Here is a 144179-nt window from a genome sequence, read left to right as displayed (position 1 = left end):
TTGACCCCTTCTTCCTTGCCCCGTCCCTCTGTTCTAGGCCTTCACCATCCTTTTATCTGTGTCCATGGTTTATGCATATATGCATACAAGTTGTTTGGTTGATCTCTTATCACCAACTCACCCTCTCCAACATCCCCTCTGAGATTCTGGCCTTTTCCATGCTTTTATGTCTCTAGATCCATTTTGCTCATTAGTTTATTTTGTTCGTTAGATTCTACATATGAGTGAGATTTGTCTTTTTTTTTTTTTTTTTACTGGCTAATTTTGCTTGACATATTATTCTCCAAGTCCCTCCACATTATCGCAAAGGATAAGATAACATTTTTAACTGCTCATAGTATTTCATTGTGTAGATATACCACCATTTTCTAATCCCCTCATCTACTGATGGGCACTTGAGCTGTTTCCAAATCTTAGCTATTTTAAATTGTGCTGCTATGAACATAGGGGTGCATATCCTTTCTGATTGGTGTTTTTAGTTTATTAGGATATATTCCTAAAAGTAAGAATCACTGGGTCAAATGGCAGATCCATATTTAATTTTTTGAGGAAACTCCATACTGTTTTCCATAATGGTTGTACCAGTCTGCATTCCCACCAGCAGTATACTAGGGTTTCCTTTTCTCAACATCCTCTCTAGAACTTGTCATTGGTTGATTTATTTATGGTAGCCTTTCTGACAGGCGTGAGGTGATACCTCATTGTCATTTTAATTTGCATCTGTCTGATCAGTGACTGAGCATTTTGTCATGTTTCTTGGTCATCTGTATGTCGGCTTTGGAAAAGTGTCTATATATCTCTTTTGCCCACTTTTAAATTGGGTTGTTTGTCTTCCTTTTGTTAAGTTGTATGAGTTCCTTATATATTTTGAATATTAACCTTTTATGAGATATATCATTGCCAGATATGTTCTCCCACACAGTCAGCTCCCTTTTCATTTTAATGCTGGGTTATTTTGCTGAGCAGAAGCTCTTTATTTTGATTTTGTCCCATTGGTTTATTTTCTCCTTAGTTTCCTTTGCCCTAGGAGATATATCTACAAAAATATGGTTACAACAAATGTCTCAGATTTTGCTGCCTATGGTTTCTTCCAGAATTTTTATGGTTTTACAACTTCCATTTAAATTTTTTACCCATTTTGAGTTTATTCTTGCATATGGTGTAAGTTGGTGGTCTAGTTTTTTTCTTTTTTTTTTCTTTTCTTTTTTTTTTTTTGCATGCCTGGGTCCAATTTTCCCAATACCACTTATTGAAGAGACTAAACTTATTCCATTGCATGCTCTTGCCTTTGGTCAAATATCAATTAATCATAATGGCTTGGGTCAGTTTCTGAGCTCTCTGTTCTGTTCCATTGATCCATATGCCAGTTCTTGTGCCAGTACCAGGCTGTTTTGAATACAGTGGCTTTGTAGTATAATTGATATCTGGTATTGTATCCCTGCAACTTTGCTCTTCTTTCTAAAGATTCCTGTAGCTATTCAGGATCTTTTATTATTATTATTATTCTATGTACATTTTTGGAATATTTATTCTAGATCTGTGAACTATGCTATTGGTATTTTAATAGGGTTTGCATTGAATATGTAGATTGATTTAGTTAGTGTGGACATTTTAATGATGGCAATTCTACCAATCCATGAATGTGGTATATTCTTCCACTTGTTTATATCTTTCTCTATCTCTCCTTTTAATGTCCTGTAGTTTTCTGAGTAGGAGTCTTTAACCTTATTTAAGTTTATTCTTAAGTATCTCAATTATTTTGTTGCAATGGTAAATAGGATTAATTGTTTGTTTCTGCTTCTGAGAATTCATTATTAGTGTATAAAAAATCCTCAATTTCTAGGTGTTAATTTTGTATCCTGCTACATTGCTGAATTCCTATATTAAATCTAGTAGATTTCTGGTGGAGTCTTTAGATTTTCTATGTACAATATTATATCATCTTTGAGTACACTTTCTCCTTTCCAATTTGGATGTCTTGAATTTTTTCTTCTTGTCTGATCACTGTGGTTAAGACTTCCAGTACTATGTTGAATAAGAGTGGCAAAAGTGGACATACCTGTCTTATTCCTGTTCTTAAGGGAAATGCTTTTAGTTTTTTCCCACTGAGTATAATGTTGGCCATAAGTTTGTCATATATGCCCTTTATTATGTTGAAATATGATCACTCTATTCTCACTTTGCTGAGAGTTTTTATCAAAAATGGGTTGTTGTATTTTGTCAAATGCTTTTTCTGTATCTATTAATGTTATCATTTGATTGTCTTTCAATTTGTTTATGTGATATGTCATGTTTATTGATTTGCAAATATTGAACCAGCCTTGCATTCCTGGAATAAATTCCACTTGGTCATGATTTATAATCTCTTTAATATTGTATATTATGGATCCAGTTTGCTAATATTAGGTTGAGGATTTTAGCATCTATGATCATCATTACATTGGCCTGTAATTCTCTTTCTTTGTAGTGTCTTTATCTGGTTTTGGAATTGGATAATGCTGGCCTCATCAAAAGAGCTTGAAAGTATTCCTTCTTTTGAATTTTTTGGAATAGTTTGAGGGAATGTAAGTGTTAGTTCTTCTTTGAATAATTGATAAAACTCCCCTTTGAAGCCATCCATACCTGGGCTTTTGTTTTCTTGGAGTTTTTTTTATTACTGCTATTTCATCTATTACTAGTCTATTCAGGTTTTCTTATTCTTCCTGATTCAGTTTTGGGAGGTTGTATTTTTCTAGGAATATGTCCATTTCATCCGCATTGTCCAGTTGTTGCATATACACTGAGTGGCCAGATTATTATGATCTCTGAATGCATAATCTGGCCACTACTTGTGCACTTGAGAAGAATGTATATTATCCTTCATTGGGCTGAAATGTTCTATAAATGTCAGTTAAATCAGTCTGATCCAGTGTGTCCTTTAGAGTCACCCTTTCCTTGTTAAATTGTTTTTGGAAGATCTATCCAGTGAAGTCAGCAGGTTGTCAAAGTCCCCTACTATGACTATATTTTTGTTGATCTCCCCCTTAAAGTCCTTTAGAAGATTTTTAATAAACATATTTTTGTGCTCTTTTTATTGCTGCACATATGTTTACCAGGGCTATATACTCTTGTTGAATCAATCCCTTTATTATTATGTGGTGACCTTTGTCATCTCTTGTGATGGCCTTCATTTTGAAGTCTATTTTGTCAGATATGAGTATTGCTACCCCAGATTTTTTTTTTCTATTTCCATTTGCATGGACAATATTCTTCCACACCCAGACTTGCATCCTGTGTGTCTTGTTCTGAGGAGGGTCTCCTGGAGACAACATAAAAGTGGGTCATGTTTTTGTATCAATTCAGCTACCCTATGTATTTTGACTGGAGTTTTTAATCCACTTACATTTAAATTTTTTATTGTTTATTGCCATTTTAATTCTGTGTACTTACATTTTTCTCTTTCTCTATTTTTTCTTTTCATTATACCAGTACCTTTAGCATTTCTTGCAGTGCTTATTTGGTGGTGACAATCTCCTTTTCCTTTTCCTTTTGTCCTAGGAAGCCCTTTATCTCACCATCTATTTTGAATGATAGTCTTGCTGGATATAGTAATATTAGTTTTAGATCCTGGTTTTTCATTACCTTCAAAGGCCATTCCCTCTGGCTTGTAGAGTTTCTGATGAGAAATCAGCTTACAGGCTTATGGGAGCTCCTATGTAGGTAACAAATTGCTTTTCTTCTGCTGCCTTTGAGATTCTCTCTTTGTCTTTAATTTTTGACATTTTAATTATGATGTATGTGGGCATGGGCCTGTTTGGGTTCTTCTTGCTTGGGACTCTCTGTGATTTCTGGACTTGTGTGACCTTTTCTTTCACCAAGTTAGGGAAGTTTTCTGCCATTATTTCTTCAAACATGTTCTCTATTCCTTGTTCACTTTCTTCTCCTTCTGTCCAACTGTTATGCAAATCTTGTTATCTTTCAGGCTGTTCTACTGCCCCCTTAACACATTGCGGATGGATCACAACAATTCTCGCTTTATATTACACAGTGTTCTACAAAGTATCATATTTTAAAAAGATATTAGCTTGTAAGAACATGTAATAAATAACTTCAAAATGTAATGGGTATTTAATTTTAAAATGTGCCTTTAACAATTATGTAAAACATATTTTTTATACTCATTCAATTGAAACTTATCTGGCCACTGGATAAAGTTAACAAAACAAAACAAAAAACAAACAAACAAACAAACAAAAAAAACTATTTGTCCCCAATGTGTTCAGCTGTCCTTTTGTTTTTAATTGTTTTTCCTTTTGGTTCTCTGATTGAGTGATTTTATTTTTTATCCTATCTACTTATTCACAGATCAAATCTGCAGCTTCCCCTACTCTGTTGTGTAATCCTCAAATGTGTTCTTTATTAATGCTATGCCATTCTTTATTTCCAACTGTTCTTTTATAGTTGCTCTCTTTTCTCATGCTGTTGAGCTTCTCTGACATCATTATTCTAAACTCCACATATGATAAATTTCTTATCTCCATTTTGTTTCTCTTCTTCTGGAGAATTCTTCTGTTCTTTTATTTGTTTTGTTTTTCTCCCCATTTTGGCTGCCTGTTTGCCTTTCTATGTATTAGGCAGATCTCCTGTTACTCCAAATCTCTAGTGCAGGACAATGTCAAATAATATTTCTGACTGGCCCTGAGTCTCCTAATTGGAGCTAATAGTAATCCACAGTTTGTGCTCCCTTTGTTGGGTCTAGGTGCCTTTGGGAAGGACCAAGTTGTTCACCGAGGTCTGCTTTTCGTAGGCTCAGCTCCAGGTGGCAGACTCCAAACCTCTTGAAATCTTCCTTTGCCTGTAGTCTTATTGTTATCAGCTTTGATTTGCATCAAGATATTGACCACAGGGTTCGGTGAGAGATCTTCCAGGAGGGTGTGGCAATTTCCTTTTTCCCAGGCAACAGCCACCTGAAAAGCAAGGTCTGCCAGAGAAAGATGTCCTCACTGGATGAGGGAATGACTCAGCCTAGGAAACCGGGGTGCCTGCCCTCTGAGCTCCAAACCCAGAGCCGCCAATCCTGAAATTTCCTCACTGAGTTCCAGTTCACTCTGCCTTCCTTCTGTCAGAGCCCAAGGTGAGTGGCTGCACACAAAATTGCATGTATTGGCCCTTTTAGAGGGTGCCTGCATTTCCAGTAGTCTTTGCCTGACTGACAGCAGCCTTCCTTCTTTTCTCAGCCAGATGTTATGTGGGCACTGTTCTGAGTTCTGGTGCTCTGGGTGGGGAGTCCAGCTTGGGATTTTGATCCCATAGTCTTCAGTGGGAAATCCCCACAACTGAGATATCCCTCTGGCACTTCAGCTGCTGACTGTGGAAGCCAGGCCAGCCCTTTTGTGCCTCTGCACTTCCTAGCAGTCTCTATGCAGTCTCCAGTTTCCAACTCGGTTATTTCTCAGCTAGTCCTCAGTTGAGTTTTCAAAGTGGTTCTTCTGTACTATAGTTGTATTTCCTGGGAGAGTGTCAGTGTAGCTCCCACTTACTCCACTGCCATTTTTAATCTCTTCTCTAGCTGTGGCTTAAGATAGTTTGGCAAAGTCTGTCACAGGTGTTAATTTTAAAAAAGATATATTTTATATACCATTCAATTCACCATTTAAAGCAGGGTGGGGAACATCTGGCCCATGGGCCTTGTAAGGCCCACAGAATCTTTTGGTCTAGCCCTGCCAAGGAATTAGGGCTGAGTTAATTAAATGTTTGACCAAATATAGCAGGCTAAATTTTAATTTGATAATTTTGTGTGGCCTATGAATGATGTTATAAATATCCAAATGACCCTTGGCAGAAAAAGGTTCCCCACCCCTGGTAAAGTATACAATTAAGTGGACTTTAGTATATTTACCATGTTGTAAAGACATCACCATACTCTTAATTTTTGTACATTTTATCACCACGAAATGAAACCTACCACTTATCAGCAGTCAGTCTGCACTGCTTCCACCTCCAGTCCTAGTCAACAGATAATTGGCTTTCTCTCCCTATGGATTTATCTTTCTGGCAATATTTCATATAAATGAAATTGCACAATATGGGGCATTTCGTATCTGTCTTCTTTCACTTGGCATAATGTTTTCAAGGTTCATCCATGTTGTAGCATTTATTGATACTTCATTTCTTTTTATGGTTGAATAATATTTTCTGTATTAATATGTTTTGTTTATCAATTCCCCCCTCAACTGATAGATAGTTGGGTTGATTGTACCATTTGGCTACTATAAATAATGCTGCTACAAATATTTGCATACAAGTTTTGAGTGGACATATGTTTTTAGATCTCTTGAGATTAAATACCTGCAAGTAAAATTATTTGTATCCACTTAAAAGTTAGATTGTTTGTTTTCTTATTATGGATCTTTGATGTCTATAAAGTTTTAAACGTTGATATTATGTATCTCTTAAATCATGAAACTCTAGAATAGTTCTTTGTAGATTAAATGAATGGCATATAAAAGCTTGATATCCAATGTCTTTCAAAAATAATATTAAATCAACTTAAAGAACCAATTTGTATTGAAAATATAAAAATAGTTCTAAGTTATTTTTATTTTATCTTAAGTTTCTTCAGATGCTATTTCTTGTAGAATTCATTTAGTCACCCATTGTGTACGTATTTATTGGTATTGCCTTTTGTGTCATGCATTATACTAAGGTATTAAAATAAATCATATGGGGAATAACATATAATTATGAGTTATAAAATATAGTCATAATTATTTTGTAATATGGATGTGATTTTTATCGAGTTATGCCTCTCTCCCTCTTCTTCTTCTCACAATTCACATTATCCGCCCATTATGGATTAGTCAAGACACATATGAATAAATCCCCCAATTCCATTAGGTGCTTGAAGAAATTGAGGTCCTTTGAGGCTATCTGCTGATTTTTTTCTTTAGTGTGTCATGATGGGGCGTGTTACACTGTAAGTAATGGAGACTTGCCCATCTTATTCCTTGCAGCATTGCTGACAGACAGAATTCCATGGAGGCTGAACTGAGGGGCAGTGCAGGCCTCTCGCATGGACCTGGAGAATTTCCTAAAGTGCCTACAACAAGCAGAAACCTAACTGATGTGCTTACTGATGTGTCTCAGCGGGAGCATGCTCCTGACAAAATCTTCTGAGGAGGCTAGTGAACTGTTTGAAGAAAATAGAGCCAAACTACATTTATTAAGACCTGTTGCCTCTGTGATATTTTGCTGTATCTTAATATTGAGTGGCACTTTAGCCTTATGGAAATTTTGGTAAATTTAAAAGAAGAGTTTAGAATAATCTTTCAGAGGTTACTTAAAAACCGTGCTTCTCTTTATAGCTAATTGTTGTTGTTTTTCTGATTTGAAAAATTAAAGCACATCATCAAAACTATTTGACTTACTCTCATCATATCATATCCCCCATATTCGTGAGTCTTCCTCTATTATAGGGTCACATAAATTTCTCTTAGTTTTATTTGGACAGATAGATTGACTACACTAACATATTTCACAGTTGCAAATTTCAAATACCACATCATCCAAAACGTAAGTCACTGATTGAGTGCCAGTATTTTTTATTTTTATTTTTATTTTTTAATTATTTTTTAAATATATATTTTTTTTGCCCCCCTCCCTCCCTCACATACGTGCCCTCCCTCCCCAGAGTTTTATGTCCATTGGTTGTACTTATATGCATGTATGCAAGTCCGTCGGTTGATCTATTATCTCCCCCAGATCGCTATTATATTTTTGATTATAGTTTTGCTTCTTTAAACTATGTTCACACTATCTCACTACTTTCGTTAAAAATTGGATCGATTTTGAAATAAGATGAATTAAAATTCTAAGCAAGGTTACAGGCAGAACTTCCTTTTTTTTTTTTTTAATTAAAGAGCCAGCCCTATATGCATTTAGTGGTTATCTTGATGCTGGCCTTGAAAAACAATGCTGTTCTATCTAATTAAAAAAAAAAAATGCACCTGGCATGGTATTGAGACTGTGGGCATATCTGGTCTCTGGCCTGCAAGGCCAGACAGTTAAGTTTATCTTCATCATTCTTCAAACAGGGTAAAGCAAACTAGAAAGCAACATTTTATCTAGGAAGGACAACAGAAAATTCCAAACAACAGTTTGTTGCAGAATGGGGGTTTTCCATTTCAGAACCTTTAAAAAGAACTACCTGCCCCTAAAGCCTCTCAGTCGTGTAGGGTCCGCCTGTGTATGGTGCTCTTGCGGCTGCCCTGGCCAGTTAAATAAATTCTTATTTGCTTTTTTTAATAAATTATCAGCCTCCAGTGGACTGATTTTGAACCCAGGGTTTGACCCCACAACATTTGGAGGCCCCCAGCGAGATACCCAAAAGAGAGGAGAGAGGGACCCCCCAGAAGGGGCAGGAGGCTCTCCCTACCTCGAGAGGAGAGAGGGACCCCCCAGACGGGGCAGGAGACATTCCCTCCCTCGGGGACCTTAGCTGGAGACAGAAGACACAAGGATTTATTGAAATCAGGAAGACCGGTCTCAGGAGGTAAGGCGCCCAGGTTGAGATCTCAAAAGGATAAGAGTCCTTGGAGGGCTGGACGCGGCTTAACCTCCAGGCTCTGGCCGGAGGACACGATCTTCTTCTTCCCTGTCCTCCTCTCTGTCCTCTTCCCTGTCCTCCTCTCTGTGTTCCTCCCTGTCCTCCTCCGTGTCCTCATCCCTGACTTCCGCTCTGTTCTCTCTGTCCTCCTCCCTGTTCTCCTCCCCGTCCTCCTCTCTGTCCTGCTCCCTGTCCTCCTCAATCTCCTCCTCCCTGTTCTCCTCTCTGTCCTCCTCCCTATCCTCCTCTCTATCCTACTCTCTCTCCCCCTCAATCTTCTCCTCCCTGTCTTCTTCTCTGTCCACTTCCCTGTCCTACTCTCTGTTCTCATCTCTGCCCTGCTCTCTGTATTCCTCTCTGTCCTCCTATCTATCCACATCCCTGTTCTCTGTCCTCCTCTATCTCCTCCTCCCTGTCCTCCAACCTTTCCTCCCCTCTGTCCTCATCCCTGACCTCCTCTCTGTCCTTCTCCATGACGTCCTCCATGTCCTCATCCCTGTCCTCCTGTCTGCACTCCTATCTGTCCACCTCTCTATCCTCCTCTCTGTCCTCTCTGTCCTATCCTATCTGTCCTGTCCTCTCTGTCCTCCTCTTGGTCCTCCTCCCTGTCCTCCTCACTCTCCTCCTCCCTGTCCTACTCACTGTCCTCCTCTATGTCCTCCTCCCTTTTCTCCTCCCTGACCTCTTCTCTGTCCTGCTATCTCTACTCCTCACTGTCTTCCTCTCTGTACTCCTCCGTGTCCTCCCTGTCCTCCCCTCTGTCCTCTCTGTCCTCCTATCTGACCTCCTCTTTGTCCTCCTCACTCTCTTCCTCCCTATCCTCCTCTCTGTCTTCCTCTCTGTTCACCTCTCTGTCCTCTCTGTCCTCCTCTCTGTCCTACTCTGTTCTCCTCTCTGTTCTCCTCTCGGTCCTCCTCCCTATCCTCCTCTATGTCTTCCTCTCTGTCCTCCTCTGTTTCCTCCTCCTTGATCTCCTCCCTGTCCTCTTCTCTGTCCTGCTCTCTCTACTCCTCGCTGTCTTCCTCTCTGTACTCCACCCTGTCCTCTCTGTCCTCCTCCCTGTCCTCCTCCCATTCCTCCTCTCTATCCTCCTCTCTATCCTCCTCAGTCTCCTCCTCCCTGTCCTCCTCTCTGTCCTCCTCTCTGTCCTCCTCCATGTCCTCCTCCTTGTCCTCCTATCTCTCCTCCTCCCATTACTCCTCACATACTCCTCTGTACTCCTCTCTGTTTTCCTCTCTGTCCTCATCCATGTCCTCCTCCATGTCCTCATCCCTGTCCTCCTCTCTGTTCTCCTATCTATCCTCTTTATCCAGTCATCTATCTCCTGTCCTCCTTGTCCTCATCCATATCGTCCTCCCTGTCCTCCCTGTCCTCCTCTCTGTCCTCCTCCCAGTTCTCCTCCCGGGTCTTCTATATCTGTCTTCCTCTCTGTCCTCCTCCCTTTCTTCTCCTGGTTCCCCTCTCTGTCCTCCTCCCTGTCCTCCTTTCTGTCCTATCTGTCCTCCTATCTGTCCTCTCTGTCTTCCTCCCTGTCTTCCTCTCTGTTCCCTTCCCTGTCCTCTCTGCTCTCATCTCTGTCCTCCTCTCTGTCCTATTCCATGTTATCCTCTCTGTCTTCCTCCCTGTCCTCCGCTCTGTCCTCTCTGTCCTCTTCCCTGTCCTCCTCCCTGTTCTCATCCCTGTCCTCCTCTCTGTCCTCCTCTCTGTCCTCCTCCCTGTTCTCCTCTCTGTCTCCTTCCTGTACTCCTCCCTGCCCTCTCTTTCCTACTCCCTGTCCTCCTCCCTGTCCTCCTTCCTGTCCTCCTCTCTGTTTTCATCTTTGTCCTAGTCTCTGTCCTCCTTTCTTTCCTCCTCCCTGTCCTCCTCATGGTTCTCCTCTGTGTCCTCCTCCCTGTCCTCCTCCCTGTCATCCTCTCTGTAATCATTTCTGACCTCCTCTTTCTCGTCCTCCCTATAGTCCTTTCTGTTGTGCCAGTCCTCCATCTGTCCTCCTCCCTGTCATGCTCTCTGTCATCCTCCATATCCTCCTCCCTGTTCTTCTCTCTGTTCTCATCTCTGTTCTCCTCTCTGTCTTCTCTGTCCTATCCTCTCTGTCCTCCTCTATCTCCTCTTCCTTGTCCTCCTCCATGTCCTCCTCCCAGTCCTATTCCCTGTCCTCATCTCTGTTCTCCTCCCTGTCCTCTACCAGTTCTCCTCTGTCCTCCTCCCTGTCCTCCTCTGTGTCCTCTAATCTGTCCTCCTCACTCTCCTCCTCCCTGTCCTCTTTCCTGTCCTCCTCTCTGTCCTCCTCACTCTCCTATTCCCAATCCTCCTCTCTGTCCTCTTCTCTGTCCTCCTCCCTGTCCTCTTTTTCCTTCTCTCTGTCCTCCTCCCTTTCCACCTCCCTGACCTCCTGTCTTCCTCCCTGTCCTCCTCCCTGTCCGCCTCTCTGTCCTCCTCACTGTCCTCCTATCTGTCCAACTCCCTGTCTTCCTCTCTGTCCTCTTCCCTGTCCTCCTCTCTGTTCTAATCTCTGTCCTCCTCCCTGTCCTCCTCTCTGTCCTCCTCTCTCTCCTCCTCCGTGTCCTGCTTCCTGTCCTCCTCACTCTCTTCCTTCCTATACTCCTCTGTGTCCTCCTCTCTGTCCTGCTACCTGTCTTCCTCTCTGTCCTCCTCTCTGTCCTCTCTGTCCTGACCTCTGTCTGTACTCTCTCCTCCTCTCTGTCCTCCTCCTTGTCCTCCTCTTTTTCCGCCTATCTCTCCTCCTCCCTGTACTCCTCTCTGTTCTCCTCTCTTTCCTCCTATCTGTCCTCCTCCCTGTCCTCTTCCAGGTTCTCCTCTCTGTCCTCCTCCCTGTTTCCCTCCCTTTCCTCCTCCCTGTCCTCCTCTGTGTTCTCTTCTCTGTCCTCCTCTCTGTCCTCCTCTCTATCCTCATCCATGTTCTCCAGATCAACCTCCCTGTCTTCCTCCCTGTCCTCCCTGTCCTCCTCCCTGTTCTCCTCCCTGTCCACTTCCCTGTCCTCCTCTCTGTCCTCCTCCCTGTTCTCCTCCCTGTCCTCTTCCCTGTCCTGGTCTCTATACTCCTCCTGTCTTCCTCCCTGTCTTCTTCACTGTCCTCTTCTCTGTCCTGCTCTCTGTTCTCATCTCTGTTCTCTTCACTGTCCTCCTCTTTGTCCTCCTCTCTGTACTCCTATCTATCCTCATCCCTGTACTCCTCCCTGTCCTCCTCCCTGTCCTGCTCCCTGTCCTCTTCTCTGTCCTCCTCTCTCTTCTCCTCCCTGTCCTCCTCCCTGTCCTGCTCCCTGTCCTCTTCTCTGTCCTCCTCTCTCTTCTCCTCCCTGTCTTCCTCTGTGTCCTCTTCTCTTTCCTCCTCTCTGTTCTCATCTCTGTCCTTCTCTCTGTCCTCCTCTTTGTCCTCCCCTCTGTCCTCCTCTCTGACCTCCTCTCTGACCTCCTCTCTCTCCTCCTCCCTGTCTTCTTCTCTGTCCTGCTCTCTGTTCTCATCTCTATCCTCTTCACTGTCCTCCTCTTTGTCCTCCTCTCTGTACTCCTATCTATCCTCATCCATGTACTCCTCCCTGTCCTCCTCCCTGTCCTCTTCTCTGTCCTCCTCTCTCTTCTCCTCCCTGTCTTCCTCTGTGTCCTCTTCTCTTTCCTCCTCTCTGTTCTCATCTCTGTCCTTCTCTCTGTCCTCCTCTTTGTCCTCCCCTCTGTCCTCCTCTCTGACCTCCTCTCTGACCTCCTCTCTCTCCTCCTCCCTGTCTTCTTCTCTGTCCTCCCTGTCCTCCTCTCTGTCTTCCTCCCTATCCTCCTCCATGACCTCCTCCCTGTCCTCCTCTGTCCTCCTCCCTTTTCTCCTTCCTGTCCTCCTCTCTGTCCTCCTCACTGTCCTGCTTTCTGTCCTGCTCTCTGTCCTCATCCCTGTCCACCTCTCTGTCCTCCTCCATGTCGTCCTCCCTGTCCTCTTGTCTGTCCTCTTGTCTGTACTCCACTCTGTCCACATCTCTGTCCTCCTCTCTCTCCTCTCTTTCTTATCCTCTCTTTCCTGTCCTCTTTGTCCTCTCCCGGAACTCATGTCTGTCCTTCTCCCTGTCCTCCTCTCTGTCCTCCTCTCTGTCCTCCTCACTCTCCTCCTCCCTGTCCTCCTCTCTGTCCTCCTCCATTTCCTCCTCCTTGTCCTCCTATCTGTCCTCCTCCCATTACTCCTCACATACTCCTCTGTCCTCCTCTCTATCTTCCTCTCTGTCCTCATCCATGTCCTCCTCCCTGTCCTCATTCCTGTCCTCCTCTCTGTTCTCCACTCTATCCTTTCTATCCAGTCATCTATCTCCTGTCCTCCTTGTCCTCATCCATGTCGTCCTCCCTGTCCTCCCTGTCCTCCTCCCTGTCCTCCTCTCTGTCCTCCTATCTGTCCTCTCGGTCCACCTCCCTGTCTTCCTCTCTATCTTCTTCCCTGTCTTCTCTGTTCTCATCTCTGTACTCCTCTCTGTCCTACTCCATGTTATCCTCTCTGTCTTCCTCCCTGTCTTCCTCTCTGTCCTCTCTGTCCTCTTCCCTGTCCTCCTCCCTGTTCTTATCCCTGTACTCCTCTCTGTTCTCCTCACTGTCCTCCTTTCTGTCCTCCTCTCTGTCCTCCTTTCTGTCCTTCTCTCTGTCCTCCTCCCTGTTCTCCTCTCTGTCCTCCTTCCTGTACTCCTCCCTGTCCTCTCTTTCCTACTCCCTGTCCTCCTCCCTGTCCTCCTTCCTGTCCTTCTCTCTGTTTTCATCTCTGTCCTCCTCTCTGTCCTCCTTTCTTTCTTCCTCCCTGTCCTCCTCCTGGTCCTCCTCTCTGTCCTCCTCTATGTCTTCACCTCTATGTCTGTCCTCTCTATCCTCCTCCCTGTTGTCCTCTCTGTCCTATTCCTTGTCCTCCTCCTTTTCCTCCTCTCTCTCCTCCTCTCTGTACTCATCTCTGTTCTCCTCTCTGACCTCCTCTCTGTCCTGTCCTCTCTGTCCCCCTCTCTGTGCACCTCTCTGTCCACTCTATCCTGTACTCTCCATCCTGCCCTCTCTATCCTCCTCTCTGTCCTCCTCCCTGTCCTGCTCCCTGTCATCCTCTCTGTCCTCCTCCCTGTTGTCCTCCCTGTCCGCATCTGTCCTCCTTCCTGTCCTCTTCCTTGTCCTCCTCTCTGTCCTCATCTCTGTCCTCTCTGTCCTGACCTGTGTGTCCTCTCTGTCCTCCTCTCTGTCTTCCTCCCTGTTGTCCTCTCAGTCCTCCTCCTTGTCCTCCTCTTTTTCCTCCTCTCTCTCCTCCTCCCTGTACTCCTCTCTGTTCTCCTCTCTGTCCTCCTTTCTGTCCTCCACCCTGTCCTCCTCCAGGTTCTCATCTCTGTCCTCCTCCCTGTCTTCCTTCCTTTCCTCCTCCCTGTCCTCCTCCCTGTTCTCATCTCTGTCCTCCTCTCTGTCCTCATCCCTGTTCTCTATTCCTCCTTCTTGTCCTCCTCTCTGTCTTCTCTGTGCTCCTCTCCATGCTCATCCCTGTCCTCCTCTCTGTTCTCCTCTCTGTCCTCCTTTCTGTCCTCCTCCCAGTCCTACTCCCGGTTCTCCTCTCTGTCCTCCTCCCTGTCTTCCTCCCTGTCCTCATCCCTGTCCTCCTTTCTGTTCTCCTCTCTGTCCTCCTCTCTATCCTCTCTGTTCTGTCCTCTCTGTCCTGTCCTCCTTGTCCACTCTGTCCTCCTCCCTGTCAACCTCTCTGTCTTCCTCCCTGTCCTCCTCTCTGTCCTTCACCCTGTCCTCCTCCCTGTCCTTATCCCTGTCCTGCTCTGTGTTCTTCTCTCTATCCTGTCTGTCCTGTCATCTCTCTCCTGTCCTCCTTGTCCTCATCCATGTCCTCCTCCCTGTCCTCCTCCCTGTCCTCCTCTCTGTCCTCCTCTCTGTCCTCCTCTCTATCCTCCTCCCTGTTCTCCTCCTGGGTCTTCTATCTGTCTTCCTCTCTGTCCTCCTCCCTGTCTTCTCCTGGTTCTCCTCTCTGTCCTCCTCCCTGTCCTCCTCCCTGTCCTCCTTTCTGTCCTCCTATCTGTCCTCCTCTCTGTCCTCCTCCCTGTCTTCCTCCCTGTTCTCATCCCTGTCCTCCTCTCTGTCCTACTCCCTGTTATCCTCTTTGTCTTCCTCCCTGTCCTCCTCTCTGTCCTCTCTGTCCTCTTCCCTGTCCTCTTCCCTGTCCTCCTCCCTGTTCTCATCACTGTTCTCCTCTCTGTTCTCCTCACTGTCCTGCTTTCTGTCTTCCTCTCTGTCCTCTCTATCCTGTCTTCTCTGTCTGTCCTCTCTGTCCTCCTCCCTGTCCTCCTCACTGTCCTCCTTCCTGTCCTCCTCTTTTTCCTCCTCTCTCTCCTCCTCTCTGTCCTCCTCTCTGTCGTCCTCTCTGTCCTCTCTGTCCTGTCCTGTATATCCTCCTCTCTGTCCTCCTCCCTGTCCTCCTTTTGTCCTCCTCTCTCTCCTCCTCTCCTCTTTTCTGTCCTCCTCTCTGTCCTCTCTGTCCTGTCATTTCTGTCCTCCTCCCTGTCGTCCTCCCTGTCTTCTTCCATGTCCTCCTCTCTGTCCTGCTTCCTGTCCTTCTCACATTTCTCCTTTCTGTCCTTCTTCCTGTCCTCCTCGCGGTTCTCCTCCCTGTCTTCCTCCCTGTCCTCATCCCTGTCCTCCTCTCTGTTCTCCTCTCTATCCTCTCTGTCCTGTCATCTCTCTTCTGTTCTCATTGTCCTCATCCATGTCCTCCTCCCTGTCCTCCTAGTGTCCTCCTCTCTGTCCTCCTCTCTATCCTCTTCTCTATCCTCCTCCCTGTTCTCCTCCTGGATCTTCTATCTGTCCTCCTCTCTGTCCTCCTCCCTGTCCTCTCCTGATTCTCCTCTCTGTCCTCCTCTCTGTCCTCCTCCCTGCCCTCCTCTTTGGCCTCCTTTCTGTCCCCTCCCTGTCCTCCTCTCTGTCCTCCTCCCTGGCCTCCTCTCTGGCCTCCTCCCTGGCCTCCTTCCTGTCCTTCTCCCTGTCTTCATCCCTGTCCTCCTCTCTGTCCTACCCTTTATCCTCTCTGTCCTCTGTGGGTGGCTTCACCCCAGTCCCATGGTCCATGTCCAATGCCCGGTCAGGCTCAGTGCTGGGTCCCCACTGGGGGGTCAGAAGGCAGCCCATTGGGGATTTTCTGTCCCTCTCTCCCCCTCCCCCTCTCTCCGTCTCTAAAACCAATAAAAACATGAAAAAGAAAGTCAGGACTTGTGTGGCTGCTATTACCATTCCTTCCTAGCCTTTACATCTGTGAAAGTTGTGTATTTTTTTTTTTCAGATTCACAAGCAAAAATTAGTCTAATAAAAGAAATCAAAGACATGGAAAGGTGTATTTAAAAAAACACAAGACTCGCCTTGACTGGTTTAGCTCAGTGGGGGGAGAGAGCGTCGACCTGCAGACTGAGGGTCCCGGGTTCAATTCCGGTCACCAGCATGTTCCTTGGTTGCAGGCCCATCCTCCGTAGAGAATGTGCAGGAGGCAGCTGGTCAATGTTTCTTACTCTCTATCCCTCTCTCTTCCACTCTGTAAAATGTCAGTAAGATATATTTATGAGTAAGATATATTTTTAAAAAAAACAAACAAAAAACACAAGACTCATAGTGTCTTTTTAGTGTATTTAAAACATTTTTACTGAGGGGTTGATGTGGAAATAGGAGGCATATGTAATACTTTAAATAATGAAAACAATGCTCATAGGGAAACTGACATATATATATATATATATATATATATATATATATATATGTGTGTGTGTGTGTGTGTGTGTGTGTGTGTGTGTGTGTGTGTATAGATTGGCTCAGTGGCTATAGACCAAAAGGTCTCAGGTTCAGTTGATCAAGGGCTGGTCAACCTTGGTTGCAGGCTCCTTCCCTGGTCAGGGCTCATGCAGGAGGCAACCAATCAATGTGTTTCTCTCACATCGATATTTCTCTCTGTCTTTCCCTCTCTCTCCCACTCTCCCTAAAAATTCAATGGAAAAATATCCTCGGATGAGGAATAACAAAAAATAATAAAATATATTTTATTAATTTCAGAAATGAAGGAAGAGGGAGAGAGAGATAGAAACATCAATGATGAGAGAAAATCATTTTTTGGCAGCCTCCTACACGCCCCCTACTGGGGATGGAGCCCACAACCCGGGCATGTGCCCTGACTGGGATTCGAACTGTCACCTCCTGGTTCATAGGTCAACACTCAACCACTGAGCCACGCCAGCCAGATTTATGGTGTCTTTTTGAAGACAACAACATTTTTATTTTAATAAAATTCAATTTGTTAGTTTTAAAAATAAAATAGTCTTCCATAATCACCTTGATGAGCTTTCCCCAACATTGGCAATGTGAGGTACATTCTTGCATGTCTTACAAACGCTAATAATCATGTAATAACAAACGAATAATTATTGTTAATACTGAAAATAAGAATAATAATATTGAATTATTATTATCCTCCACTTACAGTCAGAAGGGGTGAAAGGTTTGGGAAAGGGCAGGTTCAACAGAAGTTCTGACAGAAAAGAAGAAAAAGTAAAAGGAAAAGCTCAGAGGGAGCTTCAGCTTTAGGGCCTCTGTCGCCACCAGTTGGCCGGAGGCGGTAACGCGGGCCCGTGGGCTCCCTCTCCACCAGGTGCTCCTGGGACTGCCCTCCCCCCTCCCCTCCCCCCCCAGGCTCTGTGCCACCTCCTGGCCACCATGAGGGAGGGGGGCTCCGCCCTGGGCACTGGAACAGAGGCTGGAATTCTGGGTAGGTCTGTCCCAGGAAGACACTGCGGATGATGGAACTTTTCTAAATGATGGTTATTAAGACCAACATTCAATTAACCACACTAGAGGAGAGCCTGGACTTCTTCCCATTCTCTCCGCAGAAAACAAATTATGAAACTGGTATTATATGGAGACCAAGGAGTATGCAGCCCTAACAATGTAGAAAGAGAAATAAAGAGACATGTAAGTCACACAGTAATAGTAGTTGTTGTTACTACTGTCTTTTGAATGTTGTCTTACTAGTCATCTTATTTAACGTTTGTGATTCATTGTTATCGTTTTTCTTAAATAATTGCACTCCCCCCTCCCCCCCAGAACTGAATAAGATGCAGGCCCCACAAATTCTACCAGTGCCTGAGCTTGGGTGTACTTGAGGCTGCTCTTTTTTAATTTTCTATAATCCTCACCCAGGGATATTTTTTCTATTGACCTTTAAAGAGAGTGAGTGGAAGGAAGGGAGGAGAGAGAGAGAGAGAGAGAGAGAGAGAGAGAGAGAGAGAGAGAGAGAGAGGGAGAGAGAGAGAGAGAGAAACATCGATGTGAGAAACAAACATGGACTGTTTACCTCCGCTCCAGATTGGACCAGGGAGTCATACCTGACACTTGGGTCTGTGGCCAACGCCCTAACCACTGGGCCACCAGCCAGGCGACAGGGTTGCTCCTGGAAGAGCACAGAACTGCAGGCTGAGATCAGCTTCCGGAGGTCTGTCACTCACTGGGCCCTGGCCTTAGAGCGGCCTGGCTTTCTTCCTCACACTCACACACTCACACTCACTCATACACTTTCACAGCCACGTGAGGAGGTCACGGCTGAGGAGCCTGTGGATAAAACATGCCTTTGGGCTTTCCTTTCCCGGCCCCCCTGACAGAATCTCATGGCTCCGGCCCGGCCAGCAGCTGTAGGGTGGCTTCCGCCTGTGTGAGCACCTGTGGCTCTGGTGCCAGTGCTGTTCTCTGGGCGGAGGGTGCGGAGCCTCCATCTGGCCGAGGCCATGGGCACCCTGTCAGCCTCAGGGCCTCCATGTGAGAACATCTCCTTCTGGAGCTGGGGAGCGGGCAGCACAGCGGACGTGAGGCTTCTGTGACTGTGGCTGAGCTACTTCCATGCACAGTCCTGACCGTGAACACACGTGGGGGCGGGTGACGGTGTCAGCAGCAGTGTGATGCCAAGGCTGGAGCTGATGGATGGGTGATCACGTACATACCAGTGAGCACATAGATGCTAGCGCTCACTACATTCTGACCATGTTCTTGTCATTGAAAAGATCATTCCAAGGGGCTGCTCCAGCCGCCCAGGACCCCCAGAGGCACCACAGCCAGTTCAACACACTGCCCTTCGACCTGTGTGGCCCAGTCCTTGTCGTGGCCTGTCCTCTGCGTGACCTGTCCCCCGGCATGGCCCTGTCCATGGCGTGGCCCTGTCCTCAGCATGGGCCTATCGTCAGCTTGGCCCTGTCCTCCAGTGTAGCCCTGTGCTTTCTGCGTGGCCTGTCCTAGGCATGGCCCTGTCCACCAGCGTGGCTCTGTCCTCGGCGTGGCCCTGTCCTCCAGCATGGCCCTGTCCTCCAGCATGGCCCTGTCCTCCGGCGTGGCCTGTCCTTGGCGTGGCCCTGTCCTCCAGCGTGGCCTGTCCTCTGGCGTGGCCTGTCCTCCAGTGGGAGTGTGCATGCAGCCGGTCCCGGCCCTAGCTGTGCAGACTCCAGTGGCACAAAGTCTTCCTCTCCCCTTTATCTATTTATTTTTAATATGTTCTATTGATTTCAGAGAGGAAGGGATAGAGATAGAAAGAAACATGGATGACTAGAGAGAATCATTGATCAGCTGCCTCTTGCTCGCCCCCTACGGGGGGGGAGGGTTTGATCCCGCAACCCGGGTGTGTGCCCTTGACCAGAACCAAACCCAGGACTCTTCAGTCCTCAGGCCGATGCTCTATCCACTGAGCCACACCCTCTCCTTTTTAAGTACCATAAAGAGAAGCCTTTCCCTGTGAAATGGAAAGAAAAAAATTCCATAAACGCCAGCGGTTTTATAGAAGCCTCGGGTCCTGAATCAGCCGGGGTGAGAGCGGCCAGTCCCAGACCTCCAAGCACATGACAGAGCCCAGCCCCCGGGCGCTGTGGGTCCCGGCCACTCCAGACCCCTGTGTGAAGGGAGGGCCTGACCCCTCCCTCCAGGACTCGCCATCACATGTTGAAGATGAAGTCTAGCCCTGGCCTGTAGATTGAAGAGTCCTGGGTTCGATTCCAGTCAGAGGCAGGGACCTGGGTGGCAGGCTCCACCCCGGCCCGGGCCCTAGTGGAGGTTCCTGCAGGAGGCCACCAAACGAAGGGTCTCTCCCACATGGATGTTTCTCTCTGTCTCTCCCTCTCGCTTCCACTGGCCCTAAAAATCAATGGAAACATATCCCTAGGTGAGGGGGTGGTGGGGGAGGGAAGGCAAGAAAATAAAGTCTAGGTTGCTTTTTTAAAAAACTGTAAAACTATATGTTTGTTGTAGAAAATCCTGTCAGTGGGAATAACGTGAAGAAAACATAATCACGCAGAACTATGCTGCCCAGAGCCTCTGGGAGCAAGGGCCCCCAAGGCGTCAGTGGCGGCTCCTGGCAGCTCTCCCTTACCCAACCCCCTCCCCTGCCCAGCAGAGCTGCTCAGGGAGAGAGACCTCAGCTCCCGAGTCCTGGGCTTGGCCTGGTTAGGGTTAGGATTAGGCTTAGGGTGAGGTTGAGGGGTAGGGTTGGACTCTGACATCAGGGAGACAGCTGTGACAAGTCAGAGAAAATCACCTTGCACTTTGGGGGCACTGCCCAGGGCCCAACACAAGTACTTACTAGTCTGGTTGCCTGGCCCCGAGGGCTGGCTTTCTGCCCCATTTGCAGGGAAGGCCCTGCCCTGAGGACAAGGGAACCTCTTGCTGGCTTCGAGCTTGGAGCTCAGGACAGGGAGCTCAGGACAGTGAGCTCAGAAAGATGGGGCATTTGTGGCCAGGTGGTACCCTCGTCCCCATTCACAGGGCCCCAGGGCCTTACGCACTGGTTAGGGTTAGGATTAGGCTTAGGGTTAGGTTGAGGGGTAGGGTTGGGCTTTGAAATCAGGGAGAGAGCTGTGTCAAGTCGGAGAAAATCACCTTCCACTCTGGGGGCACTGCCCAGGCCCCTCCAGAGGTACTTACTGGTGTGGTAGCAGGGCCCAAGGGCCGGCTTTCTGCCACATTCACGGGGAACGCCCTCCCCTGAGGACAAGGGAACCTCTCACTGGCTTCCAGTCTGGAGCTAAGGGCGGTGGGGCTTTTGCGTCCACTGGTGACCCAGGTCCACATTCACAGGGCGCCAGGGCCCTACCCACATGGAACTCTTCCAGCTGTTGCCCCTCGCCCCAACCCACTCTACTCTTGACAGCTACCTGCAGACCTCCTGGCGTCCCTGACGACCCCCAACCCCTCCCTATGTCCCAGCTATCTGCAGGCCAGCCTGTGGGTCATCGTGTCCCTGCCCAGCAGCCTTTCTCCTCCTGACTTCACCACTTCTTGCTGCTCACCTAGCCCCGCCCCCTTGTTCTCCAGACTGCCTGCAGCTCCTCACCTGGCCCTACACCAGTGTTTCCCAAACTTCTCTCATGATGAGAATCACCTGGTGGAGTTGTTAAAACACAGATTCCTGAATCCCAACTAAGAAGTGCTAAACTAGAATTTTTGAGAACATATAGGTAAAATTGCATACCTAACTTAGTGCTCTGTATATAAAATCTGTCTTAGAGCACTAGTTAAGTATACAATTCTACCTATATGTTCCCAAAAATTCTAGTTTAGCACTTCTTAGTTGGGATTCAGGAATCTGTGTTTTAACAACTCCACCAGGTGATTCTCATCATGAGAGAAGTTTGGGAAACACTGCCCTACACCCTCCTTGATTTGATCAGTTTCAGGTGTGGGCCTGGGCCCGCCTCCTTGTTCCGGAAGCCCTGCCCCATGGTTCATTGGAACAATGAGCGAACAGCACCTGCCAGGCTGCCCTGCTCCTCAGACACAGAACAGCCCCCACATCTGGGAGTCCTGCCAGGTGCCTAAATCCACCCAACGTACATGGCCTTCTGCTCATAGGGTGACTCACGGGTCCCCAGGCTTGGGCAGACCAGCCAGCCCCCCGCTTCAGGACAGCCATGGGCCTCCTGAGCCTCAGGGGCTTCCCCAAACCCATAGCTCCCACCAAGGGGCAGCTCACAACAGAGTGTTCAGGGACGCCCGCAGCCCTGTCTGTGGCCTTTGACATCGGGGAGAGAGCTGTGTCAAGTCCGAGAAAATCACTTGACAGTCTGGGGGCACTGCCCGGGCACCTCCAGAGGTACTCACTGGTTGGGTAGCCTGGCCAGGAGGGCCTGCTTTCCGCAACATTCACAGGAAACACCCTGCCCTGAGGACAAGGGAACCTCTAGCTGGCTTCCAGCCTGGAGCTCAGGACAGTGAGCTCAGGAAGGTGGGGCTTTTGTGGCCACGTGGGACCCTTGTCCCCATTCACAGGGCCCCAGGGCCTTACGCTCTGGTTAGAGTTAGAATTAGGCTTAGGGTTAGGTTAAGGGGTAGGGTTGGGTTTTGACATCGGGGAGAGAGCATTGTCAAGTCGGAGAAAATCACCTTCCACTCTGGGAGCACTGCCCGGGCCCCTCCAGAGGTACTTACTGGTCTGGTTGCCGGGCCCTGTGGGCTGGCTTTCTGCCCCATTCACGGGGAACGCCCTGCCCTGAGGACAAGGGAACCTCTCGCTGGCTTCCAGTCTGGAGCTAAGGGCGGTGGGGCTTTTGCGTCCACTGGTGACCCAGGTCCACATTCACAGAGGCCCAGGGCCCTACCCACATGGAACTCTTCCAGCTGTTGCCCCTCGCCACAACCCACTCTTCCCTTGACAGCTACCTGCAGACCTCCTGGCCTCCCCGCCGAGCCCCCAACCCCTCCCTAGGTCCCTGCTGTACCCAGGCCGCCCTGTGGGTCACCATGTCCCTGCCCACCAGCCTTTCTCCTGCTGACCTCACCACTTCTTGCTGTTCACCTGGCCCAGCCCCCTTGTTCTCGGGACCGCCTCCACCTGCTCACCTGGCCCCGCCCCCTTGATGACTGGACCTGGTTCAGGTGTGGGCCTGGGCCCGCCTCCTCGTTCCAGAAGCCCCGCCCCATGGTTCATTGGACCAATGAGCGAACAGCACATGGGCTGCCCTGCTCCTCAGACACAGAAAAGCCCCCACCTCTGGGAGCCCTCTCAGGTGCCTAAATCCACCAATCGAACATGGCTCTCTGCTCTCCAAACCAGTTTTTGCAATGAGATTTATTTTTATTCAAATTTTCACTATTATTTCTTTTCCCCATCAAATACCACTTTATTACTTATTGTGCAAGGCATTGTACACTTTCACAGAAATAGCTCTGCTAATGCAGAGGATGCAGCTTTATGAATACAGACTTGAACACCAGAGGTCGAATTACTATAAGAAGTATAGAGAGATGCACTCCCAAAGATGAATTCCTTTCTTACCAAAGTGTGTGGTGCTACACTCTCCCTTTTGTCTTCCCGATGGTGGGTAGGCGTGTTGAATTGGCTGATCCCTCTCTCAGACAAGATTCCCTGGCCAGTGAGGCAGGAAGAAGCCTCCCAGATCACCTTTCCCCAGTGGCAATTCCTGCCTTCCCAGTGGCCCTTGCAATGCTGGCTGGAGCCTGGGTTAGTGCCCCTGAGTCCCCCTGCTCTGTCCGCATTTGTGAAGTGTGGATGTAATGCGATTTCTGAACTTCCTTCACCCAGACCGATTTAGAGAAAAGAAGCTCTGTCCCCCAAATTGGTCTGTGCCTTAGAATCACCGGGGAATTCTAACAATTCCAAACCTGCACTGCATCAGACTCACTAGGTTAGAGAGGCACTGGTATTTTTGGAAGCTCCCGGGGAGGGTTCAGTGTCCAGGCAAGCTAGGGAATGACTGCCTTAAGGTGCTAGAGTGGGGAAGTTTTCACCTTCAGCACCAGCCCCCACATGGCCTGACAAGCAGCCAGAGCTTCAGGCATAAAGGGCTCTCCATGCCAAGCTGCTGTGCTCTGTCCATCTCAGTGTTGTTTTTGGTCAGCCTGTGGAGGGACTGTCTCACTTGATGTTGTGTTTTGTTTTCCAGCCGAAGGAACGTGGCTCCACAAGGGTGCATGCTTTAAATCAAGTCAACAGAGTGCTGCAGGGTTTACATCAGAACAATGTAAGTTGGTCAGGTGATGGGGCCGCGTGGGTGCCATTGGGATTGTTTACTGTTGAAACCAGCCACCTGCTCTGTGCATGGACCTCGGCTCCTTTATGGAAACATTTTCCTATGAGTAAAGGAGTAGTCACTCTTTTTCTGATTAATGAGTTAGAGTATAAGAACATATTTTTTATTTTTTGAGATTTAAGTTTACCTGATTTCTCTGATCATTCACATGTATGGCTGTCCAGATGTGCTCAGCCAAAACCCTCAGCTTCCCTGGAGAACTTGTCTTGTTTTCTTTATCTAACCTTTATTCTCTCTTATTGTGTCAGGTGGATTTGGTGAATATCGGAGGAACTGACATTGTAGATGGAAACCACAAGCTGACACTGGGTTTGCCGTGAAGCACCATTTTGCACTGGCAGATGGGGGATTTTCAGTCACTTATTACTGGTCATTGGAAATGTGTCCTTTGTGTATTCGTTTCTTAGCTCTGCATCACAGAGCACCACAAACCGGGTGGCTTCAACAACAGAAGTTATTTTCTCCCAATTGTGGAGGCTACAAATCTGAGATCAACGTGTCAGCAATGATTTTTTTTTTTCCTGCAGCCACTTTCCTGGGCTTGTGAGTCCTTTTTCCCTTTGTCTCCACATGGTCTTCCTCTGTGTATGTCATATCCTAAACTTTGCTTCTGATGTCAGGAAACCAGTCATATTGGATGAGACCTCTCCCCTCCATTTGATCTCCACTTGCCTTAATTACCTCTTTCAAGAATCTCTAAATAAAGTCACATTACAAGGTACTGGGGGATAGGACTTCAACATAGAATTTTGTGGAGGGCACAATTCAATGCCTAACTGCCTAACTGTTTGGAATGAAAGAAACTGACAAACTGCTCTATTTTCCTAGCCTCGACAAAAAGAAGATGCCTTTTTAAAATATTGAATTTAAAAATTTTAGACATCAAAACCTTGCTAAAATAGCTTAAAGAATTTCCAGGTACTGTTACTCAGATTCCCCAAAGGTTAACAATTGTCTATATTTGTATTTTCTCTTTTTCTCTTTGCCTAAATACTTCAGTGTGTATTTTCTGAAAACAAACTGTTCTCTTAAAATCAGGGAGTTCTCTTACATAACTACTATATATTAACCTAATATAAAATGTGTACGATAAGATTAATAGTTCTAACTTACTTATCATGTCTCTTTTATCTCTTTAATCCGGAATAGTTTCTGAGTATTCATGTTTTATGATATTGTCATTTTTGAGAAGCGCTGGACAGTTATTTTGTAGAATCTCCCGTTCTGTGGGTTTGGCTGATATTTTCTCATGATTAGATTGAGGTTTTTCATTTTGGGCAGGCATGCCGCAAAAGTGACATTGATTTGTTCTCAGTGCACTCACCTGGAAGCACACACTGTCCGTTAGGCTTGTTCTGGCAGAGTCAACGTTCATTGTTTGGGTAATGTGGTATCTGCCTATGCCTCCACCAAACGTGACTGCCCTATGTTATTAAAAAATGTCACGTGAGATATACTTGAGACTGTGTAAATATTCAGCTACTTATCAAATCTTCCCCATTAGTTTTAAGATCCATTCATAATTCTAAGCTGATCAGTTATTATTATGATGCTTGGCCAATAGTAAATTTCTAATGTCATTGTTCCTTTTACATTGTAAGGAAGGGCTTTCCCTTGTCTCTTGTTTATCTGTCCATCCACTTTTTAATTCATTCAATGTACACACAGTGTACACTCAAGGATTTTTACGTATTTAATAGGCTGTAATTTTTGCTATTATTGTTTACTAGAGGCCTGGTGCATGAAAATTCGTACACTGTGGGTGGAGGAGGGGGGGTCTCTCAACCCGGCCTGCCTCCTCTCATGGTTTGGGAGCCCTATGGGGATGTCCTACTGATGGCTTAGGCCTGCTCCCCATGGGCCTAAGTTGCAGCCTGGCCTTCCTCTGAGAGAGGCCATCAGGCCAATCAGGGGGAGGTGCTGCCCCCATCACCACGTTGTTGCTGTCACTGCTGGCCACAGCAACCTTCTCTTAGCCCTTGCAGTGGCTGCAGCTGCTGACTGCCCTCAGCGCTTTCAGCCGCCCCTCCCTGCTTTGTCCGGAAATACTTCTGGAAGGGCATCCAGAAGACATCTGTCTATCCAGTCTAATTAGCATATTACCCTTTTATGAAAATAGATTTTGACGCTTAAATTATACTAAATTTGGCCCATGTGATTGACCCCTCCTTAAATCAGATCTGTGTCCTTTTGACATATGCACATCATTCTTTGAGCACTTCCTTAAAACACATGTATTTCTTTAGAATAATACTGTGCAATATTAGTTCTTGATTATAATCGGGAAAGTTACTTCATCCTTTGATTTTGTATTCAGTCAAAAAAGTCTTCCTTGCATCCTTATCTTTTGTAGAAAATCAAAACAGTTGCTTTTCTATAAAAAGTTTTTTGTAAATGTATAGTATTAAAATATTACTCTTTTAGGGATTTTGAAAGTAACGTTTATTGTAACTGAATCTAATATGAGTATTGTTAAGATATAGAAAGTACTATGGTAATGTATAATGGTGAAGTAAAAAATCACCTTCTAAATTCTAGTACTTCAAAATAATCGCTGTTTAAAGGGAAATTTGAAATAAATTGAATCACCAGTGACCTGATCCCTATGGTTAAGTAATGAAATAGTTCTCATTCAAGGACTCGATCCCAGTAGCTGCTTTACGTCATAGGCGGACATGGTCTCTCTGGCAGGTGAAAGATGTCATGAAGGACATCATGTCAGCCTTGCAGCAGACAAACAAGGAGAAGATTCTGCTGAGCTGGGTGCGCCTGTCCACCAGGCCTTACAGCCAAGTCAGTGTCCTCAACCTCACCACCATCTGGACAGACGAGCTCGCCTTTAACGCCCTGCTCCACCGACATAAGTGAGAATGACTCTCCTTAGTTGTGGGCTTTCCAGATGTGTATCTCCTCCCTCCCTCCCTCACTGCTCCTCCCTAAAGCCCCTCCCCACTAGCCCTGCTGACCTCTCAGTACACGTCCTACCAAAATATAATATTAAGAAAAGTGAAATCATGAAAAAATCTAACCACTAAGTCTTTATTCTGTGGACTTAAATGACACAGCACAGCCACAGCTGCTTCTACATATTCATAAGTTAAAACATGTAAAATGACTCACATAGTTCAGTCCCACTCATTCAGCACTAATCAGAAATATATGCAAAGAATTGTGCTAGTGTCCATTCTTATACCAAAAGGAAAGTTCTATAATTCAGTGCAGTCCCGACTTATTCTACAAAATTATTTTTTTTCATGAAATTTATAAACAGATTCTAAATATACGAAAGACCAAAAGCCCATGAAGAGCCAGTACAATTGTGAAACAGAACTAGGCTGAAGTACTTCTCAAACAGAAAGCAAAAGTAATGATGAAGCTACATTAATTAAAACTATGGTGCTATAAATAAGTATGCTAATTTAATTACAGGCTGAACCATATGAAATTGCCAGTGCTTGATTGTTATTTTGACATGTAACAATGGCAGTTTCTATACTCAACCTAACAGAATAAAGGACTCAGAAATAGCTCCATCCTGATATATAACTGAACTGATTGCTATTAAAATAGATGGTATGGAACAACTGGTTACCCATATATAAGTAACTGAGTTGGATCTTTATCTCACCTTACCCACAAATAAATTTCAGATGCATCAAGGATTTAAATGTGAAAGGTGAAATTTCTTATATGTTTTATTGCCATTTTAAATAATTTATTGTTTCAAGTTTTGTTTCCTGTATATGCTGTGCTTATATATAAAAATATAACTGATACCACTACATCTTAGATCTAGAAACTTGTTAAAATTTTACAAAATTAAGTTTGTTTCTGCAGACTTAACGCATTTTTGGTAGACCATCCATAGATTATAATAGTCCCCTTCTCTCCCCTCCCCTCCACCCTCTTCCTCTTCCCTCTATTCCCCTCCCCTTCTCTTTTTCCCCCTGTTCATTTGTGCCTTGCCTTTCAATACAATATTGATTTGAATTGGTAATAATGAGAAGAATATTTTGTTCTTGAAAATGAAGGGCATGTTTTTAATGTTTTACAATAATAATGATATTTGCTGTAGCTTTTTCTTGAGATATATAATTAAAATTTGTTTAGAGAACCTCCACACCCAATCTTTTTCACTGTATCAGTTTAGAGAGGTTAACTATTCCTAGTTGGATAAGACATGTAGTCAGAAAACTTGAGTTTTAGCCTAAACTTTTTTCCATTAACTACTTAATTGGTTCAATAAGTGTGTTTGTAGTACTTTCCCTGTGTTAGGCTCAGGTTGTATAACAGAGAAAAAAGGCAAACACCCCTATCTCCTTGGGGTTTATGTGCAATTAGAGGGAGGCAGACAATAAAGATTAGGAAATGTGAGTTGTGTAGCAGAAAGCTGTGGTAAACATGCTGAAGAGAAATGTAGCTGGCAAGAGGGGAGGCCAGTGGGTGCAGGGTGTGAGTAGGAAGAGTAATAGGAGAGGAAGTCTGAAAGAAGTCAGGGCTGGAGTGGGCGAGGCAATCCCAGGAGGTAGGTGAGTGTAGGATGCAATAACAGATGGAGTGCACAAAAATGATCAACTTTTGGGTAAGTCAGCACACAAAATGTCCAGTTTTAAGGATTAAAAGAAAATCTAGATAGACATGAAATACTAAGGAATTTAATATGGAGAGGGTGAGTGGAGGGTAATTCTCTCAGGACGTTTGGTTTAGGATATCCTGTGTGAGCTGGATTTTCCACTCTGCTAATATTGGCCTTTCAATAAGAGAATTAATTCATTAGTATTAATGGTGGTAATTGATGTATTTAGGTTAATTTTTCATTTTTTTACCTATTTATTTTGAGCTTTTTATTTCGTTTTCTATGTCTTTTTTTCTTTTTATCTTATATTAATTGGTTCATCCTCCTCGTATTTTCTTTTACTATTTGGAAAGTATTGAATACTATTTTTAATCTTCTAGTGATTACTATAGAAAATTTAATAGGTATGTTTAGCCAATACAGGAAACTTAGAATATTTTATCCATAGTTTTTTATTTTTATAAGTTACTTTAAAATACTATATATTTGAAAAAGTTTTGGTATATAAACTTAAACTTTTTAATCTAAGCTCACAAACAAAATAATCCTAAACTGCAATGTGTTAGATTATAACAATGACCACTTCGTTTCCACATGTGCTGTCTTCAATGTATTTTATTTGTGTGGTATTCTCAGACCTGATCTCTTCAGCTGGGATAGAGTTGTCAAGATGTCCCCTACTGAGAGACTTGAACATGCCTTCAGCCAGGCTCAAATGTACTTGGGAATTGAAAAGCTGTTAGATCCTGAAGGTATTGTTCAGTGCTTAAGTTTAATCTTGATTTTGCTGCACAATTTTGGATATTTGAAGAGCAGTGTTTTTTGTTGTTGGGGTTTTGGTTTTTTTAGGAGGAATTATGAGAACTGAGCAGTGTTCTTTCGTTTGAAATATGGTGCAAGTCATTTTATCGCAGTTATCAGGACTTTTGTACTTAACAATTTGTAGGATCCTGTAGGAGGAAATTTAATTACCTCATTGGAAAATTGTTATTTGATACCAGCAGAAGAGTTAAAGTTTTAAGAAAATATAATTATTAGATAACCAATTCAGTATTTGGTTTAATTTTACTGAAATGCAGTTTTATACTAGTACTAGAGGCCCAGTACAAGAAATTCATGCACGGGGAGGTGGGGTGGTGAGGGGAAGGGGTGTCCCTTAGCCCGGCCTGCACCCTCTCCAATCTGGGACTCCTTGGGGGATGTCTGACTGCTGGGATTGGGCCTAAACCAGCATTCAGACATCTCTCTCACAATCCGGGACTGCTGGCTCCTAACTGCTCACCTGTATATGATGTGAAATCTTTAGTTACAAATGTTGTGGAATTTAATTCTAGACTTACTTTTATAATGTTAATAAAATCTGGCATTATCTTAAATGTCAGTGTATCTTTGAGCATTTGGGAGAAGCTTATAGGGAAGAATTTAAAGAAATGAGATACTGAACAAAATTAAGAAAGTGTCTATACCTTGTCTCTTCTGTCATTATATGAAACATAAACTTAATGAGCTATGGTACTGCAAAAATTATATAATAGTATTGTTTATGGGTGCTGAGGGTAGTTATTTTATATCTCCTACTGAGCTGTTCAATATATTTTGTACATCTAATTTAAGCTGGTCTTTATTTCCTTCCCCTTTTAGATGTTGCTGTTCAGCTTCCCGAAAAGAAATCCATAATTATGTATTTAACATCTTTGTTTGAGGTGCTACCTCAGCAAGTCACCATAGATGCCATCCGTGAAGTAGAGACTCTCCCAAGGAAATACAAGAAAGAATGTGAAGAAGGACATATTAATATACAGGCAAAGGTAAATTTTTATTGAAATGTTTGACTGGCTGTCTTTGTTATCTCTTAGGTACCAGATAAAAACACTTTTAGAAGATTTTTTTTTCTTTCCTTGTAAAAGAATGTTTTTATTAATTTTAGAGAGAGAGGAAGGGAGGGAGAGAGAGAGAGAGAAACATTGATTGGCTGCCTCCTACTGGAGACTGTGCCCCAAACCCAGTCATGTGCCCTAACCAAGAATCAAACTGATGACCTCTTGGTGCATAGGGGAAACGCTCCACCAACTGAGCAGCAATGGCCAGGGCAGAGGATTTTTTTCTTGACTGAGAACATCTTGGCTTGTCCACTTGCATATGCCTTGGAAGTTCAATTTATCAGTTAGCAGGCTGTCACATGTGTGTAACAGAAAACCATAAGTCAACTGATTTCTTAAGAAGAAATGCACTGCTTCACACAATAAGGGGGCCCAGGGCTGTGATCATGCTGCTGCATGGTATGCTGAAGAAGCAGTTATTTCCCATCATCTGGTCACCATCTTCCATCCGTGTCATTTTGTATGACAGATGGTTTCTCTCATGTCAGCTTTGCTTTGTTCTAAGTACTAGTTTTCTTTTTCTGCTTTTCTTTTCGTCTTTAGCAAAAGGATTTTTACCATTATATTTTCACAAGGGCTATCAAAATACAAGGTTTATTTTTTCTTTCATTTAGAAGGAATGACAATATGTTACTCAGTGGGTTTTTCACTTAAAGATTTATAATACTTTTACTCATTAGGATAAAAATTCATTTTTAAAAATAAAGTCATGAATTTTTCTTCCTGAATTAATACATACTTTATCTTACTCTGTTTTAATCTAACTGGCCCTCTTATTTCATAAAATTAGAGAATCTTAACAATTGGGTAAGACCTTAAAAAGTCATTCAGTCCAACATTTCAGCATATGAGAGATACACATGAATTTCAAAATGAGAAGAAATATATTTTAGAGAGACAGAAGCATGGAGTGTGAAGCTAAAATTATATTATTGTCCCTGCTTTTTGTGGATTAGTTACCTCCCCTCTCAACCACAGTTTTACCTGTAAAATCTGGATAAAACCACCTACTTCATAACAATAAGTAACCCAAAGTGTCTAAAGTAATATTAATAAGCACTTTATAAGCAGCAGCTACCATTATTATAATTTTTCCTTCTTGATTTGTTTTGGTGTTCATTCTCACTCAACAAATTCCTGTGTAAAAATGACCGTTAATTCTCATATAATGATAATGGGCTTGAATTGGTATGTCATCTCATTTTCCTTTTCCGAGGCTCAAAGAACGTATTATTTCAGATTTTTTGGGGGGGTAGTAGGTACCAATCCTTTGAATTTCTTCATTCAAAAATAGTATGATGTCTAGAAAAAGCAAAATACTTACTGAGGAAAAGAGGCAAGAGATGGGGACAAATTGTGAACCTAGGGCTCTTTTTATAGTTTTGAAAGTAGTGATGCTGAGGAAAAGCTGTAATGTTTATAACTGACTGAAAATGCTGAGAAGCATTAGACTCTAGGGGTGAAGTTATTATCCTGCATTAATGATGTATCCTTTTAAGTGGCTCAGATAATCTGCTGAGCTTGCTTTTTGGTTTGAGTTATTTGTTTACTGAATTGGGCTACTTTTGTTAGAAAGCTGGGGTATTTTACTTCTTATAGTTAAGGCCATTCTCTCTTAAAAAGAAAGATTACATTTGCCTTTCATGAGGTGTAGATAAAAACGATGGCCACTGTGTAGGGCTCGGGGTGGCATGATAAGAATTGTTTGATTAAAGCAGGTGCATTAACACGAACCGCTTCATTTGCATGCTTTTATTCGTGCCTTAGAGATTGAATTAAACTAATTAACGAAATGAAACATGGTGTACTTTTAATCATTTACTGTTTCTCAGAGCTTGCCATCCGATACTTTGCAATGAGCACTAATAGCCAGCCTTCCTCTCCCTGTGTCTTTCTGCAAATGTGTTTCGGAGCATTAGGTGGTTGGCAAATAGTTCTTGCATTTCTCTTTAATGCCTCAGGTGAAAGCCTCCTCTTGTGTTTGAATTCATACCTTCTGGACATTTGCATCCAGACAGTGCCTTCCATCTGTCTCCCACCCCCCCTAGATCCTAGCGCTTATCTCCGTGACCTTTGGCGGGTCACTGGCTAAGTTTCCTAGTCTCAGATAGCCTCATTGGAGCGTAGAGGCTGGGTGCTCACAGTTCCCCAGGGCTATTTTGGGTCTACAATTTCAGAACATGAAGTCCGGAACTTTACTCACTTTCCCTTCTCTGTCTTCGGTATCCTGTGTATCATCTGTGTGCTCATGGATTCATTTATTTTTTTAACTCCTGCTTACAGTTGACTGGGTCTGTGTGATTCTTTCTCCAAACTGTGCCTGGTGCACGTTTTCTTTTTTTCCAGCTTTCATGCTAATTGAAGACTCATCTTCTCTTGTCCTTTACAACACCCAGCCTCCATCCACAATTCATCTCTGGCCACCACACTGCCGTCGTGTGGGCTGCTTCCACTCCTTCCCTAAGACTTCCTTCTGCATGTGGGTTTCTCTCTGTGAAATGCCCCCCACACACTGTTTGCGTGGCAAGTTTACAATCTTTCCTCGGTTTCAATGGGACTTTTTCAGGGAAGTCTTCCCCTATTAGCTTATTGAAATCAGCCCCACACACTCACTCATTCAGTTTCTTGCTCTCACAGTATTTTTGTAAACTATATTAAGAATTTTAAATTGTATCTTGTAGCACTGGGAAAGCACTCGAAGATTTTTAGTAGGGATGTCTTGTGATGTGATTGTATTGTCAGAGGTCATTCTGGAGGCTGAGGGAGAACAGGGTGGCAGTGTGGGTGGCAATGGGAAGTGAGATACTCCTTAGCAGGTGAGCAGGTTGTGGTAGTCCTGAGGACAGACGATGCTGGTTGTGCAGAGGGAAAGGTCTGGATGGCTTGGTGACACATTTTGAAGGTAGGAATTGCTTACATATTAAACATGAGAGGTGAAAGAGAGAGAGAATCCAAGGCTGGCTCCCTGGTTCTTGGCTGGAGAAGTTTAGTGCATGAAGGAGCCATTTAGGAAAGTGGGAAAATCTGAGGAAAAATAAGTTTGGGGAGAAATAAAGGGTAAGTATCGGCATGGTCGGATATGCCTTTCACATTGACATGAAGATGTTAGGGTAGCTGGGTAGACAAGTCTGGAGTTTGGGTTCAGAAATAAAAAGACAAATGTCTGTGGGATATAGATGCTTCTTTAAACCCAACAGGAATAAATGAAACCACTCAGACCAAGTACACTGAGTGAAGAAAACAGGGCCCAGGCTTAATTTTGAGGAGATCCATGACTTACACATTGGCTGCAGAGTCGGGAGGAAAACCAGCGTGGAGTTCCCGAGACAGAGAAAGGAGGGTTTCAGGAGGGTGGGCAGTCAGCCATGCAGTGGGGCTGAGAGTTTAAGTTAATAGAGAGGGTGACCAGATCTGTAGGTTTGCTTGGGACAGTTTGGTTTTTGAGGGTTGTCCTAGCATTGTTTTTATAAAAATGTCCCAGTTTTTTGGCTAATATCATGGTCACCGTAAAGGCGGTGCTAGAAAAGTGGATTTGTCAGTGGGCAGGTGTTTGGTGACATTGGCAAAAGCCTTTTCAGTTGGGTGGTGGGGGACCAACACCAAAACTGAAAGGGACTGTTAACAAATCGGACCTGTCGAATCCATGAGAATTTTTTATGTTTCCCCTCTACATTGCTGTATGTTCGAAAAATATAAACATTGTGGATGGGAAGTGATTAAGTGAAGATGGGCTGTCAGCAGATTTTAAAGAAGTTTTGCTCTAAAAGGGAACCAATGAACAAAAAAGAGTTCATTTGGTTATAAGATTCTAAAGTAAATAAAAATATTCCATGTTTTGTGATGAATTCATTCCCATGGGTTTAAAACAACAACAACGACAACAATAAACCCAGACCAGCAAGTGAACTAGAGGTAGCAGCCTCCCAAAATCACCATCGGCAGCCTGTATGTGTGCCTGCCTTTCAGGGTCAAAAATAATATGCTAACATGCATTTCAATAAAAGCAGATTCGCTAGTGTCAGAGCAGAGTTCTAATCTTCATGTCCTTTTCTTTAACTGAGATTTATCCTTTAAGGCCCAACACCATCCTGCACGCACCTTTCCTATTTTAGCCCTGGCTGAACTCAAACAGCATCTCTTACTAGGACCACGGAGTTTCCAGCTTCACTAAGAGCCATTTTACTTTTATTCAGAAGTGATTCAAGTGGGTGACTTGTCACTTCCCACCTATGTGAGCATCCCCATGAGCACAGGATCCAGGAGAGCAGGCTGCTCTGTGTTCTTGAGGTACCAATACATGCCTTCTGAGTAGCTCCAGCCTGGCTCTCCCAGCGCCTGCAAACTGGCTGCATGTCTGAGACACAGCAGGCTCTTCCGGTCCACTGCTCTCCATGCAGCCGGTCTCTGTTGAACAAACACCTCATTGTCACGCTGCCTGGGGGTTTCCTCTGGGCTTTGTTTTCCTAGAGCTCAGTGCCAGAGGAGGAGCATGGGAGCCCGCGGGCTGACACCCCCAGCACCATCACCAAGGTGCACATGGACCTGGACAGCTACCAGACAGCCCTGGGGAGGTGCTGACCTGGCTGCTTTCTGCCGAGGACACGTTAAAGGAGAAGGAGGACATCTCAGAGGACATGGAGGAAGTCAAAGAGCAGTTTGCCACCCACGAGGTAAGTCATCTGTGGCCCGTGAGGGGGCCATGCCCGCCACGGTGCCTGTGCCTCCTCCGGCTCTGCCCTGATGTGTGCGCTTCCAGCATTCTGCCCCGCGGGAAGGTCATGGCACATTTTAGGACTCATGACATTTAAATAAGGGCTTTGTTTAAAGTCGGCGCAGGCGATTCTCACTGTGCATTGGAATTAGGTCTCAGATTTTAATCTTATTGTAACATGTAACTTCTGTGGAGCCACGGACACAAAGCAGTGCACAGCACTGCTGGTTTCTGAAGTGCATGGTTATCCTTAAAACACCAAGTGGCTGATTAATACAATGCACTCAGTCTTTGGAGTTGGAATGTTCCCCAGGAAGCGGTTATTTTTATTTATTGTACGATTAAGCAAATGCCGTAGCCAGTGTTCATGTATACTTTTATACAATGAACATTTCCTACTATTTTGAGAGTATAGTATATTGCACTGTAGTGATTAGCTTGTATGGAGATTTCTTTAAGGTGAAGTAGGTTTGTTTTTGGGCCAGTATGTGAGTCGACAGGTCTTATTCTAAAGAATAATGTTCTGGTTTGAAAATAATAGCAATTGTTGGGTTCTTTAAGCAGTTTCTCTTGGGTGAGCACGGTGTTTTATTTATTCTGTTTTCTCATAATTCCATGTCATGGTCTCTCAGTATCATCATCAGCATTTACTTAAAAATACTTACTATTAGCGGATGTAATATTGTTTTCTTTGATAGATTCCCCTTTTTTAGTTAGGCCAGTGCCTCTTTCCTATATTCAAAGTTGGGCCAAAGTCTACTTTATTTGCCCTCTTCATGGCTGCCTTTTTCTGCATCCCTGATATTGCAACAATAATTTATTTACTTTTTTTTTTCCAATGAGCTGCTCACAAGTCACAGTGATGTACTCTTCTAGGCTTTTATGATGGAGCTGACTGCGCAGCAGAGCAGTGTGGGGAGCGTCCTGCAGGCAGGAAACCAGCTGATAACACAGGGGACTCTGTCCGATGACGAGGAGTTTGAAATCCAGGAACAGATGACCCTGCTGAATGCTAGGTGGGAGGCCCTCAGGGTGGAGAGTATGGACAGACAGGCCCAGTTAGTGGAAGCAAAGAAATGAACACTTTATTCCACTATGTGTGTTGTCCAGTTGAGTTGAAATAAAGGTCTGTGAATGCAAGATAATTACAGAGCTTTTCTTGTAAAATGTGTGATGTTGCTGGAGTTTTGTATGATCTTGATGTGATAACCAAATTAAAAGGTAGAAGTTGGAGTACAGACATCAGGTATAGGAAAGGATATTTTATATGGATAGATATTGATGTGCGGTATCAAATTGGCTAACCATTAACTCAATGTGAAGGCAGGACTATGTAGTATTTATTTACAATTTATTACATTTTCCAAAGCAGTCCTGCCCCCCTCCCACTCCCCCAGGCTCCCATGGTTCTTTCCCCCCTCTCTGCATTGTGTATTAAGGAGCAAACTACATTCCATTGCAATTTCCACCTATTTAATATGCAGGAATTCCTGATTGAAGAAACAATGATTCTGATAGGAATGGTGGCTGCTGTTATTTGCATTCTTGTACTGCATTTAATTGATTCCATTTAGGAGGAAAATGAAAGTGTGTGTGTGTGCGTGTGTGTGTGTGTGTGTGTGTGTGTGTGTGTGTGTGTGTGTTGTTTCTATATTTAAAGACTAAGTGCTGCTTTAAATGGTTAGACAGGAGTGAGTTTCCTTGCCCGACACCCCGTACCCCCCACTCTACCCAGACTGTTAGCTACCAGGAGTGTGTATTGTGTGCATTTCCCTTTGCAAAGGGGAAAAGCAAGTGGGGCTGATGCTGTGTCCCTCCCCACAGGCTGCATGACATGCTGATGGAGTTGCAGAAGCAGCAGCTGCAGTAGCTCTCTGCCTGGTTGACACTCACGGAAGGACGCATTCAGAAGATGGAGACTTGTCCCCTGGATGACGGTTTACAATCCTTGCAAAAGCTGCTAGAAGGTCATAAAGTAAATCTGGCTCGTTTTTTCTTTTATACCTCATCAACTATGAATCAGCAGCACCTAGGGTAATACAGATAAATCTGAGGGTTTGCTAAAGACGTAATCTTTACGTCTCATCACACTGTAGAAGAGTAGAAGAACCTACCTTAGGCTGTCCTTCCCAGCTGGGGTTCCACAGCGTATGGTGACAGGAGGACCTCGGTACCATTCCTTTCCATCCGCCCTTGGGGTGAGTGGGCAGGATGCTTTATGTGCAATAGTAGCTAGGTTGGGAAGCACAGGAATCAATAATAATTGATTAGCTTCTCACGGGCTTCTGTCCTTACTGCAGGGATGGGACACTTTTCAGTGTCCCCTGCTAATCAGCAGCTTAGAGGCCGGAGTCCATGAGGACGTGGCTTTACTAACATTTTATGTGGGTATGTAAAGTGCTCTTAAGAAAGCACAGTGCTTCCCTAAGATTCTCAGGGGTTGTTTTGGACCTGTAAGTGGTTAAGAACTCTAGTGTGTGAGCATCAATGCCGTGCAAAGAAGCAAACCCTCAGATTTATCTGTATTACCCTTTAAGGAAATCTTTTGCTTCTTCTCCAATCTGGAAAAGTATCTGGCACTAAATGAAGAATCAAAATTTAGTGGATCATTTAATTTCATCACAAATTAAGGAGAAAACTTTTCACAGTCAAGGCAAGGTAGCAACTAGCCCCTCTGCAAGTTGTCTGAATGATCTTATTTTTCATTGAAATATCTGGATAACTGATACATACATATATTTACTGATAAATAAAGCATTAGGGATACTTTAAATGCAACTCAAAGGCATTTGACAACACTGTTGGTAGTGTTTAAATAAATTACCTGTATACATACATCTTAGCACCTGCCATGCTCTTCCTGTGTAAGGAGTGAGAATGAAAGTCATCTTAATCTTTATCTGCTTTCCTGGATAGCTATTCAGAATAGCTTCTGACTATCAAATATTATCTACTCATCTCTCACTTTATGCCATGCTGCACTAGAGAAAATGATCTTTGTATAGTTAAATTCAGGACTTTTTAAATTTACCAACTCTATATTATTACCTTAATTCCTAGTATAGCCGTTCAACTCACTTATGCTACATTATTATTATTATTTTGGCCACAATTTGGACTGAAAGTAAAGACATCCCACTTGCCATCTGTTTTGACACTGCGTTTTCAAACTGCTTTGGTTCATACTGAAATGTAAAGATGTATAACGGGCTTGTTTCATTAGTAGAACACTTAGGGTAATGATTGGAAATTTTAACACGATGCCTCATTAAATGTCCTTAATTACTATTGACAACCAAGTGGATTTTAAATAGGTAAGTGTGAGAGAGTAGAGATAATGGTATATCTTCATTTTTTTTCTTTAGAGCACATGTGTCAAACACAAGGCCCGCGGGCCAAATCCAGCCCGCCAGGCCTTGCAATGTGGCCCGCACCGCGCTGTCATCACTGCACTCCGCTGTCAGTTTATGACATTGTCAGTTTATGACTGTTCAGTAAACCATTCGGCCCGCGATTTAGGCTGGATTTTAGATTTTGGCCCCTTCTCTGATTGAGTTCGACACCCCTACTCTAGAGCTTGCAAAATGATCTTGAGGCTGAACAGTTGAAGGTAAATTCATTAACTCACATGGTGGTGATTGTTGATGAAAACAGCGGTGAGAGTGCCACAGCTCTTCTGGAAGATCAGCTACAGGTAAGGACCCTGAGAAGAAGGTGGAACCCAAGGGGCACGTGGTCTGAGACCCCAGTACATGTACCCTTAATCTTTACGTCTCATCACACTGTAGAAGAGTAGAAGAACCTACTTTAGGCTGTCCTTCCCAGCTGGGGTTCCACAGCGTATGGTGACAGGAGGACCTCGGTACCATTTCTTTCCATCCGCCCTTGGGGTGAGTGGGCAGGATGCTTTATGTGCAATAGTAGCTAGGTTGGGAAGCACAGGAATCAATCTCAACAAGTGGCCCACAGGCTTCTTGCTCAGAATCACTTAAGGAATTTGCTGAAATGTAGATCCCCGGGCTTCAGGCAGAACTGAATTCCTGGGACTGGAGCTCCTTGGCTCTGCACTTAAAAAAAAGTCCATGCATATTAAAATTTGAGAATTTCAGCTATGTAGGATTTCCTATCCCTTTTTCTTTGGTGGAGCAATGTGTGAATTTCAATAGCAGTTTTAGGGACTTGCTTTTTTTTTTTTCTCTCACAAATGTTATGTTATCAAGTCTTTACAAAGAGGTTGTTTGGTATTTCATTTGACTTAATACTGGAATCATCTGCTATGATGTTGCCAGCTTATGATTTTCAGAAACTTTTGGACATGTGTCTTCATTTAAAGTTGGCTAGTGGTTGTGAGACTTTGTGCAGAAGTTCATAGTTATTACAGTAACCTGAGAGGTAGGCATTCGTGTCTAGCCTGTTTAGACAGCGAGTTTTCAGGATGAGGCCTGTTTTCTGGCTCTGTCTTCAACGCCTTGCCCTGTACAAAGCTTTCTCTGGTATTACATATCAGAATAAGTTAACAGGAACTATATAATTCTTTGCTCATATTTAAGTAAAATAGAAATAAGTTGAACACTTGTTAGTTATTATCTATATACTGGTAACAAAATAATTTATTGGGAAACTTATTATGAAGGATACTTTTAAAAAAAAGTAATCAAAATTATTTATTTAGTTTTGTTAGTACTTGTACATATCCTGTGTTTAAATTTTGTGGGATTTTCTATGGATCATGAGATGTGAAGAGAGAAAAAGTCAATTAAGTATGATATTGCCACTGGTTATGTTAATCATTTCTAAAGTTGTCCATTGCTTACCAAGTATCCTGCACAACTTCTCCTATTTTCTCACTCAGAGTCTTCTGGAACACAAATCAGTTTTACTAAAAAAGAGATGTTTACAGAAAACCAGGAAGGCTGGTCAACAACCTTAATTGCTCTAACCTTTAGTTGAGATATTGTTCGCTGAAGCAGAATCTACCGTGTTTGTCCCGTGAAAGTTTCTGTTATTTCCTGCCTAATGGCTACATGTAAATTTCTGTTTATGTTGCCTAAGATGTTTTCCCCAAAGCCTCAATAAAGGGGGATGGCTGGGCCAGAGCAGGGAGTAGTTCTCCCACTAGAATTGGACTACCACCTGGCTCCCCATATCACCAAATTGGATTTCTTCAAGTCTCTTTTCATTTGTGTGCAGCCCTTCTCCAGAACCTGAACCCTGAATTGGGACTCTTTCTATGTGGGCCATGAAAGAGTCCTATGAGTCTCCTCTGCTCTTTCTGCCCCTCCCCTCCTCCCTCTTCCTCTCTGGGAACTAAAGGAAAACAGTGGCCTTTGCAGGGCGGCCTCAGCAAGACTCTCAGAGCCTGCAACTGCTCCTGAGTTGTACCAGCTGCGTGTGCTTGAATACATGACAACTAAAACAACAAAACAGAATAGACATCACATCCTTTTGGTATGTGAGTTCCTATCTTGGTTTCAGGAGGGACCCCAGAAACCTGGCAAGTTTCTCCCTTTGCTCACGTCATCAAACTACAAATAAAAGATCGGTGAGTATCACTGTCTCTTTCATCAAAATAACACCCACTGTGGTCAGGTGAGCAGTGACCACCCCCTGGTCCTTAGGCTGGGAGTGTGAGGAAGGACAGGTTGTTGACGAGCTTGCTCAAGGGAATATAAAATTTGCAAAAGAACTTGGGAAAAGTAGAAGACCTGTGGGGTTGGGTGTATAGGCATGTTTTGCTATTTCCATTGGCTCCAAGGTGTATCCGATGCCCTCCTTTCTGCTCAAGTGGCTCTATTACTGGGGCATGGGAGGGCATTAAGGCCTAAAGATGTACTTTTTGCCATTTTGTTTATTGCTTTCTGGTTGCTTTGCAGTTCCTCTCTGTTTCTTTCTTCTTTTCCTAGTTCTTTATCACTTCGATCTGGTCACAGAGCTGATTTGGCTGCATATTCTAGATTATCTTTCCTGTACCTATTTATATTTTTGTTTTGAGGTTATCATGATGCTCACATGTATCGTCCCATAGGTATACCAGTCTGTGTTAAGTAATTAGCAACTTAAGTTTGAACATGCTCTAAATCTACATATTTATTCCCCTCCCCCATGTTTTATGTTTTTGATGTTTTATATGTTTTGTGTGAGTGTGTGTATTTCATAGCTAACTGTTGTGTCCACTGGAGGAGGTGAGTTTAGATCTTTTGTGTCACCAGCTTGAATCCCTGTCATTTTGAAAGGGAAATTCAAATAAAAACTACCAGGACTTACAACTTGACATTCTCTAGAATGATGATGAGGTGAGGGTGTGGAGAAATTGTAAACTTCATATTTGCTAGTGTGAACATAATGTGGTACAAAACTGGAAAACAGTTTCTTCCTCCGAAAATCAACATAAAATTAGCATGCAAACAAGCAATTGTATTCATCGGAATAGAACCCAAATAAATGAAACAGCTGTTCAAAAATCTCTTATCCACAAATGTTCATAGTAACCTTATTCAAAGAGTCAAAAGGTGGAAACATCACAAATGTCCATCAGTTAATGAATTGATAAACTAAACGTGGTATATTCATATAATGAAATTTTATATCTCCTGAGAAATGAAGGACTGATCCATGGATAACATGGATGAATCTTGGGAACTTTGAGATAATTGAAAAATGCCAGACACACAGCACATATTGTGCCTTTCCATCCACAGAAAAATCCAAAACAGGTAAATACATGGAGACTGGAAGCAAATTCATGTTTTCTAGGGACTGGGAGGAGGGTGTAAAGGGCGAGATTGCGCGATGGGTGTGTGCGGTTAAAGGGTGTTGAAGATGTTCTGGTGATGGTTACACAGCATCTTGAATGCACTCATTGCCACTGAACTTAACCTTGGTTTAATGGTAAACTCCATTATGTGAATTTTACCACACATATAAAAATGAAGAGTAAGAGCATTTTTATGAGGGCCTGTGTCCAGAAAGCACAGGAGCTGTCCACACCACTGGTGCTGACCACTGTGACCAGTCTCATTATTTCTGTTGCTGGAATGTTACTTTCTCTGTCTGTTCACTTTAGAGTGTGATTCTGACCCCCCACCAGCTTGCACGGAGTGTAGGCTGGCCTGTTCAACTGAATCTAACACAATTGATATATTTGTCCCTGAAACATCTGTTTCCTTTCTCACGGACAATGAAACACCACAACTGCGCCTGATTCTCAAGTGTCTTCCGTGACGACAAAGCTGAAATAGATGTAACACGTGCTCCACGGAAGGCATCCAAAGTGCCACCAGGATGCACTGGTATGACTCCCTCAAGCCTCTGGGTCCAGGCATATTTTTTTGGGCTGACAATTTTCAACATAACATTTGAGAATGATCAGAGTGCGTGTGAAGAGAGTAGGGAGAGAAACTTGGCTTTCTCTTAAGCAGAGAGTGAACATGACTCAGAGCAATTCTGGGACATGAAGCAACTAAGCAGAGCCAAGTCATCTCAAGATTTTATTCCTTCCAATTTTTTTCTAAAGTGAAAGCCTTGATGGTCCCACAGCAGAGGCCAGACATCCTCAGTCTTGAGTTTACCAAGTTTCCAAGTGGCACAGTGACTGCTTCTCTGAAAACTGTGCCCCTGCATCAAGAATCGGTTTGTTCATTAAAACAGGCCCTATCTGGTTTGGCTCAGTGGATAGAGCATCAGCCTGTGGACTGAAAAGTCCCAGTTTTGATTCCGGTCAAGAGCACATCCCTGGGTGCGGGCTTGATCCCCAGTGTGGGGCATGCGGAAGGCAGCTGATCAATTCTTGTTTCTCATCATTGATATTTCCATCTCTCTCTCCCTCTCCCTTCCTCCCTGAAATAAATAAAATATATTAAAAATAAAAAATAAACAGGCAATGGCTCCCAGGACTTGAACAACTTAGGAACCTCCCATTGGCTTCCTTGTGCGTCTGCTATCACTACAAAATGAGCAGCATCTTGCACCACAACCCATGGAATTTGAAGCAGCTGGTGGTCTCTTCAGTGTGAATTCAACCCGGGAAAGTATGGCCCACACTGGGAGATCCCACACCCATCTTCCTCTGAACACGCATCATAGAGATCAAAGCCTTGGAGAATCTATTGAAGGTCGTGAGATTTCTCTCACAGAACTTTACAGGCAAGTAATACTGATAATGATGTTGGCCTCAACAACCAAACTAAATTCATGTTCTCTTTGTTTTTCTCTTTCTCTTCTTCTCCCTACATTTCTCCCATCTTCCTTCTTTCCCTCCTGACTTTCTTCTCCTGAACTCCATGAAAATTATGACCTTGGAATAGCCTACTCACCCCTTGGTCACCTGTGTCTGAAACAAAATCTGGACCATATAGGGTGTGTAGTGGACGTGTGCTCCTAAATAACTGACATGAATGAAGAGACAGAGGAGACCAGCCAGAGGGCCCTGGGGGAGTGAGTACAAGGTTCCTCCAGGGCCTTTCCCCTGGTTTTGTTTCATGAGCCACCCCAGAATCCTCCACTTATTTCCCACTTTCCCCAACCTTCTTCAACCTGGAATTTCCACGTGTAAAAACTCATCACCTTCACCTGAGTACCCTGAACTGTGGTTTAGTGAGCAGCTCCTGGACAGGGCTCTGAGGTCAGGGAGTTGAGAGCACACCCTGCCCCCCAACCCAAGGATGTGAGAGGTTAGCAATGTGCAAAAGACAGTGGGGAAAGTAAAGGACTTAAGTGATGCAAAGGAAAGGCTGTTTGGTGGGCTCCTCCTAAAGAGTGAGGGTGGCTCTAGGCATGTCCTGCTTGCTGAGGAGGCCCTGGACATGAGTGGAAGGCATTTGGGGAAAGTCTTATGAAGCGAGAAGTGGTACGTGGCTCTCAGAGGATCTCAGGGTGCCAGAGATGCAGTCTAGATTCTCCTGATTCATAGTCCCAGCGTGTCTTCACAGGCCTGGCCAGGAGGCAGGAGGCAGGATGCCTGATGACATCACTCTCCCTTGTCAGACATAAAAGCACCTGGGGGAACTGCAGACCTTCTTCTGATTCTGCTGCAGCCAACCCAGAGCCATGACTCCCCGATGCCACATCCTGGGTAAGTAGGACCCCTCGAACCCCAACTCCAATCTCACCCACCACCCCATCCCCACCTCACCCTACTTCTCCTTAGCACCAGGCCTTACCCGATCCATATCCCCAATATCCTCCCCATCCACATCTCGGATTCGGTTCTGAAACTCATGCCCGATACCACCCATGCCCCACTTTTTCACTCCAACGCCAGTCTTCCAGACTTTCATAAGGGTCATCTCCATAGCAACCCAGTCAGCTCAGCCCCTGAGTGACCCTGGGCCTCCTGCGCTCAACGCCTGCCCAGGAAACACCCACATTCCCCACAACCTTAAATCCATTTTTCCCAAGAATCTTGCCAGCAACCTCACATTCCACCTGTCCTGAGCCTCAGTCAGGACAGAGACCCTCTCAGACATTCCCTGGCCCCAGGCAGGGCTCCCTGGGGTGGACCAGAGACTGCCCCTTCAGCCACACCTCATCCAGCTCCTCCCCCACAGCTCTCTCCACCACTCTCTGCATCATCAGCCTCCTCTGTGCACATGGAGCCCCAGGTGAGCCCAGGAGGGTCAGGGACACTCGGGTGGTGGGTGGCTCCCAGAGGGCCCGCGCATGGGTGCTAGCCACACTGCCATGTGGGCCACACCAGCTCTGTCTCCTCCAGTGTCCCCCACTGGTGCTCACCTGATGCTGTGCCAGGAACAGTCCAGATGTGGGGGCAAGTTCTATGACAGCCAGCTGCACTGTTGCTATGACGATGCCGTGGTGCCCTTGAGCAGGAGCCAGAAGTGTGGAAACTGCACCTTCAGGGTCTGCTTTGAGCAGTGCTGTCCCTGGTCACTGAGACCCCAGGAGACCTTCGTGGTAAAAGTGCGAGGCCAGGGCTGTTGCTTGGCACCCACCTTGGATGACAGGGTTTGTTCCAGGTAAGGTCCTGTCACCTTTTCAGGCATGGGGTGTGCCCGGAGACTGGGGAGGGTCTGGAATCCAGGATTGTGCATGGTATAACCTCCCTGTTCCTGTGCATCTGCTCTAGTCAGTCTCTCCCTTTTTCTCTCCTTGTTTCTCCTTTTGGTTTTATTTCCCTCTCATCCTCCTTGCTGTCCTTCTGTGTCCCACTTTTCCACTCCTCTTTTTATTACCGTGTGTCCCTGCATTTCTGGCCTTCTCTCTCCACAGTGTCAGCTGACCGAGGACGGATGACCAGATGACTTCGGATTCTGCTTCTTAAGTGAGCCTGGAGATGGGCCCTTGTGCTGACTGAGCTCTGGGTCTGCAGAGATATTTGGGGATGGGGGCCTCTCTGAGTCCATGTGCCCATCTGATGCTTGTTCCTCTGGAACTCTACTCTGTCCTAAGTGGTGACAGCCCCTTTCTGTTATTCTGGACAATGATGAGAGATGGTTTTGCTGATGGAGGCCCCGAGGTGCCCAATTCCTACAGCTAACACCATGAGGCAGAACCCCATTACCTTCTGCTCTTTTCTCACCTATCAGCAAACACATAGCACTTAATAAACTTTGCAGTTTTACCTGTTCTGTCCCGGCTCATGAATGGTTGGGAAGGGTCCAAAGTGGTGGACATGGGGTCCTCTCTCTGGCTCCCCGGGTCACGTTTCCCCTTAAGAACAACTGTCAGGTGTTCCCCAGGATCTGCGAGTTTCATGGAATGACAGTTGCATCCCAATCACTGGGATCCAGTTCCTGTTTCCACCTCACCAGGGCTTAGGATAGGGAGGTGAGGCCCAGTGGAGGGAGGTGAGGCCAGCACACCCCCTGATGGGAGGCGGACGCAGGTTGGGCAGTTGCTAGGAGAGAGAAACAGGGAGGAGCCCCCGGTGCTGGGGAAGGACAAGTTGCCTCTCCTACACCCCAACCCCAGGGTCGGGCTCTCCACGTGTCCCCACCAGCCAGCGGGCTGTGGTTGGAGCTGCACTCTCACAGGAAGAACTGGCTTTCCTCCAAAAGTCGATCTGGGCATCATCCCAAGAGGTGTCAGCACTTCCCATTGGCTTTTACCCAAACTGCGGGTGGGAACTCCTCCCTGAGCTCTTGGGCTCACCCGGAACCAAGGAGACAGGGGTTGGGCTCTGTCATGTCTGAGGTTGATCTTCCCTAGAGAGACAGGGGTTCAGGGAGGAGGGGCATCCAGGACACATGATGAGGATCACAGGGGACCAGGCCATGCCCCTCAGTCTGCGGGGTGGTGACTGGGCCTGGACCAGGCATGTCCAGGGCCCTGGACAGAGGGGCCAAATGCCCAGTCCTCTCCAGATTCTAACTTCTGAAAGAAATGAAGACTACTTTCCGTGGACTAATTTTATTTGTAAACAATCATATGAAAATTAGACAGAAAAGGCAGGGATTTCTGGTTAATTGAGTGGGGTCTCCCCAAACCGGGCTCAGAGGAACCTGCCCCTCCATCCATGAGGTTGTAAATAAGAGCAGCTGGGGAATGGACAAATGCAAAGCAAAGCTGGTCCCCATCCTCAGCCTTGTCTCCCTCTCCTCTGAAGACACACTAGCAGCAGTATCAGTGTGACCTTCCAGAAGGTTCTGTGCCTGGAAGATCATGTCTGCAGAGACCTGATGGGGCAGCAGGCTCTGGGGGAGGAGGAACTCTGCAGCTGGAGTGCCCAGGGCAGAACCTTCCCCTGCTCTCACGCGTGTGATTCTGGGAGTGATGAGTGCCTCTGTGCCTCAGTTTCCGCATTTGTAAAATGACCATGAAAAACAGATTAAATGAATCCATATTTAAAAGGATTTCAAAAAATGCCTGAAGTATAGGAAACGTGTCTGTGCTTGTTGAAAAGCAAACATTTTTTTCTAACTTTAATTATTTTGCCTTTTTAACATAAAAATAGTTTAGAAATATTTCTGTGTGAGGACCCATAGATTCATCTAAAACTTGCTAATGGCAGAAAATTAGTGCAGTGCCTGAAAGTCTCAAGTTTATAATCCAATGTCTTTTTTAATAATATACTTGAAATACTCTACTGACATGGAAAATGTTCACATCATCATGTTAAAGGGGAAAAAAACTAGGATATGTAATTGCATTAGCCATTACCTCACTGTGGGTTTTCCCCATTGATTTTAGAGAGAGGATAAGAGCGGAAAAAAACGGGGTAAGAAGACAGAAGAGGAAGATTCATTGCTCCACCTATTGATTCATTCATTGGCTGATTCTTGTATGTGCGCTGATTCAGGATCCAATAGGAAACAGTGGCAAATCGGGAGCACGCTGTAGCCAACTGAACCCTCAGCCAGCACAGCCCAGCTTTGAAAAATTTCTGCACAGGAGCTTCTGGTAACGGTTTTTTTTTAGGGCCAGCAAATTGAAAAGGCTGCCTAACTCCATGGTACTTCAATGACAGCCATGTACCTAATATATTTATGGCTGCTCTCTTCTTCCAGTGCATACTTTTAATCTTTTATCATTAATATTTTAAAGTAAAATTCACATAACAGAATTTCTGATTGAATTACTTTAATCAGTGGATTTAAAATATGTATCCTGTATAATAAAAGCCTAATATGCAAATTGACCAAAAAGCAGAACAATTGGTCGCTATTACATGCATTGACCACCTGAGGGCAGAGGCTCAATGCAGGAGCTGCCCCCTGGTCGTCAGTGCGCTCCTACAGGGAGAGCATTGCTCAGCCAGAAGCCAGGCTCATGGCTGTGGCAGGAACCTCTCCTGCCTCTACAGCAGGGCTAAGGAGCAGCCAGCAGGGGGGAGGTAAGGAGTGAGGGGTCCCAGACTACAAGAGGGATCCCAGAATATGAGAGGGAACAGGCTGGACTGAGGGACCCTCCTGCCCCAACCCAGTGCAAGCATTCCGTGCATCAGGTCTCTAGTGTATTTATAAAGTTGTGCAACCACCACCACTAATTCCAGAATATCCCCATCAGCCCAAAAAGAAAGCCCGAACCCATTAGCAGTCACCCCACCCCATGACCTTTTCCCCTGCCCCTTCACATCACTGATCTGCTTTCTGTCTCTATGGACTTGCCTATTCTGGACATTTCCTTTAAATGGGATCACAACAAGACTGCAGCCTTGGAAATGCCTGTGGGTCTCACCACAGGGCAAAAGGCCCAGGCCAGGGCCCCAGCATCCTACCCTGTAGCATCCACAACGGAGACCCACACTTCACTGTTCACCAGCTCATGGACATCTGGGTCCTTTCCAACTTGAGGCTTTTAAGGATAATTGTGCTATGAACACACACTTGTACCCGTGGGTGTGAAGAGGTTTGTGGTTTTGATTCACTTTCCCTAATGACTCAGCATGTCGATCATCTCTCCATGGGTTTAGTGTCTGTTTCTATGTCATCTTTGGGGAAATGTCTGCAAATCCTTTACCCACTTTTTCATTGGTTGTTTGTCCTTTTATTGTTGACTGGTAAATTTTTACAATATTCTGGATACAATCCCCTTATCAGGAATATGGTTTGCAAATATTTTCTTTCATACTGGAAGTTGTCTTTTCATTTTCTTTTTTTAATCCATAATCTAGAGGCCTTGTGCACAAAATTCGTGCATGGGGCGTGGGGATTGTCCCTCAGCCTGGCTTGCACCATCTGCAATCTGGGAGCCGAGGGATTCCCAGGCCTCACCGAGTGGAGCATCTGATGGACCTGGTCTCCACAGTGCCTTTGGCCATCTTGTGGTGGCCATCTTGTGGTGACGTTGAGGACCACCTAGGCTTTCATTAGTATAGATATTTTTATTGATTTTCGACTGGAAGGGAGAAGGACAGAGAGATAGAAACACTGATGAGAGACACACATTGATCGGCTGTCTCCTGTTATGGGTCAAGCCTGCAACCCGGCAATGTGGTCTGAATGAGAATCAAACCTGGAACCTCTTGGTCCAGGGGAAGCCGCTCCATGCACTAAGCCACGCCACTGCACTGGTGCTTCTAGAAGTGAAAGCTTTAACTCTGATGGGCTCCAATGTATCTCTGTGTCTGTGGCTCCTCCTCACTGTCCAGGCAGCACTACTTCACTCTCCATGCTCACCAACAGGCCTGAGAGGATGCGGGGACACACTCAAGGCCATCGCCTACCTGTCCTCTCCTGTACCAACGTCACCTCCTACTTGTACTTCCTTATGTCCCTCTGGGAGAGGGGAAGAGAAATCTCTTTGGACAGAGCTGGTCTTAGTTCAGCTTATGGTGAGGGTGGACACCATCTGAACTGGTGCATAATGTGCCACCACACAGACCCATGTCCATGATCGAGACACCCTGCAACCCCAGAGTGCCCCCAACACCTGGCATCTAATTGTGGGGCCCCATCCACAGGGAAGGGATGGCTCATGCCCTTGGGGACTTCTCTGTGCTTTTGCTGCATAGACTCTGGTTTTTAAATGTTTGAAGTGAGCCTGCACACCCCCCTGCCTGGGAACCTGTCACCTCCTTCTGAAAGCAAGGAAGGGTCTGGCGGCCCTTCCAGGTTGGGGTCCCCCATGACCTGTAGCAGGGAGCAGGGATCGGGCCAGGAACCCTGAAGGTGGACTGGGGGCTCCCTGTTGGCTGTGGCAGGTGCAGGCGGCATGTGCAGGCTGGCATGTGGCACTGGAGTCCCAGCCCCTCCTGTTCAGTGACGTATGCTCACCAGCCTCTTCCCCCTTAGCTGGTACTTCGCCCAACTCCTCCTCCCCTGGGAGAGCCTCCTGGGGACCATGGAGATAACTGCCTCCTGCTGCCAGGAGGGAGGCTCAGCCTATTTGGTCCTGGACAAACGGGGAGCCATTGAGGAGCTGATGGCAGGAAGAAGGCCCATTTCCTGGACCAGGTCATGTACCTGGGCTGCTGGCTCCATCCCCTCCCAGGGGTGTGGGAGTGCAGGAACCAACCAATGGCAGGGTCTCTCTCACATCCATGTCTCTCTTTCTCCCTCTCTCCCCCTCCTTAGGATGAGGATTAAGAAAGAAATAGAAAATGTCCATAGTCTCTTAAATAGGTGTTAGGACATTCAGGCCACGTTTAAATACTTCTCACCAAGAGAACTCCAGGCTCCCTGGAGTCATCCGTGAGCTCTTACTGAGGACTAAAGATAACACTGAGACAGGCAGGCTGCTCCCCAAGGCCCTCCCTCCCTCAGGACAATCAGCCAATCAGGGGCTGCACTGAGGGAGCTGCCCTCTCCAAGGTTCCCTTCAGGGGCTCCTCATGCAACAAGCCTGTCCTTTTAGTGACCGTCCCCAAATTAACCACTGAAACACCCCCTTGGGCGGGGACCTAACAAGCTAATGGGACATGCCGGGCATGAAGAAGCATGTAGTCACCATGCCAGCGCCCACAGCGCCTGCTCTGCATATTGAGCTGGCACTGTTCCTGCCTGAGCCTCTTCAAATATCTCCCCAGGCTCTGGCGGGAAGCGGCTGGCTCCTCTCCCTTTGGGTGCTGGCCTCCTGGTGCAGGAGCTTCAATAACCCTTTGTGGGTATCGGTTTTGGGTGACCCCTCCCATCTGATTTCTATCCTGGAAGATTGCCATAACCCAGGGCACCCATAAAAAACAGCTATCTTATACACACTGTAGCAGAACATGGAACATGTTTCCTAAGGCCAGCATAAGCCCAATGCCCCCCAACAGCCACCTGCCTCCCTGCCAACCCCCACATTCCTCACCTCCATCCGGCAGCCCCTCAGACGCCCACTTCCATCGGTGGGCCCACAGACACTCACTGTCACCCTCCACGGCTCCCACGTCCTGCTGCCCTAAGAGTCTCTCATTCCCGAGACACCAGCCCTTCACTGGGACCCCAGACACTCTCCTGCCCACTCCGTGGCCACCATGTCAGCTGACAATGCTTTCAGAATCCAAAGGGAATGGGGTTGTGGGGAACCTTGGTCTGTCACAAAGCAAGCCAGCTCCTCGGGGGAGGCTGGCAGCAGGCTTGGCACCAGCCTGGGTGTGTGCCAGGAAGAGGGTGAGGTGGAGCAGGGAGCCCAGTGAGAGACAGCCTGTTCCCTGGGGCAGGATTGGAGCTGGAACTGCTGAGCATGGAGCCTGGTCTCCCAGAACAGCTGAGTCAGGAGGCCAGAGGAGCTCTGAGGCTGGAGGGCAGTGGCCGGTCATGAGAGGTGTGGGCACTGAGATCCTCTAACTCCACAGCCTGCAGCTGTGGGGTCAGAGGGCCCAGGTTTGAACCTTTCCTCTGTCTCTTCCCAAGCTGACAAGAAATAACATGCCTGCCGAAACCGGTTTGGCTCAGTGGATAGAGCGTTGGCCTGTGAACTGAAGGGTCCCGGGTTCAGTTCTGGTCAAGGGCATGTACCTTGGTTGCAAGCACATCCCCAGTGGGGGGTGTGCAGGAGGCTACTGATCGATGATTCTCTCTCATCGATGTTTCTAACTCTCTCTCTCTCTTCCTCTCTGTAAAAAATCAATAAAACATATTTTAATAAAAGAAATAACATGCCTGGTATTTTTGCATAGACATCTTGCTGCAAGCATTTTTGCTGCCAATATTTTTGCCCCATAACTAATTGGTCTTAAGGGGATTTTGCTCTAAAATATCACCCACAAAATGAGGGACATTTAAAAAGGGCATACATTTAAAAGCCTATTATGAAATAAAAGTATTTAGGCTCTGGCCGGTTTGGCTCAATGGATATAGTGTCGGCCTGAGGACTGAAAGGTTCCAGGTTTGATTTTGGTTATGAGCATGTAGTTTGGTTGCAGACTCCTCCCTGGCCAGGGCCTTGGTCAGTGCACATGCAAGAGGCAACCTATTCATATCTTTATCTCACATCAATGTTTCTCTGTCTTTACCTCTCCCTTCCACTCTCTCTAAAAATCAATGGAAAACTATCCCAGAGTGAATATTAAACAAAAAATTGTTTGAATTCACTTAAAATGAATGTAGACTCTCATCACCACTGCTCAAATAACTGACTTCATTTTGTGGATTGTACTTAAGAAGTTGCCTTGGTTCCATGGGAAAAACTCTACACCATTGAAGAGGGTGTGGGCCCTGGCTGGCTTGGCTCAGAGGATAGAGCCTCGGTTTGATTCCTGTCAAGGGCATGCACCACAGTTATAGGCTCAATCCCCTGTGCAGGAGGCAACCCATCCATGGGCCTCTCACACTGATGTTTCCAGCTCTTCTCTTCCCCTCCCTTCCACTCTCTCTAAAACTCAGTGGGAAAATATCGGTGAGAATTAACAAAAACAACAGTGAAAAGAAGACATGAGCTTCAATTTCTCCTCCCAGGGTTCTGTGTTTCAAAATAAGAAATCCGGAACATTTGAGATGTTTGTTCCTTGGCATATGTTGTTAGTTTGTCTAAGATAAAATCTTATAAAAAGGCAGAAACAGCCTTCACTCATTTCTGTCGGTGGTTATAGAGTCAACCCCAGAGGAAGGATCCAGGGTTCCATTCCAGGTCCAGGCACATATCTCGGTTGCACAGTCTGGTCAGGGCACATGCAGGAGGCAACCAATCCATGTGTCCTCCCTCATATCCATGTTTATCTGTCTCTCCTCACACACTGACACACACACACACTCCACCTCCAGCACTCCATTGTCTAAAAAAATCTGGGAAAATATTCTCAGCTGTGGATTGTAAAAAGAAGAAGAAATCACCTCATGGGAGACAAATCAGTAGCACCTGGAAGAAGTACTGACCATCTAACAACAACACCCCCAGGCCTACTGGTCACTGTATAGACCTTTATGAGGGTGAGGTCAGACTGATACAGGGATATAAACAGGGGAGTAACAGCAGGAACTTCATCCATGGAGACATAAAACCAAGGAAACAAACACCTTACAGAGCCCCTTTCACCCCTGGAATCAAGAGGAAGATTCCCTGTTGGATGTTTGATTGACAGCTTTCAGGGTCCATGCCCCCTCCTTCAGCCCCACATCTGGGTCAGCCCTTAGGAAGTCCTCTGGGCTGCCGCCCCTCACCCAAATGGAAGTTCAAACCACAAAAAGCAAGACCTGCCCACCTCCCAGCCAACATGAAGCCCTGGCTCACCACCTGCTCCCCCTACTTCCCTCCAGAGGAAACCTGAGCCCTTCTCCTGGGGAGTGCTATTGTTATCTCCTGTGAGCATGACAAACCTCACTGGGAATAAATCAGTGCTGTCATTGCTCCTGATGTTCACATGAATCCCTGCCTGAGGGGTCCTCCTGCCTCCAGCCAGGGTCACTAGGCACCCAAACCACCACCAACAGAAGTGCCATAGCAGCTTCCTCCCCACTGCCCAGTCTCATGGTCCCTGTCTGGGGCCAGTGTGCCACCTCTACTGGACTTAAGCTCTATGATGTCAGGGACCGGCACTGCCATGGCCACAGCCAAAGGCTCGGTTGCTGGGGACACTGTACCTTCTACAGACCAGAAAACACTCAGGGTCTCGTGGGAAATAAGAGATACTGAGACCCCTCTGCCCAGCTCCCTCTGTGGAAGGAAGACCCAGGCGTGAGGCCCCTGAGCAGGCACAGGCAGGGTCTGGGCTGGACTCACACACCCAGCACAGCCAGGCTCTCCCTCAGTCCCAGGCCCAGCCCCTTGGGAACAGGAGCCGCCCTCTGGGAGGCTCTGCTGGACACACCCCGGGGGAGCCGGTCCCCCAGCTCCCAGGTGCTGCTGGCAGGCTGTGCTTCTGGAAGGGGAGTCAGAGAAGGAAACCAGGGTTCCCGCCTGTCACAGGCTTCCCCCTAGCTTCCCTGGGGCCCAGCAGCTAAGCAGGCAGAGCCTCCTCCTGGCAGCATTGGGGTGTGCTTTCCACCTGGCTTCAGGGCCCCTCCCTGTGGGCAGACAGGAATGTGAGAAATCCATCTCTGCTCCAAGCAGGTCAGGCATGCAGGGGGAAGCCCAGGGCCAGGCTGCCCTGAGCTGCTGGCTGCAGGGCGGTGCCTTGGGCCCCGCCTGTGCTCCTCAGGCTTCAGGCTGCCTGCATCCCTGCAGATGGGCTTCCTGATCCCTGCCTGCAGGGCTCCCACCTCCTTTCCTGCTCAGAGGCTCCTCAGCAACCAGGAGCCGCTCCCCAGTGTGAGCAGGAGGGGCTGTGGGACAGGGGGTGGCGGCGGTTCAGCTCTCTGGTGGAAGGGACTTGCTCCGGGGGAGACCCCAGACGTGCCCGGGAACAGCACTGTCCAACGGAGAAGACTGACTTTTGTTTTTGTTTTTTTGATATTTTATTGATTTTGTACAGAGAGGAAGGGAAAGAGATAGAGAGCTAGAAACATCAATGAGAGAGAGTCATCGATCAGCTGCCTCTTGCATACTCACTACTAGGGATATGCCCACAACCAAGGTACATGCCCTTGACCGGAATCGAACCTGGGACCTTTCAGTCCCCAAGCCGACACTCTATTCATTGAGCCAAACCGGTTTTGGCAAGAATGACATTTTTTATTTAAAAAACTTGGACGGGCCCAGCGGGTGGTCCTCCGTGGGTGAGTGTCCTTCTCTGAACCAGGCGGTCATGGTGTGATTTCCGGTCAGGGCACATCACCGGTTGTGGGCTCCGTCTAGCATGCAGGGGGCAGCCCATCAATGATTCTCTGTCATCATTGATGTTTCTATCCCTCTCCCTTCCTCTTTGAAATCAATACGAAAATGTATATTTAAAAAAACTGGACCAAATCCAGCAAAACCGTAGAGAAGTTCACAAGGAAGTGAGTCATTCCTCCTGCCACGTGGGGCCCAGCAGCTCAGCAGACAGAGTCTCCTCCTGGCAGCATTGGGGTGTGCTTTCCACCTGGCTTCAGGGGCCCCTCCCTGTTGGAGACAGGAATGCGAGGAATCCATCTCTGCTCCAAGCAGGTCAGGTATGCAGGGTGGGGAGCCTGTGACAGGTGGAAACTCCGGGTTTCCTTCTCTGATTCACCTGCCACATTACTGACCAGGGAGGTGGGAGGCCCCAGGTGGGGGCACTAGGGTGAATGGGTGTCCCGACCTTGGGCAAGTGCCTTGGCAGTGGCCACGTTATGATAGGTTCAGCTGATGCCCACTCTTGCCATAACCTGAACTCAGCCCCAGGTCTGTTTAAGGAGAGACCCCTCTCTCTTCCTAGAGGGACCCAGGGACATGCACCTGGGATGTGACAGGGATACACAGGGTCACAGGCCGCCAGTGACCTTGAATGTTTCCCCCCAGACGCTCTCAGGCCTGAAGATGAACTGGGAAAGTGGAATGATGCAACCTGAACAAGGAGGCGGAGCCAAAGAATAGCCTGGTGGATCATGGGAACTAAGCCCACTTAGTCAGGCTGACTCCGCCCAATAGGAACTGGCTCTCTTGGCCTGACAGTCTATTTTAAAATGCCAATCGCTGTAAGAGAGAACTTAGGTATTTGGTTTCAGACATTTACAGAGGCCTGGCCGGTTTGTCTCAGTGGTTAGAGTGTCGGCCCTGGGGCTGAAGGATGGCAGGTTGGATTCTGGGTCCAGGGCACCTAGTGCTCCCTTGCAGGCTCCATTGCCAGGCGCCAGGAGGGGCCTGTGGGAGGCAACCAGGGGGTGTTTCTGTCCTCTCTCCCTGCCCTTCCCCCATCACTAGAAAAATCAACAGAACAAATATCCTCTGGTGAGGATTAAAGGGGAAAAAACCCTAAGATATTAACATTAGAAACAATGATACATTATCTAGTTCCAAAGCTACAATGGAATTTTGAATCAAGCTTTTTTTTTTTTTTTTAATCAATCTTTTATAACGGCTCCCAAAGATAATAGTTTTATTTTAATTGAGTATATTTAACATACAACACTGTGTAAACAGAAAGTGTGTTGTAATATGATTGCTGTTGTAGTGATATTATCACATTACATAATTATAATTGTTTTATACTTTGTAGAGTTGGCTTTCTGCTCCTTAGCCAAACTATTCCTTCCCCGCTCCCTTTTCATTATCAAAGTTGACAATGCAGCCTGTGCATCTGGGGGGGTCGCTCCAGGTCCCGCATGCTGACACAAGGATTCTTTTTGTATTGGCTCTTTTCTCTTCTCTAAATGGCCCAGTTATTTTCTGGAATGTCTGCACTCTTTGTGTCAACAGCATCTGCCAGACTCCACCGGTCCTTTCTTACCCAGACCTGGAATCAGCCACTTCCCCAAGAAGCTGGCTCTTCCAGGTGGGGGTGGGGGTGGGGTCTTTAGAGATAGAGGGGCTCCCACTGCCCATAAACTGACCCAAGTTTCTCCCTCAGCCACCGCGTTTCTGACTTCATTCTCCCACAGAGGAAACCACAGCACTTTGCAACTGTCAATATACATTATCATTTGCTCAGTCCTACACATAAAATATTAAGATTTTAGTCTGATTAGAATCTCATTCATAAACCTTTTCACATAGGCCTTATAAGGCATTTTTACCAACCTGCTCAAACTCATTCCCTATATTTTCTTCTAGTAATGTTGTTGCTTTTTGATATTTACCCTTCTCTCCCAGGTCACGTTGTGGTTTTATGAATGCTGTGAAGTTGGCATCTAAGTATTTTTCTTCAAGTTGATGGCCAGGAGTCAGATACTGTTTTAAAATATCCCACTGACCATTGGTTGTACTTATATGCATTTATACAAGTCCTTCGGTTGATCTATTATCTCCCCCTGATATCCCTCCCCTCCCCACTGTAATTTGACAGTCTGCCTGTTGCTATGGGGAGGGAGGGGATGGGTGGGAGGGAGGGAGGGGGGCAATAAAAAAAAATCAATAAAATATGTAAAAAAAAATAAATACTTAAAAAAAAATAATAAAATAAACAATGTCTGCATAAAAAATAAATAAATAAATAAAATATCCCACTGAGCTCTGGCCTGGGAGCTAAGTTGGTTAGAGCATCGTCCCCATATGCCAAGGTTGTGGGTTTGATGTCTGGTCAGGGCACAACAAGAAGCAACCAATGAATGAATAAATAAGTGCAACAACAAATTGCACATATCTATCTATCTATCTATCTATCTATCTATCTATCTATCATCTATCTATCTCTACATCTCTCTCTTTCTCATCTTCCTTCTCTAAAATTAATAACTGAAATTTGAAAATTATTCCATTTATTCTGCTTGATTTGAAATTGTATCTTCACCACACAATAAATGCACAGATATAAATGGACCAGCTTTTTATTTTGCTTCAGCTCACCTGATTGCTGAATCAGGCATCAATGCACCTGTCACATGACCACACTGCTTTTATTTTAATTTTTAATCTTTACTGTTGAGAGTATGACAGATGTTCCCCCTGTTGTCCACACTGCTTTTCATAAACATAGATGTACACATTAGCTTTCTTAAAAAATATATATTTTATCGATATTTTTACAGAGAGGAAAGGAGAGAGCTAGAGAGCTAGAAACATCTATGAGAAAGAAACATCGACCATTGCCTCTTGCACACCCCCCACCGGGGATGTGCTTGCAACCAAGGTACATGCCCTTGACTGGAATCGAACCTGGGACCCTTCAGTCCACAGACCAACGCTCTACCACTGAGCCAAACCAGTTTCGGCTACACATTACCTGTTTCTTTTTAAAAATATATTAGCATCACAAGTAATTCTTGACAATTTTCCAAACCCTCCCTTTTCTGCCCGTCTTTGAAAACATCTTATTTTTTAATATATATTTTTAATTGATTTTTTTACAGAGAGAAAGGGAGAGGGATAGAGAGCCAGAAACATCGATGAGAGAGAATCATCAACCAGTTGCCTCCTGCACACCCCCGGGGGATGTACATGCAAACAATGTACACGCCCTTGACCGGAATAGAACCTGGGACCTTTCAGTCCGCAGGCCGATGCTCTATCCACTGAGCCAAACCGGTTTTGGCTGAAAATATCTTTTTTCAGAAAATTCACATTCTGATATTCAAATTATATGAATAACTGATTGGAATGACAGTATATATATATATATATATATTATATATCGCAGTATTTTGAAAAATAAATTCTCCCCACTGAGGAATGTGACATTCTTCAGGAGAGTATTAGGTGTTTATAAGAAAGATAAATTCATAGTTGTGTGTGTCTTCTCTCTCTCTCTCTCTCTCTCTCTCTCTCTCTCTCTCTCTCTCTCTCTCTCTCTCTCTCTCAGATAACATCACTGATGCACAACCCTGAGCTATTCTGGAAAATCTTGGTTCTTCAACCCAGTTAGGTCACCTGACCACCTGACCACAGTGACAAAGACACCACCAGACAAGACGCATCAGGACCTGAGTTAATCAAAGAAAAACCACTGAAGCTGGCACAGAACTAACCCATCAGGTTCTCCCGTGACCCCCAACCCCTAGAATGTGATCGCTGCCTTTCAAAGCCCTTGATGAAAAGCTATTCATTCGGAAGGACTGGGTGGGTAGCTTAGTTGCTAGAGCATTGTCCGGATAATCCAAGGTAGCCTTTATCAGGTCACAGCACAGACAAGAATCAACCAGTGAATATGTGTTTCTCTCTCTCTCTCTCTCTGTCACCTTTCCATTATTTCTCTAAAAATCATTAAAAAAATATAGATATAAAGAAAAAATATGTGGGAGTTGGGAGTTTGAGATCCCAGATCTCTTGGCCTAACACTCTGCCAATAAATGGCTTTTATTCTCCACTGCAAAACTTGGTGGTCACCCCTCGCTGGTTTGGCTCAGTGGATAGAGTGTCGGCCTGTGGACTGAGGGGACCCAGCTTCAGTTCCTTTCAAGGGCACATGCCCAGGTTGTGGGCTCAGTCCCCAATGGGGCGGCCAGTCGATTCTTTCTCATCCTTGATGTTTCTATCTTCCTCTCTGAAATCAATAAAAAAATATTAAAAAGAAAACTTGGTGTTCTGTGTTTGATTTCGCTGCAGGGCATGGAGTGGGTAGATGCTTTGGTTTTGGGACAATTAGGAAGCAAACAAGCCGGAGGCTGATAGTGGGGGAGGTTGTACAAGTGTGGGAGCAAGAGACATATAGGAACTCTGCACTTTCTGCTCAGTTCAACTGTGGACATAAAACTGCTCTACAAACTAAAGTCTATTTTTAAAAATATATTTTATTGATATTTTACAGAGAGGAAGGGGGAGGGATAGAGAGTTAGAAACATTGATGAAAGAGAAACATCAATCAGCTTCCTCCTGCTCACCCCCTACTGGGAATGTGCATGCAACCAAGGTACATGCCCTTGACCGGAATCAAACCTGGGAACTTTCAGTCCCCAGACCGACGCTCTATCCATTGAGCCAAACCAGTTTTGGCTCAAGTTTATTTTTAAAAACAACACAGGAGCCAGCTAGTAGGGGCTCTCACTCACCAAATGTTGGACAATTAGAGAGTCAAAATAATGATATTAATTATAACCTAATGAATGAAAGAAATCCTAGAAGTTCATAATGACATGAATTAAACAAATGAGAAGATGAAAACCAGTATTATTCTTACAGTGAAATGGCAACTAATAAATGTAGATGAAAGAAAGAAGTGGAACACTGGATGGTATAACTAAGTGGTTAGAGCATCAGCCCTCTCACCAAAGGGTGGAGAGTTCAATTCCCAGTCAAGTACAAGTACCAGGGTTGAGGTTCAGTCTCTGGTCCAGGCGACTGATCAGAACTCTTCCCTTTCCCTACCTCCCTCCTTTCCCCTCTCTGAAAATCAATGAAAAAAAAATACCCTCTGGAGAGGATTAACAACAACAGAAAGACAGAATTAGAGAATTATCATGTGACAAGTTTCATACTATTAATGAATTCAGCCAAGTAACATTAATTAAAACTGGATAGGGGTCGAAGTTTAATGAGGAAGAGATATAGAGATATTTGCATACTGTCAAATTTTCTCCCCACCAAATATTTATTAATTGCAAAGAGATAGAGGAGAAACTGGGCAGGCACCACCTTAACCAAGTGATCCACGTGAATTCATGGTGAATAGACAAACCAGAATCCCGTTCACCCAAGAGGATGCAGCGAGGAGAACACGGAGTCACTGCTGTGCTTTCCTACAAGGGATGCAAACCTCGAAGCTCATCCTGAGAAAACATCAGACAAACCTACACTGAGTGACGTCCTGGAAATAACTGTCCTGTCATCTCCATAAGTGTGGGGACCATGCAGGTGAAAGTGAGACATGACAATGAACTGCAACGTGTGCTTCTGAGTGTGGCACTTCCGGTGTAAAGGCAGCTGTGGGAGCATTGGGTGGACTGGGGTGAGCTGTGAGGATGAGGTGGCGGTGGCGTGTTAAGTGAATTTCCCGATCTTGGGTCTGGCTGTGCAGGGAGGTGCCCTGTTTGCACCAACCAGCAGGTGCAAAGGTGAGGTGATGAGGCAATCTGTTGGCCACTTACTTTCAAATGGTTTAAGGAACAAGTGAGGTAACAATATTCATCTCAAAGGATAGGTGTGAGGATTAAATGACAGGATGTGAAATTTTATAACAGTTCTTGGCACATAATCCTTCAATAAATTGGATGTGTTATGACACAATATCAAGACACTAAAAACATGTGGCCAAGGTGATCTTTGTATGTAGCTTTTTCTTCATGAGAAACACATTTTCAGTTGTGAAAGTTTGTGTGTATAACATCGCACCCATTCTAATTTGTACCAGCAGAGGGCGCATCAGCTTTAGGATAGGGTTTAACTGGTTATAATTTAAATAGAGCAGTAGTTCTCAATCAAATGTTTTAGTATCGAACTCCTTATGCTCTTAAAAATGATTGAGGACCCCCAACGTGTTTTGGGCTATGTTTGTGATTACAGGAAGATGTCCTGGTAAACCAGCTCTCTGAGGGGAAGGTAACCCCATGCTATCATATTTCAGTGCGGTAAACACTCCCACCACAGCCCATCTCAAGCTACCAAAGATTTAACAACTGGCTCACATGCCTAAGAATTGAACATGTGGCTCTCTGCGTCCAGTAGGGGCTGGCACAGGTGCACCATGGGATACCTATTCATCTTTTCCTTAAACAAATTCAAAACCAAGACATTTTTAGAGGTTTATGTATTTGTTCAAAAATAGCAACAATAAATCCGTTCCATGTTAATATCAGGGCAATGACTTCATCTCATATCACGTGGCCTCTGGAACACTCCACCTCACACTGGGAGGAAAAGTGAGGAACAGAATCTCTCACTATTATTATTATAGTTTTGACTTTGTGGACCTTATGAAAGGACATCAGTGACCCCCAGGGGTCAGGGAAAATGCTTTGAGAACCACTGGCTTAGACTTTCTGTTCTGAAGTCTTTTCAATCCACTATCCTCCTTTAAAATTTTTAATGTTTTACAATATTTCCTTTAGTATTATGAAATGAAATTCATACACAGCATAACTTCCCCATCCCGGTATATAATCTCTAATCTCATAGTCATTGCAATGTATTCTCTGTAAGACAGAGAAGAAGCAGGAGAAAATGCAGCCTACAGCCCTTCACCAGACGTGAGTGTGGGAGCACCGGGGAGGAGTGGGACTGTGGGGAGGTGACCCGTGGGGGGCACAGATGGTATCAGGCCCCGCTGGGCTCAGGGCGGCTCCTGGAATCAAGCACATTCATGTTTCCCAGTGAAACCTGAGCCCCTCACACCACAGCTGGATGCATGCAGACGCCAGCCGAGCCTGTGTCAGGCTCGGCTTGGCCATCAAGCAAGTTAGACTGAGTCTCTCCTGTGCAGCTGCTTGGACCATGGGTTGTGGCATTGTGGATGGCGAGCCCGTGTGTTGTAAGACGAGAGGTGCTCCATGAGGTCAGGGCTCATGGACACACGGAGGCAGGTTCCTGCCTCTGACGGATGGTAAGTTTAGGTTTAAGGTGAACAAGACAGTATGCAGCCAAATGTCCGTTCTTCTTTATTTATTTTCTTTCTTTCTTTTAAAAAAATATATTTTATTGATTTTTTTACAGAGAGGAAGGGAGAGAGATAGAGAGCTAGAAACGTTGATGAGAGAGAAACATCGACCAGCTGCCTCCTGCACACCCCCTACCGGGGATGTGCCCGCAACCAAGGTACATGCCCTTGACCGGAATCGAACCCGGGACCTTTCAGTCCGCAGGCCTGAGCCAAACCAGTTTCCCTCTACCACTGAGCCAAACCAGTTCCTGCCGTTCTTCTTTATTTCTGACATTTTGAAGTAAGGGCTAACTGAGAATACTCATGTGACTGTGCAGATTATGAGAGAAGCAGAAGCAGAGGGACCAGCTAGACAGTGAGGGTGTGCATACACCTCTGAAACCTGAAGTGGCCTCTCAGACTTGCTCACTGAGCTCTTACAGAGGTGTGTGTAGGAGAGTTGCGGTTCAGGGCTCTGGAAAGGACCCCTAGTCTCCCAGCTGTGAGTTAGAGATTCTCCTGTAGGGGGCGCTAGAGCACTGAGGGCCTGAGCAGGGGACTTAGACCACAGTTCCCATCAAACCGCTGCCCAGGGCAGTTATCTGCACGAACACCAACATGTACATCAGCACCCGCACAGGTGACCATGACACGCATGAGAATATGACATGTGTATGACTGCAGACATGACTGTGAGCTTTCGTATGTTTAATTGATGACAGAACCAAGATATGCACCAGTGTCACTCACTCTCAGTGTGTGCTCTATCATGCAACATCAACAGCATGCTAATAGCACAGCATGCCTAAGGCTAAGACATAGATCTTGATATGTATTTTCAGAATCCGCATGAGTTGATACTGACTTGTTTGCTAATGGCAGCATGTGGTTTGACATCTGTGGCTTGATGGGGGTGGGGCCAGCCAGGTCTGGATCTATCCCAATGGGGGTGAGGCTGGCAGGGCCTGGGTGTTGCATAATTTCAAGGTGCATGTGGGTGGATGGGGACTTGACTCTGGGTCCCGTGGCCTGCCCCAGACTCTGACAGGAGGAAGGTTTTCATATACATTTTACTAATTTTCTTTCAACTCTGACACTTCTATTATAGAGAAAGGGCAAATAGCAATATTAAAATATTTCCTCTAATTAATCTCCTTTTAACGTGCATGAATTTTGTGCACTGGGCCTCTAGTTCATAATAATTACTAACTGTTATTGACTTATTCCTGTACTAATGTTGTCTATTTTGTGAGAGAAGAGTAAGAAGATTCCAATCAATCTTTGGTTTTTAAGTTTATTTTTATTGTTGACACTATTACAGATGTTCCCTTTCCCCACACCTTTGCCCACCTCCTCCACCCCCCTTCCCTCTGGCCATCACCACACAGTTACACAGAAGTGTCTGCTCAGGTCCTTTGTCTTTCTGTCTATAGGTTATGCATATGTGTTCTTTGGCTAATCCCTCACCTTCTTTCATTAAGTCTTCTCTGCCCCTCACCCCTCTGACAACTGTCAGTCTGTTCTATGTACCCCTGCCTCTGGTTCTGTTTTGATCATCAGTTTATTTTGTTCATTAGATTCCACATATAAGTGAGATCATATGGTCTTTCTATGACTGGCTTATTTCGCTCACACAATAATCTTCAAGTCCATCTATGTGTTGGCAAAAGGTAAGAGTTCCTTCTTTTTATGGCAACATAGTATTCCACTGTGTAAATGTACTACAGCTTTTTTTTTTTTTTTTTTTTTTTTCCCCACTCATCTACTGATGGGTACTTGGACTGTTTCCGGGTCTTGGCTATTGTAACAAACGTTGCTGTGAACATAGGGGTGCATATCCGCTTTCAAATCGGTGTTTTGGAGTTCATCTTACTATATGGTTTATGTGACCATTGTGTAGGTCTGTTTCACAAGTGCAGTTTTATAAAGATGAAAATAATATTTTTGCAGTTTGAGCGACTTTTACAGCATCTTGCTTCTTTGGGGGGGGGGGAAACAAGTAAAATATTTTAATAATTGTTGCATGATCTGCATATGAAATATTTCAGAAAATTGAGTACTTCTCCAGGCTTAACCTTTGTTGCATAAGCATCTCTGTTAGAAAACCTGAAGCATCTCAGAAATTTTCGTGAGAAAATCTAAGGTAAATTTATGCTTCATCTATCAGAAGGATTTTGATCTACAACTCATTTATTAAACATAAAAAAGGTAAGATCACTGAGTCAAAAGGGAATTCCACTTTTTATTTTTAAAGGGAACTCATACTGTTTTCCACAATGGTTGCACCAGTCTGCATTCTCACCAACAATGCACAAGGGTTCCCTTTGTTTCACAACTTTATCAGACCTTGTTTGTTGATTTAATGATGGTTGCCCTTCTGGCAGGTGTGAAGTGATATCTCATTGTAGTTTTAATTTGCACTTCCGTGATGATTAGTGATTTGAGCATTTTTTCAAATATTTATTGATCATGTTTATGTCGTCTTTGGGGAAGTGTCCATTCCCATTCATGTTCTTTGCCCATTTAAAAAAAATAGGTTTTAATGATTTCAAACAGGAAAAGAGAAATGGAAACATCAATAATGAGAGAGAGTCATTGATCAGTTGCATCCTGCAAGCCCCCTACTGAGGATTGAACCCCCAATTCAGGCATGTGTTCTGACCAGGAATCAAGCCTTGACCTCCTGGTCAAAGTTCAGCCATTGAACAACACTAAGTGAGCCTTTGCCCATTTTTTAAATTGGATTGTTTATTTTTGGGAGGAAATTATTACTTTATCAGATCTATCACTGCCAAATATGTTCTCTTACAGTGTGGATTCACTTTTCATTTTGTTGATGGTGTTCAAAAGCCTTTTAGTTTGATGTGGTCCCATTCGATTACTTTTTTCCTTTGTTTCCCTTGTCCTAGAAGATATATTGGTAAAAATAGTGCTATGAGAGATGTCTGAGGTTTTACTGCCTATTGTTTTCTTCTAGGGTTTTTAGGGTTTTATTACTTACATGTAAGTCTTTTATTCGTTTGAGTTTACTCTTGTGCATGGTGCAAGTTGGTGGATTAGTTTCATTTGTTTGCACGTGCCTGTCCAATTTTTCCAATACTCGCTATTTAAGAAACTGTCTTTACTCTATTGTGTACTTGTGCTTCCTTTGTCAAATATTAATTGACCATAAGATGTGGGTTAACTTCTGAGCTCTCTATTCTGTTCTGCTGCCTTTTGACCCAGCAATGCCACTTCTGGGAATTTTATTCTAAGAATCCTGAAATGTCAGTTAGAAAGAGTATATGCACCCCTATATTCATTGCAGCTTTATTTACAATAGACACGATCTGGAAACAGCCCAAGTGCTTATCTGTAGATGAGTGGATAAAAAATTTGTGGTACATTTAATAATGGATACTATGCAGCTGTAAAAAAGAAGGAACTGGTACATTTTATGACAGTACGGATGGACCTGGAAATTATTATGCTGACCAAAATAAGCCAGTCAAAGAAAGGCAAATCCCATATGCTCTCACTTATATGTGGAATCTATTGAATAAAATAAACTGATGATCAAAACAGAACCCGAATTAGGGAGATGTGGAACAGAGTGACAGATCTCAAAGGGGAGTGGTGTGGTGGAAACTGTATGAAAGAAGGTGAAGGCATTAGTCAAAGAACAACAACAGTGTGGTGATGGCCAGAGGGAATTGGGCTGGGGAAATGTAATAGTGTCAATAATAAAAATCAAGTTTTTTAAAAAAGGTTATTTGCTCAGCTGGCATGTCTTAGTGGTTGGTAGGTTGAACCAGGAGGTGGAGGTCACTGTTCAATTGCCGGTCAAGGCAAATACCTGGGTTGCATGCTCAGTCCACAGTGTGCGTTTGCAGGAGGCCAGCCAATCCAATGATTCTCTTTATTGATGTTTCTATCTCTCTCTCCCTCTGCCTTCCACTCTGAAATCAATTAAAAAATATTTTTTAAAAATAGGTCATTTAGAAGAGAACTTAGGAGACCAAATCCAGGAGTTCTTAATGCTGTGGCCTAAGATTTAAGATCTTTATAGGATGTAATAGATACTCAATAGTGCTATGTTTTTCTGAGGAGATATAAGATTTTTATTTTTTATTTATTTATTTTTTAAAATTATAATCCATTTTTAAAAATATATTTTATTGACTTTTTTTTACAGAGAGGAAGGGAGAGAAATAGAGAGCTAGAAACGTCAATGAGAGAGAAACATAGACCAGCTGCCTCTTGCACACCCCCTACCGGGGATGTGCCCACAACCAATGTACATGCCCTTTGACCGGAATTGAACCTGGGACCTTTCAGTTCTCAGACCAATGCTCTACCACTGAACCAAACCGGTTTTGGCAGGATTTTTTTTTTTTTTAAAGCCCTCTTATTCTGTCTGCCCTTCCAGTCACTTGGAAACAGGATGCTAACCTCACATTAGCACCATGGTCAACACCACAGAGAGGAAAGCTTTTCAGATTTGGTTATCAAGGCCAGTATTAGAACAGTACTCACTGGTTATTTTTTATTCTAATACTTTATTTTTTTATTTTTTTAAAAATATATACTTTATTGATTTTTCACAGAGAGGAAGGGAGAGGGATAAAGAGTTAGAAACATGGATGAGAGAGAGTCATTGATCAGCTGCCTCTTGCACACCGCCCACTGGGGATGTGCCCACAACCAAGGCACATGCCCTTGACCGGAATCGAACCCAGGACCTTTCAGTCCGCAGGCCTACGCTCTATCCACTGAGCCAAACCGGTCCCGGCCTAATACTTTATTTGTAATTTAAAGTAAATTATAAATAGTCACACCAGAAAAAATACTGAATTGTATTTCCAACCTCTCTACAGAAAATAATGCTTCAAAACCTTTGTCATATTAAGAGGTAATCAGAATATATAAGAAAAGAAAAAAAAAACTTTGGTGTATATCAATCTGTTAATAATAAAGATAACAGTGATTTTTTTTCTACATTTTTAATGTTGGTTGTATTTGTTAACCCTTTAAAATATATGACTTGTGGTGATTAATGGTTCTAAGTAAACATCCCATTTTGTGTTCACAATTTTATATTCTTTTTCTTAAGTCATATGAAATTTAAATTGTAAAAATTTCAGGTTCAACAAAATCTGGATGGAATCTTCTGGGTGTAATAAAAATTTGATGTGTAGTAAACAATTCATCTATAACAATCCAAATTTAGAGTTTTGCTGTCACTCATAGAAGACCTGAGATATCAGATAATCAAGAGGTTTGATAGACTGAGATGAATGGAAGTAAGGCCAAAGTCCCAGAACTACCTGTTTTGAAGATGGCATATCAGTCACTGACAAGCAAAAGATGCTGAGAAGAGAAGCTTTAGGGAATAAGAATGTCTTTCTATTATCTGAGATCTGCCTTATCTGCTGGGAGATTTGGATTGAGGAAGATTGAGGAAAATGGGGTCTGGGAAAGTTCTCAGAGGCACTTCAAAGAGTTCTTATTGAACACTGATCCCTGGACTCTCTATGCCATATCTTAGTATCTGAGACATCACTACTGGCCACCATGAGCACAAAGCAGATAAAGATGGGTGCAATAAGCCACGTGAAGTGAACTGAGTTGATGAATATTATTCAAAGAAAGAGCAATTATTGTGAGTTTGTTTAGCAAGGGCCATCAGGTAAGATTGTCTAGGTATTACTCTTTCTCTACAAAAATCAATGGGATAAAATATCCTTGGGTGAGAAGTAACAAAGATTAAGACAAAGAAGGTGAAAGGGGGAGATTGTGCCTAATGAAAGCTCAAGAGTTTATGGATCGTGAGAGGGATATTTCATCCGAGAATGAAATGAAACCCAGAACAGAGGCTGAACAGTGCCATTAGCAATGTGTTGCCACCTCAAGGCTTCTGGGAGTTAGGTTGGAGGAAGGCTAAGGAAAGAATTATTCCAGTTAGTAAGGTTGGAGTTGAAGAAGACGCTGTGGCAGTGGACATGGTGAGAGATGGCACGATTGATGCCTGAGGTAGCTCTTGTGGACAAAGACACTATTTCCTTTGTTTTGATGTACCAGGCTCTGTTTTACTTTTATCTTTGTTGTTGAAAGTATTATAGATATCCCCCTTTTCCTTTTAGTGACCCTCCTTCCCACTTTCATAAATCTGCCTTGGTATGTTTCTAGGAATAGTGTCTTCTGAGTAGGGTGTCTGCTAAGTGGTTCTCTGCACTTGCTAAGAAGCTGAAGATGAATCAGAACCCCTGAAGATTTCAATCTGATATCTTGGCAAGAACACAAAAAAGCTGAGAATGGACGGTGGACACAATCGCTACAGAGAAAACAGTTCTGGAGAGAAGGGGAGATAGGAGCCGGACTGGTTGTCAGATGTGATATGAAGCTGCAGGTGCTATACATCTCCTATTGCTGACTCTGAAAATGTGGATTACATTTATTCTGTGTCTGTTTTGACATATAGACTTGGCATGTGTGAGGTATTTTGCCCCATTAGTGCACACATTGAAATGAACTAACTGCACCTGAGAACTTATAGTCAGTTCAGTCCATGAGCCCAGGTCCTGGTTTAAATGGTGAAATGCCGAACTCTGTCTTGAGCTTGTTGCTGTTATTGTATTACTCTTGGGAATTCCTTACAGAGTGGTCAGAGTTTGGGGTATGTGGGAAGCGTGAATATCTCTGGACCTGATGGTGGGACAGTACTAGTCTAGGATGCCTGGTCATGAATCACAAGGCAACATAGCTATGCCCTGGTGTATTCTTCTCCACATGATTATGGCCGTCCCTCTGACTCACCTTTGGACAATAGGATGTGACAGGAGTGACACTGCATGACTTCTAGAGCTAGGTCCCATTACCCCTTGTACCTTCTGCTTGAGCTTTTTCAAGGATTCTCTGTGGCAGAAACCAGTCACCATTCATTAAATCCCAATCCCCTGAGACCTCTGTGATTTGAAGTGGTCTAAGACACGAAGGTCATGTGAAGAGAGAAATAAACAGCCAGCCCGCAGCTGTTAAGCCATCCCAAGTGACGTTTCAGACATGAGGAAAGCATCCATCAGAAAACTTCACTTCACACCACAATTTGATTAAGGCCACATGATACACTACCCATAGGAGTGCAGTAAACCTGCAAAACAGAGATAGATAACAATAAATTATTGTTTTAAACCATAATATATTTTGGGGAGTTTTGTTATTCTATAATGATTAAGTGGGACAACATCAAAACCAGAGTATGGTCACTGCTTCCTGGTGTATAAATTTTTCTTGTTTTAATAATGTCTAAAATGGTGACAGTTCATTATTAAAAATGCCCCAGGCTTTTGCCCACATAAATTGGAAAAAATTTTGCAATTGTTTAAATAACTGAAAAATCTTTGAGATAAATCTTTTTGGTTCTTCAAATAGTCATTGGATTACAGATTGTAAGTGCACCCTGGCAGGGTAGCCCAGTTAGTTGGAACATCATCCTGTAGACCAAAAGGTTGTGGGTTTGACTCCCAGTCAGAGGACATATGGGAAGGCAACCAAATTGATGTTTTTCTTTCTCATTGATTTCTATCTCTCTCTCTCTCTCAAAATCAAGAAAAATATATTCCCAGGTGAGGATTAAAAAATTATTTTTAAGTTCTGGCCTTGTCATCCTCTTTATTTCCCCCAGTTCATCTTACAAAAAAGATGCACAGATTTAATATATATTAAACATCCTTATGATAAAGGAACAATTAAGATTTTACCCTGATTTTTTTCTTTTTTTTTAAATAAATATATTTTATTGATTTTTGTACAGAGAGGAAGGGAGAGAGATAGAGAGTTAGAAACATCAATGAGAGAGAGTCATTGATCAGCTGCCTCTTGCACACCACCTACTGGGGATATGCCCGCAACCAAGGTACATGCCCTTGACCAGAATCGAACCTGAGTCCCTTCAGTTCCCAAGCGGACGCTCTATCCATTGAGCCAAACCGGTCCCAGCTACCCTGATTTTTTTCAAAGTACAAAGTTTCTTCCCCAAACCCTAAATTATAGCAATTTGTATGCAGAGAGGCACCTGAAGTCTTAGTTTAGCTATCTGAAATTGAGGAAGGATTTTGCTTCAGAGTTTCTAACATTCCTAACCACTACATGGTAAGAATATGGTTCCAATGTCTTCTCAGCTATTTCAGGAGTCTGTCTCTTACTCCTTGTATCAGAGAAATGTTTATCTACTTTGTTCTCTGATCTCTCCCACAATATTCTCAGACCCTTTTTGGTGATAATCACAGAATCTTTTATCCCCCCTCTCTTTTTCCCCCATCTAAAGCAAAAAGCAAATCTTGTTAATATTTCAGGGGTTTTAATTACAAAGTTTGGGAGAAGGGTGAGAACCCATGTTGTTAGTGAACTATGGGAATCAGTCACTTATGTGGAGGGGTCTCCTTGACAATGGGGTGTCTGGTCACATCCTTCTCTAAGTGACAGTCACTGAGGACAGGGACACATTTCTCCACACCTGCATCATCTTCACAGATCCTGGGTCAAATCAATGTGGAAAAGCACAATATTGGCTACCATTTACTGAAACCTGGAAGAGAATAAGTGTCAGAAATATAGCATGTCACCAAACAAACTTACCGTCTTCCTATCCTTTTCTACCCTACACACACACCATCCACCAGAAACTCCTAGTCACACTCTAAAACCCAACAGGCATGCATCTTCAGGGGGGAGTAGTTTTTCTAGAACCTGGGGATCGAAGCGGGGAGTGACCACTGGAGAGCCAGCTCTGAGTCAGCCCACCTCCACAAACTGGTATTGAGGGCCATAAGGAAAGAAGGATAGAGAAGCCATAGAGAACTGGACGTCAATCCAGAGACACTGCCACCCAGGGGCTCAATCACAAATTGACTCTTGTGTAATCAAAAATATAAAGGAAGAAGAGAAATTAAGACACCTTTCAACTAATATTTACAAGGTAAACAAAGATTGTTATTAGTGTATTAAATTTGACAGTAAAATAGTAAACTTGTCTCCAGCCCCACCTTCCTCTGATTTTCCAGTGAGCTGTCAGCACCCCCATCTTGGCCCAATGTTTCATGATAACATTTCTAGTGACCCAATAAGCCCCACCTTGCCCCACTTCTTCCGGATAACGTTTCTAGTGACCACAGGCAGCCCCACCGTGGCTCTCCTATTGCTTCACCTATCCTAAACCCTTCCTTTATTTCACCATCCACAACTTTCAGAAACAGTCTCACAATCACCTTGTTCTGTGAAATCTTTCCTGCATGCAACCAAGAACTCACAACATTACAGGTGGCCCCTATGTTTTTATTCATCCAGGCCTGGTCACTGTGCAGTGACAAAAGTGTCCACTCGGGACTAAAAAGCCTATGGAAGCACATTCTCCCCTTGAGGTTGGATTGTTTTCAGATCCAGCACAGCCACAGGAACTGGCTGAAGGTACTTTTTCAACTTGCTATTTTCCTGCTTGTTTCTTCCATTAGACTCCCTGTTGGGCCAGGATATGGTAGGACCCAAATTCCTGAGCCCTTTGACCTGCCCACACCTGCAATCACCCACCTGTGATTACACAAATTCTCTCTCTGAAGCCTGATTTCTCTCCTGGAAAATCAAGTACAGGTACATAAATTCAGGAATATATGAAGACTTTATCAGATTTGCTCCAAATGACCAAAAGCACAAGTGAACCTGAGAATTTCATACTTTTCATTATTGTAGTAAGAAGGATTAGTTTACAATGTTGAAAAACCAGTCTCCAAATACTAAAAACCTCCAGACTTAAATCTGGAAATAAGAAGGGAAACCTTTCATTACTTGCCCAAGTCCCCTTCCACTCTGACTTGGGGGCGGGGTGAGATAGTGGACTCAGGCTTAGGAGTCTAGAGGAGCAAGATAGGCACTGTTTTGGAGTAAAGCAATTCAGTACATGATTGAGAACTGAGCTACCTATCAAAGTGTAGTTGTAGTTTGTAACTGGGTCTGGAGTTGCATGTGAAGGGGAACTTGAAACTCTTGTATCTGATCCACATTTCATATCCCATGTATCAGGCCTGCACTAAGACTCATGCCTGCTAACATTCAATGTGCTCAAAGCAGCCTGGAGCAGGAACTTCAGACAACCAAGTGTGGGTCCTGAATGGTATGAGGTGACTGGGTACTTAATAAATAGTTTAAATTCATTGGCATTGTCAGAGATGCCCCACAACTACCACTAAAGCCTCCCTTTCTCTTCTCATTTAGAACATTTAGAACATACTCACACGCTCGTGCTGTCTCATCTCTCCTCGAAATCTACTTCCAGCCACAACTCAGATGAAGGGGTCCACACACTGCTGTCTTCTGAGAGGATGTGAGCCCAGAGAGGTGGGCCTGGGTTTAAATACCAGTGGGCACTGCCTGGAGGGAGCCAAGTTTATTCCCACTTTGTCTGGCTGACTCTGCCCAATAGATAATTTCTCTCTTGACTTGACAGTCTATTTTTAAAATGTCAAACACCATAAGGCGAGAATGTAGGCATTTGGTTTTAGAAATTACAGAGGCCCTTGCTGGTGTGTCTCAGTGGTTGAGTGTCCACCCATGAACGAAGAGGTCAACGGGTCAATTCTGTCACATGCCCAGGTTGCAGGCTCCATTGCCAGTAGGGGTTGTCCAGGAGGCAGCTTGTCAATGATTCTCTTTCACCTTGGATGTTTCTATCTTTCTCTCCCTCTCACTGAAATCAACTGAAACATTTTTTAAAAAAAAGAAAGAATGGAAATGTTCAAAGTTTAGAGGTGAGGGATTGGAATGGGAGATTGAGGACAAATATGTGATGCCTTAATCAATAAAGAAAGCACAACTTCCTAAGGAGGGACCAGGTTGAGGGAAGACACTGGTGTCATCGAAGGTCCCAAGGGCTGTGAGGAACCACCCAGCTTGGATGGAGGGTCAGGCATTGGGCAGAAAAAGAGATGCCCGAGACCCTGGACAGAGGCCCTCATGACCCAGAATCTTCTCCAGATGGATGAGTCCCTGGAACTTAGGGCTTCACTGGAGAGGAAGCCTGAGTGCAACCTGCCACCCACTTGCAGGGACCCACGCATGTGCACAGCAGAGGAAGGGTGCCCTCCCCACCCACTCCAAGATCAGAACAGTGTGGTTGAAGTGGAAAAGTGCCCCAAAACACAGCCTCGCGCATTCACCCTGTGCTTCTGGCCAAGTCCCCGCCCACTGCAGGCCAATCACCTGCAGCAGCACTTTGTCCTGAAAGGATGTGGAGACCCTGGGCTAGGGGCCCATTTTGTCTCAATTCCTTCAGACACAGCACTGAGCTGTGAACAGGACTTCATCTGAGAGGAGCATCCAGGAGACACATGGAGTCTCTCCCCACCTGGGGCCCTCTTACACCTACACCTGTAATTCCTTCACTGCAGCGTCCCACCTGTGGCTTCCTGCTCAAACACATGCGCATGTGCTCACAGGGCCTGGTCATTCAAGCAGAGATGGGAGCCCTGGCCTTTAGAGAATCTCTAGTTCTGCTGGATTGACTCTGGAAGCAAAAGGGAAAGGAGCACAGAACTCTGAGCGGAGGTCAGGTTGAATGAAAGTTCCATCTTGTTGCACTTTGAGGGAGGGCAACAGGAGAGTGTGTCTGAACACCTCTCAGGATGAGGGAAACTTGCTGAGGGAGCCCTGAACCCATGCCCCCAAAATCCTCATGGCACTCACTCCTGAGTGAACACAGTTCATCAGCGGCTCTGACAGAGGTGGGAGCCAAAGGCCAGGACTTTCCCAAATGTACAGTCACCACCCTCCCAGGGTTCGCAGACCTGGACCCCAGACAGGCCATGGCCACCAAGCCAGGAAAGTCCCTGTCCCTTCTCCTAGCTGTACTGAAGGAGAGGAGCTCCAGACCTGGCTGTACCAGCTGAGGCCCGCCCTGTTCACACAAACACAGGCTGAAGTGAGCATGCCCAAATGCTGTGCGACCAAGCAAAGGTTTCTAAACTCAAAAATGATCATACACCCAAGAACCACTGCATTGGTTCTAATTCCAGGGTGAACCTGGATTAGAGGTAAAAGTCCTAGTGATATATATGGTTTTTGGAGGATCAGGGTCAGTGGTGGAGGGAGGGATAAGATAAGGGGTGCAAGGGAAGGAACCGGGGTGGGACTGAGACAGTTTAACCACAGAGAGAGGGATTGACACAGGGGCACGGGATTGGTGAGTGATAAATGGGGGAAAGGATAAAGAGGGAAGGAGAGAGGTCACTGCCTTAGAAAGTTTAAGAAGGTGAGGATGGGGAAAAAAAGAAGTAAAATGATGAGAGGGAAGGTAGAAAGTGAGAATAGAGAGGGAAGGGACTAAAGTTCAGAAAGAGGAACTCTCAGAGAGTGACAACATGTGTTCCATAAGGGAGTGGGGACAGAAAAGAGGCTGGGAGAGGAGATGCAGACACCCAGGGAAAGAAGGAGAAACCAAGAGACCAAAGAGAGGGGTCCATGGAGGAGGACTCAGGCCTTGAGCCCCTCGAGTGGAGTAGAGAGAAAGAGGCAGGGTCAGAGGCAGTGAGGATGATAGTGGAGAGGCCAAGGCAGGGGGAGGGCAGACAGGGAAGGGCCAGCAGTAGGTCATAAAAAATCAAATGAGCAGGAGAAGGTGGGCCGACATGGTGAGACACTGGGAGGCTGAGAGGTTGTGTCAAGGCAGGCCCAGGCTGATGTTGATAGTCACTTATTTCCCCCTCTCCTCCCCCCCCCCAGAATTTCAGTTATGAGAGAGGGGACCCCTCCAGCAAACACACAGGTAGTCTGGGGAGACATGTGGTCACCATCATTTCCAGCGTTGTCCACAAGGTCATAGACAGACCTGAGGGTCTCGCTGGCGAGGTGGCCAGCAGCAGAGTCAGAGGCAGGCAGGAGGGTCCTGCTGCACAGCTGAGGGGTGACGATGGCCACGACGGTGCACTCTGCCACGGGAAGGTTGTCTTCTGTGAGCCAGTGAGTGACAATAGCAAGTGCTGTGAGTGAAGGAGAGTGCAATGAGGGTCCCTCCCGCTGGTGGGTGTGTGAACATGACCAGAGCCAGGCAGAAATAAATGCCACCCTGAATCCTGCTGGCCCCTCCCTTTGCCCACACGTGTGTCAGTCAAAGGACCATAATAGAGAGGAGGTGGGAGGCCCTGGGTGTGTACGGGTGTGAAAGGAAATGCATTTGGGACTGAGAACACCTGGCAGTCCAAGTGGTGTAGGCAGGGGAGTAAACCCCGGAGGTCTTTGAGCTCCAGGGGGTTTCCTGTGTGTGATTGGCTGACTCCAACAAAACTTGGGGAGAGTAGGAGAGTAGCTGTGTGACTCCAGAGTCCCTGAGGACAATGGGTGAAGTCATGGGAGACCTCAGGGAGGAACCTGGTGAGGTCTGTGAGTGAATCCTTGTTTCCTGTGCGTGATGGGCTGACTCCCACAGAAACCTGGGGGTGGTGGGAGAGTAGCTGGGTGCCTCCAGGGAGTCCATGAGGCCTTGGGGTGAAGGACTAGTCGATGGCAGGACAAACGTGATAGATGATGTGTGAGCAGGGTGAGCCTGAAAACCTGCTCAAAGTGGGCGTAGAGCTAAGTGACTCGGGTGACCATGGATTCCGATCTGGAGAGAGCAATGTGGAGCCGTGTGGTGGGGAGGCGTGAGAGGGGGCGGAGATGGTGGCGACACAGCTGAAGTCACCATGGCAGAGGATGGAAAGTAACTTGGGCTCTCTGATGATGAGAAGCCTCTTTTGTCCGGGTTTTTTTGTTTGTTTTGTTTTGTTTTGTTTTTTGAGAGAAGACTGGGAAGCTGAGTGAGTTTGGAAACACAGGGCTGGGTGACGGTTCTGATTCCAGTTCTGGAGAGGAGCCAGACATGAGCCACTTTCTTTAGGTTCCCACCTGGTTGTGAAACCTTCTGCCCCCTCTTCTGACCTGACCAGCAATGGAGGGAGTGGAGATGTGTGTGTGTGTGTGTGTGTGTGTGTGTGTGTGTGTGTGTGTGTGTGGTGTGTGTGTGTGTTATGTGGGAGTGTGTCGTCCAAAAAATTGTGGAAGTCAACAAAGCAGACAGACAGGAAGACAGACATTCATTTCCCAAGAGCTCTGTCCTCGGTCCTGGAAATTCGCCTGCAGCCCAAGCTCATAGGAATAGGTCCACACACTGCTGTCCTCTGAGGGGATGTGAGCCCAGAGAGGAGGGCCCGCGTTTAAATACCAGTGGGCGGGGCCTGGGAGAGCCCAGGTGGATCATGGGAAAAGAGGGGCGGGGTTTCACATCCCTATCCCAGGTTATTCCAACTTTGTCAGGCTCACTCTGCCCAATACAACATTGCTCTCTTGACTTGATAATGTTTATTAAAATACCAAGCGAGAACGTAGGTATTTGGTTTTATAAATTTACAGAGGCCCTCGCCGGTTTGTCTCAGTGTTTATAGAGTCAGATGAGGACTGAAGGATCACAGGTTGAGTTCTGGGTGAAGGGCACCTGGTACTCCTGGGCAGGCTCCATTATCTGGTGGATGTTTTTCTTTCCCTCACTCCCCTCCCTTCCATTACCATTATCTCTAGGAAAATTAATGGGGGGGGAAAGGCCTCTGTTGAGGACTAAAAAAAAAATAGAGAGAGATTTACATTAGAAACTTAATTTTCTAGTTCCATGGGAAAGCTGGCTGAGTGGAAGTTCTACAACTAGAGGGAAAGACAAAAGAGCATTGAGACGTGCACAAGCACTGAAAAGCTGAGGTAAGGAGCCACGTGATCCCGGCTGGTGGTGGGCATTGCTTTCTTCAATCCAAAGAAAGACAAGCTCCTGATTACTCTGAAATCCAGTTTCTGGGGAGACCGGGGAAACCAAACTCCTACGAGAAGCTGGACTGTCTGCTACAGTTCATGGCATAAATTGTGATAGTGTGTTTGAGTGTGTGTGTGTGTGTGTGTGTGTATGTGTGTGTGTGTGAATGTGTGTTCTAAATGTCTTTTTGAGAATGGAAAAGGGAGGCTTTAGTGGTAGTTGTGGGGCATTTCTGATGATGCCAATGAACTTAAATAATTCAGTAAGTGGCCAGTCACCTCATACCGTTCAGGACCCACACTTGGTTGTCTGAAGTTCCTGCTCCAGGCTGCTTTGAGTACATTGAATGTAAACAGGCATGAATCTTAGTGCAGGCCTGATACCTGGGATATGAAATGTGCATCAGGTGGTAATTCCTGATACAAGAGTTTCAAGTTCCTCTTCACATGCAACCCAAATAAAGACCCAGTTACCAACCACAGCTACACTTTGATGATAGGTTCTTCCCTCAGCCCTCGACCATGTGGTGAATTGTTTTGTTCCAAAACAGTGCCTATCTTGCTCCTCTAGACGCCTAAGCCTGAGTCCACTACCTCACCCTGCCCACACCCCAGGGTGGAAGGCGACTTGGGCAAGTAGAAAAAAATTTCCTTCTTATTTTCAGAATAAGCTTTAATTCTGAAGCTTTGTAATATTTGGAGATTGATTTTTCAACATTGTAAATAAATCCTTCTTGCTACGCAAGTGAAATGTATGAAATTTTCATGTTCACATGTGCTTTTGGACATTTGGACCAAATCTGATTAAAAGCTTCATATGTTCCTGAATCTATGTACCTGTACTTCATTTTCCAGGAGAGAAATTAGGCTTCAGAGGAAGAATTTGTGCAGTCACCAGTGGGTGATTGATGTGTGGGCAGGTCAAAGGGCTCAAGAACTTGGATCCTACCACATCATGGCCCAACAGGGAGTCTAATGCAAGGAACATGCTGAAAAATAGCAAGTTGAACAAGTGCCGTCAGCCAGTTCCTGTGGCTGTGCTGGATCTAAAGACAATCCAACCTCAAGGGAGAATGTGCTTCCATAGGCTTTCCAGTCCTGAGTGGACACTTTTGTCACTGGACAGTGACCAGGCCTGGAGTGGATAAACCTAGAGCCCACCTGTAATGTTGTGGGTTCTTGGTTGCATGCAGGAAAGATTTTACAACAAAAGGTGACTCTGAGATTGCTTATTAAAGTTGTGGGTGGTAAAATAAAGGAAGGGTTTAGAACAGATGAAGCAATAAGAGAGCCAAGGCGGGGCTGCTTGAGGTCACTAAAACATTATCAGAAACAAGCAGGCCATGGTGGGGCTGCTTGTCACTAAAAACGTTATCATAAAGAAGTGGGCCAAGGCGGGGCTGCCGTTAACTCACTGGAAAGTCAGAGAAAGGTGGGGCTGGAGACAGCTTTAGGGGGTCCCTTAGAGTTCAGGTGATGCTCTGGGGGAAGGAGAGAGGAAAGGACAAGACATGGATGTGCTCCCAGGAGGGAGAGGGCTCATGCTGGGTCCTTTGTTTTGAGGCTTTTTAAAGGCTGGGAGTTTAGGGCAGGTCTTAGGGGAGATCTCAATAGAATATTCCTGAGTTTTCCATGTGATTCCTTTCAGAATCATAGCCTCCACTGATTGGTTGGCACAAGTCATGGCAGCTGGTCCTTGTGTGGCCCACAGGGTTTGCTGCTTTTCTGAGCCTGGAGCTCAAATACAACAGAGGCCTAGATATCATCTCTAGGGAGGCGACCTTCTGTAACTGGCAGTGAATTGCACAGCTAGTTTGTTCAACTGTCTGTCTCAGTTGCCCCATTCCACTTGCCAAAAACTTTTCCTAGCTTCTGACTATTCTGTCTCATTCTGACAAATGTTTCTTCCCCCAAACTAGATCGACAATACATCCCAACAAATAAAGATAATTTTTCATCAATGGACTCACCATTACTAATGACTTAGACCTACCTGCCATGAGGAGTTTCTCAAGTAATAAAAGAAAATATTCCTACCTGGGCTGCTTCTCCTGTGGAAATTTCCTGCCCCTGACCTTGTTGGGGGATGGAGAGGGCCTGGCCCAGGAGTCAGGTGTCTGTTCAGTAATGAATCTGTCTATGATTTGGCTCTGCTGTATTGCAGAACTCTCTTTCTTTCTACTCTAAGAATGATTTCCCTTCTTTCCTTCCTTTTCCCTATCTCCTTTCCTTTGCTTCTTTTCCTTTAATTATTGTTATGGAAAATTTCCATTTCAAACATCACCAAATGTACAATAAGCCCTCATCAGCTTTAACAGTTATCATCCTATAACCCATCTTATTCATTCATACCTCTACTCACCTCGCCCTTAGCTTCTTTTTTTTTTTTAAATTATCACTCAAGGATATGTGTATTTTTTTTAATTATTAATTTTTTATTGATTAAGGTATCACATATTTGTGCTCAACCCTCCATTCCAACCCCCCACCCCCATCATATCCCACCCCCTATTGTCCTTGAGCACTGGTTAGGCTCATATGTGTGCACATAAGTCCTTTGGTTGATCTCTCCCTTTATTTTTTTTTTTTAGAGAGAAGGAAAGGGAATGGAGAAAGAGAGAGAGGAGAGAGAGAGACAGAGACAGAGAGAGAGAGAGTTTGGTTGCTCATGTATGAGCCCTGAATGGTGATCAAACCCAAAATCCAGGTATGTACTCAGACTGGGAATCAAACGAAATCTGCACCTTTTTCCCCCAGTGTACAGGACAATGCTTTGTCCAACTGAGCTACTGGGCTAGAGCACTCCTGGCTTCTTTTGAAGCAAATCCCTAAATATCAGTAAATTCATCTGTAAATATTTCAGAATTACATAACTTATCCATTGCTGTTGTCTAGTTGCTAGAAACAATAATGAATCAGAGAGATCATGATTTTGTGGGTTGTCAATTTGGGCTGGGATCAGCTGAACGGTTCTTGTGTAGGTTTTGTCTGCTCTCTCATGCAGGTGTAGTAAGCTGGTGACTTTAGGGTTGGACAGTCCCTGATGGCCTCACTCACATGTCTGACAGTTGATCAAGGAGCCTTAGTTCTCCACCTGGCCTCTCCAGCAGGCTCGCTTGGGCTTGCTCCCATGGTGTCAATATTCCATGAGTTCCCTTTGGCAAGAGAAAATCTTTCAATTAAAATTTTTTTATTTTACTTTTATTGTTCACATCTGTTTACACAGATGTCCACATTTCCCTCATCCCCACTACATTTGTCCACCTAAAACCAGCCCCTGGTCGCCCTTTCCTCTCACCATCTGTGTCTATGGATTATGCATACATATTCTTTGGCTAACCCCTTCACCTTTTTTCATCTCCTCCTTCTGGTAAATGTTAGTCTGTTCCATATATCCATGCCTCTGTTTCTATTTTGTTCATCAGTTTATTTTATTCATTACGTTCCACTTGGAAAACTTAATGTTGAAAAACTTTCTGATTTAACTTGTTTTTTTATTGTTTTATTTAACTTTTTTTAAATGACTCTAAAATGTGTCATTAATTGGGTATGCTATAATTTATTGAGTAGGTCATCATGTCTAAATCATACTTATTCAAGTGTTCTTATTACAAGGAATTTTTCTTCTTAAATGTCCAGTCTTGATTGATGTATGTTGGAAGCTCACCAAGGGGATCAGACACAAGGGCTAAAACACTGTTGGAAAGGACATGACACAAACACTTTATTATCTCCATCTACAGGTCTGCTGAGAATCCCAGGACCTCTGGAAGGGAGGCCTTACCTCCAAGACCATCAATTCTTTGCCATTGTTCAAGGTAGAAACGTGTACCTTTTGAGTGGGTCTGTTCAGAGGGATAAATACTTGGTGAGAGGCATGTAGGCTGGATTGTAGAGCCACTCACCCACTCATTCCATCACACTTAATCATGATTTTTTCCTGCTAATCCTTCCTCAACCACAACTTCCTCAATGAAGTTTCTATAACATCACAACACATCCATTTCAAGGACATAGTTGTGATTGATTCTATTTATGATAGCCCACACCTTATCATCTGCTGGAGATCTTTCTAGAAGAGATTTAGCAAGTGAAAGGGGGCCAGAGGGCGGGGCTTCCAGAAATCATTTATAACCTGCTGCTTGCAGAGATCGCACACACAACCACACACAATTTGGAAGAGCTTCCCAGCAGAAGGCTCAACAATGGCAACAATACACGTGAGTTGAAAAGGCACAGCCTTCAGTGATCCCAGGTCCCTTAAGGGAAGGAGAAAAGAGTGAGGTTTTCTACGATGAAAATATTGGGAACGTTTTACTGGCGGTTGTGAATATATGGAAGGGAAAGGATGGGCCAGTGTATCTACTGTCAGCATTTGGTGGTCTCTGACTGAGGGTGAACTGTATTAAGGCACTGTGACTTTGTGTGGGAAGTGAACAGCTTACTGGGAAGAGGCAGTATGTGCATGGGTAAAAGGGGTGAGATTGCACATTTTTCTTCATGCTTCTGAGTATGTGTGTCTGGGTACAGCTGGAGGCAGTGGTTGAGCAGTTGTGCATGTCATCATGAGTAGTAGTATCGGAAGGTATGTGTGAAACAGTGTGTTCCATGTCTTTGTATAACTCTGTGTACTATGACTTCATGAACTCTGAATATGTGTGCACACATGTCCACTTGTGAGGATTCTCCCGTACATGGTAGTGGCTGCTTAAGGATCTGTGGTTCTTTCCATGTGTATCATTATGGCTTTTGGTGGGCAGAACTGGAGGTCTTTGGGGAGTGGGTTTCCTTGGACTGCTCTTTGAGCACTAATGAGAGTAGAATTAGTCAGTCCTCAGATGCCTCTTCCCAAGAAGGCTGGGGGAAGGTGAACTCAGACTGTGGGGCACAGAATGTCCTGTCTAAGTCAGCACACCGTGACCCCTGCTCCTGCCTCAGGTCTCCTCTTCCATCCAGTCCTTTGTTCTAACAACAACAACAAAAAGCTGCGGGGTAACCAGATCCTGGCTCTCTGGGGAATGTGGTTGGGAGAATTGGCTTCAGAGAATGGATCACCTGAAGATGGAAGGAACAAATCAGCCTCAGTCCAGACAAAGCTTACAGTTGATATCAAGAAACAACCTGTAGATTCTACTTAATTAGTTTCCTGTCTCCCACCCTGTATGCAGGGATTGACTCTCCTCAGCAACTGTACACATTCCTGAAAAAACACCATTGCCCTTAAAAATTCTGATGCATATACATGCCACACACAGGAGTCTCCTTTTCCATTATTTCCCTTTCCTTTAAACAATGATCTTATATAGGAGTGAATTCTTATATTTTATATTTTTACATTCTAAAGCCTTATCTTTGCAGTTTCAGTTAAAAATGATGGGAGGGTAGTATTCCAGAAAGGGCCCTCCCTTTCTGCTAAGACACCCCCGTATGGACCCTTTACCTGCCTGTGATCATGCTAAAGATTTTACATCTATTAACTCAGCTATTCCTGAGAACATCCTAGGAAATAGGAATTTTTATAATCCTTCTTATACTCAGAAAACAGAGGCAGGGAGCATTCAAGTAACGGAACTCAGTTATAATTGGTAGTAAGAGGCAGAATCAGCATTAGAATCCAGGCCACCTGGCTTTTGAACTCTTGCTGTTAATTTCAACCTTCTCATTTCTTCAAAGATACAAGGACCTGCCTGTGGTGAGGTGGGAAGGAGGGGGTCCTTGGAGTATGTCCTTTGATGTATAACCTGCTTTGCCACTGGGCACTGTTATAGGATTGGATACCATTCCTGGCCTTGCCCCTCTCAACCACTCTCATTTCCCATGGCAGGTCCCATATACACAATGTGTATCCTTGCCTGTTGATTCTTTCGTGAAAATCAAAGTGACACCTGCCGTGTCTTTCAGGTGGGTATCTGTAGCCTGTGGGGAGGAAGTGAGTTTATTAGAGCTTTGGGGGTCACTTCATGTATGAGTTTAAAGTTTGTAATTAGCATATAATGGAAGCACAATGTAGTTTCAGTTCCTGGACACCCACACGGTGCCAGGAATTAAACCTACAGGTGCATGACTGTGGGCAAGTGTTGAAGTCTGGGAACTGGAGTCACTCAGGCATTGAAGCTGAGGTTTATTACCAAGGGACACGTTGTTTCCAGGGTATGAAATGTAGCCCCAGGCCAGTGACTGCTGTTCCATGTGAGCACTCAGCTAAGAAATGAGGCATCTCCCCAGCCTGGGCAGGACAAGCTGAAGCACCCCCCAGGGACACGTACTGCAGTGTCACCCAGGAAGGCCTTCCTTCCCCCAGGAGGAGTTGGGAAGGGTGTGTCTGTGTGTGAAATGTGGGCCGCCATGAGGAAGGGTCCTACTCCACATGCTGTGTACTTTGCCTTCAGTATGGACCCACAAATGCAGGTGGATTTCCACACTGGAAACGAAGAGGCCTCAGACATCGCCTTCCATTTCCGCGTGTACTTTGGCTACCAAGTGGTGATGAACACCCGTCAGGATGGGAAATGGGGTGAAGAAGTGAAATTGAATGCTGTGCCCCCATTTGAGGATGAACAACATGGGTTCTCCCCCTTCCCCCACACTTGGTCATTAAAACTCCTGAAAACATAGCAAGATTTGCTTCTTGCTTTAGAGGGGAAAAAGAGAGAGGAAATCAAGAGTATGTGGTTATCACCAAGAGAGGTGTGAGAGTATTGTGGGAGAGATCTGGGTATCAAAGAGGATAAACATTTCTCTGATGCAAGGAGTGAGTGACAGGCTCATGAAATATCTGGGAAGACATTGGAACCATATTCTTATGATGTAGTGCTTAGGACATGTTAGAAACTCTGAAGCCAAATCATTCCCCAAATTCAGTTAGCTAACCTAAGACTTTAGGTGTCAGTCTGCCCACATCGTCCTATAATTGGTGGTTTGAAAAAGAAACTGTACTTTGAGGAAAATCAGGTGAAAAGTCTTAATTCTTCCTTTATGCTTAAGGATATTTAATATATATTGGCACTGTGCCTAGTATTGTGTAAGATGCAGTGTGGGAAATAAAGAAAATGACAAGGCCAGCACTTAAAAGAATTTTTTAATCTTCACCTCAGGATATAATTTTATTGATTTTCAGAGAGAGAAAAAACATAAATGAGAAGGAGAGAAACATCAATTGGTTGCCTATCTTATGTGCCCTGACTGGAAGCAGAATCCACAACTTTTTGGTGTACAGGATGATGTACCAACTAATTTAGCAACCTGGACACGATGCATTTATAAAATTTTAATCCAAGGACTATTTGAAGAAGAAAAAAGGTTTGCTTCAAAATTTTTTCTATTGCAAGATTTTTTCAATTTATGTGGGCAGAATCCTGGGCATGTTTGATAATGAATTGTCACCATTTTAGACCAGGGAGGATCAAATTTGTTATTAAAACAAGAACAATTGATACACGTGGATTCAGTGAACAGACTCTGGTTTTCCTGTTGTCCCACTTAATGGTTACAGATTGACAAACCACTCCAAAATATATTATAGTTTAAAACAATAATTTATTATTATCTCACTCCGTTTTGCAGGCTTCCTGCATACATATGGGTAGTGTATCATATGGCCTTAATCAAATTGTGGTGGGAAGTGAAGTTTTCTGATGGATGCTGTCCTCATGTCTGACACTTCACTTGGGCTGGCTGAAACAGCTGGGGGCTGGCTGGTTATTTCTCTCTTCACATGACCTTCATAGTTATCTTAGACCTCTTCAAATCACATAGGTATCAGGGGTTTGGGATTTAATGAATGGTGACTGGCTTCTGCCACAGAGAACCCTTGAAAAAGCTCAAGCAGCCGAGACCAGTTTGGCTCAGTGGATAGAGCGTTGGCCTGCAGACTAAAAGGTCCCAGGTTCGATTCCAGTCAACGGCATGTACCTTGGTTGTAGGGAGTGTGCAAGAGGCAGCTGATTGATGATTCTCTCTCATCGATGTTTCTAACTATCCTCTTTGTAAAAAATCAATAAAATATATTTTAAAAAAGAAAAATGAAAGAAAGGGCTCAAGCAGAAGGTACAAGGGGTAATGGGACTTAGCTCTAGAAGTCATGCAGCTTCACTTCCATCACATCCTATTGTCCAAAGGTGAGTCAGAGGGACGGCCATAATCATGTGGAGAAGACTTCACCAGGGCATGGCTATTTTGCCTTGAGATTCATTACCAGACATCCTAGACTAGTACTGTCCCACCATCAGGCTCCAGAGACGTTCACACTTCCCAAGTACCCAAAACTCTGACCACTCTCTAAGGAATTCCAAAGTGTAATACAATAACTTCAACAAGCTCAAGACAGTGTTCAGGATTTCACCATTTAAACCAGAATCTGGGGCAAAGTGAATTGAGTATAACTTCTCAGGTACAGTTCTTTTCAATGTGTGCACTAATGGAGCAAAATACCTCATACATGCCAAGCCTACATGCTGAAACAGACACAGAATAAATGCAATCCACATTTTCAGAGGCAGAAATAGGAGATGTATAGCACCTGCAGCTTCATATCACATATGATAACCAGTCAGGCTCATATCTCCACTTCTCTCTAGGACTGTTTTTCTCTGGAGCGATTGTGTCCATCCTACATTCTCAGCTTCTTTGTGTTCTTGACAAAATATCAGAATGACAACTTCAGGGGCTCTGATTCATTGTCAGCTTCTTAGCAAGTCCAGAGAACCCTTTAGGAGACACACTACTCAGAAGACACTATCCTTAAAAACATACCAAGGCAGATTTAAGAAAGTGGGCAGGAAGGGGTTAATGAGGGGGGAAAGGGGAACATCTATAATACTTTCAACAACAAAGATAAGAAACAAAACAGAGTCCCCCCCCCAAATGCAAAACTCCCAGCAGATAAGGCATATCTCAAAGGATAGAAAGACAGTTTTATTCCCTAAAGCCTGCTCTTCTCAGTGACTTTTGCTTGTCCATGACTGATATGACACCTACAAAACAGTAAGTTCTGAGTCTTTGGCCTTATTTCCATTCCTCTCCATCTACCAAATCTCTTGGTTACCTGATTTCTCAGGTGTTGTATGAGTGAGAGCTAAACTCTAAATTTGGATTTTTATAGATGAATTGTTCACTACACATCTAATTTTTATTACACCCAGAAGATTACTTCCAGATTTTGTTGAGCTTAGAGTTTATACAACTTGAATTTCACATAATTTAGAAAAAAGAATGTAAAATTGTGAACACAAAATTGAATGTTTACCTAGAACCATTAATCATCACAAATCATAAAGTTTAAAGAATTTTAAAAATATATATTTTATTGATTTTTTACAGAGAGGAAGAGAGAGGGATAGAGAGTTAGAAACATCGATGAGAGAGAATCATCGATCAGCTGCCTCTTGCACAACCCCTACTGGGATGTGCCCGCAACCAAGGTACATGCCCTTGACCGGAATCAAACCCAGGACCAAACGCAGGCTGACGCTCTATCCACTAAGCCAAACCTGTTTTGGCCCATAAATTCTTTTTAATTGACCTACTATTTTAAAAAATATATTTGTATTGATTTCAGAGAGATAGAAATATCAATGAAGCAAGAGAATCATTGATTGGCTGCCTTCTGCACAACCACACTGGGGATGGATCCCACAACCCAGTTGTGTGCCCTGATTGGGAATTGAATGGTGACCTCCTGGTTCATAAGTTGACTCTCAACCACTGAGCCACACTGGCCTGGAAAATGGCCTATTTTTAAATGTACTTTTTATTATTGACACTATGACCTTTCCCTGCCTTTGCCTACCTCCCCACAGCCCCTGCCCCCTTCCCTCTGGCCATCATCACACTGTTGTTCTTTGACTAATTCCTTCACCATCTTTCATCCAGTTTCCACCACACCCCTCCCTTTTGACATCTGTCACTCTATTCCACGTATCCCTACATCTGGTTCTATTTTGATCATCAGTATATTGTATTAATTAGATTCCACCTATAAGTGAGAGCATATATTATTTGTCTTTCTTTGACTGACTTATTTTGGTCAACATAATCATATCTAGGTCTATCTATGCTGTCATCCTCCTTTTTTAAAGCTGCATAGTATCTATTATGAAATGTACCACAAAATTTTTATCCACTATCTACTGATAGGCACTTGGGTTGTTTCACATCCTGCCTATTGCAAATAAAGCTGCTATGAACATAAGGGTACATATACTCTATCTAACTGACATTTCAGAATTCTTAGAATATATTTCCAGAAGTGGAATTGCTGAGCCAAAAGGCAGCAGAACAGAAAAGAGAGCTCAGAAATTAACCTACACCTTATGGTCAGTTAATATTTGACAAAGGAGGCAAGAGTATACAATGGCCGAAACTGGTTTGGCTCAGTGGTAGAGCATCGGTCTATGGACTGAAAGGTCCAGGGTTCGATTCCGGTCAAGGACATGTACCTTGGTTGCGGGCATATCCCCAACAGGGGGTGTGCAAGTGGTAGCTGATGTTTCTAACTCTCTCTATCCCTCTCCCTTCCTCTCTGTAAAAAAATCAATAAAATATATATTTTTTAAAGAGTATACAATGGAGTAGAGACAGTATTTCCAATCAATGGTGTTTAGAAAATTGGACTGTCACATGCAAAAAAAAAAAAAAAATGAAACCTGTCTACCAACTTACACCACACACCAGAGTAAACTCAAAATGAATAAGAGACTTACATGTAAGTAATGAAACCATAAAAATCCTAGAACAAAACAATAGGCAGTAAAACCTCAGACATCTCTCAAAGCACTATGTTTGCCAATATATCTACTGGGACAAGGGAAACAAAGGAAAGAAGTAAACAAATGAAACTATATCTAACTAAAAGGCTTCTGAAAATCTTCAACAAAATGGAAAGTGAACCCACAATATAAGCGAACGTATTTGCCAGTGATACATCTGATAAAGGGTTAATTTTCAAAAAAATTTTAACGAAAAAAATCCAATTTTTAAAAATGGGCAAAGGCCTGGCTGGTGTCCATCAGTGGTTGAGCTTTGACCCATGAATCAGGAAGTGACAATTCAGTTCCTGGTCAGAGCATAAGCCTGAGTTGGAGGTTCAGTCCTCTGTAGTGGGTGTCCAGGAGAGAATCAATGATTCTCTCACATTATTGATGTTTTTGTTTCTCTTTTCCTTTTTCTTTCTCTCTCTGAAATGAAAAAAAAAAAAAAAACTATTTCAAAAAATGGGCAACAAAACCCAAATGGACACTTCCCCAAAGAGGAATTATACATGATCAATAGACATAAAAAAAAAAAAAACACCTCAAAAACACTAATCAGCAAAGAAATGCAAATTAAAACTACAATGAGATATCACTTCTCACCTGCCAGAATGGCAACCACCAACAAATCAACAAAGAAGTGCTGGTGAAGATGTGAAGCTGTTACAGAAGACTGGAGAAAAACCAAGCAAAGCTTAGAGAAATGGAGTTATACGGATTTATTATGCCTTCAGGCTCATAGCAGAATATCTCTCTCAAATTCTGAGCAACAACATGAAAGAAGCTTTCCTTCTTTAAATCTTTCCCAGTCCCTTGTCTGCCAAATATAAGGTTTTCCGGCCTCCTAAGCAAGGTTTTACAGAGCAGCATGCGCTGGGACTTTGAAACCTGCACCAAAGGCCTGGTCTGGCGCCAGCACTGATAACTTCATCTGGGGATGGGTTATGGGTCCTTTAAATGGAAGTATCTTTTTGAGTAAACAGGTCTTGCAATACAAGATAATTAAAGGGTCAGTGACTATATTCAGATTGCTAGCCCCCCAAAAAGTCTCTTTTTCCCCATCAAAGCAAAGGGAACCCTTGTGCAAAATAGGAGTCATAAGAAATGCAAAGCCATGTCCGAGACTGGTGCAGCCACTGTGGAAAACAGTATGGACTTTTCTTAAAATATGGAACTCCCATTTGACACAGGTATCTTAATTTTTTTTAATATATTAGTTATAGATCAAAATTCTTCGTATAGGGGCCCATGGAGGAGGGCTCAGGCCTTGAGCACCCTGTGTGGAATAGAGAGAAAGAGCCTGGCCTCAGGCACAGAGTCAGAGGCAGTGACAGATGACAGCAGAGAGGCACAAGCAGATAGAGGGCAGACATAGAAAGGCCAACATTGGGTCAGAGAAAACCAAAGGAAGAAGGGAAGGTAGTTGGACATGGTGAGCAACTGAAAGGCTGAGAGGTTGTATGAAGTCAGGGCTAGGCTGACGCCAATAGTCACCTATTTTCCCCCACAGAAGGTCATATAGGAAAGAGGGGGACACACCAGCAAGGACACAGGTAGCCTGGGGCGACACGTGGTCACCGTTGTCTCCAGCATTGCCCACAGTGTCTCAGACATGCGGGAGGGTCCGGCTGCACAGCTGAGGGATGACGAGGGCCAAGACAGTGCACTCTGCCATGGGAAGGTTGTCTTCTGTGAGCCAGTGAGTGACAATAGCAAGTGCGAGGGCAACGTTGTGAGTGAGGGAGGGTGGTGCGAGGAGGGTCCCTCCCAGGAAGGCCCTGGGTGTGTCCGGATGTGAAAAGAAATGTGTTTGGGACTGGAGAACACCTGGGAGTTTCTGTGTTGTAGACGGTGGAGTAAACCTGCCAAGTCTCTGAGTACTGGATGGTTTCGAGTGTGTGATGGGCTGACTCCCGCTGAAACCTGGGTATGGTGGGAGAGTAGCTGGGTGCCTCAGGAGAGTCCCTGAGGACAATGGGTGAAGACACGGGAGACCTCGGGGAGGAACCTGGTGAGGTCTGTGAGTGACTCCGTGTTTCCTGTTCTTGATGGGCTGACTCCTGCAGAAATCTGGGGACTGTGGGAGAGTTCTGGGTGCCTCAGGAGATTCCCTAAGGACAATGGGTGAAGACAAGGGAGATCTCGGGGAGGGACCTGGTGAGGTCTGTGAGTGACTCCGTGTTTCCCGTTCTTGATGGGCTGAATTACATAGAAACCTAGGGACAGAGGGAGAGTAGCTGGGTGTCTCCAGGGAGTCCATGCGGCCTGGCGTTGTAGGACTAGGCGATGGCAGGACAAACATGTGATAGATGGTGTGTGAGCAGGGTGTTAACGAAAAAAAAACATTGAAACCTTTAAAGAATTTTTTAAAGAGTTTATTTGAGCCTTACTGTCGACAATTGCCGGGAATCAGAACCTCAAATGATTGAGATAATGCTCTAAAGAATGGTGGATTACATTTCTCTATTTATACACTGAAATCAAAGGAGGGACATAGGTGGGTTACATGAAATTCATTGGTGATGGAGTAAGGAGGCGGGAGAAAGCAAAGTGGTGGGAAACTCCTGGGATTGGATAAAAAGTAAAATGATGGACGTGTACTCAGGTGAGTGCAGAAACAATTAACATGATAAAGAAGGAATTTGAGGCATCTGTCCTGGTGCCCACCACATTTTATTGTTCCCCAGGGGCTCCGAAAAAAGGGAAGTTACAAGTTACCCAGACATCTCACAGATATCTTATCTTAGAGGCAAAAAAGGAAATGGGCTCAGTAAAAAGATCAAAGTTGACCTTTGGGAGAATATCTGGGACATGACTACCTACTATAACCTGTTAGATATTTAATTTTCAAACCATCTTTTGTCGTTATCTTAGGTCTCTGGGTTTGCAAGACTACCACACAGGCCGTCCCTGAGCTTGTCAGGTTAGCATGTGGCTTTTTTCTTTCACAAGGGTGAGCCTGAAAACCTACTAGAAGTGGGCATAGAGCTAAGTGACTCCGGTGACCATGGATCCCGATCTGGAGAGAGGAATGTGGAGCCGTGTACTGGGGATGATGGTGGCGATGCGGCTGCAGTCACCGTGGCGGAGGATGAAAAGCTGCCCGACGTCCTTGGTGAGGAGAAGCCTCTTTGGCTCGGGTTCCTTGGAGAGAAGACTGGGAAGCTGAGTGACGCTGACGTGGAGTTTGGAAACACAGGGCCGGGTGACTATTCCCGTTCCAAATCTGGAGAGGAGCCAGACATGGCCCACTCTCCACAGGTGCCCACCCGCTTGGGAAACTTGCTGCTCCCAGGACTGTCTGCCCCCTCTTCGTTCTCCAGCAATGGCGCGAGAAGTGTGCGTTTGTTCCTGTGTGTGTGTGTGTGTGTGTGTGTGTGTGTGTGTGTGCGTGTGTGTCCGTTACCTGAAAATGCGTCCTTTCCAAAAAGATGGAAGTCAACAAAGCAGAAGACAGGTCGAAGTCCTTTCACTTCCCAAGCGCTCTATCCTGAGCTGTGGGAAATGCCGCTGCAGGCGCGGCTCAGAAGAAGTGATCCACAGGCTGCTGTCCTCTGAGAGGAAATGAGCCCAGAGAGGCAGGCCCAGGCTTAAGTACCAGTGGGCACCGCCTGGAGGGAGCCCAGGTGCATCATGGGATACAGGGGCGGGATTTCACAGCTCACCTCCGGGGCTTATTCCCCTTTGTCAGGCTGACTTCTCCCAATAGAAAATCTCTCTCTTGACCCGACAGTCTGTTCTAAAATGCAAACACTGTAAGGGGAGAACTTCGGTAGTATTTCCTTTTAGACATTTACAGAGGTCCTGGCCCGTTTGCCTCAGTGGGTTGAGTGTCCACCCGTAAACCAAGAGGTCACCGGGCAGCTGTGTCACATGCCCAGGTTGCAGGCTCCATCTCCAGTGGGCTTTGCCCAGGAGGCACCTGATCAATGGTTCTCCTTCACCTTGGATGTTTCCATCCTTCTCTCCCTCTCACTTCCTCTCTCACAAATCAATTCAAACATTAAAAAACAAACAAAAGGAAAAGAAAAGAAACACTCGAAGGTTAAAAAAGGAAACTTTATTTATGATAATTACCTCTGATTCAGTAGAAGAAATAAAAAATAAACAGATCCTTGAAACAAATATTTGTGGAACACACCCCCCTCCCCCACTCGCATTAGCTTGATGGAGAGTTAGGCCTTGGGCAGGCAAAGGGACGCCCAGAACCCTGGACAGAGGCCCTCTGGGCCCCAGAAGCTTCCCCAGGTGGATGAGCCCCTGAAACCTGCGCCTTCCAAAGAGAGGAAACCTCAGCGCCACCCGCCACCCATTGTCTGGACCCGCGCATGCGCACACCAGGGAACTCTGCCCTCCCCACCCACTCCCACATCAGAACAGTGTGGTTTCTTTGGGAAAGCGCCCCCACGCACAGTCTAGGGCATTCACCCTGTGGTTCTGGCCATGTCTCCGCCCTCCGTAGGCCAACCACCTGCAGCAGCACTTTGTCTTGAAAGGATGTGGAGTCCCTGGACTAGGGGCCCATTGTGTCTCCATTCCGCCAGGCACAGCGCTGAGCTGTGAGCAGGACTTCACCTGGGAGGAGCATCCAGGAGACACACGGAGTCTCACCTGGTTTCCTTCCCCAACCCCTTTCCCTCCGAAAGAGGGTCACATAGGAGAGAGGCCACTCCTCCAGCAAGGACACCGGTAGCCTGGGGCGACACGTGTTCACCACCTTTGTCTCCAGCGTTGGCCACAGTGTCTCAGACATGCGGGAGGGTCTCGCTGGCGAGGTGGCCGGCAGCAGGGTCGGAGGCAGGCAGGAGGGTCCCGCTGCACAGCTGAGGGGTGACGATGGCCACGACGGTGCACTCTGCCACGGGAAGGCTGTCTTCTGTGAGCCAGTGAGTGACAATAGCAAGTGCGAGGGCAACGTTGTGAGTGAGGGAGGGTGGTGCGAGGAGGGTCCCTCCCGCTGGTGCTTGTGTGATCATGACCAGAGCCAGGCAGAAATGAATGCCACCCTGAGTCCTGCTGGCCCCTCCCTTGGCGCACACATGTGTCAGTCCAAGGACCATGAGGGAGAGGAGCTGGGAGGCCCTGGGTGTGTCCGGATGTGAAAGGAAATGCGTTTGGGACTGGAGAATACCTGGGAGTTCCTGTGCTGTAGACGAGGGAGTAAACCTCCCAAGTCTGTGAGCACCGGGGGGTTTCCAGTGTGTGATGGGCTGACTCCCGCTGAAACCTGGGTACGGTGGGAGAGTAGCTGGGTGCCTCAGGGGAGACCCTGTTGACAATGGGTGAAGACATGGGAGACCTCGAGGAGGACCATGGTGAGGTCTGTGAGTGATTCCGTGTTTCCTGCGTGTGATTGGCTGACTCCTGCAGAAACCTGGGGACTGTGGGCGAGAAGCTGGGTGCCTCAGGAGAGTCCCTGAGGACAATGGGTGAAGGCATGAAGGACCTCGGGGAAGAAAGTGGTGAGGTCTGTGAGTGACTCCGTGTTTCCCGTTCTTGAAGAGCGGAATCCCATAGAAACCTAGGGACAGAGGGAGAGTAGCTGGGTGTCTCCAGGGAGTCCATGCGGCCTGGCGGTGTAGGGCTAGGCGATGGCAGGACAAACATGTGATAGATGGTGTGTGAGCAGGGTGAGCCGGAAGTGGGCGTAGAGCTAAGTGACTCGGGTGACCATGGATTCCGATCTGGAGAGAGGAATGTGGAGCCGTGTACTGGGGATGCTGGTGGCGATGCGGCTGCAGTCACCGTGGAGGAGGATGGAAAGCTGCCCGGCGTCCTTGGTGAGGAGAAGCCTCTTTGGCCCGGGTTCCTTGGAGAGAAGATTGGGGAGCTGAGTGATGCTGACATGGAGTTTGCAAACACAGGGCCGGGTGACAGTTCCTGTTCCAATTCTGGAGAGGAGCACGTGTTTTTGTTTTTTGGAATTCTCCAGTATCCTCAAAAAGATTATTTTCTGCTATATTTCCAGAAGCTATAAGGGAAAGGTCAGGGAAAGGATGGTGATGTTGTCCAGGCAACAATGTGAAATCAGATTACAGGGATGTATCAAAAGTCACGGGAAAACAGCATGGTGGAAGCTCAGAGTTTCTATCCCAGATCTGTCTTACACTACGTACAGGAATAAGATTTTCACTCTTGCCTGTAAAATGGAGCTAATGTAGTCTAGCCTGTCGGCCTCACAAGGTTGCTAAAAGGATTAAGCAAAATAAAATTTTACTTTAGGGAAAAAAGAGAAAGACCAACAATCAATGTTTAAAAATAGAAATAGAATAGACACCTCAAATGAGAGGCTACCATAGTCTATGTGCAGATGAAAACCCACACTTCAGCCCTCATCAGAGAAATGAGAGCCGGCACAGCCACTCACCCATGAGGACGCTATGCTCTAAAGGCGGCAGCACCACGTGCCAGCGAGGTGTGCAGCAGCTGGGACTTCTGGGGTGCGAATTGCTCCAACCATTTCGGAATTATGTTTTATCTGTGAAAGTAATCATATGGCCACCCCGTGAACTGGTAACTCCCTCTGAGGAGATAGGTAATGGGTGCATCAAAAGGCTGTCGAAACCGGTCTGGCTCAGTGGTAGAGCGTCGATCTGCGGACTGAAAGGTCCCAGGTTCGATTCCGGTCAGGGGCATGTATGTTGGTTGCGGGCACATCCCCGGTAGGAGGTGTGCAGAAGGCAGCTAGTCGATGTTTCTCTCTCATTGACGTTTCTAGCTCTCTATTCCAGAAGTTTAAAACTAAAATAGGTTGGGAACCAGGAGAGATTCTCAGACATGGCAGCGGGAGTGCCCCTATTTGGGTCTCAGGTGAAATGTGCCCTGTGGTGCCAAGAGGATATTTGGCTTCCAGGTCAGGCCTCAGCTGCGCATCGAAGGAAGACCCGGACTGCTCAGGCATGTTGATTGGGCATCCTGGCCGCTTCTGTGCCCAGAGCTGCAGACCCCAAAATGGCAACTCAGAGGAATTTGTCCAGAAGCAAGATGTAACAGATGCGCCTTAAAGACAATGCATAAAGCCTTTGAAATGTCCATAACCTCCCATTTCCATTTTTAAGTCTCTTTGTAAAATTGGATTTATTGGAGTGGCTTTGGTTAATAAAATTATATAGGTTTCCAGTGTACAATTGTATGATAGATTATCTGTATGTTGTATTGTGTGTTCACCACCCCAAGTCAAGTCTCCTTCCATCACCATTTATACCTCCTTTACCCTCTCTACCTCCTTTCCCTCTGATAATCACCATACTGTTGTCTATGAGGTTTTTTATTTTGCTTAATCCCTTCACCTTTTCCACCCTGCCCCTATTCGTCTCCCCTCTGACAGCTGTTGCTGTCTGTCTCTTCTCTGTGTCTATGAGCCTGTTTCTATTTTTTGTTAGTTTATTTTATTCATTAGAGTCCACATATCAGTGAAATCATATTCTATTTTCAGGACATTATCCTAAGGAAATAATTATACCAGAGAGAGGTAAAAGATGTCTTAGAATGTTTAAATATTAGTGAAACAAAAATGTCCAATAACAGGAAGTTACATACATTTTGGGGTATCTATCTAGTGGCAGGTTATGCTGTTTAGTTACACAGATCTATATGCACATCAAATATGTCATTGTACGTATGTATGTACCCAGAAATAAAACTGGAATTATATGTAAAAATAGGCTGTTACTAAATCTGGATAGAGTTGACTGACAAAGGAAATAAGAAAGCATTCTTTTTTTTCTCCATTTTTTTTTATTAAGGTATTATATGTGTACATATATTACCATTGCCCCACCCACCCACCCCACACCCATACATGCCCTCACTCTCCAGAGTTTTGTGTCCATTGGTTATGCTTATATGCATGCATACAAGTCCTTTGGTTTATCTCTTATCTCCTCCATATCTCCCTAACCTTCCCACTGTAATTTGACAGTCTGTTTGATGCTTTACTGTCTCTGTATCTCTCTTTTTGTTCATCAGTTTATGATGTTCTTTAATATCCATAAATGAGTGAGATCATGTGGTATTTTTCTTTTATTGGCTGGCTTATTTCACTTAGCATAATGTTCTCCAGTTTCATCCAGGTTGCTACAAATGGTAAGAATTCCTTCATTTTTATAGCAGCATAGTATTCCATTGTGTAGATGTACTATAATTTTCTAATCCAATCATCTGCTGACAGGCATCTAGGCTGTTTCCAAATCTTAGCTATTGTAAATTGTGCTGCTATAAACATGGGGGTGCATATATCCTTTCTGATTCGTGTTTCTAGTTTCTTAGGATATATTCCTAGGAGTGGGATTACTAGGTCAAATGGGAGTTCCATTTTTAGTTTTTTGAGGAAACTCCATACTGTACTCCACAGTGGCTGCACCAGTCTGCATTCCCACCAGCAGTGCACGAGGGTTCCTTTTTCTGCACATCCTTGCCAACAACTTGTCCTTTGTTGATTTGTGATGATAGCCATTCTGAGAAGTATGAGATACTACCATATTGTTGTTTTGATTTGCATCTCTCAGATAACGAGTGACTTTGAGCATGTTTTAATGTGTCTCTTGGCCTTCTGTCTTCTTTTGAAAAGATTCTATTTAGGTCCGTTGCCCATTTTTTTATTGGACCACTTATCTTCCTTTTATTAAGTTGTGTAAATTTCCTGTAGATGTTGGAAATTAAACCTTTATCAGTGATAACATTTGCAAATATGTTCTCCCATACAGAGGGGTTTCTTGGTGTTTTGTTGATGGTTTATTTTGCTATGCAAAAGCTTTTTATTTTGATGTTGTTCCATTTGTTTATTTTCTCTTTAGCTTCCATTGCCCTAGGGGCAGTATCAGTGAAGTTCTTTCGGTATATGTCTGAGATTTCTCTGCCTGTGGATTCCTCTAGTAGTTTTATGGTTTCCCATCATATGTTTAAGTACTTTATCCATTTTGAGTTTATTTTTGTGTATGGTGTAAGAAAGTGATCTAGTTTCATGTCTTTGCAGGTATCTGTCCAATTTTCCCAATACTATTTTTTTAAATATTTCTTATTGATTTTTTACAGAGAGGAAGGGAGAGGGACAGAGAGTTAAAAACATTGATGAGAGAGGGGAGAATCCAAGATGGCTGCCCAGGTAAACACTTAGCCGCAGCTGCACACAACAATTTCACTAAAATATAAAATGGACATTACCCAGAACTACAGGAAAGTTGACTGACTGGAAATTCTACAATGAGAAGCAAGGAGAAAACCAGAAGGAAGCGTGGAGGAGCTGTAAAAGCCTAAGGTACAGAGATGTGCGGCGCGCGCAGAGAGGACGGAGCCTGAGAGGAGGGCAGCTGAGTGCCTGGCTGGTGTTCCCTAGCGGGAAGGAGATAAAATCTCCAACTGTGTTGGGCCCCAGTTCCGACTGCTCTGAACCCCAGTTCTAGGCCAGACCCTGGGGACCCAGGCTCATCCAGAGGGAGCTGGGCTGTAAGGCGGAACCCCGGGGGAGCGGTGAAAGGAGGTCCCAGGGAAGCGCACATTGCACGCAGAGAAGGGACGGTTGGCTGTGCCACGGAATTGCCCTGGAGGGAAGGAGACAGGGGCTCCAGACTGCCCTGAACGCCACCTCCAATCCCACTACCAACTGAACTGAACCCCAGTTCTGGGCTCATTTGGGAGAGCCTAGACTGTTTGGTAGCAGGCGAAAATCGAGGGCACCTTTCTCTCAGAGGTGCTTGCAGTGAGTACTGAAGGACCCTGAGACCCAGGAGCCGCATAGGGCAGGGCTGATGGAAGCCAAGTCTGTAGGCTTCACCCTGAAACTCCGCCCCATCTGTAGCTGCGAAATGCGACAACGAAATAGATCACAAACAAAAGAAATGGAGGACAAAAAGTGACTGGATGTAGAGTTCAAATCTACGCTTATAAGGTTTTTCAAGAATTTCCTAGAAAAGATCAATATAAGACCTATGAGAATATGAAAAGAGATCAACTAGAATTAATAAGGAATCAGCAAGAAATAAAGAATACATTGTCTGAAATAAAAAATATTATACAGAGTCCTAAAATCAGAATGGAAGATCGCAAGAATCAAGTCAAAGATTTGGAACATAAAGAGCCAGAAGACACTCCTCCACAGAAGCAAGAAGGCAAGAGAATCCAGAAAATTGAAGATAATGTAAGAAACCTCTGGGACAACTTCAAGCGAACCAACATCAGAATTATGGGGGTCCCAGAAGATGAGAGAGAGCAAGATATCAAAAACATACTGAAAGAAATAGTGACAGAAAACTTCCCCCACCTGGTGAAAGAATTAGACTTACAAGTCCAGGAAGAGCACAGAACTCCATACAAAAGGAATCCAAAGAGGACCACACCAAGACAAATCATAATTAAAATTCCAAGAGCAAATGACAAAGAGAGAATATTAAAAGCAGCAGGAGAAAAGCAGGTAGTTACCTATAATGGAGCACCTATACGATTGTCAGGTGATTTCTCAACAGAAACCATGCAGGCCAGATGGGAATGGCAAGAAATATTCAAGGTGATGAATAGTAAGAACCTACAGCCAAAGATAATCTATCCAGCAAAGCTATCATTCAGAATCGAAGGTCAGATAAAGAGCTTCACTAATAAAAAAAAGCTAAAGGAGTTCATCAACACCAAACCAGAATTATATGAATTGCTGAAGGGGGTTCTTTCAGAAGGGAAAGTAAATAAAGATAAAAATTATGAACAACAATAATGCCATAGAATTTTTGGGATTAAATTTGTATCCTGATGTTATTAAGTCTATTAGTTTTTTTGATGGAGTCTTTCGTGTTTTTTTTTTTTTTTTTTTTTTTTTTTAATGTACGATATCATGTCATCTGCAAATAAGGACAGCTTTACCTCTTCTTTTCCAATTTAGATGCCTTTTATTTCTTCTCCTTATCTAATTGCAATGGCTAATACTTCCAGTACTATGTCAAACAGGAGTGGTGAGAGTGGGCATCCCTGTCTTGTTGCTGTTCTTGGGGGAAATGGTTTTAGTTTTTGCCCATTGAGTATGATGAAAGCTGTGGGTTTATCATACATAGCTTTTATTGTGTTGAGGTATGATCCTTCTATTCCCCTCCCCCTGGCCAGGCTGACCGGACCCTACCCATGCACAAATTCATGCACAGAGCCTCTAATATATATACTATACACTGAGTGGCCAGGTTATCATGTGTTCAGAGATCATAATAATCTGGCCACTCAGTGTATATTATTGAATCTCTATAAATTAGTCTTTATTTCAGTTAGTGTATGCTTAATTTCTGACTGGCCCTTTTTCATGTCTTTGACATTCTCACTAAGATCTTTGAAAATTTCACTAATTCCCTTGAAGCTCTCATGAGGACTCTTGACTAACCTTATATCCTTGGTTTTCAAATCTGTATCAAGTAGTTTCTTCGCTTCCATTTCTTTCATTTGTGACATGCTTATTTGTTTCTGCATTTTGGCTGCTTCCCTGTTTGTTTCTAGGTAGAGCCACTATGTCTCCTGGAATTGTAGAGTGGCCTTGTGTAATAGGTGTCCTGTAGGGTCCAGTGGTTCAGCCTCCCCAGTCACTTGAACTGAGCCCTCTAGGTGTTCTTATGTGTGGGTTGTGTACACAGTCTTGTTGTAGATGAGCATTTATTGCTGTTGGTGTCACTGGGACAACTGACCTTCAGGACAATTGGCTGTGAGGACTGGCTCCAACTATAGTGGGAGAGGTGATATACAGGAAATACCCCTATAAGAGCAGGACTTGCTTCAGTGGAGCTTTGGAACTTACTGAGTCTGCCTCTTGAATGTGTTATTTGTGGATATGTACAGTTGTAAACTGGTATGGTATGAAGTTCTAGGGCCTCCAGGGATGGACAAAGTCACCACTGCCTGGGGCCACCCAGCAGGAGCTGCAGAGATATCTGTAGATGGCCGCTACTTGTTTTGGGCTTAGAGGTGCCCAGGTGTGGCCCAGCTCTGAAGCAAAGCAGGCTGGTGTTAATGCCAAATCTTGGGTCTTTTATTTATAGGTTTGGGGCACACTGTCACCAGCTGCAGCTTGTTTGAGAGATTTTAGCACAGTATGAAGTCTGAGCCAGGACAGGTCATTCAAATGAAAAAGCTGCTGCAAATAACTTGTATGGGACTGCAAATTGGGTAAGACTAGGTCCCAGGGAATCCCCAGGTGGAGCACACAATGTGAGCAAGGCTGGTAGAGACTCATATATGGCAGCCATCAGGCCTGCACTAGAGGAGGTTCTAGCACAGGAACAATGACTCCTGTGAGCACCCCCATTTAGGAGAAAGCCAACCCCAAGTTCCTGCCTTAGTTCTAGATAGAAAATCCAAGTCCTCCACATATGTGTCTGGGTCCCCCAAAGCCACCTGCTGGAGGTCAGAGGGGTTGAGTTTGAATAAGTTTGTGCACTGGCCCTTTAAGAGAGAAAGATTCCAATTGGTACATGTTGGTGGTCTATAGGTATCTTTTAATCTCTGTCACTTTTAGTCCAAGCTGACAATGCTCTGTGAGTAGATTCCCCTTAAAGCTGTGACTATTCTATAAATTTGATGGGTGGGGGTCACCCATTAAATAAAGCCCACACTGCATATTTCTTTGATATGTGCATTTGTACCTGGAGCCCCTTGTGATACAATTACCTTTAGTTTACTTGGCAGGATCTGAGAGACTGACCTTGAGATATAGAGAGCATACTGTTTTGATCAAAGACTCTATGTGGTGGCATTGCGTTGGATATTTCTTAGGTCTCGAAGAGAACCTAACAGCCTCACCCTGGATTTGACCTTAGCCAAGAATCTGTTTTTTAATTTGAGAATCTTGCCATTTGGAGAGGCAGGAAGCAAGAAACTTGTGTGAACTCAGCAAGTTCTGGTAATTCTATACATATCCGCTAAAATTTGCTGAAAAACTGGACATTTTTCTCTTTTTTTACATCTTATATCCCTACTAGAGGCCCAGTGCATGGATTCATGCATAGAGAGTTAGAAACATCGATGAGAGAGAATCATCGATCAGCTGCCTCTTGCATATCCCATACTGGGAATGTTCCTGCAACCAAGGTACATGTCCTTGACCAGAATCAAACCTGGGACCTCTTTGTATTCCAAATCTTTGACTTGATTCTTTAGTTCTCTAGTCTGCTGTTGGGTCTCTGTATAATATTTTTTATTTCAGTCAGTATATGTTTAATTTCTAGTTAGTCTTTTTTCATATCCTTGAGAGTCTCGTTAAATTTATTGGCCTTTTCTAGGAAATTCTTGACAAACCTTATAACTGTGGTTTTGAACTCTATATCCAGTCTTTTGTTTTCTTCCATTTCTTTCATTTGAGATCTGTTTCCTTGTCTTCTCATTTCTGTTGCTTCCCTGAGTTGGTAGGGCAGCTTTGTGTGTTTGGTGTCTTATTTGGGCCAGTGGATCAGCCTCCCCAGGTACATGAGGTGGACACTCTTGGTGCTTCCCTTTGTTTACTGCATGTACAGCCTTGTTGTAGTTAAGGCTTGATTGTTGTTGGTATCACTGGGAGGAATTGACCTCCAGGCCAATTGGATGTGAGTATTAGCTGTGTCTATGCCAGGATACCTTCTGTGTTGAAGATAGTCTAATAGGAACAGACTTGCAAAATTGAAAAAGCCTCTGAGCTCAGCCTGGATGGGGTGGAGTCTCAGGGCTGAACCAACAATCTTGGCTTCCTGTCAGTCCTGCCCTTGTACACACACCTCAGTCCTCTGCCTTCCACGGATCCCCTGAGTTTCTACCTAACAATCCAGAATCCCCTTGAAATTGTGTGGGTGCCCCAGGGGCTAGCCTGGAACTGGGATTCAGTGCAGTCAGAAGTTTTCTACTCCTTCTGCTATGGAGAGTCTGCAGCAATCTCTCTTTGTACATTCACTTGCTCGCGACTCTAGACCCTGCCCACTGCGGCTCCTGACTCCCCCGAGTCTCATAGTCTCTGAGTCTCCGGGTGCCTTTCTCTACAGTCCAGATTCTACCCCTATGAGCCTGGGTCTATGGGGTTTCGGCCAGGGTTGGGGTTCAGTGCAATCAGAACTGGGCTTCAGTGAAGTCGGAGGCTTCCTTTCACCTCTCGCCAGCCAGGCACTCGATCACCCTTCCTCTCTGAGCACATCTCCCTACCTCAGTGCTTTGCGGCTCCCCTGATCCGTGAGTCTCTCTCCTTCTTTCTACAATAGTTGTAGATTTCCCACTCTGCCAGCTTTCCTGTGGTTTTGGATGATGTCTGTTCTGTCTTTCAGTTGTTGTTTTGAAATTGTTGTGCAAGGCAGCACTACAGGAGCTTACCTAGGCCACCATTTTGGTTTTTTCTCCCAGACTCTCAATTTTTAAAAAATATTACCAAAAGCCTGGAATGATGAATCCTCCCTTCCCCCATCTGATAGACAGAATATGACATAAACTGCACCTGCGGCCTAGACATGCCTGAGCATCTAACAAGGCATCTTATATGGACTGTACATTGAACTACCAATCAGCATCTGCCAAATACCCTAAGCCCCATCCCTTCCCATTCCTCCCCTCAAATGGCGTATTCACTCCTGCACATGTGCTCTCTTCCTTTGCAAGGCAGTTCGGCAGGGTCCTTCTCCTCTAATAAAGTCTGTAGTCCTGGTTTTTGGCCCTCTGTCTCATCTTTCACTGCTCACTTCTGTTATCCTATTGTACTAATCATGCCAGGTGGTGATTTTCCTGGTTACTGACCCAATCTGGATTCTTTTAAAATTTTCAGAGACATGCAAGTATACAGTAAAACTTCCAGAACATGTTTTGTTTTGTTTTTAATGAAAAATAATTTTCTGTCTCCTTTTTGACCTCCATCCCACACTCATGCCCGAGTTCAATGTTGTTACCAGTTTCTAGCTGTGGCTCCTTCATAGTTTTAAATAATATGCTCACAATTCCCTCCCATGACATCAGTGGTCTGACTCCAGCACTTACAGGTGGGATTTTGTCCAATGACCGCCCAGGCTCAGTGTCTTCTTCAAGCTCAGTGAAGTAACAACCCTTCCTCTGGTATCTATAAACAATAAACTTGTTTATAAATACGAGGGGACTCCAGGTGTAAAGAGCACGTGGGAAGGCACATAGGCATTCTTTAATTAATGTCAGCCAAAACCAGTTGTGTTGGCAAAGCCACACCCTGGGAACAGGCTTTGCCAAGAAGCCTCTTTCTTTTATTTCTCACTCCCCAGCCTCTCTACTCAAAGAACTGGATCCTTCTCTTTCCATGCTGGATGCAGAAAACAGAGATCCCGCCATACCAGGCACATTCCTTATGTTCCAAATTGAGTTCATTTTTAGAAACATGATGGATAGATTACACTACTGTGCTCGCGTTTCTTTGTGAAAGGAAAAGGCAATGTGTTTACACTCTCACACACTATTGTTCTTACTTCAGTTGTCCATAGTCAATATGGAGTTAAATATTTACATCTAAGTACTGAGAGTTGAGCTTCAGGCTACAAGTTTCTTTGATTCAGCATTGCATTCTCTCCTCAGCAAACAGGGTTCTGTTATCCTGGCTGCAGTCACCTGACCCTTGGACTGTCACCCTTTGCAAGAAATAGGGTCAGTTGGCACCTGGGGCTAGCCTTACTTTCTTTCTGTATGTCAGTAATAAACTGTCTGAGTCTAAAAAGGGCTGTTGTCTTGTGACTGGCTCAATCTATCAGTTGTAGAGCCTGCAGCTCAACCCACAGGCGGGAAGAAGCCTCAGACCTATCATCGCTGGGAGACAGCAAGGAGAAACGCTCTTAGGACAGCTTCCCTGAAGGACAGAGAAGCAATGAGAACAGCGTTGTGGCAGCTCTTCCTCAGCCTCCCAGGCTCTCCTGTCCCAGGAGAATTAGAGTGTCCCACCAAGGTTAAGGTTAGCTGCACCTAATTCTAGCTGGACAGTAGCTTCCATGGATTTCTATTTAGACAATTTAATTATACAGATTATATATTAAGTTTTATATAATATATAATTTATTAATTGTATATTAAGTTATGCAATTAATATATAATTGTAGAATTATAGACAGTGCAGGACTGGAGGTGGATTACATGTGAGAAGTGTGGGTGAAGTGTCAATGAGTCTTTGCTAACTGAGTTTCCCTATGACAAAGAAACACAACTTGGAAAGACTCCTAAAATAGTAATCACCCTGAGGCTTGTAGATACCTGTGAAAATGGAAATCAGTTGGAACTGGTTCAACAACATTTTGTTAAAATGCTGATATGGTTTATCTCATGCAACTATGACTATTCATGTGCCTCTCTTTCTGGCATCCCTGCCCTTCTGTTGTCTATATAAGTCAGAATGTATGATCCCACACTCAGTCCTCCTGCTGCTCTGCCATCAACTTCTCAGGAGGATCATCAAGAACCATGGAGCTCAAAATATATGGTAAGAGAACCAGCCCCAAGTCTAGCTTATGTGTTATCAGACCTATAATGTACCTCTGAACCCCAAACTTAATTCTCTTTCCTACTCAATTACTGGTTTCCCACTCCCTAACCACCCCTGTGACATACCTGACTGCATTACAATCTCTCCCCCAACCTGCAAATCTCAGAATTTCATCTCTTCCCATTCATTTGTTTTTGCCTTTACTTCCCTTGCCTTTGGGGTCAAGTTCATAAAGTGTTCTCTATGACCAAGGCTCAGAAGTTTGGTTCCAATATTTTCTTCCATATAACTTATTGTTTTGGGTCTTATATATTGGTCTTTGATCAATTTTGAATTAATCTTTGTACAAGGGGACAAACTGTAATCCAGTTTCATTCTTTTGCATGTGGCTTGCCAGCACCATTTATTGAAGAGACTATTTTTACTTCATTGTGTGTTTCTGGCTTCTTTGTTGAAAATTACCTGTCCATTTACATGAGGTGTCATAGCTGGCCACCATATAGCTGGGCTCTCTATTCTTTCCCATTGATGTGTGTGTGTGTGTGTGTGTGTGTTTATCTGCCAATACCATGCTGTTTTGATTATTGTAGCCCTGTAGTATAATTTGAAGACAGGTAGCATGATACCTCCAGCTTCATTATTTTTTCTCAGGATTGCTTTGGCTGTTTGGGGTCTTTTGTGGTTTCATGCAAATATGATGATTTCTTATTCAATTTCTTTTTTTTTAATGATATTGGGATTTTGATAGAGATTGCATTAAATCTGTCTATTGCTTTGGGTAACATGGCCATTTTAACTACATTGATTTTTCCAATTCACGAACGCAGGATATTTTTCCATTTTGTTGTGTTTTTTCAATCTCTTTTAAGAATGCTTTATAATTTGCAATATGTAGGTCTTTCACATTTTGTTAAATTTATTCCTAAGTATCTTGTTCTTTTGGTTGCAATTGCAAAAGGAATTGTACTTTCTCACTTCCTTTTTTGAAGTTTTGTTGTTAGTATATAGGAAGGCATTGGATCTTTGCACATTGATTTTAAATTCTGCAACTTGACTGTATTTGTTTATTGTTTCTAATAGTTTTTGGTGAAGTCTTTAGGGTTTTCTATATACAGAATTCTGTCATCTTCAAAAAGTGACAGTTTTACTTCTTCCTTTCCTATTTGTATGCCTTTTATTTCTTTCTCTTGCCTTAGTGCTCTGGCTAAGGCTTCCAGAACTATGTTGAATAGGAATAGTAAGAGCAGACATTTGTGTCTTATTCCTGATCTTAGAGAAAAAGCTCTCAGGTTTTTTTGTTTTGTTTTGTTTTTTACTTGTTTTTAATATATTATACATCAAAACTAAGTCATTATTCTTTTTTTATTTTTTTATTTCAGCTATATTGAGGAATAGGAGTAAGAGTCATTGAAGATAAGCATTAAACTCAACTGTGGGAAAACACATTTTATAAGAAAATTATATATATATATATATATATATATATATAATTTTCTTATAAAATGTGTTTTATAAGAAAATTATATATATATATATATATAATTTTATATATATATTATATATAATATATATAAAAATATATATATGTGTGTGTGTGTGTGTGTGTGTGTGTGAATATATATATATTAATAAACTAAGGCTTAAATTTTGAAACAACTGCACTTTTTTGTTTTTAAGATTCTTCCTGCTTGTAGCAGTTTTACAAAATGTTTCACAAATTCAACTAATTTATCTTATCTATCTCATTAGTTGTGGAACAGTATGAGGAATTGAGATTTTGAAATGTGAGAATATATATTTTGAGACACCTCTGGCATGTTTCTCTTTATTTTATAACAGAAGTTAATGTTGTTTGGACCTTATATACATAACAGTATCGAGTTATTTAAAACTAAAGAGGTCATTTCTAACCTCCTTTAGTAAGGGAAGTATTTGCAGAAAGTATTTAGCTAACTAAAAGTTTGTTTTCAGTTGACCACTTTATATAAAGATGATGTTCAAATGATTAATTTTGTATCTTTGTGTAATTAGTGTATGAAGTTGGTTAGTGTAATAACTGTGTTAATACTGATTTTGTAATGGATTATAAAATTAAGGAAAACATGTTCTTCAAGAATTTCAGATAGACTTTCATTTCATCTTTGAATGAGAACTCACAGGCTCTCGCTTCTTTAACAAGCACCCTCACTAATCCCTCCATCCTGCTCTCTGTCCTCCTCTCTGTCCTCCTCTCTGTCCTCTCTGTACTGACCTCTCTGTCTGTCCTCCTGTCCTCCTCTCTGACCTCCTCCCTGTTGTCCTCTCTGTCCTCCTCCCTGTCCTCCTGTCTTCCCTGTCCTCCTCCCCGTCCTCCTCCCTGTACTCCTCTCTGTTCTCCTCTTTATCCTCCTTTCTGTCCTCCTCCCTGTCCTCTTCCAGGTTCTCCTCTTTGTCCTCATCCCTGTTCTCCTCTCTTCCTCCTTCTTGTGCTCCTCTCTGTCTTCTCTGTCCTCCTCCCCATCCTCCTCCCAGTCCTACTCCTGGTTCTCCTCTCTGTCGTCCTTCCTGTCCTCCTCCCTGTTCTCATGCCTGTCATCCTTTCTGTTCTCCTCTCTATCCTCCTCTTTGTCCTCGTCTCTAACCGCTCTATCCTCTCTGTCCTTTCCTCTCTGTCCTGTCCTCCTTGTCCTCTCTATCCTTCTCCCTGTCCACCTCTCTGTCTTCCTCCCTTTCCTGCTCCCTGTCCTCATCCCTGTTCTCCTCCCTGTCCTCCTCCCTGTCCTCCTCTCTGTTCTCATCTCTATCCTCCTCTCTTTCCTCCTCCCTGTCTTCTTCCCTGTCCTCCTTCCTGTACTCCTCTCTGTTCTCATCTCTGTCCTCCTCTCTGTCCTTCTCTCTGTCCTCATCCCTGTTCTCCTCCCTGTCCTCCTCCTGGTTCTCCTCTCTGTCTTCCTCTCTGTCCTCCCCAATGTCCTCCTCTCCTTCCTCCTCCCTGTTGTTCTCTCTGTGCTCCTCCTTGTCCTCCTCTTTTTCCTCCTTTCTCTCCTCCACTCGGTACTCCTCTCTGTCCCCCCTCTGTCCTCCTCTCTGTCCACTCTATCCTATCGTCTCTCTGTCCTCCTCTCTGTCCTCCTCCCTGTCCTCCTCTCTGTCCTCCTCTCTGTCCTCATCTTTGTCCTGCTCCCTGTCCTCCTCTCTGTCCTCCTTCCTGTCCTTCTCTCTGTCTTCCATGTCCTCCTCCCTGTCCTCCTCCCTGTACTCCTTTCTGTTCTCCTCTCTATCCTCCTTTCTCCTCCCTCCTATCCTCCTCCCTGTTCTCCTCCAGGTTCTACTCTATGTCCTCCTCCCTGTCTTCCTCCCTGTCCTTCTCCTGGTCCTCCTCTCTGTTCTCATCTCTGTCCTCCTCTCTGTCCTCCTCTCTGTCCTCATCCCTGTTCTCTCTTCCTCCTTCTTGTCCTCCTCTGTCTTCTCTGTCCTCCTCGCCGTCCTCCTCCCTGTCCTCCTCTCAGTTCTTCTCTCTATCCTGTCCTTTCTGTCCTGTCCTCCTTGTCCTCCTCTCTGTCTTCCTCCCTGTGCTCCTCCCCATTCTCCTCTCTGTTCTCATCTCTGTCCTCCTCTCTGTTCTCATCTCTGTCCATCTCCCTGTCCTCCTCCCTGTCCTCTTCCCTGTCTTCCTCCCAGTCCTCATCCCTGTTCTCCTGTCTGTTCTCCTCCCTGTCCTCATCCATGTCCTCCTCTCTGTCCTGTCATCTCTGTCCTGTCCTGCTTGTCCTCCTCCATGTCCTCCTAGCTGTCCTCCTCCCTGTCCTCCTCTATGTCCTCCTCTCTGTCCTCCTCTCTGTCCTCTTCCCTGTCTTTCTTTCTGTCCTCTTCCCTGTCCTCTCTGCTCTCATCTCTGTCCTCCTGTCTGTTCTCCTCCCTGTCCTCCTCCATGTCCTCCTCTCTGGCCTCCTCTCTGGCCTCCTCCCTGTCCCCTCCCAGTTCTCCTCTTTGTCCTCCTCTCTGTCCTCCTCCCTGTCCTCCTCCCTGTCTTTCTCTCTGTCCTCTTCCCTGTCATCTCTGTTCTCATCTCTGTCCTCCTCTGTCCTCCTTTCTGTCCTACTCCCTGTTCTCTTCTCTGTCTTCCTCCCTGTCCTCCTCCCTGTCCTCCTCCCTGTTCTCATCCCTGTCCTCCTCTCTGTTCTCCTCTTTGTCCTCCTCCCTGTCCTCCTCTCTCTCCCCCTCTCTCTCCTCCTCTCTGTCCTCCCCTCTGTCCTCCTATCTGTCCCCTCTGTCCTGTCATCTCTGTCCTGTCTTCTCTATCCCCCTCTCTATCCTCCTCTCTGTCCTCCTCTCTGTCCTCCTCCCTGTCCTCCTCTCTGTCCTCCTCTCTGTCCTCTCTGTCCTCTGTGGGCGGCGTCACCCCAGTCCCATGGTCCCTGTCCGATGCCCAGTCAGGCTCAGTGCTGGGTCCCCACTGTGGTCAGAAGGCAATGTTCTATCCCGCTCTCCCCCTCCCCCTCTCTCTGTCTCTAAAACCAATAAAAACATGGAAAAGAAAGTCAGGACTTGTATGACTGCTATTACCATTCCTTCCTAGCCTTTACATATGTGAAAGTTGTGTATTTTTTTTTTCAGATTCACAAGCAAAAATTAGTCTAATAAAAGAAATCAAAGACATGGAAAGGTATGTTTAAAATAACACAAGACTCGCCTTGACGGGTTTAGCTCAGTGGTGGGAGAGAGCGTCGACCTGCAGACTGAGGTGTCCCAGGTTCAATTCCGGTCACCAGCATGTTCCTTGGTTGTGGGCACATCTTCATTAGAGAATGTGCAGGAGACAGTTGATGAATGTTTCTAACTCTCTATCCCTCTCTCTTCCACTCTATAAAAAATCAGTAAAATATATATTTAAAAAAAAACCACAAGACTCATAGTGTCTTTTTTTAGTGTCTTTAAAACAGTTTTACTGGGGGGTTGATGGGGGAAAAGGAGACATATGTAATACTTTAAATAATAAAAACAATGCTCATAGGGAAACTGATATATATATATATATATATATATATATATATGCACACATATGTGTGTGTGTGTGTGTGTGTGTGTGTATGTATGTATGTTTGTATATGTATAGATTGGCTCAGTGGCTATAGACCAAAAGGTCTCAGGTTCAGTTCTGATCAAGGGCTGGTCAACCTTGGTTGCAGGCTCCTTCCCTGGTCAGGGCTCATGCAGGAGGCAACCAATAGATGTGTTTCTCTCACATCGATGTTTCTCTCTGTCTTTCCCTCTCTCCCACTCTCCCTAAAAATTCAATGGAAAAATATCCTCGGATGAGGAATAACAAAAAATAATAAAATATATTTTTATTAATTTCAGAAAAAAGGAAGAGGGAGAGAGAGATAGAAACATCAATGACGAGAGAAAATCATTTTTTGGCTGCCTCCTGCACGCCCCCTACTGGGGATGGAGCCCACAACCTGGGCATGTGCCCTGACCAGGAATCGAACTGTGACCACATAGATCAACACTCAACCACTGAGCCACGCCAGCCAGATTTATGGTGCCTTTTTGAAGACAACAACATTTTTATTTTAATGAAGTTCGTTATTTTTAAAAATAAAATAGTCTTCCATAATCACCTTCCATAAAAACATTGGCAATGTGGGGTACATTCTTGCATGTCTTACAAACGCTAATACTCATGTAATAACAAACGAATAATTATTGTTAATACTGAAAATAAGAATAATAATATTGAATTATTATTATCCTCCACTTACAGTCAGAAGGGGTGAAAGGTTTGGGAAAGGGCCCATTCAACAGAAGTTCTGACAGAAAAGAAGAAAAAGGAAAAGGAAAAGCTCAGAGGGAGCTTCAGCTTCAGGGCCTCTGTCGCCACCAGCTGGCCGGAGGTGGTAACGCGGGCCCGTGGGCTCCCTCTCGACCAGGTGCTCCTGGGACTGCCCTCCCCCCCCCCCCCCCCCCCCCGGCCACGCTCTGTGCCACCTCCTGTTGGCCATGAGGGAGGGGGACTCTGCCCCGGACACTAGAACAGAGGCTGGAATTCTGTGTAGGTCTGCCCCAGGAAGACACTTTGGATGATGGAACTTTTCTAAATGATGGTTATTAAGACCAAAATTCAATTAACCACACTAGAGGAGAGCCTGGACATATTCCCATTCTCTCCGCAGAAAACAAATTATGAAACTGGTATTATATGGAGACCAAGGAGTATGCAGCCCTAACAATGTAGAAAGAGAAATAAAGAGACATGTAAGTCACACAGTAATAGTAGTTGTTGTTACTACTGTCTTTTGGATGTTGTCTTACTAGTCATTTCATTTAAAGTTTGTGATTCATTGTGGCTTTACTTGTTATTCTGAATAAGCATTACGTATTGTTCATAATTTTCTATCGTTTTCCTTAAATAACTGCACTCCCCCATCCCCCCCAGAACTGAATAAGATGCAGGCCCCACAAATTCTGCCCGTGCCTGAGTGCCTGAGCTTGGGTGTACTTGAGGATGCTCTTTTTTAATTTTCTTTAATCCTCACCCAGGGATATTTTTTCTATTCACCTTTAAAGGGAGAGTGGAAGGAAGGAAGGAAGGAGAAGAGAGAGAAGAGAGAGAAGAGAGAGAGAGAGAGAGAGAGAGAGAGAGAGAGAGAGAGAGAGAAACATCGATGTGAGAAACACACATGGACTGTTTACCTCCAGTCCAGATTGGACCAGGGAGTCAAACCTGACACTTGGGTCTGTGGCCAACGCCCTAACCACTGAGCCACCAGGCAGGCGACAGGGCTGCTCCTGGAAGAGCACAGAACTGCAGGCTGAGATCAGCTTCCGAAGGTCTGTCACTCACTGGGTCCTGGCCTCAGAGCGGCCTGGCTTCCTTACTCACACTCACACACTCACACTCACACTCACTCATACGTGCACACACACACTCATACACTCTCACAGCCACGTGAGGAGGTCACGGCTGAGGAGCCTGTGGATAAAACATGCCTTTGGGCTTTCCTTTCCCGGCCCCCCTGACAGAATCTCAGGCTCCGGCCAGGCCAGCAGCCGCAGGGTGGCTTCCGCCTGTGTGAGCGCCTGCGGCTCTGGTGCCAGTGCTGTTCTCTGGGCGGAGGGTGCGGAGCCTCCATCCGGCCGAGGCCATGGGCACTCTGTCAGCCTCAGGGCCTCCGTGTGCGAGCATCTCCTTCTGGAGCTGGGGAGCGGGCAGCACAGCGGACGTGAGGCTTCTGTGACTGTGGCTGAGCTACTTCCATGCACAGTCCTGACCGTGAACACACGTGGGGGCGGGTGACGGTGTCAGCAGCAGTGTGATGCCAAGGCTGGAGCTGATGGATGGGTGATGATGTACATACCAGTGAGCACATACATGCTAGTGCTCACTCCATTCTGACCGTTTTCTTGTCATTGAAAAGAACATTCCAGGGGGCTGCTCCAGCCGCCCAGGACCCCCAGAGGCACCACAGCCAGTTCAACACACTGCCCTTCGACCTGTGTGGCCCTATCCTCCAGCATGGCCTTCCTCAGCATGGTCCTGTCCTCAGTGTGGCCCTGTCCCCTGGCGTGGCCCTACCCCCGGCATGGCCCTGTCCACTAGCGTGGCCCTGTCCTCGGCATGGCCCTGTCCTCTGGCGTGGCCCTGTCCTCGGCATGGCCCTGTGCTCAGTGTGGCCCTGTCCTCGGCGTGGCCTGTCCTCCAGTGTGAGTGTGCATGCAGCCGGTCCCGGCCCTAGCTGTGCAGACTCCAGTAGCACAAAGTCTTCCTCTCCCCTTTATCTATTTATTTTTAATATGTTTTATTGATTTCAGAGAGGAAGGGATAGAGATAGAGAGAAACATGGATAACTACAGAGAATCATTGATCGGCTGCCTCTTGCTCGCCCCCTACGGGGTGGGGGGGGTGGGGGGGGTTGTTGATCCTGCAACCCGGGTGTGTGCCCTTGACCAGAACCAAACCCAGGACCATTCAGTACTCAGGCCGATGCTCTATCCACTGAGCAACACCCTCTCCTTTTTAAGTAACATAAAGAGAAGCCTTTCCCTGTGAAATGGAAAGAAAAAAAATTCCATAAATGCCAGCGGTTTTATAGAAGCCTCGGGTCTTGAATCAGCCTGGGTGAGAGCAGCCGGTCCCAGACCTCCAAGCACATGACAGAGCCCAGCCCCCGGGCGCTGTGGGTCCCGGCCACTCCAGACCCCTGTGTGAAGGGAGGGCCTGACCCCTCCCTCCAGGACTCGCCATCAGCTGTTGAAGATGAACTCTAGCCCTGGCCTGTAGATCGAAGAGTCCCCGGTTGGATTCCAGTCAAGGGCAGGGACCTGGGTGGCAGGCTCCGCCCCGGCCCGGGCCCTAGTTGAGGTTCCTGCAGGAGGCCACCAAACGAAGGGTCTCTCCCACATGGATGTTTCTCTCTGTTTCTCCCTCTCTCTTCCACTGGCCCTAAAAATCAATAGAAACATATCCCTGGGTGAGGGGTGGGGGGAGGGGAAGGCAAGAAAATAAAGTCTAGGTTGCTTTTTTAAAAAACTGTAAAACTATATGTTTGTTGTAGAAAATCCTGTCAGCGGGAATAACGTGAAGAAAACATAATCACGCAGAACTCTGCTGCCCGGAGCCGCCGGGAGCAAGGGCCCCCAAGGCCTCAGTGGCGGCTCCTGGTAGCTCTCCCTTCCCCAATTCCCTCCCCTGCCCAGCAGAGCTGCTCAGGGAGACAGACCTCAGCTCCCCAGTCCTGGGCTTGGCCTGGTTAGGGTTAGGATTAGGCTTAGGGTGATGTTGAGGGGTAGGGTTGGGCTTTGACAGCAGGGAGACAGCTGTGACAAGTCAGAGAAAATCACCTTCCACTTTGGGAGCACTGCCCAGGGCCCTACACAAGTACTTACTGGTCTGGTTGCCTGGCCCCGAGGGCTGGCTTTCTGCCCCATTTGCAGGGAAGGCCCTGCCCTGAGAACAAGGGAACCTCTTGCTGGCTTCGAGCTTATAGCTCAGGACAGGGAGCTCAGGACAGTGAGCTCAGAAAGATGGGGCATTTGTGGCCAGGTGGTACCCTTGTCTCCATTAACAGGGCCCCAGGGTCTTACCCACTGGTTAGGATTAGGATTAGGCTTAGGGTTACGTTGAGGGGTAGGGTTGGGCTTTGAAATCAGGGAGAGAGCTGTGTCAAGTCGGAGAAAATCACCTTCCACTCTGGGGGCACTGCCCGGGCCCCTCCAGAGGTACTTACTGGTGTGGTTGCAGGGCCCGAGGGCCGGCTTTCTGCCACATTCACGGGGAACGCCCTCCCCTGAGGACAAGGGAACATCTCACTGGCTTCCAGTCTGGAGCTAAGGAAGGTGGGGCTTTTGCGTCCACTGGTGACCCAGGTCCACATTCACAGGGCCCAAGGGCCCTTCCCACATGGAACTCTTCCAGCTGTTGCCCCTCGCCCCAACCCACTCTACCCTTGACAGCTACCCGCAGACCCCCCGGGCCTCCCTGACGAGCCCCCAACCTCTCCCAAGGGCCCTGCTGTCCGCAGGCCGCCCTGCGGGTCACCGTGTCCCTGCCCACCAGCCTTTCTCCTCCTGACCTCACCACTTCTTGCTGCTCACCTAGCCCTGTCCCCTTGTTCTTGGTACCGCCTCCAGCTGCTCACCTGGCCCTACATCCTCCTTGATTTGACCAGTTTCAGGTGTAGGCCTGGGCCCACCTCCTTGTTCCGGAAGCCCCGCCCCATGGTTCATTGGAACAATGAGCTAACAGCACCTGCCAGGCTGCCCTGCTCCTCAGACACAGAACAGCCCCCACATCTGGGAGCCCTGCCAGGTGCCTAAATCCACCCAACGCACATGGCCTTCTGCTCATAGGGTGACTGATGGGTCCCCAGGCTTGGGCAGACCAGCCAGCCCCCCGCTTCAGGACAGCCATGGGCCTCCTGAGCCTCAGGGGCTTCCCCAAACCCATAGCTCCCACCAAGGGGCAGCTCACAACAGAGTGTTCTGGGACACCCACAGCCCTGTCTGTGGCCTTCGACATTGGGGAGAGAGCTGTGTCAAGTCCGAGAAAATCACTTGACAGTCTGGGGGCACTGCCCGGGCACCTCCAGAGGTACTCACTGGTTGGGTAGCCTGGCTTGGAGGGCCTGCTTTCTGCAACATTCACAGGAAACACCCTGCCCTGAGGACAAGGGAACCTCTAGCTGGCTTCCAGCCTGGAGCTCAGGACAGTGAGCTCAGGAAGGTGGGGCTTTTGTGGCCACGTGGGACCCTCGTCCCCATTCACAGGGCCCCAGGGCCTTACGCTCTGGTTAGGGTTAGAATTAGGCTTAGGGTTAGGTTGAGGGGTAGGGTTGGGTTTAGACATTGGGGAGAGAGCATTGTCAAGTCGGAGAAAATCACCTTCCACTCTGGGGGCACTGCCCGGGCCCCTCCAGAGGTACTTACTGGTCTGGTTGCCGGGCCCTGTGGGCTGGCTTTCTGCCCCATTCATGTGGATCGCCCTGCCCTGAGGACAAGGGAACCTCTCTCTGGCTTCCAGTCTGGAGCTAAGGGCAGTGGGGCTTTTGCGTCCACCAGCGACCCAGGTCCACATTCACAGGGCCCCAGGGCCCTACCCACATGGAACTCTTCCAGCTGTTGCCCCTCGCCCCAACCCACTCTTCCCTTGACAGCTATCTGCAGACCTCCTGGCCTCCCCGCCGAGCCCCCAACCCCTCCCTAGGTCCCTGCTGTACCCAGGCTGCCCTGCGGGTCACCGTGTCCCTGCCCACCAGCCTTTCTCCTGCTTTCCTCACCACTTCTTGCTGTTCACCTGGCCCAGCCCCCTTGATGACTGGACCTGGTTCAGGTGTGGGCCTGGGCCCGCCTCCTCGTTCCAGAAGCCCCGCCCCGTCGTTCATTGGACCAATGAGCGAACAGCACCTGGGCTGCCCTGCTCCTCAGACACAGAAAAGCCCCCACCTCTGGGAGCCCTGTCAGGTGCCTAAATCCACCAATCTCACATGGCCCTCTGCTCTCCAAACCAGTTTTTGCAATGAGATTTATTTTTATTCAAATTTTCACTATTATTTCATTTCACCATCAAATACCACTTTATTACTTATTGTGCAAGGCATTGTACACTTTCACAGAAATAGCTCTGCTAATGCAGAGGATGCAGTTTTATGAATACACACTTGAACACAGAGGTCGAATTACTATAAGAAGTATAGAGAGATGCACTCCCAAAGATGAATTCCTTTCTTACCAAAGTGTGGGGTGCTACACTCTCCCTTTTGCCTTCCCGATGGTGGGTAGGCCTGTTGAATTGGCTGATCCCTCTCTCAGACAAGATTCCCTGGCCAGTGAGGCAGGAAGAAGCCTCCCAGATCACGTTTCCACAGTGGCAATTCTTGCCTTCCCAGTGGGCCCTTGCAATGCTGGCTGGAACCTGGGATAGTGCTCCTGAGTCCCCCTGCTCTGTCTGCATTTGTGAAGTGTGGATGTAATGCGATTTCTAAACTTCCTTCACCCAGACCGATTTAGAGAAAAGAAGCTCTGTCTCCCAAGTTGGTCTGTGCCTTAGAAGCAGCGGGGAATTCTAACAATTCCAAACCTGCACTGCATCCGATTCACTAGGTTAGAGAGGCACTGGTATTTTTGGAAGCTCCCAGGGAGAGTTCAGAATCCAAGCAAGCTAGGGAATGACTGCCTTAAGGTGCTAGAGTTGGGAAGTTTTCACCTTCACCACCAGCCCCCACATGGCCTGACAAGCAGCCAGAGCTTCAGGCATAGAGGGGTGTCCATGCCTAGCTGCTGTGCTCTGTCAGTCTCAGTGTTGTTTTTGGTCAGCCTGTGGAGGGACTGTCTCACTTGATGTTGTGTTTTGTTTTCCAACCGAAGGAACGTGGCTCCACAAGGGTGCATGCTTTAAATCAAGTGAACAGAGTGCTGCAGGGTTTACATCAGAACAATGTAAGTTGGTCAGGTAATGGGGCCGCGTGGGTCCCATCAGGATTGTTTACTGTTGAAACCAGCCACCTGCTCTGTGCATGGACCTCGGCTCCTTTATGGAAACATTTTCCTATGAGTAAAGGAGTAGTCACTCTTTTTCTGATTAATAGTTAGAGTATAAGAACATGTTTTTTATTTTTTGAGATTTAAGTTTACCTGATTTCTCTGATCATTCACATGTATGGCTGTCCAGATGTGCTCAACCAAAACCCTCAGCTTCCATGGAGAACTTGTCTTATTTTCTTTATCTAACCTTTATTCTCTCTTATTGTGTCAGGTGGATTTGGTGAATATCGGAGGAACTGACATTGTAGATGGAAACCACAAGCTGACACTGGGTTTGCTGTGAAGCATCATTTTGCACTTGCAGATGGGGGATTTTCAGTCACTTATTACTGGTCATTGGAAATGTGTCCTTTGTGTATTCGTTTCTTAGCTCTGCATCACAGAGCACCACAAACCGGGTGGCTTTAACAACCGAAGTTATTTTCTCCCAATTCTGGAGGCTACAAATCTGAGATCAAGGTGTCAGCAATGATTTTTTTTTTTTCCTGCAGCCTCTTTCCTGGGCTTGTGGGTCCTTTTTCCCTTTGAATCCACATGGTCTTCCCTCTGTGTATGTCATATCCTAATCTTTGCTTTTGATGCCAAGAAACAATCATATTTGATGAGAGCTCTCCCCTCCATATGATCTCATCTTGCCTTAATTACCTCTTTCAAGGCTCTCTAAATAAAGTCACATTACACGGTACTGGGGGATAGGACTTCAACATAGAATATTGTGGAGGGCACAATTCAATGCCTAACTGCCTAACTGTTTGGAATGAAAGAAACTGAAAAACTGCTCTATTTTCCTAGCCTAGACAAAAAGAAGATGCCTTTTTAAAATATTGAATTTGAAAATTTCAGACATCAAAACCTTACTAAAATAGCTTAAAGAATTTCCAGGTACTGTTACTCAGATTCCCCAAAGGTTAACAATTGTCTATATTTGTGTTTTCTCTTATTCTCTTTGCCTAAATACTTCAGTGTGTATTTTCTGAAAACAAATTGTTCTCCTAAAATCAAGGAGTTCTCTTACATAACTACTATATATTAACATAATATAAAATGTGTATGATAACATTAATAGTTCTCACTTACTCATCATGTCTCTTTTATCTTCTTTAATCTGGAATAGTTTCTGAATGTTTGTGTTTTATGATATTGGCATTTTTGAGGAGCGCTGGACAGTTATTTTGTAGAATCTCCCTTTCTGTGGGTTTGGCTGATATTTTCTCATGTTTAGATTCAGGTTATTCATTTGGGGCAGGCATGCCGCAAAAGTGACGTTGATTTGTTCTCAGTGCACTCACCTGGAAGCACACACTGTCCGTTAGGCTTGTTCTGGCAGAGTCAACGTTCATTGTTTGGGTAATGTGGTATCTGCCTATGCCTCCACCAAATGTGACTGCCCTATGTTATTAAAAAATGTCTTGTGAGATATACTTGGAGACTGTGTAAATATTCAGCTACTTATCAAATCTTCCCCATTAGTTTTAAGATCCATTCATAATTCTTAGCTGATCAGTTATTATTATGATGCTTGGCCAATAGCAAATTTCTAATGTCATTGTTCCTTTTACATTGTAAGGAAGGGTTTTTCCTTGTCTCTTGTTTATCTGTCTGTCCATCTGATTTTTTATTCATTCAATGTACACACAGTGTACACTCAAGGATTTTTACATATTTAATAGGCTGTAATTTTTTGCTGTTATTGTTTACTAGAGGCCTGGTGCATGAAAATTCGTGCACTGGGGGAGGACGGGGGTCTCTCAGCCCGGCCTGCCTCGTCTCATGGTCTGGGAGCCCTAAGGGGATGTCCTACTGACGGATTAGGCCTGCTCCCCAGGGGCCTAAGCTGCATTCTGGTTTTCCTCTGTGAGAGGCAATCAGGCCAATCAGGGGGAGGTGCTGACCTCATCACCACTTTGTTGCTGTCACTGCTGGCAGCACCCACCTGCCCTTAGCCCTTGCAGCTGCTACAGCTGCTGACTGCCCTCAGCGCTTTCAGCCGCCCCTCCCTGCTTGTCCGGAAGGACATCTGGAAGTACATCCAGAAGACATCTGTCTATCCAGTCTAATTAGCATATTACCCTTTTATGAAAATAGATTTTGACGCTTAAATTATACTAAATTTGGCCCATGTGATTGACGCCTCCTTAAATCAGATCTCTGTCCTTTTGACATATCCATATCATTCTTTGAGCACTTCCTTAAAACACATGTATTTCTTTAGAATAATACTGTGCAATATTAGTTCTTGATTATAATCGGGAAAGTTACTTCATTCTTTGATTTTGCATTCAGTCAAAAAAGTCTTCTTTGCATCCTTATATTTTGTAGAAAATCAAAACAGTTGCTTTTCTATCAAAAGTTCTTTGTAAATGTATAGTATTAAAATATTACTCTTTTAGGGATTATGAAAGTAACGTTTATTGTAAGTGAATCTAATATGAGTATTGTTAAGATATAGAAAGTACGATGGTAATGTATAATGGTGAAGTAAAAAATCACCTTCTAAATTCTAGTACTTCAAAATAATTGCTGTTTAAAGGGAAATTTGAAATAAATTGAATCACCAGTGACCTAATCCCTATGGTTAAGTAATGAAATAGTTCCCATTCAAGTACTCGATCCCAGTAGCTGCTTTACATCATAGCCGGACATGGTTTCTCTGGCAGGTGAAAGATGTCATGAAGGACATCATGTCAGCCTTGCAGCAGACAAACAAGGAGAAGATCCTGCTGAGCTGGGTGCACCTGTCCACCAGGCCATACAGCCAAGTCAATGTCCTCAACCTCACCACCATCTGGACAGCTGGGCTCGCCTTTAACGCCCTGCTTCACCAACATAAGTGAGAATGACTCTCCTTAGTTGTGGGCTTTCCAGATGTGTATCTCCTCCCTCCCTCCGTCACTGCTCCTCCCTAAAGCCCCTCCCCACTAGCCCTGCTGTCCTCTCAGAACATGACCTACCAAAATATTAAGAAAAGTGAAATCATGGAATAAATCTAACCACCAAGTCTTTATTCTGTGGACTTAAATGGCACAGCGCAGCCACAGCTGCTTCTACATATTCATAAGTTAAAACATGTAAAATGATTCACATAGTTCAGTCCCACTCATTCAGCACTAATCAGAAATATATGCAAAGAATTGTGCTAGTGTCCATTCTTATACGAAAGGGAAAGTTCTATAATTCAGTGCAATCCCGGCTTATTATACAAAATTATTTTTTTCATGAAATTTATAAACAGATTCTAAATATATAAAAGACCAAAAGCCCATGAAGAGCCAGTACAATTGTGAAACAGAACTAGGCTGAAGTACTTCTCAAACAGAAAACAAAAGTAATGATGAAGCTACATCAATTAAAACTATGGTGCTATAAATAAGTACGCTAATTTAACTACAGGCTGAACCATATGAAATTGCCAGTGCTTTACTGTTGTTTTGACATGTAACCATGGCAGTTTCTATACTCAACCTAACAGAATAAAGGAGTCAGAAATAGCTCCATCCTGATATATAACGGAACTGATTGCTATTAAACTAGATGGTATGGGACAATTGGTTACCCATATTTAAGTAACTGTGTTGGATATTTACCTCACCTTACCCACAAATAAATTTCAGATGCATCAAGGATTTAAATGTGAAAGGTGAAATTTCTTATATGTTTTATTGCCATTTTAAATAATTTATTGTTTCAAGTTTTGTTTTCTGTATATGCTGTGCTTATATATAAAAATATCTTTGATACCACTACATCTTAGATCTAGAAACTTTTTAAAATTTTACAAAATTAAGTTTGTTTCTGCAGACTTAACGCATTTTTAGTAGACCATCCATAGACTATAATAGTCCTCTCCTCTCCCCTCCCCTCCACCCTCTTCCTCTTCCCTCTCTTCCCCTCCCCTTCTCTTTTTCCCCCTGTTTATTTGTGCCTTGCCTTTCAATACAACATTGATTTGAATTGGTAATAATGAGAAGAATATTTTGTTCTTGAAAATGAAGGGCATGTTTTTAATGTTTTACAATAATAATGATATTTGCTGTAGCTTTTTTTGAGATACATAATTAAAATTTGGTTAGAGAACCTCCACACCCAATCTTTTTCACTGTATCAGTTTAGAGAGGTTATCTTTTCCTAGTTGGATAAGACATGTAGTCAGAAAACTTGAGTTTTAGCCTAAACTTTTTTCCATTAACTACTTAATTGGTTCAATAAGTGTGTTTGTAGTACTTTTTCTGTGTTAGGTTCAGGTTCTATAACAGAGGAAAAAGGCAAACACCCCTATCTCCTTGGGGTTTATGTGTAATTAGAGGGAGGCAGACAATAAAGAAAGAAAAGGAAATGTGAGTTGTGTAGCAGAAAGCTGTGGTAAACATGCTGAAGAGAAATGTAGCAGGCAAGAGGGGAGGGGAGGCCAGTGGGTGCTGGGCGTGAGTAGGAAGAGTAATAGGAGAGGAAGTGTGAAAGGAATCAGGGGTGGAGTGGGCGAGGCAATCCCAGGAGGTAGGTGAGTGTAGGATGCAATAACAGATGGAGTGCACAAAAATGATCAACTTTTGTGTAAGTCAGCACAAAAAATGTCCAGTTTTTAGGATTAAAAGAAAATCTAGTTAGACATGAAATACTAAGCAATGTATTATGGAGAGGGTGAGTGGAGGGTAATTCTCTCAGGACGTTTTGTTTAGGAATATCCTGTGTAAGCTGGATTTTCTACTCTGCTAATATTGGTCTTTCAATAAGAGAATTACTTCATTAGTATTAATGGTGGTAATTGATGTATTTAGGTTAATTTTTCATTTTTTTACCTATTTATTTTGAGTTTTTATTTTTTTTCTATGTCTTTTTCTTTTTATCTTATATTAATAGGTTCATCCTCCTCTTTTTTTTCTTTTACTATTTGGAAAGTATAATAAACTATTTTTAATCTTCTAGAGATTACTCTAGAAAATTTAATAGGTATGTTTAGCCAATACAGGAAACTTAGAATATTTTATCCATTGTTTTTATTTTTATAAGTTACTTTAAAATACTATGTATTTGACAAAGTTTTGGTATATAAAGTTAAACTTTTTAATTTAAACTCACAAACAAAATAATCTAAAACTGCTATGTGTTAGATTATAACAATGACCACTTCGTTTCCACATGTGCTGTCTTCAATGTATTTTATTTGTGTGGTATTCTCAGACCTGATCTCTTCAGCTGGGATAGAGTTGTCAAGATGTCCCCTACTGAGAGACTTGAACATGCCTTCAGCCAGGCTCAAATGTACTTGGGAATTGCAAAGCTGTTAGATTCTGAAGGTATTGTTCAGTGCTTAAGTTAAGTCTTGATTTTGCTGCACAATTTTGGATATTTGAAGAGCAGTGTTTTTTCTTGTTGGGGTTTGGTTTTTTTAGAAGGAATTATGAGAACTGAGCAGTGTTCTTTCGTCTGAAACATGGTGCAAGTCATTTTATCGCAGTTATCGGGACTTTTGTACTTAACAATTTGTAGGATCCTGTAGGAGGAAATTTAATTACCTCATTGGCGAATGGTTATTTGATACTAGCAGAAGAGTTAAAGTTTTAAGAAAATATAATTATTAGAGAACAAATTCAATGTTTGGTTTAATTTTACTGAAATGCAGTTTTATGCTAGTACTAGAGGCCCAGTACAAGAAATTCATGCACGGGGCGTGGTGGGGGAGGGGAAGGGGTGTCCCTTAGCCCCGCCTGCACCCTCCCCAATCTAGGACCCCTTAGGGGATGTCTGACTGTTGGGATCGGGCCTAAACCAGCATTCAGACATCTGTCTCACATTCTGGGACTGCTGGCTCCTAACTGCTCACCTGTATATGATGTGAAAACTTTAGTTACAAATGTTGTGGAATTTAATTCTAGACTTACTTTTATAATGTTAATAAAATCTGGCATTATCTTAAATGTCAGCGTATCTTTGAGCATTTGGGAAAAGCTTATAGGGAAGAATTTAAAGAATTAAGATACTGAACAAAATTAAGAAAGTGTCTATGCCTTGTCTCTTCTGTCATTATATGAAACATAAACTTAATGTGCTATGGTACTTCAAATATTATATAATAGTATTCTTTATGGGTGCTGAGGATAGTTATTTTATATCTCCTACTGAGCTGTTCACAAATTTTGTACATCTAATTTAAGCTGGTCTTTATCTCCTTCCCCTTTTAGATGTTGCTGTTCAGCCTCCTGAAAAGAAATCCATAATTATGCATTTAACACCTTTGTTTGAGGTGCTACCTCAGCAAGTCACCATAGATGCCATCCGTGAAGTAGAGACTCTCCCAAGGAAGTACAGGAAAGAATGTGAAGAAGGAGATATTAATATATAGGTAAAGATAAATTTTTATTGAAATGTTTGACTGGTTGTCTTTGTTATCTCTTAGGTACCAGATAAAAACACTTTTAGAAGACTTTTTTCTTTCCTTGTAAAAGAATGTTTTTATTAATTTTAGAGAGAGAGGAAGTTAGGGAGGGAGAGAGAGAGAGAGAGAGAGAGAGAGAGAGAGAGAGAGAGAGAGAAACATTGATTGGCTGCCTCCTACTGGAGACTGTGCCCCAAACCCAGTCATGTGCCCTAACCAAGAATCAAACTGATGACCTCTAGGTGCATAGGGGAAACGCTCCAGCAACTGAGCAGCAATGGCCAGGGCAGAGGATTTTTTTCTTGACTGAGAATATCTTGACTTGTCCACTTGCATATGCCTTGGAAGTTCAATTTATCAGTTAGCATGCTGTCACATGTGTGTAACAGAAAACCATAACTCAACTGATTTCTTAAGAAGAAATGCACTGCTTCACACGATAAGGGGGCCCAGGGCTGTGATCATACTGCTGCATGATTTGCTGAAGAAGCGGTGATTTCCCATCATTTGGTCACCATCTTCCATAAGTGTCATTTTGTATGACAGATGGTTTCTCTCATGTCAGCTTTGCTTTGTTCTAAGTACTAGTTTTCTTTTTCTGTTTTCATTTCGTCTTTAGCAAAAGGATTTTTACCGTTATGTTTTCACAAGGGCTATCAAAATACAAGGTGTATTTTTTCTTTCATTTAGAAGGAATGACAATATGTTACTCAGTGGGTTTTTCACTTAAAGATTTATAATACTTTTACTCATTTGGATAAAGATTCATTTTTTTAAATAAAGTCATGAATTCTTTTCCTGAATTATCCTGCCCTGAATTAATACATATTTAATGTCTGTGGGATATCGATGTTTCTTTAAACCCAACAGGAATAAATGAAACCACTCAGACCAAGTACACTGAGTGAAGAAAACAGGGCCCAGGCTTAATTTTGAGGAGATTCATTACTTACAGATTGGCTGCAGAGTCGGGAGGAAAACCAGTGTGGGGTTCCCCAGGGAGAGAAAGGAGGGTTTCAGGAGGGTGGGCAGTCAGCCATGCAGTGGGGCTGAGAGTTTAAGTTAAGAGAGAGGGTGACCAGATCTCTAGGTTTGCTTGGGACAGTTTGGTTTATGCGGGTTGTCCTAGCATCGTTTTATAAAAATGTCCTAGTTTGTTGGCTAATAACATGGTCACTGTAAAGGCGGTGCTAGAAATGTGGATTTGTCAGTGGGAAGGTGTTTGGTGACGTTGGCAAAAGCCTTTTCAGTTGGGTGGTGGGGGACCAACACCAAAACTGAAAGGGACTGTTAACAAATTGGAGCTGTCGATTCCATCAGAATTTTTTTTTTTTTTTTGCTTATTGATATAATTTAATCAAGAAGAAATGCCCTGATATATCAATAGGAACTCCCTTTGCATTGTACAATTTGAGTGTGAATTTTCTTTTTCAGAATTTCATTAATTTCCTTCAATGGGCATATTTTTAAGTTTTAAAACCTTGTATTATAAAAAGTATTTATTTATGTATTATTTTCCAATACATTATCCCATGAATAGACATTTAAAAAAATAATTCAGGTATTTCCTGAAAAGGTGATATATTGTCATAAGCAATAATATCAATTTTTTTTGGTCTTTTAAAAATATATTTATTTTTTAAATATATTTTATTGATTTTTTTTGCCCCCCTCCTTCCCTCCCACACATCCCCTCCCTCCCCAGAGTTTTATGTTCATTGCTGGTACTTATATGCATGTATAAAAGTTCATCGGTTGATATATTATCTCCCTCAGATCTTCCTCCCCTCCCCGCTGGAATTTGACAGTCTGCTTGTTGATATACTGTCTTTATATCTATCTTTTGGTTCATCAGTTTATAATGTTCTTTATTATCCACAAATGAGTGAGGTCATGTGGTGTTTCTCCTTCATTGACTGGCTCATTTCACTCAGCATGATGTTCTCCAATTCCATCCAGGTTGCTGCAAATGATGAGAATTCCTCCTTTTCTATGGCAGCATAGTATTCCATTGTGTAGATTTACCATAGTTTTTGGATCCAATCATCTGCTGACTGGCACCTAGGCTGTTTCCAAATTCTGGCTATTGTAGATTGTGCTGCTATGAACATAGGGGTGCATATATCCTTTCTGATTGGTGTTTCTAGTTTCTTGGGATATATTCCTAGAAGTGGGATTACTGGGTCAAATGGGAGTTTCTTATGTTTCCCCTCTACATTGCTGTATGTTTGAAACCTATAAACATTGTGGATGGGAAGTGGTTAAGTGAAGATGGGCTGTCAGCAGATTTTAAAGAAGTTTTGCTCTAAAAGGGAACCAATGAACAAAAAAGAGTTCATTTGGTTATAAGATTCTAAAGTAGATAAAAATATTCCATGGTTTGGGATGAATTTATTCCCATGGGTTTAAAACAACAACAACAAAAAGAAGAAGAATAAACCCAGACCAGCAAGTGAACTAGAGGTAGCAGCCTCCCAAAAGTCACCATCGGCAGCCAGTATATGTGCCTTCCTTTCAGGGTCAAAAATAAAATGCTAACATGCATTTCAGTAAAAGCAGTTTTGCTAGTGTCGGAGCAGAGTTCTAATCTTCATGTCCTTTTCTTTAACTGAGATTTATCCTTTAAGGCCCAACACCATCCTGCACGCACCTTTCCTATTTTAGCCCTGGCTGAACTCAAACAGCATCTCTTCCTGGGACCACGGAGTCTCCAGCTTCACTAAGAGCGATTTTACTTTTATTCAGAAGTGATTCAAGTGGGTGACTTGTCACTTCCCTCCCACCTATGTGAGCATATCCCTGAGCACAGGATCCAGGAGAGCAGGCTGTTCTGTGTTCTTGAGGTACCAATACATGCTTTCTGAGTAGCTCCAGCCTGGCTCTCCCAGCGCCTGCGAACTGGCTGCATGTCTGAGACACAGCGGGCTCTTCCTGTCCGCTGCTCTCCATGCAGTATGTCCCTGTTGAACAAACACCTCATCGTCACGCTGCCTGGGTGTTTCCTCTCGGCTTTGTTTTCCTAGAGCTCAGCACCGGAGGAGGAGCAAGGGAGCCCGCGGGCTGACACCCCCAGCACCATCACCAAGGTGCACATGGACCTGGACAGCTACCAGACAGCCCTGGAGGAGGTGCTGACCTGGCTGCTTTCTGCCGAGGACACGTCCCAGGAGCAGGAGGACATCTCAGAGGACGTGGAGGAAGTCAAAGAGCAGTTTGCCACCCACGAGGTAAGTCATCTGTGGCCCGTGAGGGGGCCATGCCCGCCACGGTGCCTGTGCCTGCTGGGGCTCTGCCCTGATGTGTGCGCTTCCAGCATTCTGCCCCATGGGAAGGTCATGGCACATTTTAGGACTCCTGACATTTAAATAAGGGCTTTGTTTAAAGTCGGCGCGGGCGATTCTCACTGTGCATTGGAATTAGGTCTCAGATTTTAATCTTATTGTAACATGTAACTTCTGTGGAGCCACGGACACAAAGCAGTGCACAGCACTGCTGGTTTCTGAAGTGCATGGTCATCCTTAAAACACCAAGTGGCTAATTAATACAATGCACTCAGTCTTTGGACTTGGAATGTTCCCCAGGAAGCGGTTATTTTTATTTCTTGTACGATTAAGCAAATGTCGTAGCCAGTATTCATGTATACTTTTATACAATGAACATTTCCTACTATTTTGAGAGTATAGTATATTGCACTGTAGTGATAGTGATTAGCTTGTATGGAGATTGCTTTTTGATGAAGTAGATTTGTTTTGGGGCCAGTATGTGAGTCGACAGGTCTTATGTGCTGCTTTGGTTTGAAAATAATAGCAATTGTCGGATTCTTTAAGCAGTTTCTCTTGGGTGAGCATGATGTTTTATTTATTCTGTTTTCTCATAATTCCATGTCATGGTCTCTCAGTATCATCAGCAGCATTTACTTAAAAATAGTTTCTATTAGCAGATGTAATATTGTTTTCTTTGATAGATTCCCCTTTTTTAGTTAGGCCAGTGCCTCTTTCCTATATTCAAAGTTGGGCCAAAGTCTATTTTATTTGCACTCTTCATGGCTGCCTTTTTCTGTATCCCTGATATTGAAACATTAATTTATTTACTTTTTTTTTCAATTAGCTTCTCACAAGTCACAGTGATGTACTCTTCTAGGCTTTTATGATGGAGCTGACTGCACACCAGAGCAGTGTGGGGAGCTTCCTGCAGGCAGGAAACCAGCTGATAACACAGGGGACTCTGTCCGATGAAGAGGAGTTTGAAATCCAGGAACAGATGACCCTGCTCAATGCTAGGTGGGAGGCCCTCAGGGTGGAGAGTATGGACAGACAGTCCCGGTGAGTGGAAGCAAAGAAATGAACACTTTATTCCACTATGTGTGTTGTCCAGTTGAGTTGAAATAAAGGTCTGTGAATGCAAGATAATTACAGAGCTTGCCTTATAAAATGTGTGATGTTGCTGGAGTTTTGTATGATCTTGATGTGATAACCAAATTAAAAGGTACAAGTTGGAGTACAGACATCAGGTATAGGAAAGGATATTTTATATGGATAGATATTGATGTGCGGTATCAAATTGGCAAACTATTAACTCAATGTGAAGGCAGGACTATGTAGTATTTATTTACAATTTATTACATTTTCCAAAGCAGTCCTGCCCCCCTCCCACTCCCTCAGGCTCCCATGGTTCTTTCCCCCCTCTCTGTATTGTGTATTAAGTAGCAAACTACATTCCATTGCACTTTCCACCTATTTAATGTGCAGGAATTCCTGATTGAAGAAACAATGATTCTGATAGGAATGGTGGCTGCTGTTATTTGCATTCTTGTACTGCATTTAATTGATTCCATTTAGGAGGAAAATGAAAGTGTGTGTGTGTGTGTGTGTGTGTGTGTGTGTGTGTTTTGTTTCTATATTTAAAGACTAAGTGCTGCTTTAAATGGTTAGACAGGAGTGAGTTTCCTTGCCCCCCACCCTGTCCCTACTGAGATTGTTTGCTGCCCTGAGTGTGTATTGTGTGCATTTGCCTTTGCAAAGGGGAAAAGCAAGTGGGGCTGATTCTGTGTCCCTCTCCACAGGCTGCATGACTTGCTGATGGAGTTGCAGAAGCAGCAGCTGCAGCAGCTCTCCGCCTGGTTGACACGGAAGGACGCATTCAGAAGATGGAGACTTGTCCCCTGGATGACGATTTACAATCCTTGCAAAAGCTGCTAGAAGATCATAAAGTAAATCTGGCTCGTTTTTTCTTTTCTACCTCATCAAATATGAAACAGCAGCACCTAGCCTTCTCACGGGCTTCTGTCCTTACTGCAGGGATGGGACACTTTTCAGTGTCCCCTGCTAATAAGCAGCTTAGAGGCTGGAGTCCATGAGGACGTGGCTTTACTAACATTTTATGTGGGTATGTATAGTGCTCTTAAGAAAGCGCAGAGCTTCCCTAAGATTCTCAGGGGTTGTTTTGGACCTGTAAGTGGTTAAGAACTCTAGTGTGTGAGCATCAATGCCATGCAAAGAAGCAAACTCTCAGATTTATCTGTATTACACTTTAAGAAAATCTATTGCTTCTTCTCCAATCTGGAAAAGTATTTGGCACTAAATGAAGAATCAAAACTTAGTGTATAATTTAATTTCATCACAAATTAAGGAGAAAGCTTTTCATAGTCAAGGCAAGGTAGCAACTGGCCCCTCTGCAAGTTGTCTGAATAATCTTATTTTTCATTGAAATATCTGGATAACTGATACATACATATATTTACTGATAAATAAAGTTTTAGGGATACTTTAAATGCAACTCAAAGGCATTTGACAACACTGTTGGTAGTGTTTAGATAAATTACCTGTATACATACATCTTAGCACCTGCCATGCTCTTCCTTTGTAAGGAGTGAGAATGAAAGTCATCTATATCTCTATCTGCTTTCCTGGATAGCTATTCAGAATAGCTTCTGACTATCAAATATTATCTACTCATCTCTCACTTTATGCCATGCTGCACTAGAGAAAATGATCTTTGTATAGTTAAATTCAGGAATTTTTAAATTTACCAACTCTACAATCTCACCTTAATTCCTAGTATAGGCATTCAACTCATTTATGCTACATTATTATTATTATTATTATTATTATTATTATTATTATTTTGGCCACAATTTGGACTGAAAGTAAAGACATCCCACTTGCCATCTGTTATGACACTGCATTTTCAAACTCCTTTGGTTCATACTGAAATGTAAAGATGTATAACGGACTTGTTTCATTAGTAGAACACTTAGGATAATGATTGGAAATTTAAACACGATGCCTCATTAAATGTCCTTAATTACTGTTGACAACCAAGTGGATTTTAAATAGGTAAATGTGAGAGAGTAGAGATAATGGTATATCTTAATTTTTTTTCTTTCTCTAGCATGCAAAATGATCTTGATGCTGAACAGTTGAAGGTAAATTCATTAACTCACATGGTGGTGATTGTTGATGAAAACAGCGGTGAGAGTGCCACAGCTGTTCTGGAAGATCAGCTACAGGTAAGGACCCTGAGAAGAAGGTGGAACCCAAGGGGCCCGTGGTCTGAGACCCCAGTACAAGTACCCTTATTCTTTACGTCTCATCAAACTGTAGAGGAGTAGAAGAACCTACTTTAGGCTGTCCTTCCCAGCTGGGGTTCCACAGCGTATGGTGACAGGAGGACCTCGGTACCATTCCTTTCCATCTGCCCTTGGGGTGAGTGGGCAGGATGCTTTATGTGCAATAGTAGCTAGGTTGGGAAGCACAGGAATCAATCTCAACAAGTGGCCCTCAGGCTTCTTGCTCAGAATCACTTAAGGAATTTGCTGAAATGTAGATTCCCGGGCTTCAGGCAGAACTGAATTCCTGGGACTGGAGCTCCTTGGATATGCACTTAAAAAAAAATGTCCATGCATATTAAAATTTGAGAATTTCAGCTATGTAGGATTTCCTATCCCTGTTTCTTTGGTGGAGCAATGTGTGAATTTCAATAGCAGTTTTAGGGACCCCAGCAAATTGCTTTTTTTTTCTCACAAAGGTTATGGTATCAAGCCTTTGCAAGGGGTTTAGCATTTTTTATGTATCAATACTTTAAAGCTTTCAGAGACAGTTATCACAATCTATAGTATAATACTAAGTACTATGCATTAGTACTTTAAAATGCTAAATTTTCAAATAAAAACCACAATAAAATGGAAAGGGCAGGAATTTGGTGTAGACAGTTATATGATAGAGTTCTAGTTGTGCTACTTTTTAGCTATGTAGTATAAAATATTACATCCTATGGAAATTAGTTTTTCTCATCTATAAATATAGAGCATTCATCTGTATTATTTTTAAAGCAATTTCTAAAGCTTTGTAATAGAGAATAATTGATGTCAAGAATTTCTTTGAGGATTGTGATAACTCTCTGAAAGCTGTGCTGACAAAGGATGGTCTCTCCCTTTACTAGAAACTTGGTGAATGTTGGACACAGTATGCCGATGGACTGAAGAACGCTGGAATAGGTTACACGAAATCAATATCTTGTGGCAGGGATTATTGGAAGAACAGGTATGAAACTGTTATCCATAGAGGTGGAAGGTAACTCATCTTCAATTATGGCATTAGAACAAAGTTTACCTTTCTTCTAATTTTAATTATTTGTTACTTTTAAAGTCAGATTTTTATCCATTTTAAATGAAGAGTATTCATAGAGATTGTACTGTACTGCTCATTGTAATAACAATTTGATCTGTGATATTTTTAATAATGTTAGTACTTAGACATGCTACTTTTATGGTTTGCTTGACATTATAGTTTCATCGCATTGTACTGGGCAATGTATTTGAACTTGTACCAACACAGTGCCTAGCATATGGTTTGTGCTACATAAATAAGGAATCCACTTAATATTTTGTGCCCTTTAAATCACAAGAATTTTTAATGGTTTTAAAACAGAATAACTACTGGAATTAATTAGGAAACATTATTTAGTAACACCATTGATTTAACATTTGGATAATAGTATGTTTTTTTCCTACTAAGTATTACCATAGAAAATGAACCTTTAGGTTTTCAGTCAGAGCGGTGGCCCTTTACCTCCTACATCCTTCCAGAAAAGCAGGCATCAAAACAGAATGCAAATAAGCAAACATTTCTCTGGAAACACCAAACTGTTGTGGTTTAGAAAATAAGCAGATACTCTATTCCCTCATCTCAGGGTCCATTTCAATTCTTTTAAATGAATCTCATTTCTATCTACAAAAGAAGAACTGGATGCTTTTCAGGCAATAAAAACAAGTATGTGATGCTTTGTGGTTTAATAAATATGGTGCAGCTAGAACCTCTTCAAAAGTGGGGTACAAAATTTGTCCCAGTATAAATTGTTAATCACTACTCCCCACCCCCAATCATTGGCCACAGCCTTCCTGTTAAGAATCCCATAATGGACCAGATTCTGATTTCTGGAATATTTGCAGTTCACTTTACAAAGTACTTACATTTACTTAGACCCTTGTTCTCACTCCAAACTGTAACATTGAGCAGTTAAAAGTTTAATTTAATAATGACACTAGGAGGGCGACATTGCCAGAGAAAACTATTGTGTTACTTTTCTGCTAAGTAAAATAATTTAAAATTTGGAAAGAATTTTAATTTGGAAAATAAAATAATTACAAGTCAGGCATAGCTGATATTCTGGCCCGTATTTTCGGTTTACATCTCACCTTTGAATGGCTTTCTGCTAGTGACGGAGAAGGAGGGATCATCTGAAAATGGAGAGTTGAATCCAGCATGGGTACTTAATGTAGAGAAATCTGCAATCGTAGGAATGACCCCAAGTCAGCCATATCCCAGTTAGAACCTCCTTCATGGGATTATTTCTAACTCAGCTGCCAAGACTTCGAGCGTCAACAAATGGGCTCTGAGAAATTGGTTCCAAACTTCTGCAGCACCAGCCAGTGTCAAGTGTGGCAAGGGGCCTATTCTGTAAAGAACTCCAACCTACCTTTCCAACCTCAGTGTTCCCTCTGCCCTTCCATGTGCCCAGTGCTCAAACCCTGAATTCCCAGTCCCTAGCCCATGGCGAGGCTGCCTGTGCCACAGGAATAGTGCTGGTCCTTCTTTACTGTCAATTCCAATGCATGGGGCCCTGTAGGTGCCATTGGTTTGGGTTGTTGTTTTGTTGTCTTTGTTTTTTGAAAGAGCGGCTGTATTTCATTTATTTTCTAGCCTTTGTGTTTTTGATTAAGGATTGGCATCGGCCATGGGACGTCCTTAGACCCATCTCCTCATTTTTAAGTTCTCTGCAGCCATCAAGAACCATGAAGTCATGTATAAATCCCCCACTCTCCCTATCTCTACACTGGAAGCCATCTCTTATGTGGTGGCTGCACTTTGTATCTTGGGCCATAGTTACTCCTGCTCATTATCTTATTACCCTTACTATTACTGACGGCAGGATCCGCTTTTGTGCTTTATGTCCTTCATCTTCATCTTTTTGTTTGTGTAATATAGAGGAAAGGAATACTTGAAAAATTCACTGATTAAAAACACAGTTAGAGAAATAATTGATTCTATTGCAAACATAGAACCAAGAACCCCCTCCTCCCCAAACATACACACCTGTCCTACAGAAAAGGGTTGGTGAGGTAGGTGCCACATTTTGGGAAGAATTATCCCCATGTAACTATGTTGTTTTCAATCCTGCTTCAAATTGATCTTCCTACTTCTGCCTAAAACAACATGTATTGTTGGCCAATGAAGTTTAACTGTCTTTATTCTTTGAACTATCCTCAGACTTCTTCCTCTGACCAAAATTGCTGTTGAACCTGAGGGTTGGTGTGGTTTTCTGGAATGATGCTCTGGAAAAACCATTAGCTTTACAGTGTGGGTCTTTGATATGGCTCTTCTGTGAACTCACCAAGGGACCTTGGATGTATAACTTGGCTCTCCTCTCTCTCCTTCCTAAAACACGGGACTGTAACAAGGAAATCTCCCAGACTCCCCATGTCTCCGAAGAGTTACACTGTGATTCTTTGGAGACTCCAATAGCCTTTTAGATGCCCAGCCTCTCTGAGAATTAGGTTTACTTACTCAGGTTTGGGGCTAATTTCGGGTTGATCTGTTGCAAATTTAATAAGGATAATATCTTTTCTGTGTCACTCCTGCCTCGTGCTTAGGTTTTGGAAGTCCTTCTTTTTCAAGATAAGGATAAAGCTTCTAAGAATATAAATACTAGAGATTTGGGAACTTGATTGAATTGCATTACCAAGTGATTCCCCAAGTGTATATCTAACTTTTGTTATTTATAGTGCTTGCTGAAAGCTTGGCTCACCGAAAAAGAAGAGGCGTTAAATAACGTCAAGACTTGGAACTTCAGAGACCAAAAGGAGCTAAGCATCAGTGTTTGGCGCCTAGCTGTAAGTGATGTCATTGTCAGCATCTGTTCTATTAGCCCGTGATCTTTTAGTGTTATACATCAATGGTTAAAACCATTTAGAAAATCCAGATCAGGACACATTACCTAACACAGGAATGCTGCCATGGAATGGTCTAGAACCAGGACTCTTATGTTTTAGCATCAGATAATTACAAGGGTACATTCTACTATAAAATATATACATGTTTTTACATGCCCTGACCGGGGAACAGGAAGATAAAGTCCTGTTAAAAGGGAGTCATCTAACAAATATCTGAAATGCTAGATTTTGAAGGAAGACATGGAAATGAAGCATCAAGCATTGGACCAGCTGAGTGAGATTGGCCAGGATGTGGGTCAACTACTTGATAACCCTAAGGCATCCAAGAAGATCAACAGTGATTCTGAGGAACTGACTCAGAGATGGGATTCTCTGGTTCAGAGACTAGAAGATTCTTCCAACCAGGTATTGTTTGATCCAGGTAGTATGTTGTGCTATTAAGAAGAAATTAAATTTCAGGTTAGTTTTAGTTTTTATGAACTAAAAAAGTAGTAGCTAAACTAAAAAGTTGGTTCCTTATATCTGGTTTACTATAAAATTGAAAATTGACATGAAAATGTTCTTTAGTTGTCTGAAGTAAATTTTAATGAATCTTAAAAACATTAATATCCAGTGATTTAATGCTTGCTAACTGATAATAGACATAAATCCATTAAATCATCTTTAAATTTTTTAAACATATTTTTTGATTTTTTAGGGAGAGGAAGAGAGAGGGATAGAGAGCTAGAAACATCGATGAGAGAGAATCATCGATCAGCTGCCTCTTGCACCCCCACTGGGGTTGTGCCCACAAACAAGGTACATACCTTTGACCAGAATCGAACCTGGGACCTTTCAGTCTGCAGGCTGATGCTCTATCCACTGAGCCAAACCTGTTTTGGCTAAATTTTATTCATTTGAAAGCTTTGATAAAAACCCCAAAACTTTGGTATGTACGTGAATATTCATAACAACATTATTCATAATAGACAAAAAAAATGAGATGACTTAAATATACAATAGTGGATTGATAAACAAAATATGGTATAGCCATACAATGGAATATTTTTTGGCAATTAAAAAAAATGAAGTACTGATATGCTATGACATAGATGAACCTTGAAAACATACAAGTAAAATGAGCCAGTACCAAGTTTATAGGCACCATGATTCTATCTATATGAACGACATAGAATAGATAAAATCATAGACACAGAAAGTAGATTAGTGGGTGCTAGGAGCCAAGGGGGAGAGAGGATGGAAAGTGACTGCTAATGGGTACTGGGTTTCTTTATGAAATAACACAATTATTCTGGGAATAGAAAGTTGGCTTGGTTGCATAAATCTGTATACTAATAACCATTGGTTTTACTTCGTCAAAGAAATAACTTTCTGGCATATGAATTATACCTCAATAAAGCTGTAATAGAACCTTAAAACCTTGGCTGATTTTATTTCAGGTGACTCAGACTGTAGGAAAGCTGGGAATGTCCCAAATTCTTCAGAAGGACCTTTTGGGGACTGTTCACATAAGAGAACAAGTAACCACCAAAAGGTCTAAGCAAGAACTGCCTCCTCCTCCTCCGCCAAAGAAGAGACAGATCCCCGTGGATATGGAAGCTAAGAAAAAGTGAGAGCAGACAGAAATTTTCCAAACCCAAGACCCCAAACTATGTATTTTGTACTCAGTACTTATGTCATACTAATCACTAAGGAAATGCAAATGTAGACATAATTATTGTTATGAACCACTCACTACCCCTGAGTGTTCTGAATATTCTACTCCCCACTGGCTAAGTATCTGTTGTCTCTTAAATGGTTTTATTTATCTTGTGCTCATCCTGAACTATGTGCTGAAACCCTTTCTTCTTCCTTTCCTTATGTTTACCTGGGAGGATAGGATTGCCCCTGACCCTTCATTTCTCCTGTTTTTCACTCTCATGATTCTGACAGTCTTGCTTTAGTTACATCTTTTTATTGTTTGTGAATCTGCTTTCTCTTCTCTCAAGTAGAAAAATACTTAATTTAGGGAATTAGTCTCCTTTTTTCTTTTTCTTTTTTTTTTCACCTTTCATTCTTTTTTCATGTTTTCTTTCTTCCTTTGTTAATTCTTTTTGTCTAGATTCATTAACAGATTCTTTGTGTCTGGCTTAAAGATTCATCTTTAGGATATACTATCTTTTCATCTTAGAGATTCAAAGTAAACTTGGGTTTTTTTTTTATAAGAGAATTAATTACCCCTGGCATAGATAGAGCTTTTATGAATACCAGCTATCCTGTTAAGCCATGCTGTAGCAGCTACCATGTTTCCCCGAAAATAAGACCTAGCACATAAAGAGATAAGACATCCCCTGAAAATAAGACCTAGTGCAACTTTGGGAGAAAAAAATTAATATAAGACACTCTGAATTGACGTTATTACAAGTGAAGTGAGACAAGGTTTTTCTTCCAAGGAAAGAGGAGCCGATGGAGGTCTGAGCAGAGCTTCCTCTCTGGTGTTAGCAGCTGGTCTTAGTGACCCTCCCCCTGGTGTGTCTGGCAGGTGCAGTTATGGGACACTGCTCTAGGCATTTTTAACGTTGGGCCTTTCCTCATTTATCTGGCTTCATTCTGCTGAACTGGATTCTGTTCTTCAAACTGTTATTTTTGAACAGTTACTTTTCAACAGTTATATGGCAGAACAAGCATTCATGTCATCAACAATTTTAAACCATTAAACACCCTTAAGGAAACATGTACTCACCCTTGCTTATTCCTGTGGAGTGTCCACTGGGAATCAACACCAGAGTTTGGACGTGGTAACTCTTATGGGGCTAATCTTGGTCCTAAAGCACTTAGTTTTGTAGATCTTAGTAATAATAGGTGCTGTTTACTGCATTCCAGCTCTGTACCTGTGCAAACGTTATGTTTTCCAGGAAATTTTCATGCAACGTATTTGTTATTTTTTCCAGAGGCTTCTGAGGCTCAAAGAAGAGAAATTAGAAAGTTGGTGTTCAGACCTTAGCCTTCCTCTTTCTGGGGGCACGCTTTTTCCTAGGGCTCTGCATGGTGGGGGGACTTGTGGGGCTCTTGGTAGTGAAAACAGCTTTTCAGATGCCTATCTGTGATCAGTTAGTCTGCATGGCTGGTGTCTGTTCCTTCCCTATTTCTTTTCCCTCATAGTGAAGGGTAAGCAAGGACAGGCGTGTGTGAATTTGGTGTCTTCACATGGTCTGTGTGTGAGAGAGAGGGAGGAAGGGTAAGGGTTGATGCCATAAAACTTCTCTTATGCCAAAATGGGTATCATGGGGGCCACTTGCTCCAGTCAAGTCTGACAGTGACTAAAACTTCCTTGCAGCATGATGCTTCCATGCAAATGTCAAAAAGCCTTGGCCCAGGAGACTGTCAGTTCCCCTATTCAAAACTTGATTTATTGAGTTGTCAGTTATATGGAGTAGAGCTGCTGCTAACTCTTAAAAAGTTCAAAATGGAGATTGGCAGGGCCAGAAATGGCAGGTACTTAAGTGGGCAGGTCGAATTGTTCATGCACTTTATAAGAGTTTCATACTCTTCTCTCTTCTTATTTTTTAGATTTTTAAAAATGTATTTCAGAGAAAAAGGGAAAGGGAGAGACTTGGGAATATCATCGGCTGCCTCCTACACACCCCACCCTGGGGATCGAGCCTACAACCGAGGCATATGTCCTGACCTGGAATCCAACCCTGACCTCCTGGTTCATAATTTGATTCTCAACCACTGAGGCATGCTGGCTGGACTCTCTCCTCTTGCACTTTTGTCTTCTTGCACACCCCACCGCTACTTGTCCTGACCATGTCTTTTGTAGTAAGATCCTCAGATGCTGGAGTCAATAAAAGAGGAGTTATATCACCAAAGCAAGTAATAGCAAAGAGTAAGAGAAGCATGGGCCTATGGAACAGGGGCAAGCTGGCGAAAGAACAGAGGGAAAGGGAACTGTGGAAGGTGCACAGTGGGATGAAAAAAGCTTTCAACGCCGTGGATGGAAAGGGAGGAGGTGATTGTGCAGGTGGTATAATACTAATAGAGCCAGAAAGGCCTCAGCATATCAGCACATGTTACTTTCCATCTTTATCAGAGAATGGCCCTGAAAACTAGAAAGTGCGGAATAGTCATTACTGAGAGTGTATTAGAGCCTGAATTCTGAGTTAGATGGAAAAACCACATGGATCCTTCAGAAGCCTAAATCTGCATCCCAATTCACCTGGGATTTTCACCATTGTCTCAAGGTCACATCATGTATTTTGTGAGAAATTACCAGAAAAATGGAGTCCTAATTAAAGGGGAGCATTGTTTAGAAGTGAAAGACCTGAAGTAAGTCCGAATTAAAGGGGAGCATTTTTTAGAAGTGAAAGACCTGAAGTAAGATGTATATTGGTTCTTGGCAATAGATAAATGACCAACCAGAGGTCTTATACGTGCTGGCAAAGGCTGTGTGGTTGTCAGGAATCAACATGGACACCACTAATAAGCCTTGTCCAGACTCATTTCCTTTAAGGACTGATTTTCCTTTAAAATTATTGTTTTGGGAAAATGGATATTCGATTATTTGAATCACAGACTCATAGAGCCACATTTCATGTTAGCTCATTTAGTTCAAATAATGCTACAAACCATCATTTTTTTGGCAAGCCTAGATTTCAGTAAAGTATTTGAGAAAATCTCTTATAACCTTATGAGAGGGAGATGGAAAATTAATTGGATGCTAGTATTAGGTGGACTATTATATTTTGAAAAATAAGCTGGAAATTTGTTGAATAATGAATGACATGGTGTCTTCACAGGGGAATGCTCAGATAGGCACTGCCATTGTCTTTATTTTTTTTACCTGAGAAAGCCCAATTACCCTCAAAGAAGTCAACAGAAAAGGAATACTTCAATCTCAGATTTGCAGATAAGAAAGAGCTGGGAGGGTTAGCTGATATGAAAGTAGATAGACTAGCCCAGCTGGTGTGGTTCTGTATTTGAGCTTTCACTTATGAACTTATGAATCAGTGTGGGGTGTGATTCTCTTTCATCATTGGTGTTTCTCTCTCTCTCTCCCTCTCCTTTAGTCTCTGAAATCAATAAAAAATATCTTTTAATAAATAGAGGAACTAAAAATTCAAATAATTTTGTGAGCTAAGGAGGCAAAGTTTATTGTTTGTAAACATCAACTCCTAATTGTAAGCAATATGAGATAGGGGAAATGTAATTTTGTGGAAGTTACAGGAATTTTGGAGTTTCAGTTAACCATATTCTTGTGAACAATATAGTTATAAACAATCAGATAAAAGATGAAAGAAAAAAAACAACCCTACAGTAGGAAAAATAAAACAAAGAATTTTAGATGGCATTTCATGAATGGAATTATCTGCGATCACATACCAGTTAGCTCCCTTTGTTGTCATTCAACCCAACATTATAAGAATACTCAGTTCCATGTGGCATACCTACTGTAAAGACATTGAAAAGTTGTAGTTTCCAGAATATGTTGATCCAAGTGGGGAGTGCAATACTTGGATATCATGTCCTAGAGCCACCCTGGAAGGGATTGGGGATGTTTAACCAATGGGAGACTAAGGGGAGCAATGGTGGCTGCCTTCAAATCTGAAAGTATTTTTTGAAGAGGATAGAAAACATATTTATTCCAAGATTTGGGTGAGAAGCAGAGAATTAAAGAAGGTGCAAGGAAACAAAGCCAGCTTATTACAAAGGCAATTAAGAAGTCGCCGGGACCGGTTTGGCTCAATGGATAGAGCGTCGGCTTGGGGATTGAAGGGTCCCGGGTTCGATTCCGGTCAAGGGCATGTACCTTGGTTGCGGGCATATCCCCAGTAGGGGGTGTGCAAGAGGCAGCTGATCGATGACTCTCTCTCATTGATGTTTCGAACTCTCTATCTCTCTCCCTTCCACTCGGTACAAAAATCAATAAAATATATTTTAAAAAAAAACAAACAAAAAAACAACAACAAAGGCAATTAAGAAGTCAGACTGATGGATGGTGTTGAGGGAGGCCTTGGAAGGAAATGACCATTACTTCTCTCCAATGGTAGAGATCAAGGTGAACCTACGGACTTGCCTTCATTAAGGGCCACTCCCAATGTTGCTGTCTCTGAAGTCTCTTTCCCTGTGCAAAACATTTCCTTTCTTATCTGTTTTAGACCTCCCAGCACCATACCCGGCATCGGGCTATTGTGGGTGTTAGTACGTTGTGGATGAAAGCATGGAGCCGGGCAGGGGACAGTCCTGGGCTCTCAGATAATAGCATCCAGCAGAACTAAGAATAACCTGTTTCATTCCCTCCACTATGCTCTTTATTTATTTCTGCCTTGAGTAGCTAACTGTAGAAGAAAATTTGTTCTAAATTTTGTAAGAACAAAAGATATTTCACTGTTTATACCGAGAAAAGCATCCCCCCTCCCCGAAATTTGAAGTTTTAATCCTAGATACTGCTGACATTGAGGCAAAATAGCTTGGTTCATTGGGGGATGTTTTGAAATTTTTAGAATGGTCAGGAAACTGTCAAATCATGGGGGATCAGGTTATTCATGAAGAAAAATCATTATTTTTAAAATTGGAATATTAAAAAAAGAAGTGAGTTAATGAAAATGATGCTATCAAAGTTTTGAACGATTGTCTTTTCCCCCCAGTAGCAATAGATTTTGAGATGCAGTAGGTTGGATGTCACTGAATAATATCCCCCTTTGTTATTGTGTTCCATAGGCTGATTTGAAATTCATTGAGAAGTGGATGGAGAGTGCTAAAGACTTCTTAGTGGAAGAGCAGGCTGTCCCAGGAAATGATGAAGGGCTAGAAAGGCAGCTTGACCAATGCTCAGTGAGTCTTGCTGACCTAGGGGACCTGCCCTTATAAATAACATGTTCTTTTCCTTTATTGTTTGCAGCTATTATTAACAGGGTTAGAATATGACATGCCAGCACACTGAGATAAAATACCTTTCATTATAAAGCTTTCTTTGCTTTAGAGTTAATAAAAAGCGACTGATTATTTATATTTTATTTTTGGCCATGATTATAGAAATTTGGATAGAGAGAATAAGAGCTGCCGTTTTGTGCCATGATGACCATCTTAGTGTCATGATCACCAATTGCATATTGCTCTTATTGTGCCACATGGTGAAGCATTAAGAAAAACATACTTAATAGTCGAAATTTCCCAGTAATACTGCATACAGCTTATATTTGGTGAAATCATTAGGCTTCTCTAAATTCATTAACAGAGCTATATCCTGTCGAAACTGATTTGGCTCAGTGGATAGAGTGTTGACCTGCTGACTCAAAGGTCCCAATTTCAATTCTGGTCAAGGGCATATACCTTGGTTGTGGGCACATCCCCATGGGGGGTGTGCAAGAGGCAGCTGATTGATGTTTCTCTCTCATCCATGTTTCTGACTCTCTGTCTCTCTCCCTTCCTCTCTGTAAAAATCAATAAAGTAATTTTTTATTTAAAAAGTGCTATATCCTGCTGAGAGTCAAATATTTACAATCTATTTTGGCAGGTGTCTATATGAAGCGCCCGGGTGAAGTGAACTTCTTTTAGGCACAATATTTCTGAAGCAGTTAAACTTTTGAGTCCCAAACATTCTGTGCTTACACTATTTGCAGGGATAAAAGCAATCTATAATTATGGCATACACTTCTATGGAAATGAACTCAATAATGTCTTAATTTATATGTTCAGGCTTTTGTTAAGGAAATAGATACAGTTGAATCATCACTGAAAAACATGAAGGAAGTAGAGACACACCTTCCAAGTTGTCCAGTTGCTGGAATCAAATCCTGTGTGCAGACCAAACTAGTTGACTACCAAATCCAACTGGAGAAATATAGCAAGGAGGTAAGTTTTTCAGCTTTCCTGTCTGTGTTTTTCAAGAAGTAGATGCCATTGACAACAGTGATTGTTGTGGCTCATACAGTCTGAAAACCAGAGAGCATACTGGTTGTCCAGTTTGGCTCCTCAGGGGGAATGAGCTTGTTGTGCTTAGCAAAGAGCAAGAAAGGCACTGCAGCTGGGATTGAGTGAACGGGGGAGATTGAGTGAGTAGTGGGGTGGAGAAGGTTGTTGGGAGGGGCTGTTTATGGCCTTGGAGACAAAGGCGGGGGATTCTGTTTCAAGGATCACGCCACACAGAAGGGAACTTATAGAGTTTTGAACAGGGAAGTGACATGTGACAGATCGCTCTGGATACATCTGGACAGGCAAGATGCCATTGCAGCCTTAAGAGAGCATGGCTCCCGGATTGGGGAGATGGTGGTGGAGGCCATGAGAAATGTTTGGTGTGGACTGTGGTTTGTAAGTAGAGATGAGAGTCTGGTAATGACCTGGAAGTGTGATATATGAAAAAGTGAACAGTCAAGGACAGGCTAGGGATTTTGCAAAAATGTTCACTTTGTGAGAATGGTGGCGCCTTTTACTGAAATGGTGAAGACTCAAGGTGCAGAAGCTTTTGTTGGAGCACGTGTCATGATGATTTCCATCTGGAAGAGTTCAAGTCCAGATCCATATTAGACATGCAGGTGGAGTTCCTTGGCACTTACCTGTGGAAAGAGGAAGGGGCAGAGGCCAAGGATGCTGAAAAGGGAAGGTTGGCCAGAGGAGAAATGCCAGGAGAGTGTGAGGTCCTGGAGGCGGGTGGAGAAAGCTTCCCACAGAGCCTGGTGCTGGGGATTGCTGAGGCCGATGGGAACTGAAAATCAAGCTCTAGAGTTGTCAAATGGAGGCATTTAAAGACCCAGAGAAACGGGGTTGGCGAGGGGCATGGGCATCCAAAGGGATGCTATTGTAATTTGTAAAAGTAAGAGATACTACAGGATATTTGCATGCTGGAAAGAAGGACCTCACCTAGGAGGAGAAATAATGATACTGAAGAGATTGAGGGAACATCATGTCTGAAGTGAAGTCTGTGATTATGTGTGAGAAGGAATGAAATTTACTCTCTAAGCGAAAGAATTGCTGATGCAGTGCTGCTCCCTGGTAATGGAAGGGAAAGGGACTATACTGTTGCTTCTCTTTTGTTAGTGAAACAGCCGTGGAGTGAGGAAAGGGGAGAAAATGTGAAATACAGGAATATTTCACAGACAGTCCTGTGAGTAGGATATCTCTTAATACAGTGTTTTGTTTTGTTTTTTGGTTAGTGTTTATATAAAAATTTTATATTGCATCATTGATTTTTTTTTAATGTTCCCCCCTCTTTCCCCCAAATTGCTTATTTTGCATAAGTTTAAACTGAAAGGAAAGTTGAAATAATGATACAGGGAGCAGCCTCATCGCCATGTCTGAATTTGCCCATGTGTAGTGTTTTACCATGCTTGCTTTCTCATTTTCTCCCCTAATCTCTCTAAATGCACACATGCATACATACATACATGTATATTTCTTTTGTTTTTGGTTACAAATGTACTATGGACAAGGATTTGAATATATTCTCACACTTCACCCCTCAGTGAGGACGCTATTACACAAAACCGCCACACCATGACCACACTTAAAAGGCAGTTAATAGGATATTCCTACTAAAAGCCTGAGTGGCCCTCTGCCTGTCAGGGATGGTCGTGTGCACCATGGGCGCGCAGGTAAGCGGGGCCGGGCTGGCCACTGACCTCGAGGGCGCCAGAGGGGGGTGGACGGGAGGCACATCAGGGAGTCACCCCATGGGGCTGCGTCCCCAGGGCTAAACATCAGGGCAAAGGGCACCCCCTACTCCATCTCCACCTCCACTTCCATCTCCACCTCCACCTCCCCCCGGGGGAAATGAGATTCAGCTCCCCTGTGGGGATACACCTGGTGCAGGGAGCCACCACACGCCACGTCCACCCCCCAGCCTTGACCTGGGGTAGGGGCATGTCACAAACCCCCCGGGTCACTGCCTGGTGCCCCACCCTGAGCTGCACCCCACAATGGAGCAGTGACCTCGCGCCCCGATGACGGAGACAGGGCGTGGAACCCTGGTAGCCAGGCAACCTCTCCCCCACCACAAACCCCAACCCGCTCCTGCTGGAGCAGTCGTGGATGGAGTTGTCCCTATCGCGAAGACAACTTTTGTTGTTTTGTTGTTTTCGGCAGTCCCCCTGCTGCGACCTGCGAGAGGGCGGCCTTGGCAGCGCTTTCCGCCGCTGCTGCCGCTGCCTCCGCAAGCGGTCCCGGCGCCTTTGGCCCTTTTCTAGATCCAACAACAGAGAGGTAACCCGGGGCGGCCCAGGGCGGCTTGGTGTCCCTACAGCCAGGCCATCACTCTCATCCCCTCACCAGCCCCCTGACCCGGGCACCAGCTTAGGGTTAGAGGTAACCCAGGGGAGCCCAGGGCGGTGTCCCTAGAGCCAGGCCACCACCCTCACCCCCTCAGCAGCCCCATGTCCGCTGGGGCACTGGCCTGCTGGGGTCCGGGACTCGGGGAAGTCCTGCAGCCCCACTGGGAACCGATTGGGCTTAGAGGGAACCCAGGGCGGTTTGGTTTTCGTAGAGCCAGGCCACCACTCTCATCCTCCTCACCAGCCCCATAACCACTGGGCGTTGGCCCTGCAGGGCTATGGGTCTCCAGCGGAACTCAGGAGTGTTCTGAAGCCCCATGGGGCACCGGCTTTGACACTGCAACCCCATGGCTGCCCTCACAGACTCTGACTGGATGGAGAGGGAGCCAGATACCTCCACCGAGGACTTGGCAAATAGTGATACTGAAATATTTCTTCTAATTCCCTTTCAATGTGCACGAATTTGTGCACCAGGACACTAGTCTTTCTAATAAAAGGCTAGGTGGTCCTCACATTATCACGCAGTCACAAGATGGCTGTTCGCACAGTGGGGGGCGGGGCCTGGCGGCACTCCAGGACTCAGGGCCATCCTGCTCATGCTGGCCCTTCAGGGGGGGACTTTGGGACTTGAGGCCATCCCACGGCTCTGGTGGGGTCCTCAATTTCCTGAGATTTTATTCGACATGTCATTAGTTATCTAATAATTTAGCCAAATTTAGATTTCTCTAAATGTGTATAATCTGATGCTATATGCTTGAATGGGTTTTTCGGGGAAGGAAATAGGGAAAATGGTTTGTAAGTGGCAGTGAGGAGCCAGGAAGGTGATGGATACATACAGACATACAGACATAGACCTTCAGTTCTATGTCTGTCTCTATCTCCCTATCCACTTATTGTACCACACATATGACAGTATAGAATTAGTTGTGAATTATTACTCATTTAAAACATGAAACTTAATGTATGGGACATTTTTAAGTATCCTAAGCAGCAGGCATTTCTCCAGACTATTGCATTTCACTGAGTCCTGAAAAGGTTGAAGAACTTTGAGATAAGCATAAATGCTGCCAAACTTTTATTTTGCTAAGAAGGGACAGGCATATGAAATCAACCAACAAGCAAAAACCAGTCTATGTCATCTATTCTACCTAGCCAGGATCTCATGAAAGAAAGAACACTATAATGCCAGAAAATAGAAAATTGGTAATTTCAGGGAGTTAATTACAATTTTGAGCTTTGCTCTTTCTGAAAAGTTTGTTAGTATCTTTATTTATTTTTATTTTTACATTTCTCTATGGATCCATGAAAATTATATAACTAACTAGTGTCCAGAAACTAGCAAAGAGAATGTTCTGGAAGGGGGGCCCAAGAACTGTGGTGTGTGTGTGTGTGTGTATGTGTGTGTGTGTGTGTGTGTGTGTGTGTGTGTGTGTGTTTGTGTGAGTGTGTGAAGCTGATCAGATTAAACTGCTGATCAGCCAGGCTTGGGCCAGGGCTGTTTG

The 144179-nt window shown here is 44.3% G+C and overlaps 1 long non-coding RNA gene across 1 annotated transcript in view; it reads left to right on the top strand.

Annotated features, from left to right (window-relative positions):
* LOC311614094 overlaps positions 1-7396 on the top strand; it is a 9957-nt gene extending 2561 nt beyond the window's left edge. Inside the window, exon 2 of the long non-coding RNA XR_014793574.1 lies at positions 6993-7396. This is a non-coding gene — a long non-coding RNA (uncharacterized lncRNA). The remainder of the gene's footprint in view (positions 1-6992) is intronic.
* Positions 7397-144179: the final 136783 nt, after the last annotated feature.

Source organism: Pipistrellus hanaki, assembly GCF_964339955.1.
Source record: "Pipistrellus hanaki genome assembly, chromosome: 20".
Lineage (NCBI taxonomy): Eukaryota > Metazoa > Chordata > Mammalia > Chiroptera > Vespertilionidae > Pipistrellus > Pipistrellus hanaki.
This window is presented reverse-complemented; position numbering and strand designations above follow the sequence as displayed.